At 36.9% G+C, this 144,179-nt stretch overlaps 2 protein-coding genes across 2 annotated transcripts; one reads left to right on the top strand and one right to left on the bottom strand.

Moving 5' to 3' along the window:
* Window positions 1-60,081: 60,081 nt before the first annotated feature.
* On the bottom strand, window positions 60,082-128,010 carry MSR1 (macrophage scavenger receptor 1). The gene is made up of 10 exons (XM_082680464.1): window positions 127,926-128,010; window positions 119,909-120,015; window positions 118,325-118,438; window positions 112,094-112,506; window positions 107,599-107,785; window positions 95,586-95,666; window positions 92,591-92,680; window positions 87,173-87,226; window positions 70,046-70,234; window positions 60,082-60,227 (listed from the first exon to the last, which is right to left on the bottom strand). The coding sequence occupies exons 2-10, from the start codon at window positions 120,009-120,011 to the stop codon at window positions 60,094-60,096; spliced, it is 1,365 nt and encodes a 454-aa protein (XP_082536590.1). The 5' UTR covers window positions 120,012-120,015; window positions 127,926-128,010; the 3' UTR covers window positions 60,082-60,093.
* LOC309838852 (axonemal dynein light chain domain-containing protein 1-like) lies at window positions 101,113-103,455 on the top strand (the record flags this gene model as incomplete). Its single annotated transcript, XM_082680243.1, has 2 exons — window positions 101,113-101,193; window positions 101,494-103,455. 2 exons carry the CDS (start codon window positions 101,113-101,115, stop codon window positions 103,453-103,455), a joined length of 2,043 nt encoding a protein of 680 aa, XP_082536369.1.
* Window positions 128,011-144,179: the final 16,169 nt, after the last annotated feature.

Below are 144,179 nucleotides of genomic sequence, written 5' to 3'. Positions count from 1 at the left end.
GCATTTTGGCTAACCTAGAGGTATGATTAGGATAATTCAGGGACAGAATAAATGCTTTTTAGAGTCAACTCAAATACTGTGGTATCTATCACAGAGACAAGAAATAACGGCGTATGTATGGGAAAAAGCAATTAATGCTATTTGCCTGGAGAATTGAGATATGTCAGAAACAATGATAGTAATTTGGAAAAGGTAAGTAGTGGCCACAATACAAAGGAAATTTAGTATAAGGGACTTAACTTTTCTCCAAAGGAAATGTCTCATCTTGTCAGTCTTCCTTAAAAACAGAGAAAGTCACTTCAGTGTGTTACTCTTTGCTATACTTTTAGTGCTGTGTTGATGAGAAAAACAGATAAACTAAATGTTTAGAGACTAAAGTTTGCTAACTCTTGATGACTTCCAAACTGGGCCAAACCTTTTATTTTGTTTGTAGTAAACTCTAAAATACAGACACATATTTAGACCTTGCATTTCAGTAAGAAGCAAAGTGTTTATAATTTAGATGTGATCTTTCATGTTGATTACTTTTTCTCATTGAAATGTTAAGTGCTTCTTACAGGGTGACTGCAAAAACTGAAGGCAAAGATACAAAATCACATCTCTTAGCATGTGTTTTACAGAGAGTAAGTTACCTAATCCTGTCAGCAACATTATTTCCATTATTCAGATAAGAAAACTGAGGAGCAACAAGATTATATAATATGCCCAAGGTTACTTAGCCAGTAGATGGTGGAAGGTTATGAGTCAAGGAAATATGATTTCAGAGCCCAGTCTGTTCATCATGACAGAATGCTGCTTCTCAAGGAACACCAGAGCCCCTGATACATAATAGAAATTCACTGAAGACTCCCAATTTCCTTTTCTTTAATTTCCCTCTCTATTTTTTTATTTTTTTGCTTTGCTTTCTTTCTTTCCCCTATTTTAAGTATTAATTTTAATGTCATTTTGGCATAGTGTGGAGGAGTAGAGAAAAATAAACTTTAAAATGTACTGGAAAAAACCTCTTTTCCATTTTTCTTCTTTGTAATGAAAAACTTTGTCCTCTTTTTATGTCTCGTAAAGAACTTTAATATAAAAGTACAACCATCTATACCCAACACTAACCAATATATGCATTTTACATAAAGAATCAATAGTGACAACTATTAGGTGTACAAGTGAAGTTAACCAATCATTCCTTTTCTACTCAGGCTTCCCAAGGGTACTAAGAACACAAAGGACAGCAACACCGCTGGGGCAAAAAGCAGCCCCCATGTGACTAGCTGGGCTAGTGAAGCAGAGTCTTGGTAAAACACTTGGAACATGCAATTTACTGGAAGAGAACAGAATATCCTTCCACAAGCCTACTTCCTTCTACCTGGCTGCGCAATCCAAAGGGATAACCAGTCTGCGTTAGCTGTGGGTACAAGGAAAAGAGGGCAGGAAGGGAGAATTAGTTGGCTTTCTGATTTCACCTGGAGGTGACAGGAAGCTAGAGTGAGAGGTACACGCACAAGTGTGCATTTCAGGCTGCAGTGATTCTACCCGTTAATACAGATAATACAGACTAATCAATGCCTTAGTATATGATCAAGGAATGGACAAAGTGATAAAAGGAACAGAGAGCATCTCACCCTACTAAAAGACCAACATCTTAAGACCACTTAAAAAAATTAAAGCTCAATTGGCAGGAAGGAAATATACTAGCATGGATCATGTTTTAACTCTATGGGAAGAATTTGCAAATAAATTAACTATTTAGGTATCTGAAAGAAAAATTTCCCAACTATGAGACAATATTCATTATATAAACCATTATATAAACCATCACAGCAGATGGTATTAATGGATGAACTTATTTTGAATTGCTTAAAAAGTAAAGATAACATTGGGCTTGATGATAAAGACTTTTTATTTGTATCCGTTGATCTTATATACCTTAAAATTTTTACCGCAATATATTAAAGATATAAATGTTCACGTATACACACACACGAAGGATTAACCCAGAAAGACTACATAAGAAAAAAAATTGTTTCTCAAGAATAAATACTATACTTAGCTCCAATATAAATGTAAAAGTAAGTAACTCAAAAGACTCAGTCTTCATTAGTAGGTTCAGAGAAACAGCCCCAGGACAATACAATTCATGTATCTTCAACCATACTGACATTTTTCACATCCCTAATTTACTTGGTAGTTCTTTGAGTTGAGACTTGGAAATGAGCAAGGGATTTTGGTGGGCATTGTCTATGAAACCCCCCAGAGATTGTCTCATCTTATATGAGGGTGTATATTTAATTGATTTTCTAATTGTAGGCTGGTTTATAATTAGTGGGCTAGAAATTAACTTGTACAGAACTATTAGTATTGTAAAAGGTATTTGTCCATAGCAATACAGTAAATTTTGTTCAGTGGAGATACAAGTAATTTCTGCTATGCAGTCAGGATAACCACAAACATCTCATTTTACTGCCCTAAGAAATACTAGTCAGTTTAGTATTATATATTTGTTTCATGCACACACATGTGCACACACATGTATATGTTCCTCAAATTCTATTTAAGTCAGTCTACAGCTTACTAGTTTGCTCATTAATTCATGAGTTGAATAAAATTACAGACATAAAAAATTGCTGGCTTATGTTTATTTTGCATTTACATGAGATACATTGTTTTAACTTTTTGAAAATTATAAATTACCATACGTACATATACCAATAAATATGTTGATTTGAATGGATGCATTTTAATAATTAGTGTTACTGGAAAGTTGTTCAGAGTAGTCATAATAGTTATTGAGTTTCCTTATGACCAATTCAATGAGAACATTTTTCTCATCTCTACAAAAAAAATGTGATAACTTTTTGCCAGTTACATTAGCATGCAAGACCACTTTCTACAGCCATGCGGGCTGTGTACTACATAAAACCAAGGGTTTGCTCTTTACATGGACACCCTCAGAAGCTGTATAATATGGAAATTCTGGTAAAGTAGAAAACAACGTTATTAAATACAACTTTTTTTCAATTAAAGATTTGATTTATTCTAGTAACTGAAAACATTCTACAATGAAAACCGTTACTAGATGCTGTTTGTACCGTGATATGGACCGTGCACATACAGCCACACTGTTTACTGAAGACTTGACGTTCCATTAATAGTTTAAAAACTATATACCTAATGGGGAGGAGGGAAGACAATTTAATGTTTCATCCACACCCAGAGGTGCATCAAATTAAATAACAGCTCTAACTGGCAAACTGTTGTTTCCTGGGGGTATCCAGGAAGAAACAGTTGGTGACGGGTAATTCAGAAATGCTGCCCCAGATGGTGGATGGTTCTTTAAAAAGTTTCAGGTCACAACTCTTGCAAAAAACACCGACTCCCAACACACTGATTCTCAGTCCAGGAAACACAGGACTTCCAGTCGCCATGTGGGTAGGAAGTCCTACTATCATGTTTCTGTGCAATAACTAAGATGGTCTTTTGGACCGGACAGGGAGCAGGTGAGGGCTGTACCTCAGTTATAGTGGATGGCAGTGCAAAAGATGACCCAAATGACCATGAAGGGGGCAAGAAATGCCATCAACAATTCCTTTGGGAGCTTTCACATGCCACTCTCTCTTTTATCTACAGGCATTGTTTTAAATGCTCTACATTTATTAATTCATTTAATTTTTGTTTGATTTAGAAGAAAGCAATGATAAAGACAGCTTAGAAGTAAGGGGGGAAAGTAGGCTGATATGAATTACATGATGAACCTAAAGAGTACAAGAAATCTGGAGTGGTGGTGGACGTGCTTTCTGAAGACGAGCATTTGGACAAATACAAGTATTGGTCTTGCTTTCAAAGACCCTATAGGCAAGAATTTTTTTTAAAAGAATTACAGAACAATGAATGGGAACTGTAGCCAAAGAAGGAAGATTTGCTTCTTTAACACGTTTTAAACTTGATTAAAGCTTCACAAGAACACTGAGGCACAGAATGGGAGAAAATATCTGCAAATGAAGCAACTGACAAAGGATTAATCTCCAAAATTTACAAGCAGCTCATGCAGCTCAATATCAAAAAAACAAACAACCCAATCCAAAAATGGGCTGAAGACCTAAATAGACATTTCTCCAAAGAAGATATACAGATTGCCAACAAACACATGAAAGGATGCTCAACATCACTAATTATTAGAGAAATGCAAATCAAAACTACAATGAGGTATCACCTCACACCAGTCAGAATGGCCATCATCAAAAAATCTACAAACAATAAATGCTAGAGAGGGTGTGGAGAAAAGGTAATCCTCTTGCACTGTTGATGGGAATGTAAATTGATACAACCACTATGGAGAACAGTATGGAGGTTCCTTAAAAAACTAAAAATAGAACTAGCATACAACCCAGCAATCCCACTACTGGGCATATACCCTGAGAAAACCATAATTCAAAAAGTGTCATGTACCACAATGTTCATTGCAGCTCTATTTACAATAGCCAGGACATGGAAGCAACCTAAGTGTCCATCGACAGATGAATGGATAAAGAAGATGTGGCCCATATATACAATGGAATATTACTCCGCCATAAAAAGAAACGAAATTGAGTTATTTGTAGTCAGGTGGATGGACCTAGAGTCTGTCATACAGAGTGAAGTAAGTCAGAAAGAGAAAAACAACTACCGTATGCTAACACATATACATGGAATACAAAAATAAATAAATAAAAAAGGTTATGAAGAACCTAGGGGCAGGACGGGAATAGACACAGACCTACTAGAGAATGGACTTGAGGACACGGGGAGAGGGAAGGGTAAACTGGGACAAAGTGAGAGAGTGGCATGGACACATATACACTACCAAATGTAAAACAGCTAGTGGGAAGCAGCGCATAGCACAGGGAGATCAGCTCGGTGCTTTTTGACCACCTAGAGGGGTGGGATAGGGAGGGTGGGAGGGAGGGAGATGCAATAGGGAGGAGATATGGGAACATATGTATATGTATAACTGATTCACTTTGTTATAAAGCAGAAATTAACACACCACTGTAAAGCAATTATTCTCCAATAAAGATGTTAAAAAAAAAAGAACACTGAGGCAATGTAGAATAATTTTGGCAGGTAACTGTACTATTCATGTCAACATTAATCCATACTGAATGAACGTCAAGGTCAACTATGTAGAACATTTTAAATTAATTTCAGCATCCTTGAAAGAGTGGCAAGGTAGGCCTTTTTTGCACATATTATCATGGAATGTAGGTTAAAGTACTATATTTAACAACCCTTGAGGCTTTAGAAATAAAATTATTTGAACATTATTAAACCAATAATAGAATTTTAAGATTTGAAGAAACTTAAAAATCATCTTATAAATTCACCCTTATCATGTTGGGATATCGGCAAGAAGATATTCTTTAAGCATGCCCAGACTCTGCTCAGATATTTCTAGCACCAAAAACAACACTATCACTACATCCTTAAGCTTTGTAGGATATCTCTAGAAATATCTAAATTTTAATCAGTTCTTCCTTTGATTTAGCAAAATCTATCCCCAGGTACCTTCCAGCAATTGGAGGGAGAAGGTTGAATATAAGTCTAATTTGAGTTGCAGAAAGAGATAATAGAGGTGGAAGAAAAAAATTTAAAACCTCCAGAACTGGTAATAGAAGTGAATACCCAGATTCAGGAATGCAAGCAAATCTGTTAGCATAAGTAAATCAAAATTATACCTAAGCGCACTGTCGTGAAATTACAAGAACATCAAAGACAAGGATCTTAAAGTAACCAGAAAGAAAATAATCTACTTTAAAATAGAGAATTAGACTGAAAGCTGATTTACTAATACAAAATGAAAGATAGAAAACCCCACAGCACTATTTTCCAAGGGCTGAAGTAGTATCTGTCAATACAGTATTGTGACACAGTGAACATACTTTAAGCATGAAGGTGGAACAAAGATGTTGGCAGATGAAAAAAACAATTTTTTACCAATATATAACTATACTTATTGGACTTTAGTCAGAAAGGAAAAGCATCATTATTACCATACCAGTTATGGCAGCTGGAATTGCAACATCCTGGTCTCCGGCAGCTGGGGTCATAGACAGTCAGCATGCAGGGCTGCCCTCGGGATGACAATATGTCTTGAGGCTTTGCTATGCCAGGTTGGTCCCAGCAAATGACTGAAACCAGCGGGTGTATCACCACAGTCCATTCCTTTGCCTTGTCCTGTGCAGGAGGCCCTCTGGATCAGCCTTGCGGAAGTTTCTTAGAGCTGCACAGCAGTTTGAAACTCTTGTTGCCAAATCCTTCTTCCTTCCCCTTCTTTATAAACCTTCCTATTGTATTAATTGTACTTTAACAGTATCTTTGTGAAAAACTCATGGTCCATACTTGGTGTGTACTAGCTGAACTACTGATAGTCTCCATAGGGATTTCTAAAGGGATGAATATCCAGGGATAGGTCTCTTTTTTGTCATATTTCTTAATGGGTTCAGAACTGAATGCAGAAGGATAGTATTAGTGCAGCCACCTTAAATCTGTAACATCCAGTGCAATGCTGTGCATAGTAAACAATCAAAATTGAGTTAATATATAAGTTCAAATCTGCCATTCCCTTGAAGCTTGATGTTTGTATAAAATTCATTGAACAGTTTTACTTCCAATACTAGAGGTTTAATCTACATTAACAGGTATTTATGTTTTTCAGGCAGAAGACTATTCCATTATTTCTCTTTTCACCAATCATTCACAGAAAAGGAGAAGATTTTGCCAGTTGCCGCTTTTTGAAATTCTCATTTAGCTAAGCACGTTGGGAAAACGCTACATTCATTTCCGCAGAGTGCTTTGACTTTTACAGTAAAATAAAATCTGCAATAAAATCTCTTTTCCTAATTAGGTGATATCTTCTATAAAAAAGGAAACCATAAAAACATAATATTGTACACTCTGGAAGACCTTGCCACTGATAAGTCTACTGCTACAACAACTGCTGATCCAGGGATATGTCCCCTAAAAGAGTCTTGTAAGTGTCAAATAAATGCATGAAATCTTCCCTTTACCTATTTCAGCAGACACCTTCTCTGCAGTCCTATTTTTTAATCACCTTCTCACTAACATGGAGAGTGCTCTTAAAACTCCTGTGAATTTCTAATCTAGGTCAGGCTTTATAATACACGGCTTTCTGTGTGAGGCTCTGGCTAACAGGTGCAGTCACACAGTGACCAGGTCAGCTTGGACGGTGCACACTGCCCTTCTCTCTCTCTATGATGTTGGCATCTGATTGAGTCCTCACTCTCCTTTCTGTATCCTCTTTACATTTTATTCCCTCTTCACATCTTTGTTTTTCCCACTAGTAGAGAAAGCCTGACTTCAAGTGGAGCTGGAGTGTTTACTACTCAGGTTGATGAATCTCTTGTGAAAATGGGTTTTGCCTTCCTTTCAGGCTTCTGCTTTTAGTTTCAAGGCAATCCTGTGTCTACAACCAGATAAAACAGCCCGTCATCAAATTCCAGGGCAGAACGGTTAAGGTGGTTGAGATTTCCAAGGCACTGACATGATCATGGAGAGGGATTTTCTAATATTATTGGAATCATTATGTGAACTTACTGTTTGTAACATACGGTACATTAATAGCTTTAAATAAAGAAGACATTGGAGTTAGGAGATTTGGAGGAGGGACCAGGGATCCCTCACATGGATTCGACCATTACGTTGATGGTGACTGAGCATAACCTGAGCTAACTCAGCATGATCCAAGCTGACTCAACACACTCTGTGCAGACTCATCATAGCCTGAGCAACTTTAGCATAGTCTGAGGTGATTTATTATAATCCAACCTGATTTAGCATGGCCTGTGACTCATGTCCAATAATCAAACAAAAGTTGAACTATAGGCAGTGCTGTTTTCAATTTTTACCTAGCTATCTTTTGCTTTAAGCATTCCACTCCAGATATAAATCTGAGGTTTGAGAATATTCCTAATTAGAGACAAACATTCCTAGCGACTAAACGTAAAATTTTATTAAGATGAAATGTGAAAAATATTATCATTATGCATGTGGTTGCAGAACTCTCACTTTTGGGGGCAATAAAGTGAGACAGAACCTCAGTAAGTCATTCAGATCAGCTCCATTTCATAGATCAGACAAATGAGTCTGAAACAGGGTGATTATCCAGGCAGCACACATTTAGAACCAGGTCTCTTGCTTCTCAGGGCAGGGAATTTTCTTATATACTTTTCTGATTTCCACTTTATTACTCAAAATAGGAAATGAAATAAATTCGTGTTAATGAAGCTAGGTCTATCTCATTTAATTCTTATAATACTCTTGAAAAAGAGAAAATATTATTACCATATTATGAATTAGGAATCTAAGTCTCCAGATTAAATAAAGAGGCCAAAGTCACATATTTATGAAATGTTTTCAGACACTCCATATTCGTACAATCTAGCCCTTTCTAGAAAGGAATAGATGTCACTTTGGGGATAGAAATCTATGGAATCTTAATTTCACCAAAATAGTTTTCTCAGGTTGTTTACATCACCTCATAGCAGAAACTGGGCTTGTGTGAAGTTTGGCAGATGAGCCAATTTCAAAGAAATCCTTGAGAAGTAAAAGCAATTATGCCACTAAGAAGAACAAATTTTTCTTTCTCTAATTATAAACAAGGTGAGTTTTTTAAAAAGTTATTTGATAATTTTAATATTTTAATTAAATGATTCTATTATATTGAAGATTACTACATTTGTAGTATTAAGTTCAAATGTTTAATTGCATTTTCTATCATTAAACAGAATTAAAAATTTTTAAAACAGCCATATTCCCACTTCTACTACATATCTTTGTTCTATATATATATATATATATATACGCTGTTTATGTACATAATTACACATATATGTGTGTGTAATTATGTACATATAATTTTGTATTCAGATTTTTATTTAATACTATAGAAGCATTTTTCTTGCAGTATATGGTGTTCACAATTGCTATTTTAATTGTCTGCATGTGCCATCCTTACTAGTAGTTAGGTTTTTATAGTTTTATTATTTTTAAAATGCTATGAAAATTTTTAGATAGGTACCTTTCTCCATTTAGATTATTTCTCCAGCATGATTGCCCTGAAGAGGGATGACTTATCCCAAGTGTTAACATTTTTTTCTCCTCTTGGCAAATATGACCAACTATCTTATTGTTTCTTAAAAAGGTTTCATGCCACCCATGTTTAGTCCCAACCAGCTTCATTGCATCTTTACCAACATTGGGGAGTACTCCTAAAACGGATTAATGAATTTGACCAAAATGTTGCTACATGGCAGTCTTTGTTTGCAAGTGTTGAAATGTGTCCTTATATTTGCTACCAAGTTCTACTTGTCTTTTGTACATTTTCTGTTCATTTATTTCTTTTCTTCATTTACATATTGGTTGCTTACTACGTTCTCTTTATAGAGGGCCCTTCATAGAATATGATACATGCATTCACTCTTGTATTATCTGCAAAGGTATTTCCCAATCTGTTTTCTTTTATATGTAAAAGTTTTAGGTGATTCTTTTCAGTGATGCTTCCCACCTCAACACTGAAGTTCATTTTCTGATTTTCTTCTGACAGCTTGGTACAATTATCTCCTAATTCTATAAAATTTCACTTAAATTGTTGTTTTAGTCTCAAAAATCTTATTTTTCTTTACTTTGTAAGTTCTACAAGCTAATTTGCAAAGAAACCAATCTGAGCACACAGACCATAAAGCATATTAAACCAGCAACATGGTAGGTACCTATTAAGATCTATTTTGCTATCTCCACATAATTTGGGTTAATTCTTTCTGCAATGTGTCTCATTTTTTTCCAGTAAATAAATGAACAGAAATAAAAAATTCTTCTCTTCAAGACCCAGATGGAAAATGGCTAAAGTTCAAATTAAATGTCCACCAGCAGTATGCCCAGCCAGTGAGGTAAGTTCTAAAGCAGAGCATGAAAGAGATGGTAGACAGAAAAAATAAAAATTACAAAGCTTACAAAAATCAATAGCATGTTATAGTCTGTGGGAGAAGCAGTAGAAACTACTTTTAGGCAAAATACAGGAAAGCTGTGTCTGAGGAAAAATTAGCCTTACTTTTCAAAGCTAAATGACTTGGAGGCATTCATCTAATATTTATTTAGGGGAGGCCTAAGTTAGCAAAGTTGAGTGGGGAATTAAGGCTTGCCCTACCATGTGTCCATTATCCACTAAGCTTTGTCTGAGACGTCCTCTCCTTTGTTTCCAGGCTAATCCATTTTTTTCCCTTGAAAAACACAGCTCAATAGACAAGTAGTTCAAGAACCTCTCACTGTTTAAACTCATTCAACTATAGTTATTTCTTGATGTGATGATAGTTATCACATACATCAATATGCATATACCTTATATTTGTTAGTGGGCTGTTATTCTAATTATCTCTTTTTAGGGAAAAACATAATGACAAACCACTGAAATTATACTGCAAACAACCAAAATAATATTTCTTTAGACTATGTTACCATTCAGAGTTGACCAACGGTGAGCGTGTTAACTTTGGTCCTGATTTCTTTTAGAATATTTAATATCATTTTCAACTCAGGAGTAATACATGATTTAAAAAAAAAGGAACAAACAACTGTTCCACCATTAATGCTGTTAAATATGGAATCTGTCCTTTCTCCAGATCTTACGTTGAATTTAAGATTCCCATTCATTCAGCTGCAAAAATATTGCTTGTCTATTAACTCTACAGCAGGGGTAAGCAGGGTAACTATGGCCTGCCACTAGTGTTTGTACATCAAATTTTATTGGCGATCAGTCACAACCATTCATTTACTTACTGTCTATGGCTATTTTCACACTAGGACATCAGAACTGACTTGTTGTAAGAGGTCTTATGGTCAGCAAAGCTAAAATATTTATTATCTGGCCCTGTACAAAAGAAAATGTCTACTGGCCACCGCTCTAGAGGAATGTGGAAACTGATGAAAAGATAAATACAGTTCCTGCCCTCATTAGAATAGAAGCAGATATTAAACAAATAACCACAGGATAAGTATGACTACAGTAAGAGCTATGTAGGAAACCTCAAGTATATATTCTAGTTTATGTAGCTTCTCAGATGATAAATTTATGGACAAGTGAGAAGTATATTCACAAGGTACAATATATGAAAAAGTGTTTTGTAAAAATCATGTACGATTTTCAGAAACATTAATATATTGCAGAAAAAAATAATACATTTTGCTAGTTTAAATGCTTATATCCTGGAGTATATGATAAACAGAAGAATGGATGGCTATCATAGATTTTCTTTTATTAATAATTTTTGTATTCAAAGGGTAATTTCCAAAATAGGTGCTTAAGGAATCTATGGATTATTGAAATTTCATTTTTTAACATCTATATAGATATATATTCACATAATTACAGATTTTTTTCCAGTTATTCAAAGCTATTTATGTATCCCAATTATTTTCCTATAAAGTTTTCTTAAATGGCTTATAATAAAAGATAAACACAAGTAATAATGCAATAGAAATAGAACACCAGAACAAAGGAAAATGAGCATACAAATGCCAGCCATGGTATTTGACATAATTTTAAATTTGACTCTGAGTTTCTTCAAAATTATTACAAAAAGGGAAACCTAACTTTTTATAGAGTTCTCAATTTGGAAGAGAAAAAGCAAATCAAACCTTAGGGAAATATAAAACTTCCCTAACGTAAAAGCATTTTTAAACATTATTTCCTCCCTGGTGAAAATTAAATAGTCTAAAAGTTTAATATATAATTGATCTTCATTATCTTCCTTCAATATAGAAAAACAGAATATTTGGGGGGCATATTTGTGTGCATGTTTACAAAAATGTTCTTCTACGTATTTCATATTAATAGACTTCTCATTTGTCCAAAAATTTATAGTCTGAAAACCTATGTAAATAAGAATTTATACTTGAAGTTTGCTACATAGCTCTTATTTCAAGCATACCTGTTCCTGTGATTATTTGTTTACTATCTGCCTCTAGTCTAATGAGAGCAGTACGCACACATACACACACACACCTTACATTGTCCACACTGAAGAAAGTAGTTCTTATATTTGTCAATAACAGCGAGGTACAGGAAGATCTCTGAAGTAACTGGTAAACTATTCTTCAGTGTCTTTGTGCAAATGTTTACTATTTTAACATTTTTGTGGACCCAAAACTCAGATCATGGGCAGCCTATTCTTTCAGTGTTTAGATTCTCCAAGATTTCAATGCTTAGAGTCTGTAAAAAGGGGAATTCTCTGGTGACTATAGCTTTGGAAAGATCACTTTCCCTTGAATATTTTTTTTTAGTCCAGAGAAGAATTGCTTCCGGCAATCTGATTTCCTTTTTCATTAAAACAAGTATCACGAAATTCTGCCACTGGTTTGCAGTGAGTATCTGTAGAGGGATTAGTTGCCATGCTTCAGATGAAATCTGTCAGAGAATCATGTCATGATTTCTGATTCTTTGTCCATTCTACTTAAAAAGAAAAAAGGTTTGGGACAATTTTTTTCAGAGAAAACGTTTCTTAAAAATACATAGGCGTTCCCTCCCGTCCATATCGAAGATACTCAATTTGTAAATATTTTTCCTACTTTTTAACTGTGTTCTTTCTTATAGTGCACTGAAATTTCTGCTTAAACCTAAAAGGGACCCTGAACAATCTCAAGCCTCTCTTGTTCGAATCAAATACACCTGTACAATTACCGGCCGCCCTCGTGGCCGACCCGGCACTTCGCTGTTGCAGTGAGGGGAGTTGCTGCCGGGCTTGAACGCAGAGGAGCCGCCGCCTGGGGTAATTAACGCCCCCAAAAGGAAGTTAGTCAACACCAGGGAAAATTCTGCAAGCAATACCCTTCTGCGGCCTCAAAGAAGAGCTCTAGATTAGAAAGAAAGGAGAGAGGCTGGGCCAAGGGAGTGGACCTGTCTGTCACTGTGCTCCTTTTCTTTTCCCCACCTAAGGTTCAAGGAGAGAATTTAGGAAATAAATTCACAAGGAGCTCTAACTGTGCTGCTCACCGGAGAATGTAATGAGGGAGAAAATTGAGTTCTCAAAGCTGGTAGGAAAAGGAGACTTAGGGATCAAGCTGCCTTTGTTTGGAAAATGCCTTGATTAGGTCACTTGGGTAAACGAGTCTCTGGGGTATGGGCCCGACCTGGTATCAGAAAGTCAGAGGCAGGAGGATGGAGAGGAACAGGGAAAAGGATGACCTGCTGTGTCTTGTGACGCTCTCTGACCTCTACCCCCAAATCTATGGTAAAGTTATTAAGTTTACAAAATGCTTGGTATGGGGGGGCAGTGTACTGATAAATGGGAATAAGTGTTACATAAGGGGCAGGATGAGATACAACAGAAAGCATGCATATTGAAAAAGGGATGGAAATTGAGGGGAACCTTATATAAACTATATAAATATAGTTAATATAAATTAGCACAATTTTTTAGAAGGAAGAAGATTTTAGAGCTTTGCCAAACTGTGAAATTGGGGGATTTGAGGCAGTCCTACTGACATTTAATGAACTGAGAAGACCCCGTATTATATCGGGATTAAGTCTAACTAGCAAGTATGTAATACTAGAAAAATTTCTAGGAAAAATATTTTTTTAAACTCTGATGGCACTTACACATCAGTTTTCTGAAAAGAAGGCTATTGGTTCATTCATTCATTGAGTCCACGAGTATTTATCGAGCATCTATGATGTGTCAGTTTTGTTCTAGGTGCTAGGGATATAGCTGAGGATGCAGACAATGGAACTGAAAGCAGTTTAAAAGTTATAAAGGCAGACCTCCACAAATTGAGGGCATAGTCCTTCACAAGACTGTTCCTACTTCAGACACCAGATGCAAGTGCGGTCCCCAGGTCTCCTAGTCTCCTAGGGCTGCTCTAACAAAAACCATAGACTGAATGGCTGAAAGAAAAAAAAATATCTTCTCACAGTTCTAGAGGCTGGAAAGTCAGAGATAAATGTGCCAGCTGATTTGGTTACTATTAAGAGCTCTCTTTCTGGCCACCTTCTCACTATGTGTACACATGATAGGGGGAGAGAGAAAAACAAAGAAAGAGCACACAGGAGATTGCAATGATTTTTGTAGCTCTGTGCCAGAAACCAGGGACAAAGGTCAAATATACTTTATTATATCACAGATACAATGTTAAAGTTAATCACCCCCTGGCCACAGAGCCCAGCCAGCAGGAGGTGAGCTGATCTAAACTGAGCCCATTGGCAACTTTGCCCCTGGGGAGGCAGGTAGGTAAGAAGGACCCAGTGAGGCCTTCAAGCCTTTCCTACAGAGGCTGCTTCACCTCTCTAGACGCACACCCGAAGGGAGACCCCTTGACTCTCACTCTGCCCCCAATCTTTGTTATTAGTATCTTATTGGGACCATGGAGAAGAGCCTATAAATTCAGCTGATTTCTCTGTTTCTGAGGCTGGTCCTCACTTGGTCTTCTTGAAGGTGTCTGTCTTTCCTTAGATTACAGGCAATTTGACTGTTCTGCAATCTCAGCTCTCTAATGGCTTCAAGAGAAGTTAGATTTTTATTGTTTATTCATCTGTGGTTGACCTTCCCATTTGTAGTTTACAAAGCTTGTTCATATTTTCTTTCATTTGATTCTAACAATGACCCTGTAAGACTGGCAGAGTAGGGCTTACTAGTGCTGAGTTTTTCTCGTTAATCTAAAGGTCGTGCTCTTTCTGGCACAATATATACCTCTCAGAGACCCTACACGGGTTGTACAAGTTGCTGTCCCTCATACTAGGCTCCTTATGACCCAGTGTTCATTAGCAAAAGATAAAAGGAATCACTCAAAGGATGAACAGAAAGCCCAGAAAGCATGTACGAGATGTTTCTTTACCCTCCAAATGGTACCTTATTTTGCTCCATGTCCAATATTAGTAACCAGACACTTTTATGTGGATATGCTTTTCCCGATCCAAGTACTAAACCAGAGACCCTCAAACTTCAGAATACAGAAGAAGTACCTGAGGAACTCTTAAAAGTGCAAATTCTAGGAACCATCACCATATTTTCTGATTCACTGGGAGAGGGAACTACATGAGTGTTAAGAATATATATTTGAGAAAGTGATGCTTGAGATGAACCCTGAAAGATAACTATGAGTGTTGACTACATAAAGGGAGTGGCATAAGAAAAAACATGCTGGTAGGAAAAAAAGCATGTTCCAGGACAACATGAAAAGATGAAGAATGTAATGTTTAAAAAACTGACAAATGCTCATTTTGACTAGAAATCCATGAGTAGAGGCAAGAGAGTAGCACCAGAAAAGACCAACAAAGGAATTAGGGCGGTATTAAGCATAGCCTTTCGGACAAAATAACAGTGTGATCTTTAACTAAGAGCCAGAAATATCACTGAAATATTTAAGCAGAGAAATAACATAATCATAGTTTTATTTTTAAAAACTCCCTCATCTATATCCCACAATTATAAGTATTACAAATACTTCACGTTGATTATTTAATAGTTTAAACAAAATTGTTAAATTTCAAGTTACTGTAGGTGACAAAAAGAAGTAGGAAATCTGAATGGTTCTATTAAAGACTTGAATATATTGTTTAAAAATACTTCCCGTAAAGAAAACTCTAGGCCCAAGTGGCTTTCCTGATGAATTCTTCCACATATATTAGAAAGTAATATCACAGAATATCACACAATAACAATGTCACAAACTCTTCCATTGAACAGAAAAAAAATGAACAATTTTTAACTATCTTATGAGACCAGCATAACTGTAATTCAAGAATTTAGAAAAGATATCTTAATAAAGGCAAATTACTGACCACTCTATCTCATAAAAGCCTTTAATTATTACCAACAGAATCTAGCAGTATATATATATATATATATTTTTTTGGCCACACTGCACAGCATGCGAAACTTCCCCAACCAGGGATCAAACCCGTGCCCCCTTCAGTGGAAGCACAGTCTTAACCACTGGACCACCAGGGAAGTCCTAGCAGTATTAAAAGGATAAGATATCATGACCAAGTGGGGTTTACTTAAAGTATATAAAGGTCACTAAAGATTATAAAAACCAAGCAATGTATGTTAATCAAATGTACACAATAAGGAAAAAAACTGAATATCTTGATTGATTCAGAAAACACATTTGACAATTTACCACCCATTCATGATAAAACTTTTAATAAACTTGCAATAGAAAAATATCCTTAATTTACTAAAACTATCCATAAAAATCTTCAGCAACATAATCAGTGGTGAACATAAAAAATTTTTTCCTGAGGTCAGGAATGAGACAAGAATACCCACTACCACCACTTCTACTTAACATTATACTGAAGATCATAGTGCAATAAGGCAAAAAAATAAAACAACAGGTATTATTTTGGAAAGCAAGAAATGCACATGTAACTGTTCACAGATGACAGAGTACTTGAGAAATTCAAAAGAATATACAGACACAATATTAGAACAAATGAATTTATCAAGGTTACAGGATATAAGTCAATATAAAAACTCAATTGTATTTCTATATGCCAGCCACAAAGAAAAGGAAACTATAAAAAGAAACCAGGAATGACAACACTAAAAAATCAAATATTTCTTGATTTCTCTGAGTTAACTATTAGTGTACAGAAGTACAACAAATTTCTGTATATTAATATTGTACCCTGAAAATTTATTGAATTTATGTATTATTTCTAATAGCCTAGGACTTCCAATACTAGTTAAACAATCTCATTTATAATCAAATCCAAAAATATAAAATAAAATACCTGGGAACAAATTTAACCAAGGAGGTGGAAACCTGTATTCTGAAAACTATAAGACACTGATGAAGAAAACTGAAGCTGATATCATTAAATGAAAAGATATCTGTGTTTATGGATTGGAGGAATTAATGTTGTTAAAATGTCCATACAACCCAAAGCAATCAATAGATTTAATGCAATCCTTATCAAAATACCCATGACATTTTTCACAGAACTAGAATAAATAATCCTATACTACATGTGGAACCACAAATGACCCCAAACAGCCAAAACATCTTCTTGAGAAAGAAGAACAAAGCCAGAGCTATCACGCTCCCTGATTTCAAACTATACTACAATGCTACAGTATGGTACTGGCACAAAAACAGACACACGGATCAATGAAACAGAATGGAAAGCCCAGAAATAAACCCATGCATATACGGTCAATTAATCTATGGCAAAAGAGGCAAGAATATATAATGGGGAAAGGACAGTCTCTTCAATAAGCAGTGTTGGGAAAACTGGACAGCTGCATGTAAAAGACTGAAACTAGAAAATATTCTCTCACTAGATACAAAAATAAACTAAAAATGGATTAAAGACATAAATGAAAGAACTGAAACCATAAAACCATAAAACTCCTAGAAGAAAACTTAGTCAGTATGCTCTTTGATGATGGTCTTAGCAATATTTTTTTTGGATCTGTCTCTTCAGGCAAGGGAAACAAAAGCAATAATAAACAAATGAGACCTAATCAAACTTAACACCTTTTGTACAGCAAAGGAAACTATCAACAAAATGAAAAGGCAACCTACTGATTGGGAGAAGTTATTTGCAAATGATATGTCTGGTAAGGGGTTAATATCCAAAATATATAAAGAACTCATACAACTCTAAAAATACTGATTTAAAAATGGGCAGAAGAACTGAATAGGCATTTTTCCAAAGAAGACATGTGGATGGCCAACAGGCACAGGAAAAGAAACTCATCATCACTGATCACCAGGGAAATGCAAGTCAGGACCACAATGAGATATCATCTCACACCTGTCAGAAATCATCAGAAAAACCAAGAAATAACAACAGTTGTGGAGAAAAGGGAACCCTCATGAACTGTTGGTGGAAATGTAAATTGGTGCAGCCACTATGGAAAACACTATGGGGGTTTCTCAAAAAATTAAAAATAGAACTACTATATGATTTAAATTCCACTCCTGGGTATTTATCTGAAGAAAATGAAAACACTAATTTGAAAAGATATATGCATCCCAATATTCATAGCAGCAATATTTATAATAGCCAAGATATGGAAGCAACCTAACTGTCCATCAACAGATGAATGGATAAAAAAGATGTGGCATATATAAATATAGTGGAACATTAATCTCCCATAAAAAAAGAATAAAATTTTGCCATATGCAACAACATGGATGGGCCTGGAGGGTATTATGCTTAGTGAAATAAGTCAGGCAGAGAAAGACAAATACTTTATGTTTTCACTTATATGTGGAATCTAAAAAGTAAAACAAAGGAACAAATGTAACAAAACAGAAACAGACTCACAGATACAGAGAAAAAACTTATGGTTACTTGTGGTTACCAGAGGGGAGAGGGGCAAAATAGGTGAAGGGGATTAGGAGATACAAACTACTAGGTAATAAAATAAATAAGTTACAAGGATGTAATGTACAGTGTAGGAAATATAGTCAATATTTTAAAATAGCTTTCTATAAAGTATAATCTATAAAAATACCAAATTACTATGTTGTTTACCTGAAACTAATATAATATTGTAAGTCAACTATACTTCAGTTTACAAAATCAAATATTTAGGAATAAATTCAGCAAAGGATGTGCAAGACATCTTTAGTTAACATGGCAAAACACTGCTGAGAAAAATTAAAGTATAAGTAAATACATGAAAGATTATACCATATTCTTGTAGTGAAAGATTCAATACTACTTTTCCAAAAACTACTTAATACATTTGATGCAATCCCCATAAAAATTCCAGTGTTTTTCCTAAAGAAATTGATTGACTGATTCTAAAATTTAAATAGAATGCAAAGGTACAAAAATAGTCCTGCAATACTGAAGAAGGATTAACAGATGGAATATGAATAGTACCAAATATCAAGAATCAGATTTATTATAAAGCATGGTGATTAAGACAATGCAGTATTGGATCCAAGACAGACAAGCTGACTATAGACATGACCCCCACATATAGGCTGATCTGATTTACGAAAAAGGTAATATTTCAATGCAGTGACATAAAGTCTGTCTTTTCAACAAATGGTGTTGAATAATTTGATATCCATATGTAAAACAAATTTATCTTGATCCCTTCCTCACACCAAACATAAAAATCAATTCTTAGATAGATCTAAGTGTAATAGGTAAAACAACAAAGCATTTAGAGGAAAAAGAAAAATGTGACTTTGGAGTAGGCCCATATTTCTTTTAAAAAACAGAAAATACCATAAATTTTAAAAAATGGTACATTGGACTATATTAAAATTTAGAAATTTTGTTTCTAGAAAGTCACCATTAAGAGATTGAAAAGGCACAGAGTGGGAGCAGATATTTGCAATACATATGTCTGACAAAGAATGCATATACTCATAAAGAACTCCTCCTAATCAATAAGGAAAGTCAGTCAACCCAATAGAAAAATGAGAAGTTCACAAAATAAGATATTCAGGCATCCAATAACCATATGAAAATGTGCTCAACTTCATTAGTTTTCAGGGAAATGCAAATTTAAATCACAATGAGATTCAACTCCGCATCCACAAGAATTTTGAAAAAGGTTTAAAAAAAAGACTGACCATATACAGTGCTGACAAACACTTGAAGCAACTGTAGCTCTCATTTATATACTGTTTGTTAGTGTAAATTGGTACAAAAGTTTGGTAAGTTATTTGGAAGTATATAGTAAAACTGAACAAATGCATTATCTAGTTCACTTTTAGGTACTTATGCAATAGCAAGGCATACACATGTTCATGAAAAGTTATCAACAGAAATGTTGATGGCAGCACAATTGTGTGATAGACCTAAATTGGAAACTAACCAAATGCCCACCACATAAATGGGTATTTATAGGTTAATATGTGTATATTAGTATATTCACACAATAATAGACTATACAACAACTACACACAACAACATGGATTAATTTTACAATCATAATTCTCAGTGAAAAAAGGAAAAATTCCCAGTGAACAAAGAATGCTTCTCCAAGAATCCATTTGTATAAAGCACAAACAGACAAAACTATATATGCTGGTGGATGTCACAGAAGTATTTGCTCTTGGCAGCGGCTGGCTGGTGACTGGAAGAGAGAACAGGGCAAGCTCCCGTGGGCCAGAATGTTCTCTTTCTTGACTTGGTAATGACTATGTGGGTGTTTTTGGTTTATGAAAATTTATGAAACGGCACACATAATATGTGAACTTTTGTGCATGTATGGTATACTTTAATAAAAAGTTAGAAAAATAAAGCTCACCGTAGCTGTACACGAAGAGTTCACTTGAGAGAAGCAAAAGTAGAATCGGGAAGACCAGTTAGGAGGCCGTAGTCCTGGCAAGAGGTGATGGTAGTCCTGTTGGAAGGAGAAATTATAAGCACCGACTACGTACAAAACCTTAACTTACTCCAATGCTAAAATGTATTATCCCTACGATTATACTAATACCCCTGACTTGATTATCAAAAAATAATATAATTTGAATTAATGTTACAACCCATAGCCTGCTAATTAGCCTCACAAGCCTTCTTCTTAACCAGTTTAATGATAATAGCCTTAATTTCTCATTAATATTCTTTTCTGACTCCCTAATCTGCACCACTACTGATCTTGATAATATGACTCCTACCTCTGATATTAATAGTCAGTCAATCTCACCTGCTCAAAGAATCGCTGACCTGAAAAAAAAACTATACATCACTATACTAATCATATTTCAAATATTTTTAATCATAACATTTACCACCACAGAACTAATTCTATTTTACATTATATTCGAGGACACACTAGTTCCTACACCCATCATCATTACTCGATGAGGTAACCAAACAGAAAGCCTCAGTGCAGGGCTCTATTTTCTGTTCTATACACTAAACGGATCACTTCCGCTGTTAGTGGTATTAGCATATATGCAAAACACCACAGGTTCTCTGAATTTCCTAGTAGTCCAATATTGAATCCAAGCATTACCCAACTCCTGATCCAACGTCTTCATATGACTAGCCTGCATAGATACCCCTCTATGGCCTCCACCTTTGACTACCCAAAGCACACGTAGAAGCCCCCATCGCAGGCTCTATAGTCCCTGCAGCCGTATGACTAAAACTCGGGGGCTACGGCGTGCTACAAATTACAGCAATACTCAACCCCCTGACAGAATTCATAGCATACCCTTTTCTTATGCTCTCTTTATGAGGGATAAGCATAACCAGTTCAACCTCTCTACGCCTAACAGCCCTAAAATCACTTATCGCATATTCTTCCGTCAGCCACGTAGCACTTGTTACTGCAGCTATTCTCATCCAGACTCCTTGAAGTTACATAGGAGCCACCGCTTTAATAATCGCCCACGGCCTCACATCATCTCAATTATTCTATATAAATCTATATTATTTGAGTTTGCCTAGCAAACTCAAACTGTGAGTGAGTCCACAGCCGAACTATAGTCTTAGCCCAAGGCCTACAAACCCTCCTCCCACTAACAGCCACTCGAGGGCTACTGGCGAGCCTGGCAAACTTAGCCCCACCCCCAGCTATTAATCTAATCGGAGAACTGTTCGCAGTTATATCAACCTTCTCATGATCAAATTTTACCATTATCTTAATAGGAACTGACATTGTAATTACAGCCCTATATTCTATATGTATACTAATTATGACACAACATGGTAAATACACACCCCATATTAATAACATTACACCCTTTCTTACATGAGAAAACGCCCTTAGAGCCCTCCCCATTCTACCCCTCCTACACTTGTCACTAAATCCCAAAATCATCCTAGGCCCCCTGTATTGTAAATACAGTTTAAAAAACACAATAGATTGTGAATCTAGTAACAGAAGACTGAGACTTCTTATTTACCGAGAAAGTATTGCAAGAACTGCTAATTCATGTCCTCATGCCTAACAGTATGGCTTTTTCAGGCTTTTAAAGGATAGTAGCTATCCATTGGTCTTAGGAGCCAAAAAATTGGTGCAACTCCAAGTAAAAGTAATAAACCTATTTTCCTTTTTTGTTCTGGTCACACTACTTATACTAATCATCCCAATTATAATAACTGACACAGATTTCTACAAAAGTGAGAAATATCCGTCATTTGTAAAAAAAAAAAAAAAATACCGTCTCATATGCTTTTATTGCCAGCCTAGTTCCAACAATAATATTCCTCCACACAGGCCAAGAAATAGTTATTTCAAACTGACACTGAATCACTGTCCAAACCCTTAAATTAACACTTAGCTTCAAAATAGATACCTTCTCAATAATATTCACACCAGTAGCATTATCTGTTACGTGGTCCATTATGGAGTTCTCAATATTGTACCTACACTTAGACCCTTACATTAACCGGTTCTTCAAGCACCTACTCTACTTCCTCATTACCATGCTAATCCTTGTTACTGTCAATAACCTCTTCCAACTATTTATTGGATGGGAGGGGGTTGGAATTATATCTTTCCTGCTTATTGGGTGGTGATTGGGCGAGCAGACGCAAACACAGCTGCCCTCCAAGCAATCCTATATAACCTCATTGGGGATATCGGGTTCATTATATCAATAGCATGATTCCTGTTTAACTCAAACACAGGAGACCTGCAACAAATTTTTATACTCGACCTAAATCCCTCAAACCTCCCCCTTATAGGACTTGTACTAGCTGCAGCCGGAAAATCAGCCCAATTTGGACTCCACTCTTGACTCCCCTCAGCAATAGAGGGCCTCACCCCTGTATCAGCCCTGCTCCACTCAAGCACAATAACTGTGGCAGGAGTCTTCCTACTTATTCGATTTTACCCTTTAAGAGAAAACAACAAACTTATTCCAGCAATATCGCTGTGCTTAGGAGCCCTCACCACCCTATTCACAGCTATATGCACTCTCACCCAAAATGACATTAAAAAAATTATCGCTTTCTCCACTTCAAGCCAATTAGGCTGAATAATGGTAACAATTGGAATCAACCAACCCTATGTAGCATTCTTACACATCTGCACACATGTGTTTTTTTTAAGGCCATGCTATTCTTATGCTCTGGATCCATTAGTCACAGCCTGAACGACGAACCAGATATTCGAAACACAGGAGGCCTTTTCAAGGCTTTACCCTTCACCACAACAGCCCTTATTATCGGGTGTTTGGCATTGACAGGAATGCCTTTCCTCACCGGCTTCTAAAGACTTGATCATTGGAGCTGCTAACACGTCTTATACCAACGCTTGAGCCCTGTTACTGAGTCTAATTGCGGCCTCCCTCACAGCTGCCTATAGTACCCACATTATCTTCGCTCTATTAGGACAACCTGGCTTCTCCCCCGCTAACCTCTATCAGTGAAAACAACCCCCTCTCAATTAACTCCATCAAACGCCTACTAATTGGAAGTGTCTGCTGGATTCATTATCTCCAACAACATCCCCCCAGCCAGTCCCCCTAATAACCATACCCTTACATCTAGAACTAACTGCTAACTGCCCTTGCAGTAACCATCCGAGGCTTCGCACTGGCACTCAAAATTAACCTTAACACACAAAACGTAAAACTTATCCACCCCTCAAACACCCTTAAATTCTCTAGTCTCTTAGGCTATTTCCCCACCATCATGCATCATCTACCTCCTTACCTAAACCTATCAATAAGCCAAAAACCAGCATCCTCTCTTTTGGGCTTAATCTGACTAGAAAACGTTTTACCAAAAACCATATCCCTTCTTCAACTAAAGTTCTCCATACCAATCTCAAGCCCAACAGGGCTTATCAAGCTATACTTCTTATCATTCCTCATCACTCTCACCCTTAGCGTGCTTCTATTTCATTATCATGAGTAATCTCCGTAATAACCACGACACCAATAAGCAGGGACCAGCCAGTAACAATCACCAACCGGGTACCATAACTATACAATGCCGCAACCCCCATAGCCTCCTCACTACAAAAGCTAGTTACCAGCATCATAAAGAACTCAGTCCCCCAACCCACTGAACTTAGACACAACTTCCACCTCCTCACGCTTTAAAATATATAATACCATCAAAAACTCTATTGTCAACCCTGAAAGAAACGCCCCCAAGACAGTCTTATTAGAAACCCAAACCTCAGGATACTGCTCAGTGGCTGTAGCCATCATATAGCCAAACACAACTAATATCCAACCCCCCACACACAAATGGATCAAAAACACTATCAGACCTAAAAATGAACCACCAAAGTTCAACACGATCCCACACCCAACACCACCACTCACTATCAACCCAGAGCCCCCATAAACAGGTGAAGGTTTTGAAGAAATCCCCGCAAAACTGATCACAAAAATAACACTTAAGATAAATACAAAATATGTCATCATCATTCTCACATGGATCTCAGGACGATTTCCATGAGAAATCATCATTCTCATTCAGCTATAAGAATACCAATGACCAACATCCCCAAAACACACCCACTAATAACAATGCATTTATTGACCTCCCAACCCCATCAAACATTTCATCACGGGCCTTCCCTGGTGGTGCAACTGGTTAAGAATCCGCCTGCCAATGCAGGGGACACGGGTTCGATCCCTCGTCCGGGAAGATTCCACATGCCACGGAGCAACTAAGCCCGTGTGCCACAACTACTGAGCCTGTGCTCTAGAGCCCGTGGGCCACAACTACTGAGCCTCTGTGCCAAAACTACTGAAGCCCGTGCACCTAGAGCCTGTGCTCTGCAACAAGAGAAGCCACTGCAATGAGAAGCCCGTGCCCCGCAATGAAGAGTAGCCCCACTCGCCACAACTAGAGAAAGCCCGCGCACAGCAACGAAGACCCAGCACAGTCAAAAATAAATAAATTAATTTAAAAAAATTCATCATGATGAAATTTTGGCTCTTACTAGGAATTTGCCTGATCCTGCAAATGCTAACAGGCTTATTCCTAGCAATACATTACACACCAGACACAGCAACTGCCTTCTTATCAGTAGCACACATCTATCGAGATGTTAACTACGGGTGAATCATTCGATATATACATGCAAACGGAGCTTCCGTATTCTTTATCTGCCTTTACATTCACGTAGGACGTGGCCTTTATTATGAGTCCTGTGCCTTTCTAGAAACATGAAACATCGGAATTATTCTACTACTTTCAGTTATAGCTACTACATTTATACGCTATGCACTACCATGAGGACAAATGTCATTCTGAGGGGCAACAGTCATTACAAACCTGCTCTCAGCAATCCCATATATTGGCACCACTCTTGTCGAATGGATCTGCGGTGGCTTTTCTGTAGACAAAGCAACACTCACGCCATTCTTTGCTTTTCGTTTTATCCTCCCCTTTATCATCACAGTGCTAGCAGCTGTCCACCTACTATTTCTCCATGAAACAGGATCCAACAACCCCAGAGGAATCCCATCTGACACAGACAAAATGCCATTCCGCCCCTATTACACAGTCAGACATCCTAGGCACTCTACTACTAATCCTAGCCTAATACTAGTCCTATTTTTACCCGACTTGCTAGGAGACCCTGACAACTACACCTCAGCAAAGCCACTCAACACACCACTGCATATTAAACCAGAGTGATATTTTCTATTTGCATATGCAATTCTACGATCAATCCCCAACAAACTAGGAGGAGTCTTAGCCCTATTACTCTCAATCCTAATTCTAGCATTTATCCCAATACTCCACACATCCATACAGTGAAGCATAACATTCCAACCCCTTAGCCAATTCATATTTTGAGTGCTAGGGGCAGACCTACTAACACTAACATGGATTGGAGGACAACCTGTAGAACACTCCTTCATCATTGTCAGCCAACTCACATCTATTTTATACTTTCTTTTAATTCTAGTACTAATACCAGTAACTAGCATCATTGAAAACAATCTCCTGAAATGAAGAGTCTTTGTAGTATATCATATTACCCTGGTCTTGTAAACTGGAAGAGGAGAACAACACACCTCCCTAAGACTCAAGGAAGAAGCCCTAAGCTTCGCTGCCAGCACCCAAAGCTGAAATTCAACTTAAACTATTCCCTGAAATTATAAGACATTTACAGAATTGTTAAGTACTATATCAGTACCAAAACAGCCCATTTTATCACAAACTACTATGTACATCACGCATACTTCTATTACCACATTAATAAGTACATACATCTTATATGTACATATTACATTATATGTATAATTGTACATTACACTATCTACCCCATGCTCATAAGCATGTACATATTATTAGTATTACATAGCACATATAGATTATCAGTCGTACATGGTACATTAAGTCAAATCAATTCTAGTCAGCATGCATATCCTGTCCATTAGACCACGAGCTTAATCACCAGGTCACGTAAAACCATCAACCTGCTTGGCAGGTACCCCTCGTCTCGCTCCAGGCCAATAACATGTGGGAGCTTCTATAGATGAACTTCATCAGACACTTGGTTCTTACTTCAGGGCCATCTCACCTAAAATCGCCCACTCTTTCCCCTTAAATAAGACATCTCGATGGACTAATGACTAATCAGCCCAGGCTCACAAATAACTGTGATTTCATGCATTTGGTATTTTTTAATTTTTAGGGGGGATACTTGGACACAGCTATGACCTTAAAAAGTCTTAACACAGTCAAGCAAATTGTAGCTGGACTTCAATTGAAAATTATTTACCAGCATCAACAATTCATGGTGTGTAATTCAGTCAGTGGTTACAGGATATAAAAATATTATACATGTATACACGTACAATAGACATAGCATTCCAGTCTCCCCTCTCCCATCTAAAACAAACACCCATCAAAACAGATTAACCTCGGGCTTCCCTGGTGGCGCAGTGGTTGAGAGTCCGCCTGCCGATGCAGGGGACGCGGGTTTGTGCCCCGGTCAGGGAGGATTCTGCATGCCACGGGGCGGCTGGGCCCGTGGGCCATGGCCACTGAGCCTGTGCGTCCGGAGCCTGTGCTCCGCGATGGGAGAGGCCACAACAGTGAGAGGCCCGCATACCACAAACAAAACAAAACAAAAACAAAAACAGATTAACCTCAAAACACCCCCATCATACCACTAAACTACTTAGATATTCACCACCCCTATAGACTGACATCTCCCCTAGATCCATTAGCCATTTTATCAAAAATTTAATACTAAATCCGACACAAACTGCACAATACAGCCATATAAATACCACTGGTACACAGCAAGTTGATGTAGCTTAAACAACCTCTAAAGCAAGGCACTGAAAATGCCTAGATGGGCTTACTAGCCCCATAAACACACAGGTTTGGTCCCAGCCTTTCTATTAATTTTTAATAGAATTACACGTGCAAGTTTCCGCACTCTGCTGAGAATGCCCTCTAAATCACTAAGATTAAAAGAAGCAGGTATCAAGCCACTATGCCAGTAGCTCAGAACATCTTGATCAACCACACCCCCATAGGAGACGGCAGTGATAAAAATTAAGCCATAAACGAAAGTTCGACTAAGCCATGTTAATTAGGGTTGGTAAATTTCGTGCCAGCCACCGCGGTCATACGGCGAAAAGCGTGTTAAAGAGTAATAAAAAATAAAGTTAAATCTTAATTAAGCTGTAAAAAGCTATAATCAAAGTAAAAATAGACTACGAAAGTGATTTTAGCATATCCTGATTACACGACAACTAAGACCCAAACTGGGGCTAGATACCCCAATATGCTTAGCCCTAATTGTCATAGCAGGAAGCATAAAACTGATTTAACTAAAGAAATATAATAAGCAGTTTTCAGAGTCAATAATTGTGCATTCATGATGGGAGCCATTTATCTCGTATAATTGTCTCTAGTTGTATTTAGCTACCTAGATCCTAGCAACAAAAATACATACGTTTGATTTGATACAGTATAGTACAAAATCTGGAAGTTTTCCACCAGGCATGTGGGTGATCATTAATTTTAATTTAATTTTACAAATGGCCCAAATCTTTGAATTATCCTAGACTCTACTTTTTCTCTCACATCCCGTTTTTAGTCCATTATCTTGGGTTGACATCTTGAAATTCCCCTGCTGGTTTTTCTTAAAGCAAAAATGTGATCACAGAAAAACCGTGTCTTAAAACCCGAAACCCTAGGTAGTATTACGTCTTCTCCAAAAACTGAGTTTATGACTGCATTTTCTGGGCTCAGTATGTGGGGAGGTTGTTTTAGATCGTAAAGGAATCGGAGAGTATAGCTCTCCACCATTGCAGTGAAGGAAGTTTACACTAGATTTCCACACTGGGCTTTTTTTTTTTTTTTTTTTTTTTTTTTTTTTTTTTTGCGGTACGCGGGCCTCTCACTGTTGTGGCCTCTCCCGTTGCGGAGCACAGGCTCCGGACGCGCAGGCTCAGCGGCCATGGCTCACGGGCCCAGCCGCTGCGCGGCACGTGGGATCTTCCCGGACCGGGGCACGAGCCCGTGTCCCCTGCATCGGCAGGTGGACTCTCAACCACTGCGCCACCAGGGAAGCCCTGGGCTTTTAAAACTAATAAAATGGAGATAATTCAAGCTATAATAGCCATGGAAACATTTCCTTCAGAAACCGCATGATAGAGAATATCTTTCTCATAGGCAAAAAAAACCTAGGTGGCATATCTGAGATGGCATGAATTTCCATACATTTTGTCCTTGTGTGAAAGCTATCTTTCTGAATTTCAGTTATGTTGAAGATGTCCCTTAAATCAGATAACTTTTATGGTGTACTTATTATGCTCAAAGAACTTTGGCAGGTATTTGGAAAAATACAATAATCAATCATATATCTCAATTTTCAAGAAGCCTATGTGTTTGCATTCTTTATAAAATAGAGATGCAATAAAGGCTTAGAGAATCAAAAAAAAAACCAAAACATTTATGTTCTACAATGATCCCAGGATAGATACTCTGAAATTAGTTGTAAATTGTGCAGTATGCATTTACTGGGGGCTGGGGGTGATGAAAGGTCTAATTCATGATAAGATAGTGAACTAATAACTACTGATTCCCACCCCTCAAAACCACCCTGTAGATGTCACAGAAGAGAACATTTGGTTTATTATCAGAACCTAACATTTAAATATTCTGACCAGTTAGGTGGTGATTGGGTCCTAATATAAGTTCAGAAAATAATAGTCTGGGTAGAAAGGAATGGATAGATCCCCTCGGCAGCTCTTCTGATTATGCCCTGGTTGGATCATTTCTTGTTCCAGCTCTATGTGGTGGCAGGAAAGCATCAGGAGCAGTTCAGTGCTGACTGGAGTTACCAGAATAGCATGAAGGACATACTGGGTAATGAGGGGACTATAAAATTCTACATTGTGTGAATAGGGTGGCCACGATGGATTCTTCCTTATCTATCGCATGTGGGTGAATCCACCCAGGGTCGGTTTTCGAAAAGAGCAGGACCTACAGTTGAGATATTAAGAGGTTCCCCGAAAGATAAGAGTGGTTGGTAGGAGGGAAAGTGTGATGGGGAAGTGTTAGAACTATATCGAATGTCATAAACTCTACCCTAAAGCAAATTCCACTGCAATCTCCACGTAGACAGAAAGGGCAAACGCTAGGACCCGGATTTTCACCTCGCCTCAGTTACCCTTCCCCCAACAACGCATTAGCCAATTCTTCCAAGGGAATGTGAGTTTAAGGGACTAAATATCTAAATATCTGAGAAGCATAATACCATAAGAGAAAGACTTCCAACCAAACGATACATAATTTAAAAGCAGACGTGAAAAAGGAAAATAACATAACTGGCCACTACTCTGGCCACCCTGTTCTCTCGTTGGGGAGCTCCTCAAATTCCTGACACAGAGATGATACTCAGGACCCTGTTCTAGCACCAGGGCTGATGTCTATCCTGATTCCTTGGGGTTCATATAAATGTAAGTGGACATTTATATGAAAGGCAAACATAGAAACAAGCAGCAGCTATGGTAGGTAATTCAACAGCCAATCAAATAGAATTAAGGGGGAAAAACTCATAAGGAATGAAGAGGAAGTTATATACAGATAAAGGTGATACTCCGTCAAAAAAACAATTGATCAGAAACATTTGGGCCAGGAAAATGTAGTCATGATATAAAAGGTAACACCTGACAGAATCCCAGGGGAAAATAAATGGATCAAAAGGTATTCTGAGAATTTAACTTATGCTTTCCAGAAACTGCAGATCAAGCAGTTGAAAACTATTTTGGAGGCTATCTATATACTCTTATACACTAATGGGTATGTATTGTTGAGAAAAACTCTTGGGGAAGACAGGCTATCTATATACTGTTACACACTAATGGGTATGTATTACTGAGTAAAAACTCTTGGGGAAGACAAGTGTGCAGTATGTCACTTTCATGTAAGAATGTGGGAGAAATAATATGCGTGTGTAGCTTTTTATTTGCTTCTATTTGAAGAGAAACACTGGACAGGTAAAGACACAAATAAAAATATTAGAGGACGGGGAAGTAAAGTATACACAAAAAATATACAAAAAAATCTAATTATATATTCTAAGGTTTTGATTTTGTAGATATGTATTTTAAAAAAGAAACAGAAGTCCAGGGCTTTCCAAGTTAGCCACCTCAAATCCAAGGGGGAATGGATTCTGTGATTTGGTATTCTCTACTGTAATAGGATTAGCAGACGCTCAGACCCAGGGTCAGGGGTGCCTATCTGTGGGCACTAATGCAGTATGTAGGGGCTGGTCCAAGGTTATATGATGAAAAGAAGTCTGACACTTGAATCAGAGTTGAGGGCAAGGATTGAGGGAAGATCCACAGATAGACCAGCTCCAGGGCAGGAACCAAAAGCTATTTGTCAAAGATTTGCCAAAAGTTTAGAGCCCATTTAATGTGGGGGCTTTAAAGAACAGAGCAGAGGGAGATGAGACAGGGGCATCAACATTCTGAGAAACCGGTGCATCAGGCAAAGTCTAACAGACCTACACGCAAAGCAGGACCAGGTGAGGATGTTCCCAATCTGGCTTTACTAGAGCTTTAATATGGGTCCATTAAGGACCAAACCAATCCAGCCTGGCTGCTGGGCTCAAGATAAATGAAAGGATCATGAAGGGAGGACTGTACGTATAAATCATGTAAGCAGGTCTTGAGGAAAATGGTACATCATTTTTCAAGTTCCAATAGTAACAGGTTAAGTTAAAAAGTGCTTTCGCATTCATTCTGTCATGTGAAGCTCAGAAGAACTCAAACAGCCAGAACTCCTGTTTCTGTTACCACTTCTTAGATGAGAAAACTGATTTTTGAAAAAGTGAAATGGCGTGCTCATGTTCATAGCTAGTAAGAGGCTGTGCAAAGAACGAACACAATTCTTATTCCTGCTCGTTGCCTCTGTCATTAATTTATTCATCACTCATTTCGAGTCCCTAATAAGTCAGGCACTTCTTAACAAGAAGCAACGTTTCCCCCTGAGCAGCCCACCATACCGTGAGGTCCTCTTTCTGCTAAGGCTGTATCCAACAGGAATTTTCTTCTTCGTGTCTTTAACTGTACTACTGGCAAGAAGAAATGTGCAATCAACCCATTAAATTCAACTCCAGGGGGTTTCAAGATCTCCAGAAAGCCCATTTATTCAGGATCTAATTATCTAGTCTTGTGGTTTAATAACACTCCCTCACCTACACTACCTCTGTGCTCTGAGGACCATTTCACTGGATATTAGTATCGTGAAGGAGAGCATATGGAAATGAAAAAGATGGAATTCAAATCCATCAGTTTTTCTATTTGTTAGTTGCCCATAAATAAGAATGGTGAGGAGGCAGTCGGGAGTAATGATAAAATGAGAAGCTTGGATTATTTGGTGATATAAACTATTCAGCCTAACTTCCCCTCTCCCCTCACTGCCATGAATAATAAAGTTGGAGCTTTCTCTCAGCCACGTGCTGATTGGCCTTGGATCCTATGTTTTTCTATTCTTTTATATTAAAGATTGCAAAAGGCTTCTCCAATATACAGAACTGTTTTCATGTTAAAATCATTATTTGTTTGCTTTAAGTTGATGGGACAGTGAGTGTGTTCAGGCAAATCAGAAATTCTGGAAATGCAGCCAATCAGAGGGCTAAGGTCTACTAAGCCATATTTTTGTTTAAGATGGGAAAAGGACAGAGAAACTATCATCGGGATTGAATGAGTAGATTTTTTAAAACTGTAAATGCAGGAAGGAATGAAATTAAAACAATTTCAAGTACACACTGCTTGTAACTGGATCCTAATGGAAGACTCTGCAAGTTCACTTCAGATCATAACTTTCAAAATGAGTTTGTTGTTAAAATAATGAATTCCCAAGGAGACCTTGCCAGTGTTGAACAAGTTTTTTTCACAGTATAATTTGATAGAAATGTTTGGAACCTGTGTCACAAATAATACACAATTGAATTTAGAGACATCCACAAGAGCTTTATAAAAAATACTGAAGCTAATGTTTTGTTTGGTCTCTGGAAACTGTCTGGAACCTTCCACCGGTGCTCCACTAACAGTGATTCCAATGACAGCCATAAGTGATTACAGTTTCCAGAACCAGTCGTTAACTACTGGTGTCTTGAAAGAAGAAAGCAACTGTTTGAAAATGTTGGGAAGAAACTGTGGTTCCCTAACTGTGCTTCTAAACAGAAGTTCATGTTTGCCAGGCAGAAAATTGCAGCAAGGTGTTTTCGAGGTAATTCCCTCCCCTCGTGTAATTCAGACTGCCTGTCAATCTTCTCTTCTATCTTTTATCCAGATGGCTCTGTCTTTCCTGTTCTCAACCCAATCTACTGAAAGACTGAATAAAGAGACGAACAATGGAAAGAAAAAAGGCACATCACTCCTCTTTCACTTTTTTCCCCTCTTAAGTCTGATCTCAGTTGAGCAAAACGTCACTACACTTCGGTGTAGTGGGCAAACACGACTAGACCCAGTACAGGGGTGTGAACTAAGATACGCTATTCATCACAGACAGAAAGTTAAATAAAGAAGTGCACAGTCTGGAAAAATCAAGATTATGCAGAGTGTCTTCTTGATATATTAGGCAAATACTGAGAAGGGGGCTGCAGGTTAGAAAGAGATAAAAAGTACAGCCAATTTAACAAAACTAATCTATAAGTACCCATTTGTATTGAGAGAGGGAAATAGATTTCCTCCGTTAATGACACCTCACCAAGACAATTAAAATAAAACTCCTCACCAAGACAATTAAAATAAAAGCTACTGAAATACAAGAGAACTTTGGGATCTACCACACCACACCGAATTGTTTGCATCTCTTCAAATCGGTGTTCCACTAGACATATTTTTCATTCCTGATGGGCCAATACATGTTTGTTATATGAAGTATTTTAAATAGACTTAAGGTATAGAAATGGATCTATTAGGGTAAAGTATCTTTTTTTCTCTTCTCCCTCTCTTTTCCATACCCTATTATTTCCATCATCATCACTCTACTCTTGCCAGTTCTAAAAAGTAGCTAGCTTAGAATAAACGTCATTAGTCCTTATATGATGGTCAGAGATACAAGTTGTTAGGATGTTTCTCAAAAAGTGTTTATTTCAGGGTCAGATAAATTGACCTTTTCTCTTTACCTCTACATGACAGCTGACTGATTTTCTTCTTTTTTTTATTCTAATAAAAGTAGACCAATGTTGACAAAAGCTTAATTAGTCTCTTCAAGTACAGGACAATTTGGAATAAAATTTTATAAAATCAATCTTATATCTATTGGCTAGGTGTCACCTACCCTCATATTTCTTATGGGGATTTGCTAACTACTTTCTTAGTTCTGTATATCATAAGTTAACACATTTTGATTTTTCATTTTTGATGAGTAGAGACATGTTTATTTTACTCAGCTGGTTGGAGACTTATTTTCTAATTATTTAATGCCTCCATCCTCTACTTTTTATTCTTTTTCTTCACCTCTCTGCCCCTGCCCCGATTCCCTCTCTTCTTTCTTCCCTCCTTTCCTCAGTTCTCTACCTCTTCTTTCTCTTTCCCACCCTTCCATTATCCTTTTTGTTGTTGTTGTTTTTTCTTTCTATAATTATGTGATGACTTTCTACTATGTGCCCATCGCTATGCTTGATTCAAGCACAGTTCCATCCTTGAGGAGCTCAAACTAAAACAGTGTTACAACAGGGGATTATGGAAGGGACTATGTCCCGGGTACTGTGGGAAAACCAAGAGAAAGGAAGGGGCAGTTCCTTGAAGGGGCAAAGGATAGGGTGGAATGATTGAAGATGTTTTCAATTTCTAATTTTTAAGAGTCTATCAAAGAAATGAGGACATTTTAAGCAGAAGGAAAAATAAACAAGTGTACAAAGATATAAAAATACACAGGATGTTTATGGAATTGTGAGTAGCCGTGGCAAGCTCATGCCAGAGAGGGTGGTAGTGTTTGCAGTAGGGGGAGCATTAGTTGTAAAGCAAGATTTATTTTGTTTTTTAAAAATTTTTATTGAAATACAGTTAATTTATAATGTGTTAGTTTCAGGTGTACAGCAAAGTGATTCAGCTATATATATATTTTTTCAGATTATTTTCTGCTATAGGTTATTATAAGATACTGAGTACAGTTCCCTGTGGTATAAGTAAATCCTTGTTGTTTATTTTATATATAGTAGTGTGTATATTTTAATCCCAAACTCCTAATTTATCCCTCCTCCCCTTCCCCTTTGGTAATCATGTTTCTTTTCTATGTCTGTGAGTCTATTTATGTTTGTAAATAAGTTCATTTGTATCATTTTTTTAGACTCCACCTATAATCAATATCATATGATATTTGTCTTTGTCTGACTTGCTTCACTTAGTTTGATAATCTCTGGTCCATCCACGTTACTGAAAATGGCATTATTTCATTCTTTTTTAAATTCCATTGTGTATATATACCACATCTTGTTTAAATTTGTGGTAGGCACTGTGAATTTGATCTTGTAGGCAATTCACTCCTTTAAGGGTTTTCAAGATAGTAAATAGAGTGACTTTACTTTAAAAAATCATTTTTTCATATAGTGGATTACAGACTCTTCAAAGAAATTTATAAACAAAAAATCTCGTATCTGTGATCCCTTCCCAAGTAATTTTATAAGCAAATAGCCTGGAACTGTGAACCCAGGAGCACCTCCTGCCGGGGGAGTGCCAATGGTTTCACTGGACTCTCCCAAGTCAGGCTGCGGTACCCAGCGCTGCTCAAGGAGGAGATGCACGGTCTGTGAGATTCACTCACAGCTGTTCTGGAACCTCTAGCTACGAGTTTCTCAAAGCTCAAGTCCACTCCCTTCAGCATATAATTTGAGAGCATCCTATTTATCAAAATCTAAAATGGCAGGAGGAGACGGGATCCACCATAGTATCAGAATAAAGGTATTCATTCAATGCATTCTTCCATTGACCCAAAATGTCGCTGCTTCTTGAGAAAGATTTTGGTTATTTTGTTGTGATTGTGATCCATTTTCAAGTGCACACGGGGGCAGCTCGAAACATTTGCTATTGAGTGCTGATCAATGCCGTAAGAAAATTGTGGAACATCTCTTACAAAATTGCGGTCATCTTCTTTGACAGCTTTAGCAGAAAGAGTGGGAAATTGCAGAAAATTGTTAAAAAAAAAAAAGCAGTTAAAATGGTTCACACTTACTGACAACCTCTATCTCAAACCCTGCTATTTATCATTTATTTAATTTAATCTATGGTTTTAGCTACTAGTTTAAATCTCACTTTCGATTTTCTCCCTTGTGTTAAGGCTCCCTTGCCTCCTGCATCTGGCATCCCAGCAGTGAGCATATATTCATTCCTGATTACCAGGCACCAGGGCAGGTACATATTCAGGTCTCCAGCTCTAAACGGGGATGAGTGCTTATTAAAGACTGCCGTTTTATGCACGTATTTTGTGATTATTCTCCTTTGTTTAAACTGCAACATTCCAAACTTTTCTTTTTTACATCTTTATTAGAGTATAATTGCTTTACAATGGTGTGTTAGTTTCTGCTTTATAACAAAGTGAATCAGTTATACATATACATATGTTCCCATATCTCTTCCCTCTTGCGTCTCCCTCCCTCCCACCCTCCCTATCCCCCCCCCCCCCACTCCAGGCGGTCGCAAAGCACCAAGCTGATCTCCCTGTGCTATGCGGCTGCTTCCCACCAGTTATCTACCTTACCTTTGTTAGTGTATATATGTCCATGCCTCTCTCACTTTGTCACAGCTTACCCTTCCCCCTCCCCATAACCTCAAGTCCATTCTCTAGTAGGTCTGTGTCTTTATTCCTGTCTTACCCCTAGGTTCTTCACGACATTTTTTTTTCTTAAATTCCATATATATGTGTTAGCATATGGTATTTGTCTTTCTCTTTCGGACTTACTTCACTCTGTATGACAGACTCTAGGTCCATCCACCTCATTACAAATAGCTCAATTTCGTTTCTTTTTATGGCTGAGTAATATTCCATTGTATATATGGGCCACATCTTCTTTATCCATTCATCTGATGATGGACACTTAGGTTGTTTCCATCTCTGGGCTATTGTAAAGAGAGCTGCAATGAACATTTTGGTACATGACTCTTTTTGAATTATGGTTTTCTCAGGGTATATGCCCAGTAGTGGCATTGCTGGGTCGTATGGTAGTTCAATTTGTAGTGTTTTAAGGAACCTCCATACTGTTCTCCATAGTGGCTGTACCAATTCACATTCCTACTAGCAGTGCAAGAGGGTTCCCTTTTGTCCACACCCTCTCCAGCATTTATTGTTTCGAGATTTTTTGATGATGGCCATTCTGACTGGTGTGAGATGATATCTCATTGTAGTTTTGATTTGCATTTCTCTAATGATTAATGATGTTGAGCATTCTTTCATGTGTTTGTTGGCAGTCTGTATATCTTCTCTGGAGAAGTGTCTATTTAGGTCTTCTGCCCATTTTTGTATTGGGTTGTTTATTTTTTTGTTATTGAGCTGCATGAGCTGCTTATAAATTTTGGAGATTAATCCTTTGTCAGTTGCTTCGTTTGCAAGTATTTCTTCCCATTCTGTCTTTTGGTCTTGTTTATGGTTTCCCTTTTTATTGCTGACAATCTGACCTCCTTTTTAAATTAACTACAGAGGTTTGGTTTATACTAATCAATAAGAACTATTAGCTTCAATATTTGTATACAGAAAAAACCTTTTTAATTATAGGAAAGTTTGAACTATTATTTGAGAGTTTTTAAAATTAATAATGCAATAGAATCAAGCCTTGATTTTTGTAATAAAACTCCTTTCTCCTCTCTGGACTTAGAATTGTAATGGTTTTGTCTACTTATTTGCCTCAATCAAATATGACCTTGCATTACCTCTTATTTTCTTGTCTACTTGTCTAAATATTGTGTCGTAAGTATTCTTACCACAAGTAAACTGTAAGCTCCCAGCATGTATGAAATGTACACCATTTTTTTCTAGCTCCCCAAACCCCCAGAAAACCTCATATGTTACTTGGCATATTCTACGTTAAAAATGTTCCATCAGGATTAAATATTTTGAGGAGAAATTTGCCTCTACTCTTTTAGTACATTTAATACACAACTCAAGAAAGTAGATTTGCTTATTACCTTCCTTTCTCTTATAGTTCATAGTCTCATTTGCTTTGAGACTTTTCAACTTTGTGTGAGAGAGGAGCACAATTACTCCCGCAAATAATGGGAAAGTAGATTGAGGGAAAAGTTATATTTTCCAATACATAAATGGGGGTCACCTGCCTTAAAGAGTTACCTATAATGAATTTTAAATAACTGATGTAATGCAGTGTAGAAAAATAGACAGAATTTGCAGCAACATGGATGGACCTAGAGATGGTCACACTGAGTGAAGTAAGTCAGAGAAAGACAAATATCATATACTATCACTTATATGTGGAACCTATAAAAAAAGGGTACAAATGAACTTATTTACAAAACAGAAAGAGAGTCACAGATGTAGAAAACAAACATGGTTACCAGGGGTAAGGGGGGGAGGAATAAATTGGGAGATTAGGATTGACACAAACACACTACTATACATAAAATAGATAACTCATAAGAACCTGCTGTCTAGCACAAGGAACTCTACTCAATACTCTGTAATGACCTATATGGGAAAAAAATCTAAAAAACAGTGGATACATGTATATGTATGACTGAGTCACTTTGCTGTGCACCTGAAACTAACATAACATTGTAAATTAGCTATATGCCAATAAAATTTTTTTAATAAATTAAAAATAAATAAAACATTAAAAAAATAGGCAAAAACATAGGTAAGTGAGAGATGATGTGAAGGTTATTATTAAAAATGGAGCAGAAGAGCCTAGAAAGAAAAGAGAGAAAGGAAAATAATTCATTCTGGCAAGAAATGACTTCAAGGCTGACTTTTATAGGAAAGAAGTTTAGAAACAAACTGCAGGAAATTGAAAGTGATCTTTGATCATTTAGAGAGTAGATGCCAACAAAATGTTCCTTCTAAAGGAAGTAGTCATAGTAAGGAAAAAATCGTCACCTTAACCCTAGAGCTAAAAAACTAGAACTTATAAATTATGAATAATGTCTTATAAATCAGTCAGGGATATTAGAGAACTAAGAGAACTATACAGGTGAAACAAAATATATATTGAAAAGGAGCTGATGTTACTCCTGAGAGAAAAGGCAAAACAACAACAAAAAACAAGGACTTCACTGGTGGTGTGGTGGTTAAGAATCCGCCAGACAGCGCAGGCGGCACGGGTTCGAGCCCTGGTCCAGGAAGATCCCACATGCCGGGAAGCAACTAAGCCCATGCGCCACAACTACTGAGCCTGCACTCTAGAGCTCACGAGCCACAACTACTGAGCCTGCGTGCCACAACTACTGAAGACCCACACACATAGAGCATGTGCTCCACAACAAGAGAAGCCACCACAATGAGAAGCCTGCAATGAGAAGATGATTTGAGTTTGAATGAATAAGTCAGTAATTCTTTTCTGCACCTATATTAAATGTATATGGAAAATAGGTGGATAGGAAATTATGTACCCTTTTCTGATCTCTGGGAAGGTTTTATAGCTATTCTTTTCAGCTGTTTCCTCATAATTTTGAATGATTCTGTATTCTCAAGATGTACTTTCCATAACCATTTATGTCAATAACTCAGGATTTTCCTTGTCAAAGGTGAAATACCTGATTTTGTGAAGGCTGTTGTAACAATTGGCTAAAGATATCAACAAATGCCAAAATGTCTTGAAGACAATGGTTGCAAATAATATGTTGAATGTTATCCCAACAAGAGCAAGGGTGGAAATGAACAAATTAATTGATGTAAGCTTAGTGCAAAAGATATAATTTTCAAATTATATGTATGCTTAGGGATATCTTAACATGTGGAAAGAGTATTTTGAAGGTGCTTTTCTTTTTTAATAATTGGATATATTTATATTTAGTTCTGTACTGGTATGAAATAAGAAGCACTATGACTGTACAGTACCTAAAGTTCACAAAACATTCAAAAGTATCAAATAGAAACTATTTTTATCTTACAAAAATGTTTATAGTAGAAAGGTCCTCCGAAAGAAGCAAAAAAAAGTACCTATGAAAATACTTTAGCTAAAATATTTATATATTTTAATGCAAAAAATAGAATTGAATATACTTTCTGTCCAGCAGAATTTGCCCCTATAGAGAGATAATTTCTCAATTAAAAATACGATATGTAGAGAAGAGTCAATTAAATCTATCAACAGCAAAGTATGCAAGTGGAAATACAACAAACTAAAAAGTTTCTGCACATCAAAGGAAACCATCAACAAAATGAAAAGGCAACCTACTGAATGGGAGAAAATATTTGCAAGTCATGTATCTGATAAGGGATTAATATCTAAAATATATAGCAAACTCATGCAACTCAAGAGCAAAAAAAATTTCAATTAAAAATGGGCAGGGGACACAGGTTCATGCCCTGGTCCAGGAAGATCCCACGTGCCGCAGAGCGGCTGGGCCCGTGAGCCATGGCTGCTGAGCCTGCGCGTCCGGAGCCTGTGCTCCACAACGGGAGAGGCCACAACAGTGAGAGGCCCGCGTACCACAAAAAAAATAAATAAATAAAAAATGGGCAGAGGCTCTGAATGGCCATTTTTCCAAAGAGACATTCAGATGGCCAACGGACACATAAAAAGATGCTCAACATCACTAATCATCAAGGAAATGCAAATCAAAACCACAATGAGATATCACCTCACGCCTGTCAGAATAGTTATTATCAAAAAGACAAGACTTAACAAGTGTTGGAGAAAAGGGAACTGTCGTGCACTGCTGGTGGGAAAGTAAATTGGTACAGCCACTATGGAAAACAGTATGGAAGTTCCAAAAGAAATTAAAAATACTACCATACAATCCAGAAATTCCACTTCTGGGTACATATTCACAGAAAACAAAAATACTAAGTTGAAAAGATACCTATCTGCAGCCCAATGTCCACTGCAGCATTATTTACAATAGCCAAGACATGTAAGCAACCTATGTGTCCATCAATGGATGAATAAAGGAGATGTGGTATAAATATATACAATGGAATATTATTCAGTCATAAAAAAGAAGGAACTCTTGCCATTTATGACAACATAGTTGGACATTTAGGGTATTACGCTAAGTAAAATATGTCAGACAGAGAAAGATAAATACTATATGATCTCACTCATATGTGGAATCTAAAGAAAAAAACAAAATGCAATTCACAGAATCAGAGAATGGATTGGTGGTTGCCAGGGGTGTGGGGTGTGGGTGGGCAAAATGGGTGAAGGGAGTCAAAAGGTACAAACTGTCAGTTATAGAATAAGTAAGTCATAGGAATGTAATGTATAGCATGGTGATTCTATTCTAGTTAATAATACTCTAGTGTATATTTGAAAGTTGCTAAGACAATAGATCTTAAAAGTTCCCAACAAAAGAAACAATTTTTAACTATGTGTGGTGATGGAGGTAAATGACTCGTGGTGATGATTTAGATACACAGGCAAATGTCAAATCATTTTGTTGTATATATGAAATCGATATAATGTTATAGGTTCATTAGATCTCAATAAAACTTTGTAATTAAATAAAAAGAAAGTATCAACCATTTCAAAGTTTTTAACCATAAATTGCCTCCTGGAAGAAAATAGCTGACAACGTTAGAAAAAAACATTATTCCCATCTACTGAGGATGATGTTCTCCCCAGAAAGCACTTGATACGTGGCAGCCCTAGGAAGTTGCCATGTTTGGCTACTCTCCTGTTCTTTTGTACTTTCAGCTAAAGAGGAATGGTTTTTTCTTTCCCTATGGGTCCTGCTTTGCCCCCTGGAACAGAGATGTTGTAGCCATTTGACTAGTATTCTCACTTCCATTCTACCAAGCAGAGTCAGCAGAGTTTACAGTCCACACATAATCACTCCTGCAGCAGCCATTCAATACAGCTTTTTTTTTTTTTCCTCCCTGAGGTCTGTATGCTCCTTGCAGGCAGTTTAAGGGTGCACCACACATAAGGAGTCTGCAGAGAAGGGCGCTTTTTCACCATGCTTCGCACCTCCACATTTTTGATAGCATGTAGCCTAGGCTTTGACCTATTTTTTAAAATCTAATTCTGAAACTAAAAAAAAAATGTCCTTTTTTGAGTGACATTTATCCTAAGTTTAGTTTTTTCATCTTCTATTAAATTGTCAACAAAAGATAATTTTGTCCTGACATATTCCTAAGAATGATCCTAAACCCAAGGCAGAGGACTTCTACAAAAGATATCATTCTTTCCCCCATCTTCTCACCAAATTTTACCTGGAGAACAAGAAGGTACTGGAAAGGAAAGAGGGCCAAAAGGGCTTTCTGATTGCTCTTGGGTGACAAAAGGTGTGCCCCTATATGGATTACAGTTGGGTCCAAGCACTTTTCTGACTTGTAGGCAGATGAAAAATAGTATGAGGTCTCCTCAGGAAATACTGAGGTGGTAGTGGTCTGAGAGACTGATTTATCCTGGGTGGCCTGATTAAAGTTCTCCCCATCCATTTGAAGGCAGCTGTGACAAAAGAAATGAATGCTAGAAGCCTGGCCTATCAGTCCCAGCTACCAGATCATCCTCGCTTCCAAATCTCTTGGAAGAATATTCCTACCCATCTTCTCAGGATTCCAAGCCCTATGCTGTGACAAATGGCTCTACCATAATATTAAATATAATTTTTTTCTCATCACTATTTCAGCCCTTACCCTATCTGTAACTATTTAAACTCATTCCTTTCTTTACTATCAACTTAGACTTCTTACAGAGATGAACTTATGGCTATATACATGTATATGTGTTTGACTTTTTACTTTATAATTTCCATTTGCAGAGATATATACTTAAAAGTTTAACAGAACTTCTAAAGAGCATCAGGTTATTTTCTACTTTGGACACATGGAATAGAAAAGAAGTCCTTGGAAGGGGACAGATGGAAAGAACAGAATGCACTCAAGCCCACTAATGACGACAGGGAAGGACTGGGATTCTGCTCAGAGAGGAAGATGGGATGGGATCAGGGACATCTAGAAAGAGTTGTCACATGTACAGATTGGACAGTAAGTAAATGGGTCCCTCTTTTCTACATATTATTCTCAATCTTATCAATAAAAGACTATACCTCACAGTTATTTTTAATGCATTTTTAATCAGATTGTTTCTATAGACACATATCCCAGAGAAACACCCCAGAGATGTCCCTGACTAATTAGGTCAACTGTCCTCTTGCTTCATATGATCTACAATCATATTACTTTATTCATACAAGTCTTCATTTTATTTTATTCATACAAATTTTGATGCTTATAAGGATTTTAATAAACCGTTCCTCTCAGTTTTAGGCTCCCATCCTAAATCTAATGGGTCGGGGGGAGAGATGCTATAGGGTAATTTATCATCTTTCATTCCTGATCCACCAACAACATCCTGGACCTTACCTCCTCCCCAGAGATGATACGTATCTGTTCATGGGCATAGTGTAAATGTCAATGAGTATATCAGCTAGATTGTGGCATGGAGGAAAGAGTGTAATTCCCCCCCCCCCCCACCAGGCTAGATATGCCTAATATGGAATTAAAGATCTAACTAGATGATATGACCAAAGGAGGTCATCTAAAAGTATCCTTTACCTCAAAATCCCATCGTTTTGTCCCAAATTTTATTGGTGTCTTTTCTGGGTGGTTAATTTAAAGCTCATGTTAAATCATGTGTTGTATGGGTGTATTAGTTAAGGAAATGCTCACTAAGTACTCTAACAGATAAACCCCCAAATATTAGTGGCTCAACACTAACAACTTATAAACGATAACTGCTCATTCCTCACTTGTATAAGAGTCCCTGATATGTTACTGGTTGGTAAGTTTCCCACAATCGAGTAGGACCCAGGTTGGCAGATGTTCTTATCTTTTTAATATGGTTTTGAAGGTTATCTTGGGGGTGTGTTCCAGACTGAAAATGGAGGGAGGGAGGGAGAGAGAAGGGACAGAAGAGAGGAGGAGATATTACGGGCAAGGCCTGTGAGTGGTAGATATAGTTTCTTCCTATATTCCTTTAGTCAGAACTCAGTAGCATGGCCGTAACTTCCGCAGCTGCATTCCCAGGAGGAAGGCAAATAGGTTTGATACATGTTATTTTTCTCTGCCACAATGGACAAGGTAAGAGAGATTCGTTCATACAAATGCTACCAGAGGTAGGGTTTGCAAGAAAGTACGTCTGAAGATAGAAGTTTTGTAGGATACTTGGGAAAGTGATCTTCTACCAAGAAAAAAATTTCCCCATCCTCCTATGACACATCTAATGGGGAACAACATAAAGATAACGAACAGCTAAGACAGACGAAGAAGACGGCAAAATCAAAGAGGAAGAATGGAGACAGGCACAGGAAATCTTCCTGAGGACAACTGTTTCCACTTTGCTACGTGCTCTGTGCTCTCCCTTCTACAGAGAAGGTGTAAGAATCCCAAATGATGGTGAACGCCTGTGTGATCAAAGTCAGTGCTTCCTAAAATTGAGAAAAAGGATCAGATTTAAGACTCGCCACTGACAAGAGCTACCAGAAGCACTTAGAATGAGCCAGACACTGTTAAGTGCTTTGCTTGTATTAGTGTTTTTTAACTTTCACAACAAACTTATGAAGTACTGAGTTCTATTTAGGTCACTTCTACCAAAATTAAAATTGAAATTCAGAACTAAAGTGGCTTGTATAACATCACACAGCAGAAAGTACTGAAGCTAGGACTAAGTTCCATGTCAGTTTTACTGCAAAACCTTGTACTTCTTCTGGTGATATTGGGAAGACTGAAGCTATTGTACTTTAATATAATCAATAATATGATATACACCTCACTGGGAAAAGAATAGACTGTTATTTATCAGAAGAAAGCTATTTGCCTTAAGAAAGAAATGTTAAAAATGTTAATAGGTTGTATTCAGTAAAAATCAAAGTACTGATTACAAGTATAGTTTATTTTGAGGAAATCTGAGGAAATAGAAATATTCAAGTACAATAATAAAACAAGGAAAGTTTTAGAAAAATCCAATGTATTAAAATACGTTCTACCCTTAGAAACTTGAAGTCCTTTGCCTTTGCCTTGTCACTTTACAAATTTATTGTTCTTTCATTAGGTGCTATGAGTCCAGATTCTGACCACTCCTTTGAGTTGCACATCACTGAGTATTCTTCACATTTGAGTATGATGTTCTGGTCTAACCTTCATTTGTGATCATTTGTTTCTGACTTCACTTGGTTTACAATTTTTCTGGACATTATTGCCACAGGATTAACATCTTTGTAAGCATTTCATTACATACTTGAGCTTGGCTGCTTCAAGAAGTGAGCACATAGTTTTACAATGTGTTAGGCACAGATAATGCATTTTTAATTGTGAATATACTTATTGGAGGCAAAGGAAGTATTAACTGTGTTCTCATGGGTCAGTAACTGCAAATTGAGGAAGGCTTTCCCTAATCCTCTCTTCTCGTGCTATTTTATTTCTCCTGTTTTTCTCTTGTCTCTTCCTGATTTGTGGATCTGTCTCCAGCTCTCCTGACAGCTGTGCCAACAACTGGAAACTCAGGTAACTTTACTCCAGTGCCCCCATCCTGTTGACCTTTTCTGGCTCTTTCTCATTTCAAAAGTGGCCTACACTCAAAGCAATTAAGTTCTCGAAAAATGCAAGACTATAAACACTTGCTGTGCTTTTGATGCTTCTCAGTAGAGGAACTAATGACAATGTCTGTTAGTTTAAAGTGTGACAAGGGTATATGCAGAGAAAAGCATGCATGGTAAATCTCTTCATGGTAGGTTTGCTTTTGAACTGTGCCCAGACCATCTTACAACAGTTCAACTGGAGTAAACATCTCTTTCATAAAAGTTGTCCATACTCCCTGTCTCCACCTCCATAAATTCCAACCTCTTCTCAATCTCCATTGCTACCACCCCTCTACCCTGCCCCCAAGTCAACAAGAATTTGCTAGATTCTTAACTCCTAAAGACACTTTCTGCTTTTCATTTTAAAATGCTCTGCAGCATGATACTATCATCTCCTCTTTCTGAAAACAATCACCATCAAATATTGTGCCTTACAATACTTTTTCCTTTAAAATTGTGGAATAATGAAAATTGCAAAAAAAGTTTAAATGACACTATGATGAACACCTCTGAGGTCACCACCTTAACTCAAGAAAATTAAAATATAACAATATAACAGTTCAAACTTCCCACATGTTTCCTGACTGCAAGCCCCTCTCTCTCTCTCTCTCTCTCCCCCCCTCTCTCTCTCTCTCCATTCCCCAAACCCTCAATATGGTCAGTATCATCTATCTTCATTTTCTCAACTTGGATCACATTTGTATGTATCCTTAAATAATTTAGACTGTTGATTTGCATTTATTTAAATTTTATATAAATGGAGCTAAACTATATCTATAGCAGTTCTTGTTTTATTGTTACTGTTTTTTTAAGTTAAATGTTGTTTGTCAGATTTATTCATATTGCTTTGTATAGCTATAGACCACTTCTTTTTATAGTACATTCATTGTTTAAATCTACTACTGCTGACTGCCCAAAAGACCACCAGAAAAACTTGCTAATCAAGTAAAGTTTATTAGACTTACTGTAGTAAAGCAGAAACAACACTGACAATTTTTAAAGTATTTCAGAAGGGACAAACCAGGGCGAATACTTATGCATTTTGAAGTACTGGGCTAGGTGATTTTAAGGTGGGCCTTACGAGGAAGGAAACAGTTTGAGATTGAACAGGATTTATGGCATTATGTCTTTGGAACAAGGGTTTTGAAGAGCATCTTGCTCAGTCTGATAATCTTGAGATGATAGGAGAATTATTAGTTTGTAAAGTAGTTTATTTTAGATGGTGCATAGGCTTATTTCCAGGAGCAAGTATTTCTTGGAACAAGCTAATTTATTTTGCTTTTTCTCAATACTGCTTAACATAGGACCACTGTTAACATGGCTCAGTTTTATTTAACTATGGGGCAGAAAAGGATTGTTTAACACAACATGATGGAATTGTGTTTAAATTCTCCCCACAATTTTTAAAAATCCATTTTCTCTATCAACTGTTTTCAATGCTACTATGAACGATGCTATAATACTCCTTTTTAATATTAAAAAACCTAAAGTGTAATAGATGGTTATAAGGAATGTGCATTTTAGAATTTACTAGACAATGAAACTTTGCTCTACAAATACACTGTTGTAAGTTAAATTCCCACCAGAACCTTATGAGAATTCTTTGTCCACACTCTTGCCAGTACTTACAACTGTTAGATTTTTAAAGTTTTCCCCAAATTTAAATGATACCATGGTTCAGTTTGCTTTTTGTAGTCACTACTTGGGTTTGCTTTCTGTCAGTTGCTGTTCCTATCTTTTATCCACTTTTCTACTGAGTCTGTATTTTTCTATATTGACTTTAGATGCTCTGGAGTTTCATGTAAACCATTTTTTTAAAATGATTATATGCATTGCAAATATTTTATCTCAGTTTTTGGCTTGTCTTTTCTTTCTCCATTTTATATATTTAGTTTCCTATAAAGTTTTTTTTTAATGTAGTAAGATTCATCAATCTTTTCATTATAGCTTATAATTTTTGTCCCATTCAAGATATATTTCCCTGCTAGGAAGTCATCAACATGTCTTCCTGTGTTTTTTTCTCATCGTTTTACAGGCTGGCTTTAAACATTTAGATCTTTAATTAACCAGGAATTAATTTTTGTACTTGGTGTTAGTCAGAAACAAATTTCATTTTTTACTATACATGGATGACTCGTTTTCACAGCATAATAGAGAACATCTTTTTCAACTTTCTATCACATATCAAACTTCCAAATATGGGTTGGTCTACTCCAGGCTCTAAATTCTATTCCACTGTGCTATTTGTCTATTCCAGAACCAATACCACCCTTTCTTAGTGTAGTGTGATGATATTTGAGACTTGGAGAAGCAAATTTTCCTATCCAGTTCTTTTTTCTTCAAGGGTGTCTTTCCCCCCACTTTTCCTCTTCCACAGAATTGTGGAGTCACCTATCAAGCTCTACTGAAAAAACCAACAAAAACAAGAAATAAATTTTAAAATCCCGTTGCCATTTTAATTGGAACTGTGTTGACTCTAGGTCATTTGGGGAAGAATGGGGATTTTTAAAATGATAGCCAAACTTTCTATTCATGAAGATAGAATCCCTTGCTCCTTGTTTGTAGCTTTCTTAATATTGTAGTGACTACGGAAATGCACTTCTCTGGTCTCTTAGTGTAGAAAGCGTAGTGGATGGATGAAGGCCCTGGTTGACATCTCTCTGGATCTATCATCAAGTTCATGCAGGTGACTTTGCACTTGTTCAAGGTTGCTCCCAGCCAGTGATGGAGCACACAGGGTACTAAATTCAGGCCCAGTCCTGCTTAATTCAAGTCTCCTCTGACAGGTAACTTTGACTCAGGGACTCCCCATTGGCTTGGCAGAAACTTTCTTATAACTGCTTTGTGGTCTTCTCCTACCCAAGCCTCCTTCCTTCCCTCATTTCTTCCCCAAGTATCAAACCTACATCACAGTCTAAGGTTTACTCTCTTTCCCCTTTATCCTCCAGATGTTCCCTCTAATCAATCTACTTCATTGCTAATTACATCTAGGTGCCAGCCTCTTGCAAATCACCCAAACACAGTGATTTTCAAAGTTATTTCCAGACTTTTATGAGATTTTTTAATAAACATTTAAGATTTAAAAATCATACTTCTTGATTGCTATTGGTGGTAGAGAGATTGAATACAGGGACTAGCATATATCTTTGAGGACTTGCCTAATACATGCTATTCCCTACCTAAAAGATTTAGAAAAGCAGCAGAAAGAGTACACCATGTTCAGCAACCTGTAGATCTGTGGAACCACACTGGCCATCTTCTACCTCATAGCTAAGACTGAGGTTGCAGGGATAATAAAGGGAAAAGAGCAGAATTCTTGACCCGTGCCTGCAAAAAGAGACTAAGGAACAAGGAATCGCAGAGCAGCGGAGCTCAGGGACGGCACATGAACCCGGTTCTGTAAACCTGAAACTGAAAAACAGAGTTCTAGACCCAGTCTTGGCTTCTCAACCTCTGTTTGGGGATGTTGTTATAGTGAGACAGGTCCTATGGCTTCCATCTCTGAGATTTGGGAGGTGGTACTTCAACAATACCCAGCTTCCTAGACAAGAAACCATTGCTGGGTAACACAGCCCAGGAGGCACCTCCTATCAATGGACCCCTAAGTAATGAAGACCACTTGCTGAGGACTTGATAAATAGTGGATGAGTTTATCCATAAATCCAGGAGAGAAGTCAAGAATGAGTCATCTCCTCTTCTGACAAAACAGCCTTTAGTTGAAAACCAATCTAACCCTGAGGCAGGATGTTCTGAAACAACCTACAGGCAGAAGAATAGAAAATTCTCTTAGAATTCAGCTGCTCCTCTGTTAGGTGAGGCTGGGACACGGCCACATCCTTGGCTGCCTTGGGCACTTTGCCTACAGTGCTTCTTGCTGCAGAGTTCAGCAGTTCATCATGTCCCAAGGCTGAATGCTAGGACCCCAAATTGTGCGCCCTCCTTGGGGTGATTAAACCCATCCCACTTGGATGCTGCCTCAACTTGGCAGGCTCCTAGGTGGAGAGTCATCTCTTTTCATTCCATTGTTAACATCAGTTTGAGTTTCAATAGACCTATCCTTTTGTTTCCCTTTTGGTCTGGAAGCCTCAACCCTATTATTTACCAGCAAATACGGCGATCACTGGTCTGCTTTCCCAAGGACTGAGCCAGACTAGTGATAACATTAAGTGAGGCTTCCAGTGAGCTAGAAGATGACCATGGTTCTTTATGATAATTCTTATTACATGACTATGAGAGATAAGACAGTGAGTCTAAGGAAGGTTGAGTACTTTGCCTAAGGTTACACGTAAACTTGTAAAATGCAGAGTTAGGATTTGAACCCAGGATTCTTGGACTTTGGACTCTGTGCCCTTTCCACGGTGCATTTTCACCTACCGTGCTATGCACTTCAGTTCCCCATCTCTGTGTTCAATCTCCAGGCTGGGTCATCTTATTGCATCTCTTTAGATGCCTCAGTGCAAAGTGTGTAATTAAGCCTTGACAACTCTCTCAGTCGGGTTCCCCCTGGGTCTCACTGTGTCCAGGGAAAACAGGGGTGTTACCCCTCACCATCTCCTACTACTCTACTTTATTGATAAATCCTCAGAAATTATAAATGTTGAGAAATCATTTTTTCTATTACAAAATTTTTTTATTTCTAATCCCTTCTATCTATTTCCATTGATAAAAGCTACTGATTCTCAGATCCCAGATTTATTATCTGAGAGAGTACTCAGCTAAAGAAAAAGTTTTAAACTAATTTACTATATTTTCTAAGTTGTAAATTGCTTTCCATTAGCTTTAATTTATGAAAATATGCCATGAGAAGTCAGAAGACGTTGAATATGCACTGAAACCAACACTCAGGGAAGGTTATGCCTCAGCTAAGGAGATGCTTAAGTCATCTGAAGGCTTATTTCAAAGTTCAGAAATAAAATTATTACTGCAGAGCCATGAACACAGTGCTTAGATAAAGGATATGATGCGAAAGCAATGAGTGACACTTTACATGAACAACTACCTTTTTATGGTCTATTAACAGTTCTGTGCTTGAACTAGTAGTTAACACCCATTAGCTTCTAAATGGAGCACTGTTGAGAAGCACCGGACTGTGATATTAGGAATGATGTCGTCAGTAGAATAAAGTGATTGAAGAGTTGAACTATTTTCAAATGATAGCTGGAGAGATACTACGGGATCAATGAGTTTGGTGTACAGGAAACACAGGGAGTTGTGTGGGGAGCTCCGCCCCTTTCCAATGCTGACTAGGATATGTGGAGGGTTGATATTTTAGTTGGGTCCAAATAGTAAGTCACAGAACAAGAAATCAGGATGGATGGGGTTGTGATTTTCATGGACTCTCTTAACATACACAGGGGTACATTAGGGTTTACAGGACAAGAAAACCCAGCTGACTGAAAGGGAGAGTGTGCTGACATGGACTAAATGGGACCATAAGACCCCAGCAAGCAGAGCAGAGACCCTGTAGTCCTCCAGGCCAGTGGGGGACCCCTGTGATCATCAGGCACTGAGAAAGACATCCAGTCATTTGGCCAGATTATGTAGTAGAAGTAATAAGAAAGCCTCTTTTTGGAGGTACAAGGACACTCAGCATTCTCAGGAAACAGGATGGATACCAGGATTATGACTATGCTTGTCATCGGAGATCACACCTGCTGGTGGGAACTGGGTTTCCAATGTGTTCAGTCTTATTGCAAGAAGCGGCCAGACTGAGTCATTAAGTATTGAATAACAGAGCCTGTTTATTTGCTACAGCCTTCTACAAATTATGAATAATAAACTCAGTACATCTATGTGGTAATTCTTCCTGTCCACCTCTTACTTACCAATTATATTTTATTCATTTTTTGGCCCCATATTAGCTAGATAAATGCTTGCCTAGTTTGAGTTCTTAGAAAATGCATGGTTGTGTTTTCTATTTGAAACTAACCTATAAGGTAAGGAAGAAAATTGTTTCAGTAGCTTGTAACAGGTCCTCTTAGAGAGAAGGAAAACTATTAGGTCAATGTTTGTCGGTAGATTTAGGGGAGGAAAGTAAGCCTTAGTCAAGGACATATATAATGAGAAAAAGTAAGATGAAGATCTGTGATGCACAAGCAATTAATAGGTATTGGATGCTGGGTTAGAGCCTAAGAAGGATGGGAAAGAATTGAGGAAACAGGTAGGTATCTGAGAAGCAAAGGGGAAGTAAGATTGTTCGATGAGACATTCCCGATGGTAGGGGCTTCAACAACAGGGATGCCTAATATTTGGTCCTGTATTGTTAACATTATTGGGAATTTTATCTGATTCTTTGAATCCTCAGGCTTTTTGTATGTTTTATTTTGGACACAGAGGAATTCGAATGGTGTCCATAATGAGGCAATGCAGAAAAAGAAATGTACTCTTGAAACACTAAGCTGAACCCTAAATTTAACTTAGAAGAAGCAGGCATGGGAATCCCAGGTTGACCAGGTGAAGCATCAGTTCTAATCGGTTCCCTCCAGTAAATCTGAGAGGGACCTAAGTCTCCCTTTGCTGGTTGGGAGGGAAATCAATTTGTTTAATGTTTGGATTTAACTTTACAGGAGTTTTCAGTTCCAGACAACAAAAGCAAAAAGAAATTCTCTACTCATCTTTCCAGTTTGTAATTCAGTATGCATTTGGCATTTAAAAAGACATATATTCCAAAAAAATACATATATTCAGATCTAAAAGAACTTCTGATCACTATAAAAACACGTTTACAATCCTTCAAGGTAATGCATTTCTAAAATTAGCATCCTCCTGTGTACTTTCATACCCTAAAAGTCTATCTGAGACTCTAGGTGTGCAGAGCTAGAACTGCAACACCCAGGAATTACAGTGGATCTAAAGAACCCTGTCCTTGTCCTCATTACTTTTAATAAAGTCCTCTTCAGCACTGTCTTTTGACATTGAGAAATCCTTTCTAAACGACTTCTTAAATAATACTAATCTTTAAAAATTACCCTCAGTTGTTCCTCACATTTTATTGATTTTAACAAGTCTGTAAGTACTTTTATTTTCACCATATACACATATGAGAAAACTGGATTGACGTTTGTGTAGTTTAAACTTGTATATGGGAACCAGCACCAAACTCACATCTGACCATCAGCGAACAGGAGGAACCGGTAAGTGAGGTAGGAGCCCAGCCACCACGATCTGTCCCCAAAATTTTCCACATAGCACTGTGCCTTATATAGGCCAAAGGTGGGCCTTGCTTAAACCATTTAAGAAAAATATGGAAACGAAAGCAGAATCGCTATTACTAACGATGCTGGCACCTGGCAATGTCATAACATGAATTATACAATAAAGCAGGGCAATTATGCCAAAATGATTAATCAGAACTACCAAGAAACTTATATTATCATATATTAAAAATTCATCCTACACACGTAGAATTCTATACTTGGAATTATCCCAAGCCAGACTCACTCCTTGGGAGTGAAAAAGAAGCACATTTTCTCTGCCGCTCTCTCACCTCCTCCTCCTAGACAGCAATAATAATAAAGCTAATTTAAATGTTATTAAAACATTTACACAGCATACCCATACTTTCGTATGAGTCTAATATTATTGCGACAGTGGCACTGTAAAGTAGGAGTTGCAGGTGCACATATCTTAAAGATGAATAAATGTGAAGGCTAGCAAGTGTCACCACCCTGTTTAACTTCACAATACTCCTTAGGGGGTTTGTGTAGCTCAACCCAGTTTGGGGAGCTGCTCTCAGGGACTGCGGAGTAGCAGAGAGCACAATCACTTTGAGTTTGAACGAGCCCATTATTGAGTTAAACAGGTGTTTGGTATTTTGCATCACCAGCCCATCAAGCCTGCAGATAACCAGCTTCTCTCTAGCCACAATCATTAGATACGACTTTCCTTTCCACAGCTTTACAATGGGTCCCAGATGCTTCTTAAATCCAATTAAAAACTCCTGAGCCGGAGTTCTTTTCCTTCTAGGAATTTCCTTCAGCTCTTAGCGTTCTTCTCAGGTTGTTAAAAGTTTTACCCCTTCGTGGCCCTGCTTGTAAGAACCTCTTCCGTACCAAACCACATTTTTCTTCTTTAGACCATAACCACTTCCCAAGAAGGGCCCAAGTTTCTTCCTTCTTTCTTTCTTGTTTTCCTAAGTCTCTGTAACTTTCCCCAGCCTGACTCGGATGGTTGTGTGCTGTATCAGATGCTGGCTGACTCAATTTAGTAAGTGGTTTGGATGGAGACCTTGGCAGGCCTTCTCTAGGACAGGCCAGTGTTTGTCTAGTGGCTTTTCAATAAAACCCCAGGCCTTTTCAAGGGTGAGAGAGGAAAGGAAAGGAACAGCAGAGATAAGAGAGAAATGATATGGAGAGAAAACTACTCAGTAAAGGGACTGACATTTTGGAAGGCAGAGGGAAGGAGATTCACCTGGGGAGTGTTTCGGCTTCTTCATCTGAGATTTCTGCTGTGGCTCAGAATCAGTCTGCAAATTTCTTTGTCTCTCTCCTGTCTTCTTTCTCTGGACTCCTGTGCAGGCCTGAAGCTGCTTCTGTAGGGGACAAGGTGCGTACCCCTAGGCAGCCTTGGAAATGTCCCCCTTATTATGTTTTTCAGTTTACCAGGTAATTCCTTTACCAGGTTAAACTAAACTTATTCCCACAACATTTCTCCTCCCAAAAGATCTGAGTCAATTCAAAGTTCTAGATACACAGTAAACTTTCTATTCGAATTTACAGAACACTGTCACATTTTGAACCCCAGTGATACTATGTGTGTGTGGGTCTCAGGGTCATGTTCCAATGAGAAGGGCACAGTCTAGAAAGCAAAAGAAACTTCAAAATCATTCCATTTCTTTACTAGTATTCACACCATGAAACGCGCGAGGGCTAGTAATTATTACGGGTACTTGAATCACTTCTGTCAGTAATTCATGTTCACATCTACTCCTCACAAGCATGTCCTGAGTCTTAGGTAAATCGCATACAATTACTCCCATTTATGTACTAAAGTTTGAGAATTTAGAGGTTAAATGACTTCCCTAAAGAACGTACAGCCAGCAGGAAGCAGAGCCAGGAGAGAAAGACTGGTTTTCCCTTCTAGCCCAGTACACTGACCGTATCACAGGGCTTCCTAATAAACAGTAGCCTTTTCATGAAACGACGAAAATGAAATGCCTTGTTGGTGGAGAAAACACTTAGTAAATTACAACGAACTGCTTAAGTTTTTCACCCCTATGAGAAACGCATAATCCACAGAGAACATTATGCATTTGTGCTTCATCTTAATGTCATATGTTTTCTCAGTGTTAAGGATTAAAAGACAATATACGGTAATTCTATTTAAAAATGAAACATACAACAAATGGCGTTCTAGCACAGGAAATGTTTGTTCTGTTGTCACACTGTGAACCTAAGTTTATGGGTGGAGATTTCTTCCAAGTGTAATTGGAGTCCACGGCCACTGGTGGGAAGTTTTTATGTGCTAAATTTGCTCCCCTGTATTTCTTGGTTCCCTTACTACCTGCAATGTGGAGTGAAGCCCTGTCTTTAGGTAGGAAGTCAACTTTAGAATCTGAATATTAAGATAAAAATAATTGTCTAATATTACCACAGTCCCAAGAGCTTTTTTTCTCCAATTAAATTGTTACCTCATTTCTTCAGCATAAGAAGTTTAAAAATATCACAAACCGACTTACCTTCTAATTCAGAAGTTTTGGTGTATAATGAAGTGGTGATTAGTATGACTTGCTATTCCTTGGATCTCTTTTCTTCTTTCCTCTCTTCTATTTTTTTCTTCCTTCCTTTTTCCTTCCCTCCCTTCGCTCCTACCTCCCTTCGCTCCTACCGCCCTTCACTCCTACCGCCCTACACGCCTACTGCCCCTCCTCCCATCCTTCCTTCCTTTTATACTGAACTCTCAGGTTATCCCTTTTACCCCATAATCACTCTGGCAGCTGACTTGGATATGAGATAATAGTTCTCCAAGTCAGCAAGCCTTGCCTTCTTGAATAGGCCCTTATTCAGAATAACAGCTGTGTTTTCCCTTTATTCTGCCATTGAACCTTTACAGTAGGACAATGTTATGCCATTTAATAAAAGAAAATAAATGAGCAATTTATGTCATTAACTTTATCAGTCTTTTTAGGGAAATGATGTAAGCATGAAACATCAAAGACATTTTTTGAAACAATTCACATGTCTTCCAGTAGGTTTGATTGAACTGACTTGGCCCTAGGGAGGTTCTTAATGGATGATTAACAAATGTATTTCAGTCTCTGTTTTTTCTTTTCGCCCTAACCTAAAATTACTCTAGGCATGTAATTCTAAAGTTTTTCATTCAGGGAACTCCAAAGAGCTTTAGGGTTACAGTCAATTCTAGAGTTATTAAAAATAATACAGTAATTTCCCTTTTAAAAATTCTTTGGGTGCTTGACATTTTTGTAGAAAAACCTACAGCACAACAGTTTCATACGTTATTTAACACTTTTAGAACCTGGGCCCATGTGTTTCAGTTTCAACGTAGTGTTGCTTTCAGAAAGCTTGTTCAACAGCCAAAGTAGTTCAAAATAATTCCATGTTTTACTTGTATGCTTTATAAACCGGAAGAGAATCTAAATTTCTTTTTTGATGTGACCATTTTTTAAAAGTCTATATTGAATTTGTTACAATATTGCTTCTGTTTTATGTTTTGTTTTTTTGGCCATGAGGCATGTGGGGTCTTAGCTCCCCGACCAGGGATCGAACCCACACCCCATGCATTGGAAGGCGAAGTCTTAACCACTGGAATGCCGGTGAAGTCCCATTGCAATGATTAAATGTCCTCTATTCTCCGGTCCCCTTTTCTGCCTAAGACCAGTCTCAAAATCCAGAGCAACTGTTCCTTTGTTCCCTTCAAGAGACTCAATCTTATGCGGTTGTGGATTGTGGCTGATGATTGAGCTTTCAAGGCAAGTGTGTTGTGTTTGTGCCTGGTCCTGGGTCTGAAGCCAGGTGGTGGCTGTTTAGGAGGGAGGATGGGTGTGAACTGGGAAAGAGTGAGGACAAAATGGAACCCCTATAGATGAGCTGGAACCTGCATTAGCTTCTGGCTCCTCCAACTTTGATGACCCAGGTGGCATGCAGGAGAAGGTAGTAAATTCATCACAGAGCTCAGTGTGCACCTGGCTCAGGTGGGAGAGAAACTGCAGGAGGCTCCACAGGGAAGTTCAGGAGCTACAGGCTCTGCTGTCCTGCAAACCCAGTCAGCCATCAGCACAGCACCATCTGTGTATGCTGTGTCCATGCCTTGCTGCCCCTCAGTGACTTTCTGAGCATAAAAAGGACCATGGCTGCTGCTAAACTCTCAGTTTCCCAATCCCATGCAAAAATGTCTTTTGTGGGCCATGATAAACCAGAACAACATAGGAGAGAAAGAATCCTGGAAAGTGCAGTTCTTCCATAGCTACATCGATGCAATATAAATCCAGCAGCAGGAAGGATTTGGCCTAGTTAGTATAGGGGTTTTTGTCTGTTTGTTTTTGTTTTGTGTTTGTGTTTTAGTAAGTTGGAGGAGGAGAAAGTTGGGTAATACTACCACACCAATTATTGTTGTCATATATCACTGATTTGACACTGTTTTTTATTTTGTCTTAAAGTCTTTTTTTTTACTATAGTATTCTTGTGAAAGAGATAGAGATTATTTCTTTTTCTTCCCCTTTTATACAACTGTTGTAATTTCTGATCTGTGGAATTGCACTTAAGAAACAAAATCTATGTAGAAGGTGATTTGCCCAGTATCTCCCCTACAAGTCTATGGGAGAGTCAGAGCGTTCCTGCTTAGTTGAAAAAACAATGACTTGAGAATAGGGAAACCTGGCATGACTTCTCTGTAAAAACTGGGTAATCTCTGGCAATTAATCTGTCTTACTGTGCTGCAATTGTTCTATCTGAAAAAAGGGAAAATAATGCACAAGATAATTTCTAAAATTATTAGTTTTCAATTTTAAAAAGTCTGGTTATATAACTAATACTTGTTTAGTATAAGAAATTCAAAGTTCCTAGCACAATTATCAGTGATTAGTAGAGCATCTCCTGGTTAGGAAAAAAAAAAAAAAAGAGCTACTTTCCTACTCCTGCTGCTTTATTTCTTATGACTTTGAGTTAATTTCTAGTGTTCTTTCATTTCAACCTGAAGGACACCTCTTTAGTTTTTCTTATAGGGCAGGTCCAGTAGTAAGAAACTACCTTAGTTTTTGTTTATGTGGGAATGTCTTACTTTCTCCTTCATTTCTGAAGACAGTTTTGCCAGATATAGAATTCTTGGTTAATGGGTTTTTCCTTTCAGCACTTTAAACCTTGTCTTCTGGCCTCATGGTTTCTAATGAGAAATTAGCTGTTAATCTTATTGAGGATCCCTTGTACGTGACAAGTTGCTACTCTCTTGCTGCTTTCAGGATTCTCTCTTTATCTTTCAACAGTCTATTATGATATATCTTGCTGTGGGTACTTTGAATCTATCCTACTTGGATATTGTTGAATTTCTTGGATATGTATATTTGGATCTTCCATCAAATTTGAGAAGTTTTGCACGTTATTTCTTCAGATATTCTCCTTCCTCCCTCCCTCCCACTTTTCCTTCCTTCCTTTCTTCCTCCCTCCCTCCCTCCCTTCCTTTTCTCCTCCTTCTCCTTCTCCTTCTTCTCCTTTCTCTCTCTCTCATTCTCTGCTATTTCTGGGACTCCTATAATGCATATTTGGGCAACCTACAGGTACCTTACTTTACTTTTCTTCATGTTTTCTTCATCCTCAGACTCAATAACTTCAATTGTCCAATCTTCAAATTAGCTAATTCTTCTTCTTTTTTTAAAATGTACTGTTAAATCCCTCACGTGAAGTTTTCATTTTTGTAATTGTAATTTTCAGATCCAGAATTTCACTTTGGCTTTGTAAAACAATTTCTCTTTACTGATATTCTGATTTTGTTAGTACACTGTTTTCAGTTTCCTTTAATTGTTTGTCTTTTTTTTTTTTTTAGCATACTTTAGCAGTTGTTTTAAAGACTTTGTCAAGTAAGCCCAACACCTAAACTTCCTCAGTGACTTTTTCTGTCAAGTTATATTGTTCCTTTCAATGGGTCATACTTCCCTGTTTCTTTATATGCCTTGTGATTTTTTTCTTTAACTGCTGTTGTTGGACACTGGACATAAGAATATTATAATGCAGTAATTGTGAAAAGCAGATTCTCCCCCTTCCCAAAGATTTGCTGGGGATTTTTCTGTTTGTTTATTTGTTTGCTGAAGGCTGTAGAGTCTATTTGTAAAGTTACATCCCTGAACAATTTTGCAAAGACTATGTTCCTTGTTGTGGGTAGTCACTGAAGACTCTGTTCTTTAGCTTGTGTTCAGCTAGTGTTTTTGAATGTTAGGAGCTAAAACAACAAAAAAACAGAACCCTACAAAAAAACCAAACATACCCAAACAAAAACAACAACAATAACAACAAAACCCACCTCTCCCAGCATTTGCAGATTGGCTCTGTGCTGAGGCACTCCTTCAACACTTAATCACAAAAATACACCACTGGAGAAAATCACCTACGTTCAACAAGTAGAAGAATGTACCACAATAAATGCATTTTCAGCAGACCATTTCCAATAGTCCCAATTCCAAGGCAACAATTTTGCCTTTGCAAGTGAGAGGGCAGGGAGTCTATAATCTGGTTACTATCTTGAGCTGAGACTTCAGGGTATGAAAAAATGCTTAAGCCCATGCTTTTGCTTATCACCATTAAAGAAAGAACAGTAGAGCCATTCTGTACTAGTACTATTTTCTAATCATGAGTTTCTCTGAGTTGGGCTTAGGAAACTTGAAAATTATGTTTTTCAGGGCTGAGATTAGATTTAGCTGAATTTCAATAGCAATCACTGGTCTTTCTGCCTGTAAACCTAGACAGCAGGGCACAATCACCAGGTTCCAGGGTGAACTTGGCACTATTTTGGCATGCTCAGGGCCATCAACCCTTTAGGGTTAAAGATGCCTCTCTCTCTCTGGTTGTAAATATTGACTCACTTCATGAAAGACTAGAGAGGAGGTTTGTTGAAACCTCCTTCTGCACTCAAGGCATTGCATGCTGTTAGTTAAAGTGGAATAAGTAAATATATTTACTGTTTAAACACAGTGTCCTAAGCTGTAACAAAGTAATTACTCATATTAATTTAAAATGCATAGCAAACTGAGCTCCATGCTGAAAATGACATTTTTGATCCACTAATTAGCTGGACACATATAGCAATGGTGGGCCTGTGCCTTTTCTCACATGTCCTGCTTTCAACTAACTTTATAGTGCAGTTAAAAAAAAAAAAAACCTGTCAATACATGACCATGTCAAATAAACATGTTATTGTTAATGACCATGCTATTAGCCACGTTATTAATGACCATCTCAATATATGAGCATGTAAAACATGATGAGTTTTTCATCATGGCCAAAACATATCATGAACATTGCTATCTAACAGCTAAGTTACTGCACAGAGATCTTGAGAGCTGGATAAGATTCTTCCTTTAGAAATGTGTATGGATTGGAGATTTTGCCACCTTGGCACAAAAGAAAACTTTCCAACCCTCTCATTATTCAGAAAGTAATTACATTAAAATGAACTAAATAGATTACAAAGGAGACTAAAATTGTAATCTTGTGAAGATATAAATTGTAGCCAGTGATGGGGATGTGTTTCCATTATCACTGGCATTTGTAATCTAGAAGTTTTAAACTTCAATATATTCAATACATAAGTCATTATATTAGAAAATTCCATTTGAAAACTTAGAGAAGTTAGAATGGTTCAGATATAGACATATAGTAATTATGAAGGTATTTTATATGTTTATCCACTGATTTTTAAATATTCCTTTTCCGTGGACAAAATTCTTAATCTCTTAAATATTCATTAAGCTGATTTTAATGAAGCAAAGTAATAAAAATCATTTTGCAGCAATTTCATAAATGTGAATGAAAATATGGTGCATTATGTATTGCAAGTGACCCCGGCATCTTCAGCATGTGAACAGACTCTCACACCCCATTGTCTAATTTTACACTCTTCAATAGATGATTCTCTCCCAAAACAAAATACTTCATTCAGCCATATTGGACCAGTACCTGCAAAAATCAGATACAACTGTATTAATAAGTATAGTTTAGTGGTTATGTTTGAGTGGGAAAGAGCCATTAATTTATTCACCAATTTAACAAAAAAAAATGTGTTGATCATTATCCATATACAAGTTCTGTGCTCTTTATTAAGATTCAAAAATTAACCCCCTGCCCCAGAAAATTTTAGTTTCTGTCACTGTGTAACCAACTAAAATACTAAGTAATAAGAGGTGTAACAAAGGTGCATACAGAGTTCTATGAAATCGTAGATTGAAGAACTATTGGTTTCCTCTAATGATTTAATAGTTTGATTTTTAAAAATAAGGAAGGAAATAAACTTTAATAATAATAGATACATACAATGATTTAATGATCTATATGTATCTGTACAAGGCATATCTAGAACATAAGCAATCCTGGAGTTCTTTTCTTAGGTTCCAGTGTATTTCAGTTTGCATGTGTCTGGTTTACCAGACATGTTATCTATTTTTAATTAAACCAAGAGTAATATGATCAGCAAAGGGCTTATAAAATATCCTGCAAGAACACCATAGATTATTAAGTGCAAACACAAGCAAACAACAAGAAAATGGCACAGCTAACACTTATTCTTTTTGTCCGAATTCTTCCTCAGACACATTAGAAGGAAAAATGACCTGTCAGCATAGGCTACCTAGAAGACAATTAACTAAATGAACGTAACCACCACTTTCAAGATAAGGACATTATTTTATCAATGAATAAGAAAACAACTGTTTTTCTGAAAAGAATTCATGGCAGGAAAAGATAACTTTAAAATGAATGTTTGGAAATGTTTTTCTGATATTCTCTAAAGATTTTTTAAGTGTATCACTATAAAAGTTTGTTCTTTTATACTTAAGACATTTGGGAGCAGAACCTTTGAAAAACTTCTAAATGAATGATTTCATTGGGTTTTGTTAAACATATAATATTGCAAACCTCCTAATGAATTTTCAAGAACATTTCATGTTGTCAAGAAACTGATGATTTAGCAGCAAAATTTCAATAAACACCTTTGCAAAACTGGTGGATGGTAAGTAAATATCTTAATACTGTAAGCATAATCAACAATGCATTTTTTCCATTTGAATCAATATGTTAAAAGGTTCTCTTTCAGTCACAAGAGCTATATAAAGCATATTTGGAAATGTCTTCAAGACTTAGAAACATACCTTTGTGTAGTTCTAAAAGTTAAATGAACACTTGTTTTTCACAGAGGCATAAATAATGGCACATATAATTACATTACTCTTAACTGATTTTTCAAATATTATGTCAGTTCAAGAAATAAAAATTAACAACATGTGCATGGTTAATAATGTGCATAATTGTATAGCAGTATGTGCCTATAATATATGAATAAATTTCCAAGATATTGGAAATTTTGTAATCACAATGTGGATAACATTTGACTGAACCCTAAAAAATGGAGGTTTTCTGCGTATGGAAAAGAAGTCATTCCATATAGTGGGGGCAGCATGAAAATGCTTGATGTATTAGAACAGTTAATGGTCTCCTGGCATCTAAAACACAAAGTATATTAATGAGGGGAGGAGGACTCTTTGGGAAGGTTGGATAGAGAGCTGGGACCATGCTATAAACATTTTTGAATTTTATGTTGTGAGTCACCAAAAGAAATATCATCAATTCTATATTTTAGAATTGTATGTTTGGCAGAAATGTGGAAGCTGGATTGAAGAAGAAAAAATCTATAATCTAAAAGAACAGTTAATAGGATGTTTATATAGATATTTTCTGTGAAGACATGTTTTTATTTACCCTTAGAACTAGGAAATTTTGATTTCCACATAGAAAATAAATAGGTTCATTCACTTAGTTTTTGAATAATTTGTACCTTCACCAGAAATATCCAAATACAAGACAAGTTATATTTAGGTTTACATTATCAAGGTAACTGGAAATATTGTAGGTTTCATTTCATATAATAGTAATTAAATCAATAGAATCCAAACAATGTTTCTATTAGACAAGCAAAGGTTTTCCTGGGCTGACCAATTATAAGAGTAGTAACTTGGACAGCTCAAGTGTTTTCTGAAATGTTTTTATAAGAGTATTAAGACTTTTCAACTTGAAATTTTAAGGCAGATAAAAAGGAAAAGATTAGGAGAATATGATCTCAAAGTCAGAAACCTTGCCAGGAATACTTTTTGGCTTCCAAATTGCTCTTACTAGGCATATCATGGTCCCTTTTCTGTTTGTGTTTGTATGTATGAGCATGTTTGTGAATGTGTGTTTATTTTAAATATATAAAGTCTATCTGAACTTTTTGGAAGTTGCTCCAAAGGGCTATTCAAAAAACATGGGCAAGGACTTCCCTGGTGGCTCCATGGTTAAGAATCCACCTGCCAATGCAGGAGACATGGGTTTGAGCCCTGGTCCGGGAAAATCCCACATGCTGCAGAGCAACTAAGCCTGTGTGCCACACCTACTGACTCTGCACTCTAGAGCCCACGAATCACAACTACTGAGCCCATGTGCCACAACTACTTTAGCCTGCATGCCTAGAGCCTGTGCTCCACAACAAGAGAAGCCACCGCAGTGAGAAGCCTGTGTACCACAATGAAGAGCAGTCCCTACTCACCACAACTAGAGAAAGCCTGCGCACAGCAATGAAGACCCAACACAGCTAAATAAATAAATAAATAAGTAAAACCTTCATCAAAAAACATAGGCAAACAATAACAATTGCACAAATAATAAAACTACTTCCATTTTAACATGTAAAGGAACCAAAACAGTGGGACATTTATGTATTATATTTATTGCATTTATGAACATTTATAAATTGTATAAATAAACATAAATAAAACTTTTGGTGAAAGCCATGGTTCTGTTGTGTTTGGGAGCATGAGAACAGTATGGTTCCATGGTTTCTGTACCCAGGGGACAGTGATGCTTTCACTCTACATTTTGTAGATCTAGTCACCAGATTTATGTCTCAGCAGTGCGGAATTTTTACAATCCAGGAAAAGAGAATTAAGGGTGACAATCCTCTCAATGTCTGAAGTATCCAGAGGGCATCCCCATAGGGGAAGCACAAGATAGATATTTTTCAGTCAATGTGCTGACATGTGAGCACAAGTTTTTAGAAACCATAGTAGAGGAAACCATGAATATTAGAATACCAAAGCTGTAGTAATAACAATGAACATTTAAGCCCACTTTTTTAAGAATTTACTGGGCAGAAAATATTCAAAGTACTTTTGAGTTGTTATCTCACTGAATTCTCAAGCAACCTTAAAAAGTTAATAAATGCTATTATAATGTCGTTTTACTGTTGAGGAAAGTGAAAATCAGAGAGAAAAAGTAACTCCACCCAAGGTCACATAGCTAATGCCTAATGGAGCCAGTATTCCCACCATGGGTCTGCCTAATGTCAGTGCCTTTAATCAAAGATTTACTGCAATCCCCTGCATTATTAGATTTGGTCATTTAACAAATCTCTTTTGAGTGCCTATGTGAGTGAACAAAAATCAGAATCCATTCTCTCTTGGACTGACCTTCTAGTGAAGGCTTCTGTTTTAGGTAAATGCAGCAACTGAGGTCACATGTGTAATTAGTGGCAAAGCTGATTCTTGTATTTAGAACCCCTAACTCATATTTCAGTGCTTTTCTCACCAAGAACATATGGATGTGATAAACATATTGTATTATTCAGTAACTCTGGTCTTATGCTATGTGGAAAAGATTCAGACACAGTGAACATGCTAGGTCTTTTCACATATAATTTTAAAAATTTACTTCTAATAACTTTGTAAAATATTGGCAATTATTTCCATTTCACAGGTAAATAAACTGAGACTCAGAAAGGATGCATGACTTTCTCAAAACAACAGAGAGAATAGAGCCAAGCAACAGAACATGATGACATTTAAAACTTAGAGCTATTCATTGACTACAAAGAAGCCCAGATAGTTATAAAAATAATTTTCAAGGATATGCTGTTTTATTTTTATATTAATATATTTGGGACTATCAAGCCTAAGGAAAAAATTATTTAATACTCATGTCCCATCTCCTTCCAAATTGTTTTCTGCATTAAAAATTAATGCCAAGGCAGCATAAAATGCCTAAAATTTAATCTTCATGTGCACCTCAAAGATTAAAAAAGAGATGTTTTTATTTCTTTAGGTAATAACTGTTACTCAAGGATATTTTTTCTTGCTGCTGTCATTGTTATTTTTTGCCTCTGAGTTATCGTTTCTACTAGTGGAAACCTATGCAAAATCGATGTATATATTTTAGAAATGTTTTTATTCTCTAGTCCTGTTTATCATCTATTTATCTATCTACCTAACCATCTACATATCTACAATTCCCTTTACAATTTGAAGGCTGCATAAGGAAGACAGATTGACCAATTTTGTGTTTCCAAAAGCAGACAACAATAACCGTGTTGTCCATGGCTTCTGGAATTTTATGAGCTTGGTTTGTGATGCTTAAGAGTATGCTTGATAGCTGATACCATTTCCTCTTAATCTCTCTTTTAAAAAGACAAATATTGATATTTCTTTGAGGGATTTGAGTTTCCTTAATCTTCGGTAACACTGCTTTTATTTAAAAAAGTAATCATATTTCAAACATCAGCCAGATATACAGTGACACGATGAGATTTGAGATTAGCTCCTGAATGGATAAGTGGGGAAGCAAAAATCACTAATGGTTAAAGTCCCTGAATGAATTTTAATTAAATGCAGTCAAGCCTGTGTGACATGCATTTATATCACTTTAAGACTTCTAGTTGGGAAGTGCTTTGTCAACAGTTTCTTCTTTGAGAAAAGCATTCTGGGTTTTTGTTTTTGGATCAATGTTAAAAATGAAATGGGGGTGCTTCCCTGGTGGCGCAGTGGTTGAGAGTCCGTCTGCCGATGCAGGAGACACGGGTTCGTGCCCCGGTCCGGGAAGATCCCACATGCCGCGGAGCGGCTGGGCCCGTGAGCCATGGCCGCTGAGCCTGCGCATCCGGAGCCTGTGCTCCGCAACAGGAGAGGCCACAACAGTGAGAGGCCCACGTACCGCAAAAAAATGAAAAAAGAAAAAAAAATGAAATGGAAATCAGAATAGAGAATGGGTAAACTTACACTATAGTTCTGGATTCTAGTTTTGTGGTTCTGGAGAAGCCACTCATTTTCCCTGTTTTATTATATATATGCAGAATAGAGAGGTGGGGGGGTCGAAAGAGCTCTAAGATTTCATTTCCCTTTAAAATTCTGTGATCCTAAGATTCTGAAGAAGCAAACTCTTTAGAAATGAAGTTTTTAAGGTTAAAGAACTTAGGACAGTCTGCCTAGTGAAGAGACAGGGTGAGGGATGGATGTTGAGTGCTCTCCCCACAACTGCCACAATAGCTATGTAAATGGGGCATGTTTTGTGACAGTTCTGTCAGCTTTACTTAATTTTACATGAAAAGTGGGGCTGTAATATCTATTTCTCACAGGCACTGTAAGCACTGAATGAGATCATGTAGTAAACACCTGATAAACAGTATTATTCCATACTTAGTATTTATTGCCTTTGTTACTGTAAGTAACAGAACAGACATGTTAAGAACCCTATTATAACGGCTCTATATCAGGTTCCATAATACCCAACATCTAAACATTTACGTTTCAAAACTTTCAGTGCGCAGGGAGCAGTACATAAGAATTAGAGTTCTGACCTATTGATATATTTTATTCATCTTTGAGATTGTTTTTACTCCCAATCACTAATGGAGAGTTCAGAGATGCAGAGTTATATTCTTGATCTCCTTCAGTTTATTCTCGAAATTTTTTAAAAATTCCACTCAGAAAATTGATTATGGAATGTGAAGGGGGTAATGAATAAAAGATAGCATTTATGTTTAGAATTTTCTTTTGTTTCTGCTTTTAAGTTCAGAGCTTCAGCACCAACTCCTTTAAATTTAGGAGAAGATGAGATAGCTGCTCCAGATCCAGCTCTTACTTCCTGCGTCAGCTGACAGGCTCAGATATGCCTGGAACAAACTCCCGGACTACCACTGTCCTTTGACAAAGCTCATCCAAGTTTGCTACAGGGAGACCACCAGGATGAGAGATTGGAAAGCTTGCATAGGGAGAGCAGAGCCTCCCTCCCCCTTCCCTGCCCCGTGCAATGGCAAGCACCAGAAGCTTCTCAGTGCTTCCTTAATTTAACCTTTTTGTCTACACAGGAAAAAGAAAGAACATTCCACTTTATGCAAATGGTGCAACCAGATGAAAGAACCCATTTAAAGGAGTGTGCTTTAAGCTTTGTTCCTATAAATCATTTTCTTTGTAACTGCAAAACTCATTGTTCTTAAAGCTAATAAGGATTATCTCTGGTAAACCAGGTTTGCTATTTTAAAATGAGAAGAAGAAAGAAAAAAAAAGGAGAGGGGGAAACTGTGTCCAGAAAATTGTATTCTTTCCTTAATGGGAGGAGAGATACAAAGGAGATAAGTTTCTACTTTTATCTTCTTGTTTCAATTTTGATAATAATGCAAAATATAGTATTAATCTGATTCTTCTTACTTTCCTATAAGAATGACACATAATTAAAACTCTAGTGCATTCCTCCTCCTCTCTCTACCCCTCCACTCATATTTCTAAGTTTCCTTTCCAGTCTCTGTTCTGCATTCAAAATTACTTTTTCTTTTCCTCCTGAGTAAAACTGCAAATTTAAGGTGGAGGAGTGGAAAAAGGAGGCGTTGAAACAGCTTTACATGAAAAGGTGGTTTACCATGACTAATCCAACATCAGTTTACGATGCAAGCCTGTTTCTTAAAATACAATGTACAATGAAGCAGATCATGAAATTTATTTTTTAGATTCTTTTTCTCCAGAACAAATCACCTCAGTTCTATTCTTTCTCCCAGCTCATCTTGCTTTATTATTTTAAAATTCTCATCATCATTCTTCAATTTTGGGGGACTGAATATGCAGAGAGCTGAAACAGAGCTGGTGTGTGTGGAGCAGAGTGGGAAGATTAGAAGAGAAGGTTACACAGAATGCTTCTTAAATCACACCTCTGTACTGTGGGAAAAACCACATTCAACTTTACCACCCTTGGAACATCGTGAGTATCGCTCTACAGTATAACATGGATCTGACTTTTCTACCATTCAACAAGGATTGCAAATAAACTTGTAATTATACAGTTGGCAGTGCTGCTACCAGTGATCTCTGTCACTCTTGAGCAATGCTATGAGTCCGGCTTCGTAATGGGCACTTTCTATACGCAGCTCATTTCAGATTAAAATAAATCTGCTGGGTTGTTATTATTATTCTCATTTTATTGGAAAGGAAACTGAAAGTCTGAGATGTATCAGAGCTAAGGTTTCAACTCCTATCTCCTTAGTTTATATTATAAAACTTTTAGTCTTTCCAGTTCAGTTTGGTAGATATTTGAGAATGTGAGAGGAAAAACAAAATTCTGATATATCTCATTGTTTTATTATAATAAAACTCTAGTTTAATGTATAGGGTCACCAGCTACCATGAATACAAAGCCTCACTGACAATGGATGCTCAGCTTAGAGAAATAGTCAGTTACCTGAAGAAAACTTGAGAGAATCGTCTCCCTATAGCCAAATGACTCATTTCACAGGAGACTAAACTCTATTGTTTCTTATATAAATAATGAACTTCCTTCTTTTTGGCCAGTACTTCAGAATATGTATTTTATTCCTTTCTTACCAGTGCTTTAGACTAGAAATCCCTAGAGGTATAAGCAAGAATGAATAAAAGCTGTGGGGAAAAGAATATTTTACTTGTGAGACTAGGCCTGCAAGTTAATGGAATCTTAAGATAATAGTCTCCAATTGTGTGTTTACCATCTAGGTTTGAACCTCAATTGAAGAACAGCTTTGAAATCTATGGCAAGGCTTCATATTCGTAAAAAGAACAGAGCTGGCGTATAACGTCTTATTCACTTTCCCACCACAGATTGTATTTGAAATGTTTTATACAATTATGTATTTTAAATAAATGGCCTTTCATGCTATGGATCTTAGTTACCATAGAAATGGATTTTTTCCTCACAGAACATTGCAGAAACCCAGATTGGCAGTTTAGTCTTCCTAAACAATTCACTGATTCATTTGATTTTCTAGTGACTAAGAGTTAGGGATTTTTTTCTTTTCCCCTTCTGTGGGGAAAATTGCTGTTTAAAACAATTCATTTAGGAGGTAAATTTTACAGGTGCAAAGACGATTTTGGTCTGACACTTTTCAAGATGGGGAAGAAGTTCTGAAAGTGTAGTAGAAATGGAAAATTTGGAAATTCCAAAGATCTACTGGATGATGGCAAATTATGGATATTTTCTATTTCCTTTGTTTCTTCTATTCAAAACTCTAAGGCACAAAGTAAAAACTGACAGCCGGAGGCTTGAACCTGGTACAGAAACTTTCAACATCATCACTCTCTTCCGTCTTGTGCTTAGCCTCTTTATGAAATTAAATCAAGTTTCTGGTCTCTAAAGACTTTAGAACCTGGATCCCTGCTAAAATTCACCTCTTAAATTTGATAAAATGAATTCTTTTCGTAAAGGAATAAAGGATATAATTGTGATCTTATTATTATCTTATCTTATTATTAATACTATTTACTTGTTTAGCACAATGCCTGACACATAGTTATTACTCAATACTGTAGCATAATAGTACTTAACAATCTATTTTATGAATTTAAGAAGTCTATCTTATCTTGTTTAGTCTTTTGACCTGATAATTTGACATACTCCACTATTTTATCATCATACACAAGATTATCTGGTAATACTGCTGTTTTATCTCTATTATTTTGCATAGAATTTCCTATTGCCCATATCTATCTAGGAGAATAACACAAAATCAAGATGGTCGAATCTTTTTTTTTTTTTTCTTGGTCAACATGAACTTCAGAGATACCAATTATCTATCACATATGGACAGTAGAATAAATAAAGAGGAAATATTGACTATAAAATTCTAGTTTACCTATATATGGCTATTTTTTTCTAATCTGTCCTTCAGAATTGAAGCACTTATATATGTTTAATTATACATAAAACCTATTATTAGGTGCCAATTTAGAAAAAAAAATGAGGTAATAAAAATATCATGGGTAAACATTCAAACATTTTGTCCCCAGCAAATTTTCTTCCTAGCTCTTTCAATACATTCACAGAACAAGTTACTGAGTCATCCAGATGAAAATATGCAGATATACATGCAGCAAAAACATTATTCAATTCAACCTCAAATAGAGGGGAAAGTAACCTTTCTCTTCTCTTATTTCTCATCAAGTTCCTTAAAGGAGAAGTCACAATTAGTAGGCATAGAGAACCCGTAAAATCGCCTCTTTCTCTTTCATGGTTTTTCACTGTCCTTTCAGAATAGAGGTGCTCCATCATGGACTAAGCTTTGGGAAGTAAATGCAGAAGCTGGTACCCACCACCCACCCTCCAGTTCCACAGAAGAGAGAATGGGGGAGCACGTGGACTTGCCCAGCTGCCCGCAAGACCCAGATATGTAAATGAGTTTCCCAGAAAGTCATGCCTTGAAATTCACTGGTTCCTGTTCATCTGCTTTACCAGGAATTTTCCATATTTTCCTCTATTGTCCAACTAACTGATTGAGTCTAAACGAAATTTAGACATTAAATGTTGTCTGAGAGCATCTTTTTTTTTAATCTCTATCTTTTCATTTCTACTTTCTAGGAAAGGCCTTAAAAAAAGAATCCTGCTTCCTATTCTACATGTTCCTGTCTCTACTTGATTGTATGTACTGGAGAATGCCTACATTTCATTAAAAAAAAAAAAATTACCTTGTCCAAAATAAGCTCCCTTATGCACATTTCGAGCACCTTGGTATCCCAAACTCCTACAGATGACCTGTCCTCCACGCAATTCCCAGCGGTCGTCACACACTGTACCCCACTGGCCATCATGGAAAATTTCCACTCTGCCTTCGTGAGGGCCGCTACCACCAACCAGTCGAACTGTCTTAGACGGTGCTGTCACAGAAACAAGCAGGGCTTAATTTTACATATATGTACATATTGCTTTATGCTTTAAAAAAAAAAAAAGCATTTGAGCACATTTTTCCAGCAAGTTCAATTATTGGAATAAATATTAAACTTTCTAGCACCACCTATTGGTAAAGAGTTTAATTGCAAACATTGTACATATTGGTCAGATCTGAAGAGTAAATCTACTCTTGCTTTTTTATAAGTTACATCTATGAAAACACTGCAATGATTTTGTTCCAGTGACTTTAAAATTTTACAGCTACAAGTCTGTGAATGTTATAGAGATTTTTCATACTATTTTTAAAAATTTTAACAAAGTGATTGCTTTCTTGACACACTAACACACAAACTGGAACATACATCCAGTGACTTTCCGTGATACAGGAGGTTGAGGAGAAGATATTTTATAATATCATAAACATAAAAATAGACCAAACGTCCTGTTCTTTACCAAGAAAAACAAGGTAACTATAATGACAAAATCAATTCAGAAATAGCAAAGATATTCCTTGATATAAGCCCCCTGGATTTTGTCCCAAAGTGTTTTTCTTGTTTTGAAAAAGGATTAATGAGATAGAAATCAGACAAGTTTTGTTTATTTTGAGAAATCGCTAAATCAGTAAACTTTGGGAAGAAATATACCATGTTTACAACAAAGTAACTTTGTTCTGCAATGCCTACGTAATCAAAATTGCCATATATACAGTAAACTTTTATAAAACTTTGATCATGTGCAGTGATTTACATAAATATGAAATGTCTCTTTCTCATTTTTAAAACCAACATACACATTTTGAACCTAAGAACAGATAAAGTGTGTAAATAGTATCACAAAAAATTTCACTTAGAGTTAGAAAATTTCTTTAAACAGCCTGAACTATTCTAGTAAGTATTTGTTAAAAAATCATTTGGCTGAAGAACAGAAAAAGGCAAAGACAGAAAATAATTTTTAAAATTTACTTAGTGCTAAATAAAATATTCTCTAATAATTAGAAAAGCCAATGAATAAATACAGTTCTATTTAAATATATCTTTTCAAATATGAGTTTGAAGAACACCATAATATAAAAAAGCAAGATGCAATTCTTACAACAGAAATATCTCTGTAATGTGAAAATGGAGTTTTAGTGTATGGGTTTTCAGAACTCAGTTAACTAAAGAAATAGTAACTTTTGTTTTCTAATTTGAGCAAATTTTGTTGGAACAGTAATCCAACAATATGTAAACAAAATAAACAATTTCCTACAAGCCTGACTGAGCCACTCAGAAACATGAAAAGCAAACATTAACATGTAGTATTACAATTATAATTATTTTCTTGATTCATCCAAAATATAATTCAGTGCTAAATACTGAATTAATGTAATAATGTCCAGGTGCATAAGCCCTTCCTCACTTAATAAACATGAGTTACAAACATTAAAAACATTTTTAGAAAGGAAAATAATTTGCTATTGCAGTATTCAAACTTCCAATTACTAAGTAAAATACCTGGGTGACCCAATCATTCACTGTAAATGCCTAAAAAAATAGGAAATAATAATCCAGGAATAGATTGTGTAGTTTTAAAACATTACAGTCATGTAATAGTAACTAGTGCCACTCCCAATTATTTTACATAAGTCAAAAATAAATCTCCCTGTGCTATGCTGCCACTTCCCATCAGCCAACTATTTTACATTCGGTAGTGTATATGTGTGGATGCTACTCTCACTTTGCCCCAGCTTCGCCCTCCCACCCCGTATCCTCAAGTCCATTTTCTATGCCTACCTCTTTATTCCTGTCCTGCCCCTAGGTTCTTCAGAACCATTTTTTTTTTTAGATTCCATATATATGCATTAGCATACAGTATTTTTCTCTTTCTGACTTACTTTACTCTGTATGACAGACTGTAGGTCCATCCATCTCACTACAAATAACTCAATTTCGTTTCTTTTTATGGCTGAGTAATATTCCCTTGTATATATGTGCCACATCTTCTTTATGCATTCATCTGTTGATGGACATTTAGGTTGGTTCCATGTCCTGGCTATTGTAAATAGAGGACACAACCTTTAAAAGAATGACATAGCCATAGGACATGACATAAACTGGTTAGAACCAACTAGGTCTGAGATGGGGACGAGACTTCCACTGGACCTTGAGGTTCTGTATATGCTCACTGTAACACATCAGCATGCTAAATGACACACCCACAGGCTCCATGGCAGTTCCAAGGCTGACCATAAAAGGTCAACAAGTGGGTGGGGCCCAGTTCCTGGAAATCCCCACCCCTTCCCCAAAATAGCTGGAATACTCCTCCCACTCATTAGCCTAAGAAATCACACCCCCCCCCCAATAAAAACTGACCCTGTACCTTGGTGCTTTTCTCACCTTCTGAGATGGCCCACACTCTGTCTGTGGAGTGCATTTCTCTCTAAATAAATCCACTTCTTACCTATCACTTGGTCTCTCAGTGAATTCTTTCTGCGATGAGACATCAAGAACCTGAGCTTCATTAAGTTCTGAGACCAGGTGTGTGGTATCAGTTAAAAGACTGTGGGTTCAAGTCCCAATCTGAGATACACGGTTTAAGTTAGTCACCTGGAACAGCTGAATCATCACTTGAATCTGCTCAGGATTCTCTCTCCAAATTTTATCCAAGAGCCTCTCTGTTAAGCTGCTTCATTCTTTCCTTTGATTGCAAGCTGGCCATCTTTGTTCCCCAGTGAACACGTCTATTAACAAGTCCTACATTTATATTTTACAGTCTCTTTCTCGGAGACAGTTCTAAAATATCCAAGGAAGTCCTCCTATGACCTAGTTTGGGCGAGATGCCCATCTAGGGACTAAACAGCTTGGGCCAAAGACAGGGTCAGTTACATTCACATGCCATTCCTGGAATGGGGGGAGGGGAGAGGCATTTCCCTGTTGAAGGTGAGTTTTGAGCAAAGACAGTAAGCCCGGTTCATCAGACATTTTAATAATCTTCGTGTACTTATGAATATTCATTATACTATATGTTTAGCCTGGTGTTCTTTTAATATCCCTGACTGTAGAGTATAACTGAAATTAAAAATCCACGAGTTAGATAATCTGGATTTTACTTATTCCTCTGACACTGTTTATGTGAGCTTATTAAACTATTCAATCTCTCTAGGACCAAATTTTCCAACTGTTAAAAAGAGAAAATGGTATTTGCTCTTAGTTAAAGCATCTAAACACAACTTCTCTGTGCCAGGCACTTTCCTTGGTTTCAGAAATTATTTGAATAAAGCATGTATCCTGCCCTCAAGATTCAAGTATTTCTGAGGTTATTTTGAAGGTTAAATAGTTCATTCTTTAAAATGAAGTACAAATGTAAAGGTTTTACTTTTACAAGTTTTGAAAATTTTGAGGTTTACATTTTGTGGAGAAAGCATTAGAATGAATATATTATCTTGATATTAATCACCTTATTAATTTTTTAACTACTCTCCTATTTAATACTTATCCTTCTCAAAGAGGAGATCTTAACCAAGTAGGATGACATTTTACAGATAGACAAAACCTACCCTATGGTTTCAGATGTGAGTGTATTTGACCTTTGTTATTTCCAAACATGATAAACCTTGAAGAGACTCTTGGAGACCAGTAATGAGTAAACTATGGCCTTAAGCCAATCTCAGCTTGCTGTCTATTTTGTAAATAAAGTTTTGGTGGAATGCAGCCATGCCCATTAGTTTACATACTGTGTAGGGCTGCTTTCAGGCTACACAGAAGAGTTGAATAGTGTGACAGAGACCTTCTGGCATGCAAACCAAAAATATTTACTAGCTGGTCCTTTTCTGAAAAAGCTTGCCAACCCCTGATATAATTGAAAACACAAGACTAGTATGATAGAGGATTTCAGTAGGGAAAATCCTGCCGTGTGACCCCTGGAACAAATAAGGTCATGATTAATCTCTACTTACTTCTCCAGTTTAACTCTTTGAAAACCTCTCCATCCCCTCTCCTTGCTCCCTTTAGTTCAATTATATAATTACTCACATTCCCAAATAAGCCTTGCTCTCCTTTATTTCTGGGGCTTTCGTTCCTCAATCCCCCCCACCCTTTCCTCCCCTCCCCACCACTGGCACCTCCCATTTCTTCACCCTCAGCCCCCAGTTTGGACTGGTATCCCTTCTCAGGCTCGCATAGCACTACTGCCCTGCAAGGCACCGTGAACCAGGTAATTTTCTCTCCCAGACTGAGGTCCTTCCCGTTATCTTTTCAATACCTGACCAAATATCACTTGATGAAGTCACTTGATGAAGAGTTTATGGTGTGAATGAATGAATTTTGACCTCTTCTTGATACGCCATCTCTATTACCTCAGTGGATTAAATTGGCAAATGCTTCAAATATCAAACACTGAAAGAAGTAGAATTTAGTATGTCACCAGTCTCTAGAGAGAATATAGTTTCTATGTGTAGAAGCAGTAAAGGAAATTGCAAAGGAGAGGTTGATTTAAACGTGAGTCTATTATAGGAAAAAACTATGTGGCTGTCCACGAAGAGCCCTCCAAGGTGGACCGGTCTGGTGGCAGGGTCTGATCAGAAACCTCACATATTCCAAAACCTGATTATTTGTAGGTTTAGAGGATTTATCTCTTAGTGGCAGACTAATGTTAAACAGACTCTCAGGACTAAATGTCAATTCAACTTACAACCAGAAAGGTAGTTGCCTCAAAAACGGGAATATTTTTAACTACTTGACAAGGCCATTTTCTCTCTGTGGGCAATCTGCACAAGAAGTCAAATCACAATCAGTGAATTGTTCGTTTAATTAATTTATTAATTTACAATGAGACATAGCTATGAGATTTTGCCTCTGGGTTTGGCCAGTGCTCTTTGCTTAACACATTTTTCTTTATATATGTTAATATATTCCATCAAGTTAGGTGGTTTGACATATCTCTGCTCTGATTCACTGCAGTTTAACTTTCTAAAGGAAATCTTACTCTTATTCCCTAGATTTGGAGGAAAGTGTAGAGTACTGATAATTTCTATATATTTTTAAAAGCCTGTGTGTAATATTAAAATATATAAAATATTTATTACACAAATAGCTCATTCATATTTTTATAAGATACCAGACAAAAAATAAATAATAGAGTAGATAATTTACAAAGGTTTTCTAATCTAATCTGAGAAAATAACTTCAAATATAGTGAAAGTTAACAAGTTCACTAGTTATTATTGTTTTGTTTATTGAAGGCTTATTTTTAAAGGAGGAAGTAACACATATATTAAATATCTCGGAATAGAGGAATAGCTAAATTAATTATAGTATACATTAGATGGATAGTTTTAGACTCATTAAACATTCCTGTTAAAAGAATCATACAGAAAATAGAGAAAAATGATAATATAAAATTTAAGTGACTATATTAACATTAATGTTTCATTTTAATATGCCAAAAAAATTGATATATAAAAAGATTAGAAGGAAGTATCCAAGCATATTGACAGTAATTTTGTACAGGGGACAGAAATTGAATATAAAATCTTTTTCTTATTTTCTGAAATTATATTATTTTTAAAACTAAGATTAATTTAATTAAAATAAGTGGTGACCAGATAGTCACTGATGTCCTTACTGTTTTAAAGGATCTATGATTCAAGTTAAGCTGAAACTCATAAAATTGAGGGAAAGAACAAGCTCAGAATGAGAGATATAGTATAATGTCCTTTATATAAAACACAGAAAATAATACCATCTATCATTTATGCAAACATACATATGTAGTAAATATATAAAAACACGAATAGAAAGACACATGTAAACTCCATGACAGAAGTTTAACCTGGAAAAGCAAGGGAGGCAGGTATAAATGGGGCTTCATCTGTGCTAGTTAACATGATATTTCTTAAAAGAGAAATATGTGTAGTCCGTATGGTAAAAAGACAACACCTCTAAAATGCGGGTGGTGTGTACATGACTATGTATTAGCTATTTGTTGTAAATGTTCTTCCTTCTTTTCTTTATATTTGAAATCTATTTTATTTAAAGAAGAAATCTATTTTATTTAAAGTCCCATGTTCATGGGGACACTGACGGAGCCATCTATGAGCCCAAAATAAATTATAAAAATGCTTCATATACAAGTCTTTTCTTTAAAGTTAGGCAAAACTATTATGAATCTACTATGTTTGAGACAGGAAGGGGTCAGGGCACAACCCTTAAAAGAATGACATAGCCATTGAAGACACAACAAACTGGTTAGAACAACTAGGTCCAAGATGGCGGACAAGTTGACTTCTACTAGACCTTGAGCCTCATTATACACTCATTGTAATCCATCAGCATACTAAATGACATACCCACAGGCACCATGACGGTTCTGAGGCCAACCATAAAAGGCCAAAAAGTAGGCGATGACCCAATTCCTGGAAATCTCCGCTCCGTCCCCAAAACAGTTGGAATAATCCTCCCACTCATTAGCCTATGAAATTGCCCTATAAAAACTAACCACCCATATTTTGGGGACTCTTGCCTTCTGAGATGCCCCATACCCTGTCTATGAAGTGTGTATCTCCCTGAATAAAACTCCTTTTACTTTACTATGGCTCGCTCTTGCATTCTTTCCTGCGCAAAGCCAAGAACCCACACTTGGTGGTAGTCCCACGGACTCACGCGAGACCTGGGACGTGACCATCCTCTCGTGCCCCACTTTCTTTCTTGCAACAAGCTCTAGTAGACAAAATTTTAATTTGAAAAGGGAAGTCAGGAAGAATGTGGACTATGGGGTGTCTTTGCATTGTGTCCATCACTGCTACTTGAGTGGAAGTAAAGAACTGAGGTTAAAATGTAAAATGACTTTTGAGGAGTGTAGCCATTTCATTTCAATTATTATCATATTGTTTACCTCATGGTCGTGCTTTCTTTTTTTTGTATCATTTATTGGAATTAGGATTTAGGGTTAAATTTATTACTCAATAGTAATTATTATATTTGTTTCAAATGTAACATTTTTTTAAAAAGTCTGGTTGCAAGTTGACCCAGAAGTCCTTGCAATATGGCAAAATTCCTCTAGAAAGGGAACTGATTTTTTAATTTAAGATAATTAGCTTAATGAGGTATTTAACTATGAAAGGCACATCCTGGTGTGAAATAAAACTCATTTTATGGCAAGACAAGAAAAATTTAAACATAAAAAAATTTTCTCTGCCCTTTGGATTCCACTCTCTCTTCTACTGTGCATTGTGTATCTGACTTATGCATCGACCAGACCTCCCCCATCAGCAGAAATACCTGCTCAACCATAAAGAACAACATTCTCCTAGTATTAGCAAGACAACTCCTTCAAAGATAACATTCCTTCTTGATCATGTACGGGATCACATGACTTACCACGATGACCCTTAGATCTGGATTATGTAAATTGTCAATAATACATCATTTGATGTACAGCCCTCTGCCTCAAAAAACTTATATAACTGTGCCTTGACTTCTAATGGGCGGAACAGTTCTCAGACCTGAGATGCTCTTGCTGAGTTATAATCCTCAAATTTGGCCCGAATAAAAGTTTCCATTTCTTTCTTAGATTGACTGATTATTATTATTTTTTTACACTGGATATCAGATGTTTGGAGAAATAGGCTGAATTTCTTGGAAAAATAATTTAACAGATTTTGAATCTTACTCCAGCAGTCAAAAAAAACAAGTATTCTGGAAGCCCACAAACAGGGTAAAGAGGAGAAACCAGAGGGAGAAGATTTCAGTGGAGCACGAATATGCAAAGTATTTTGATGGCAGGGGAGAGACCGAGGAGAGTGGCCAGTGAGGAAAATATGGAGTCTAATCTAGCCAGGAATTTCGACACAGTAAAGTCTAAGGTTCAACTTGAAAGTTGTAGACTCTTCTGCTCACATTTTCCTGTTATGAATAAGTCTTCAGTAAAATTCTCTTAGATCCCCAGGTGGAGGTAGGGAACATCCTCAAATGAAAGGAGAGGTGTGGTGCTGTGTTGGAATGAGTGACGTGGAGGGAAAGGAGCGATCACAGATGCATAGGCATGTGAGTTTCCTAGGGCTACGATATTAAATGGTCACAATTTGTGCAGCAAATTAAAACAACAGAAATTTATTCTCACAGTTCTGGAGATCAGAAGTCTGAAATCAAGATGTCCGCAGGGCTGTTTTCTCTTTGAAGGCTCTGGGGAGAAATCCTTCCTTGCCTTGTCTTAGGTTCTCATGACTCCGGCCAGTCTCAGTGTTCTTTGGCTTGTAACCGAATCACTCTAATCCCTGCCTCTGTCTCCAGCTTTTCACCATGTCTCTGTGGCCTCCTCTTATAAAAACGCCAGTTGTTAGCTTTAGGGCCCACCTGAATCCAACATGACCTCATCTTAGCCTAACTACATCTGCAAAGACCCTACTTCCAAATAAGGTCACATCCTGAGGTTTCAGGAGCACTTGAATTTCTAGAAACCCTACTAAACCCACTGTCACAGCCGTGGCAGGGATTTGAATGAGGAGACATGGGGAATATAATTTTTCCATATTTTCATCGATCTACTTCAGACAGGAGGCATTGGAATTGCCTTAGAATGTGAGGTTGGTGCTCAAACAATTTTATTTCAATATTAAAGAACTGACCCCCAAGATTTGAGGACTGCAGAATAGCTGGGTAGTAGACATTTGGTTACACTGGAAATTAGTGACTTAGCAAAGTTAACCATGATGACACTGAACACCCATAGTTCAGCGACTGAATAATTAAAAGACTGAGAATGTGTTGCGTCAAAATAAACTGTACTAAACCTCAGATGATATTGAGTAAATCTATTATAACTTAAAAGTTCTTACTTCGCAGTGGGTTAAGCAGGATATGAGTGACAATTCAGGTGAAGCAGGGGATGAAAATAACTGTAGTACCCCAGGAAAGGGTCAGGACCTGTAGGTTAAGCCACAGTGGGAGATATTTCTGGGACACTTCATGTGCAAGCAAGTAACTGCTGTTCTAGGGAATCTCGTCTTGAGACTCACATTGTAGGGCAATGCATGGCCAGAGAAGCCAGGTTAAGGGAGCAAATGATAGGTTGTGAACCGGGAATACTCCGGTGGTCCAGTGGTTAGGACTCCATGCACTCACTGCCGAGGGCCCGGGTTCAATCCCTGGTCAGGGGACTAAGGTCCCACAAGTCACCAGGTGCGGCCAAAAAAAAGGCTGGAACCTATAACCTATGTTCGGAAAGTGCTTGAATTGGAACAAAAGAAACAATCTTGTATTAGTGTAAGACTACATGTACTGCAGAACAGGAAGCCAGGACCTGGTTCTCTGAAAAAAGCCATTTGGTCCTCCGAGGTTGTGGAGGCATGGGGAGTGGCGTGTTGGGTCTTTCTACTCTATCTGAATTCCGGCACATAACTGAAGGAATTTCAAATTTTGCTAATGCAAAAGACCTGGCTGGAATCGTATTGATGTTTTTTTTTCTTCCGTCTCATTAGCTCTGTGAGAATCAGGCTGTAAGTCAGCTGAGATAACTCCTAAACAGGACCAGTGCTAATCACTGGATTCACTGCTGATTTAAATCTCTATTTCAATTTACAAGACATATTAGTTACACGTACTACAAAGGAACACATGTACTGTGTTAATGGAATACTATATGTTTTTAGTGCCCATTTATGGAATCATATAAAGCTTGAAACACCACATAACTGTCAAGAATGAGCAGCATTTGTCTAAGTTAGCTGGAGACAACACTGCTCAGGCACACTCTGCTCTGCTGAAGCCTAGCTGGGCTACTGAGAAAAGGACAGTGCAGTTAAACAAGAGACACAATAAAAGAAGAGGACATCAAAGCAATCACATTATATTGAAAAAAAAAATGTTCAAATTGAGCCAGTTACTGAAATAAAGATAGAATATTAGCAGGTAGCTTCTTCCCCTTGTGCATATGAGTAATTCTCAATACAATAATGGAGGCTAGGTAAGCATTCTAGAAAGACTATGTCTCTTGGGGGAAGAGACTGGAGGCAATGGCTGGAATGGGATATGAAGGAAGAAACATAAACTAACAGAGATTAATTGAGAATATTTTTGGGGAATTTGACCTAATGGAGTTCATATTGTAAGAACTCTTATGTTAAGGTCTTTCAATGATTAGGCTCATTCTAGAAAACCAAATTGCTCTTTACAAATCTCTTTCTCTCCCTTCCTTCTTTCTCTCTCCACACCTTCCGTATGACATATTTGTGGTATTTATATATAAAAAATATATAAAGCTAGTTGTGGGAGTGTTGAATGGAGTCACAGTTACAAATAGGGACTTTGGAGATCAATACACCAGGCTTTGTGATTCTGTTCTACCACTTAGTGGTGAGCTTCAGTTTCTAATCTATAAAATGGAAATGATGATAGGACTTACCTCAGAGGCTCTTCTGAAGATCAGATGAGATAACGCATTAAAGTCCCTGCATTAGAGAGTAAATATTTTCTAAAAGCTCATTATTATACTTATTTCATGTTTGGAAGAGAAGCCTTTACTTTGGTCAACTGAATGCTTAGAGAAAGACCAGAATTCATTTAAGGTTGTGCTGAGCCCTCAGCAGAAATTAAATGAAAGACACACAGATATTTCGTATCATTGTATGAGTTTCAAAATAAGACATTTACTCTAAATTCACATCCTGATTACAGTCTTATTGGGTAAAAAGCACAGTAGAAAACACTAACAAATGACACATTAGTAATTGGTATATTGAGGACAGAACCTCACACAAAGTGTTTCATTGTATGGCTGGAATTCTGTTTGCTTGAAACACATACACTTTCAAGTTAGGGTGAGAACACAGCAAACTATTAGGACAAGCTTTAGAACTTGGTGCAGACTTGTTTTCTTTTTATTATATGTTATTAAATTTGGTGTAATTTGTGCATTTGAACTGGGCATTTCAGCCTCTACTTCTGTCTAAAGAAAACAGTCTTTCTCCCCTAATTTGGAAAGTTCAGGTTCGTATTTGACACACTTAAGAATCCCTCTGCAGTCTGGGGTGTCAGATAACTGGTGAACCGAACCCCCTGGCATTGTCCCCCAGGGTCCCTGGGATCAGGGCCGTCAGTGGCAAGTGTGGACCAAGTACTGCTGCAGAAGAAGAGGGCTCCCAGGTGTTGCCTGTTCCCCGGTACAGAATGGGGTAGGAAGTCCTACCCAATTAAACCACAGGCAAAGAGATACAACTCATCTTCAGATGTTTGCTTTAACTGGCTCGTCATCGTTGCCAGTTTGCTACTACTGAGGATGATCTGATTCCTCTCTGCCCCTTTTTTTCCTGGAGACTTTGGTGTCAAGCCAGCACAGACCCAGAGTACCACTGACAACTCTAATTTGTTTCAACACTTCTCGGAGCTTTTTCATCAGCAGCGTCTTGGGCTCACGCTTTGTTCCTCAGAGACTGGAACTCCCGTTTTATTAGCCTGACATTTTGTTCTGACCTCTGTTGACAGCTTCTGGCCTCTGGCGTGCACTCTGTTTAGTCACTCCTTTTATTTATAACTTATGCTCTTTTGCTCGGCTCAAACTCATTGATTTGTGATCTGGTCATACTTGCGTTGCTCTATCTAATGTAAAATCTTATCTGATTCTCCAGCACCTCTTTTTGTCCATGGCATTTATTTAGCTTCTTGCATTTTCATTTGGCTCTCACTCCTGTCCTGATTACAGATTTTAAATGTCTGCATTATACCAGCGAGGAAGAGCAGCTCCAGTTCAGAGAGACCATGACCACTGAGAACTATGCCTTATGAGTGTAAAGCACTTTATAGTATTACAGAGCATTTGCATACACACAATATCTTACGTGACCCTCACAACAATCCAGTGAGGTAGGCAATACGATGCCCATTTCACTGGGGAATGAATGGAAGTGGGGAGACACACATAGGGACACTACTGAGAATTCTACTAGAACATTAATGTTGTGAATCCTGGGGCTATGTGTTAAACCCTGAAGGAAAGGAGAGTTGAGAAAAGTCAATCTGTTGATTAATAGAGAGACATTCAAAACTAACATGGAATCCCACATTTTTCCTTTTTTTAGTTTGCCTTTTCTTACATTTTCTCCTTTCTCACTGTCAGCCCTTTCTTCACCTACACAAAATATCTCCAGTTCTACTGAAATATTTATTTTCCTCCAGGATCTATACTGGATATTTAAAGCATGAAGTACAATGAGTTGTGTTAAAAAATTTTTTTTTTACAGTTTTTATTCAATAACGTAACTAGCACACTTAGGAACTTTGTTTTTTACATGTGCTTTTACCAAGGATACTAAATGCAGCAGGCTGGTGAAAAGACCTTTTTAGACTAAAACAATTTCATCTTTTTTTTCCAGCAATTTTTTTTATGATCAAAATATTGTTGCTTGAAACAGCTCGGTATTTTAAGGAAACAAGTTTTGTTTTTTGGTTCAAAAATGTTGAATGAACTGCCCCAGCTCCACTAGACCTCACTATAAAACTTGAAAACAAATATGCCATAAATTGGAGAATAAGAAGACATAAATGCAAACTAAGCAAATCAAAGTCAATTTACCTTTTTAAAATTCTAAGGAATTAAAAAATCTTGACCTACTCTGAACACCTACGGAGCCCTGTTCCTTCCCACCATATACCTCTGCTCTATTATATAACTGCCTGTTTCCACGTCTATGTGTTCCTGGGACAATTAGTTCAGGAAGTCCAGGGACAATGGCTATCTTATAAGCAGTTTAGTCCAGCTCCAGGAGGTACACAATAAACATATGCTGAATGAACAAACGGATTCTTTTAGGGCATCCCTATCTCTGGTTGAGACTGGTACTTTTGAGGGTAGAGAATGCACATATAATCGGTATCCATGAGATGTCTCCTGGAACCCGATGGGTTCAGAAGACACTAGATGAGTGGGTGGCAGAGGGCTCCTGGCCTAGCTCTGAGGAAGGTAGGAACAGCCCGCCAGTCAGTACCTGGGAGGCGTCCCAGCTCAGGACGGTGGTGATGGTGGGGTGCTGGAGTGGGTAGAGGTATGAGCAAGGGAGCAGAGAGCCAAACAGTACCAAGGACCAGGAGAGGAAGGCAAGCGGAAGCCAGGCACCATTCGGGAACCAAGGTTGTCTGGAGGAGCCACAAAGGGATCTTGGAATCAGTTGTGCTGTGACTTGTCCAGAGGTGAAGGTCCTTTTAGTGAGATGGTAGCACAGGGTGTCCCGCCCAACCCACCTGATCTTCAAAGGGGCCTGCCCTAATATGATCAGGGAGTTATGCTGGTCCTGACACATATGTAAAAGAGGAAATAAGAATGAAATTAGAACATTCTCTAACACCATACACAAAAATAAACTCAAAATGGATTAAAGACCTAAATGTAAGACTAGATCCTATAAAACTCTTAGAGGAAATCACAGGGAGAACACTCTCTGACATAAATCACAGCAAGATGTGATAGATCTTTTCTGATCCACCTCCCAGAGTAATGAAAATAAAAACAAAAATAAACAAATGGGACCTAATTAAACTTAAAAGCTTTTGCACAGCAAAGGCACCCATAACAAAATGAAAAGAAAACCCACAGAATCGGAGAAAATATTTGCAAACGAAGTGACCAACAAGGGATTAATCTCCAAAATATACAAACAGCTTATGCAGCTCAATATCAAAAAAGCAAACCCAATCAAAAAATGGGTGGAAGATCTAAATAAACATTTCTCCAAAGAGGACATACAGATGGCCAAGAGGCACATGAAAAGATGCTCAACATCGCTAATTATTAGAGAAATGCAAATCAAAACTATAATGAGGTATCACCTCACACCAGTCAGAATGGCCATCATTAAAAAATCTACAAACAATAAATGCTGTAGAGGGTGTGGAGAAAAGGGAACCCTCCTATACTGTTGGTAGGAATGTAAATTTGTACAGCCACTATGGAGAACAGTATGGAGGTTCCTTTAAAAACTAAAAATAGAGCTACCATATGATCCAGCAATCCCACTCCTGGGCATATATCCAGAGAAAACCATAATTCGAAAAGATACATGTACCCCGATGTTCATTGCAGCACTATTTACAATAGCCAGGACATAGAAGCAACCTAAAGGTCCACCAACAGAGGAATGGATAAAGAAGGTGTGGTATATATATACAATAAAATATTAGTCAGCCATAAAAAAGAACGAAATAATGCCATTTGCAGTGACATGGACTGACCTAGAGATTGTCATACTGAGTGAAGTAAGTCAAACAGAGAAAGACAAAGACCATATGATATTGCTTATATGTGGAATCTTAAAAAATGGTACAAATGAACCTATTTACAAAACAGAAATAGAGTCAGAGATGTAGAAAACAAAGTTGTGGTTACCAAGGGGGAAGGGGGGGGTATAAATTTCAAGATTGGGATTGACATATACATACTTATATAAAATAGATAACTAATAATAACTTACTGTATAGCACAGGGAACTCTACTCAGTACTCTGTAATGACCTATATGGGAATAGAATCTAAAAAAGAGTGGATATATCTATATGTATAACTAGTTCACTTTGCTATACAGCAGAAACCAATACAATATTGTAAATCAACTACACTCTAATAAAAATTAATTTTAAAAAGCTGAACCAAAAAACAAAAGAGGAAATCAATGATTATTTTTGTTATATTTAAATCATGCTTGAAAAATATTTTCTAAAAGTACAGCAAAATAATTCAATATAAACTTTCATAAACCAGAATTAATTGAATATGTGGGGAATCACGCACTTTCACAGGGAACAAATTGGCACAACCTTTTGGAAGCCATTTGTAAGAATCCATCAAATTGTAAAATGCACGTCACCTTTGAACTATTGATTCAACTGCTAGCAAATTCTCTATTAAAAAATATTCTCACAAGATCATGTAAAAGAGTGCTGAATGTAGCACTGTTTCTTAAAGCCAAGCTAAAGCAAAGAAAAATCATCAAGTGTTCATGACTAGGGAACTGAGTGATACATTATGCTAATTATGGTAGCGCTATATAATGGAATAGTGGGTAGCCACTGAGAGAAAAGAGCCACATACACTGCCATAGCAGATGACTGGCACATTAACTTAAATAAGGGGAAAACAGAACACACTGCATAGATGTTTCTGTGTTTGATTCTTTCTGTCTTTTTGAAACATTAAGGAATTATATACTCTCCATGAGGGGCTGGGTACGTGGAGAGGAATCTGGAGGCTATGTACACACACACACATTTATACACAGAAATCTCTCTTAATACTTCCTCAAAGAAAGCAAGCACGTAAACTTCAAAACAGCCATGAAAATATCTGTAACTGAAAACATATCTGAACGTATCTGAAAAAAAAAAAATTCAAAGCATTTGATAACCTCAGGTAACAAAAGACAGTGTGGGTGTTAGATTAACAGGCTACAAAATAAAGGTGTCCCTTATTTGCCAAGCTTAACCAGAGTCAAGGTTAAGAAGCTCAGAGAAAGTCTCAGGAAAAGGAGAAAAGGAGATAAAGAAGAATCAAAGATAAAGGTAGAGATAAAGATAGAAATAAACATGCAGATAGGGAAGAGTTACACAGGAGTTCAGAGAAAATAAATGGAGTGACAAGGAGAAAAGAGAAGAAATGGAATAAAAAGTAAAACAACAGATCAAAGTGATCACATCAAAGAATAAATGGACACAAAGGAGAATTTTTCCTATTGTTTCTATTATCTTAATATAATAATAACAACAATAATAATTATTGACTAACACTAAAGCACTTTGAGGAGACACACAATACTCAGTGTTGTTCAATTTAGGGGCAAACACACTTCAACAATGCAAACAATTATGAAAACAACTGTAGAAAGCATCATGTAGTTACACCACACTTAAATGGCTGGCATTCACAATGGTGACCCTAAGTTGCCTAAATGTGGCATCAACACAGTGTATGAGGTAAAAATAATTATTTTTACTACGACAGAGAAACTGGGACTGTATTTTTTAAACAATAATTACAACTGAAAACTACTAGATTTGGGGATCCATTAAAGGATTTGTGAAAATCTGCCTAAAACAGACCCTTGATGGGTAAAGATTATGATAGCTGTGTGTGTATCACTTATTCTCTCTCTCTCTCTCTCTCTCTCTCTCTCTCTCTCACACACACACACACACACACACACACACACTACATGCAGCTCCAACTAGGAACACAGAGGAGGAACCCTTGGTTTCTGAGAAATCAAGTGTGGATTCCTCATTCCCTTTCAAAATCCTTTCATTATATCTGGTAGATTTGGCCTAGACACACAACCATTGACTTATGGCACTGTGACTACTGAAGATATCTTATCTAATATCTAGTTTTCAAGATCCAATGTACAGATTCTCTACATTGGAACATGAGGTCAGCATTCCACCCACAGAGATCCCTGTTGTGAAATCTATTCTGTTGCAGTTTTGAAGGTCTGGGATATCGAATACCACTTCTCGAGTTTTTATCAAAACAAAACAAAACACACAAAAATACCCCAGCTGTCAGAGAATTAGCCTGTTCTTAGATTGTTCAAATTCCTATATGTAACATTTCAGTTATTTCAGTTAGTAGGTAGGGAGGCTGTATTGTTTCTATTCATAAGCTTGATTCTCTTTCAGCAGATTGAAATTGGCTTGAAAATTGAACAATTTTCTATGTGAAATTTTTAGAAAATTACACTCATCACAAAAACTAAATACAAATGGGTAATGAGATTTAGAGTAGTATAATTTAATCTATTTGTTTTACACCAGTTAGCACAGTTTATTTGTAGAAAGCTGTGGCTGACTTCCAGAGAATCCCCATGGATCAACACTGAAGTTCTCAACCTTTGCCTCAAGCCCAGACCACCACTATCACAAGCTTGTTTATTACAAAGGCACACACAAAAAAACCAAGAAACCATAAACTTACTTAGCACGCTTCCACTCCCTTTTTCCCCCTTCTGGCCTTTTTGTCCAGAATTTCCTTTAAAAAAATAAAAATAAATAAAAAGAAAAAACTTTTTTAAATTTAGGCAATTCACAGCGCTTGAAATGGAGACAGCAACACAAGGTCATCTAGAATAACAACGTATAACAATCTACAGATTTTCAGACATAATAATGTTGATGACGATGATGATGATAATACTAATAGCTATCATTTTAGAAACCCTCTTATGAACTTAGCATTTTATGGGTAGGTCCTTTACATACATTATCTCAGATTACTTACCAGGACACTAAATGTTGCATTTTCCTAAAGTAGGCAAAACTGAGGTGTAAGCAGTTTGTTTGGGATTATTCACACTCCTTTTCCTCCTCCTTCTTTGTGTCTTCCTCCCTCTCCCAGAAAGCCTGGTATCCTCCATCTTATCCCAAACCTTGTTTTTCTGTTCCCATTACAATTTGTCTGTCTTGTTTTCTATTTCTTTTATGTGAAGCCTAGCAAAGATGGAGCTGTGAATGAATTTCTGGGAGTGGTGAGATCCCAATTACCTCAGTCTTGGGGGAAGCTGGGAAGGTCTGAGGGGTGTCTAACCCTCTAGATAGTTACTTTCGGCTTCGAGAAACCTCATTCACATACTTTAGAGGTGTGCTACAGACCCTGTGCTAATAAGGGTCAGGACCTTATATGGAAACATTGTTAAGACCCTGCTCTTTGCTAATGGGTTGCTATTTCACCTAAGGTTCCTAAAGCTATATCCAGAGGTTAAGCCCTTAGTACCAACAAGAAAATTCAACGATGACAACTGCATCTCACTAGAGGGGTGCTGTTCTCACATATCGATTCTTCTTCCAAGAGTCGTCAGATATGTCTTGTAAGTAATCCCCTTCCTGGCATAAATGCAGGACTGACCATAGAGCCATCTATCTCTAAGTCAAAATCTTCATTAATGTTCTTGATTTCCTCCAGCAAAATCAAGGACTGTTCTCTTTTCATCCAAGAGCTCAAAGGGCATAGTTCAAAGATCATGAGCTTTGGAATAATAACAATAATTTTAGATTCTCTTGTGTTGAATTATTTTGCTCTGCCACTTATCAGGTATGTGGCTCAGAACAAGTCTTTAAACCTTTCTGAGCTGAAGTTTATTCTTCTTTCAAATGAAAAAATAGTACCCTCCATTGCAAACTTGCCTTGAAAATTAGCAGCAATGTTTATAAAGGGCCTTGCTCTTAAGAGATGCATGTAAGACATGGTAGCTCTTATTTGTTTTACAACATAACTTAGCTAATTTTATTTTCAGTGAATGAGAGGATTTTTCATTTCACTTTTTTATGGCAAAATTATTTTATATTTTATTTTGCAGTTTTAATCATTATTTTGTTGTTTTTTTTGGTCTGTTTCTCTAGTTTACTTTGCCTTATCCATGCTTTGTTTTCGAACATTTGTCCTTATTCACCTCTTAGAGAAGACTTTTTTGATCTCCAATTTACCAGATTAAAAAAAATACAAAATAACGTGTGATGAGTAACATGAAAATTGAGATTTAGCACTTAAAAACTGAAGCTATTTCCAATTAAAATTTTATTTTGAAATGCCAACCATTCCTTATCATGGTATAATAGTCTCTAATTGCTTTGCATATATGATTACACTGTACATCATTAAATTCATTTTTTAATTGTGATTCAGTCATTTCAGGTAATATTAAATTGACAAGAATCATTAATTTAGCACAAAGTACCTAAAACCTTTTCTATTTTTTTTTTTTTTGGACGGTAGGCTTTTATAAGATATAATACCAAAGTTTTAGATTTCCTCAAGAGGAAAAATCTAAGATGTTAAACAAAAATTGGGGGAGGGGGGTTAAAATGGTGTAACTGATCAGTTCTAATTCTTTTCAGAGAAGATAATATAATAAACAAGCTTAATTTTATCATTCTAGCGTTATTTTCAGAATTAGAAAATAATTGTAAAATTACTCTGGGAAGTTTTTTCATGTTGTAGTTTGTCTTGGGTATTTTATTTTTTAAATAAATTTATTTATTTATTTTTTGGCTGAGTTGGGTCTTTGTTGCTGCGTGCAGGCTTCCTCTAGTTGCGGCAAGTGGGGTCTACTCTTCGTTGCGGTGCGTGGGCTTCTCATTGTGGTGGCTTCTCTTGTTGCGGTGCATGGGCTCTAGGCATGTGGGCTTCAGTAGTTGTGGCACGTGGGCTCGGTAGTTGTGGCTCTCGGGCTCTAGAGCACAGGCTCAGTAGTTGTGGTGCACGGGCTTAGTTGCTCCATAGCATGTGGGATCTTCCCGGACCAGGGCTCGAACCTGTGTCCCCTGCATTGGCAGGCAGATTCTTAACCACTGCGCCACCAGGGAAGTCCCTGTCTTAGGTATTTTAACGATACCTTGATCTCTGTTCAAGCCAGAGAGCTGAACAAATGACCCACTTTTCTTCTTATAAATAAAAAAAAAATGTTTTATGTCATTTTAGCATGATTCCTTGATTTCCTCACAGACGACACTTGGAAATCTTTTCTCACACTTGAACACATTAAAAACATCCTTTCTAGAGAACAGGGATTCCTCCCTCCTTTATAATGACATCTTAGGCTAAAAACGAGCCCAAGGGCTTTGTCAAAACCTGGAGTTAACCACCTCCTGTCAGATATGTCACTCTTCTGTCAAAAATAAAGAACTAATATTTCTGAAAGCCACTGAAAAGTAAGAAGTAGATGGTATGTAATATACCACCACTCTAACTTTAAATATCAATATAAGAGGAGGTATTTTCAACAGCATCATTGTGACTTCAAGCATTTTCAGAGCCCCTGCCATGAGCTAGGCACTGGGCTCCTCATCTTCACACACAGGCACACTTAGTCCAGCCCAGCTCTTTTCACCTACTTCAATTCAGATGTGACATCTTCCCTCCTCTGCCTAATGCTTCTTTCTATTTCCTGAATTCTTCACCTTCAACCTTCTTCTTAACCTTCCACAATCTTTTTAACCCTTCTTTCCTCTGTATCTTCAACAACTTCTCTATTTTACCTTGCTGTCAGCATTTAAATAGTATTCAAATTCACTTTCAAAGAAAAAACAAAATCAAATGAAAAACCTGATCTCTTCCTCCCCCTCTGAAGAGCCAGACTGCTCTACCCCGCTGTCTACCAGCCTCATCACCCGGCACCCCTGGGCATTCCGCCATCTGGCTTCTACCCCACTCCACCCAGCCCCACCAAAACTGCTCTCAGTAAAGGCAACATCCTCACAGCAACAAATGGAAGAAGCTTTCTGTTGACTGCATCTCACTTGACCAACTTTTGGAACTCCTTTGGTTTTTTTCCACACCACCTTCTCTGGGTTTTCTTCCTCACTCCGGCTGCTTTGCTCTTTCTGCTCAGTCTGTACGTCTGGAACCACTCAAGGCTTTATCCTAGGCCCTTTCTCTTCTCACTGTTGCCTACCCATAAAATATTACTAAAATCAATGATTATTAAAATTCATTGACTTCAGTGAACATTTATATGAGCATAGCTACAACTTTGTCTTTCTACCTCTGGCTTCCCCTCTGAGTTCCAAACCCATATATTCGACTATAAATATCTCCATGAATGGCACAGAGTGTTCAATAGCTGTTTGTCAAATAAATAAAGGAATTCATTGTGGTCTATAATTTTAGACATTCCTAAGAAAGACCATAACTCACCCTTAGAATCAGACTTTGAATGGACTCCAGGAGTCTAACTGGAGAGAAGCACATTATTTACATTGCTGGAAAACCTAGTTCATTTAATGAGGTTCTGTTCAGAGTACTCTAGGGATTTTGAAGATATGTAAGATAACACTTCAATTAAATCCTCCGAGCTCTCTGCAGTAAATCTGTCAGATGGTAAATGCTCTATAGATCTGCCATGGATCAAGAGGAAAGTCTTCCCTTTCTCTTCTTATATTTGTATACTTTATCAGTTAAGGACTGTGTCTTATTTACTTCTCATTTCCCTGTACCAAGCATTGTCCCTTGTATATATATATTGAGTACTTAATACATGTGGAAGGAAGAGGGCAGGGTGGGGAAGAAAAGGAGAGCAGGAGAGAAAATAGAAAATAAATAGGGCTGCTCTTTCTTAATCTTTTTGCTTTGAAATCACTTTGCTTTGATATTACTCGGATAGTCCAGGCTGTGTCATTAATTAGAAAATGACAATTAGTAGATTTTATTTCTAATTTTGTTACCCTCTTTGGACTCTTGTAGAGGAAGAATGCATTCACTGCTTTAATCTGCAGTATAACTAAACTAGTACCAGGCACTGCTGCTCATATTTCTACCAAATTTGAGTCTTTTAATAAGGAAGTAATATCCGGAGAATATCTTTTGTCAAGGGATTTATTACCTCTACCCCTGCTTTCATTTTTACAGTCTCTCTTTCTCCAGTTTTCTTCACCTGAAGATGTGGTTCTCAAAGTGTGGTCCCTGATCAGCATCATCACTGTCACCTGGAAACTTGTGAGGAGCAAACATTCCCCAGGGAGCCCAATCCCTAACCTATTGTATCAGAAAGTCCTCCGGAGGTGGAGCCCAGTCAGCTGTTTTAACAGGCCCTGTAGGTAATTCTAATGTCTGCTCAGGTTTGAGAACCACAGATGTAAAGGAATTCTGCGCATCTTTAGGCCAGCTCTAACACGACTTTCTTTGTAACATCTTGTCTTGCTGTACAGAGTTAATCACTCTACTTTCTACTTCCACAGCTTCCAGCTTCCATTAGTTTTGTCCCACTTTACAAATGTTTTATTACTTACCACTTGGTAATACAGCTAACTGGTTCTGCATTTTTCTGTCCCCTGCTCTCCTCTAAAATTTCTGTGTACAGTTCACAATTCAAGCTTAGGCTAGCGGCATAAGGAGTAGAAATAATATCATCATGTATGTAAATTGTAAAGGGCCCAAACATGGTGATTATTAAGTACTAATATACAGTAGCAGGCAGGTTATCTTGTAAAGGATAGGATTTCAGGTCTGCCTGTATTTTGCTAACTGTAACTTAACAGGGTTTGGCGGTTTTGGTTAAAGGGGTGTTAATACTTGGCTTGTTTGTTTTTCTCTACCAGTCTTTCCACTCTCTTTATTCTAAGATAGATACCATTCTTCATGGTGATTTATAGTGGTGTGGAGTTGACAGATCCTCTGTTGTGATTTTATATGGAACTGTTTTCCTTTTGGACATAGAAACTTTCCTCAGGTGGACAAAAATCAGTTTCAAAATGTTTCAGATCAGAAAATAAACTGCATGTGAGTGCTGCTTTTCATACTATGATGACCATTGTTTCTGTTATCTAAGAAGTTGAAAGGAATATCTATGATCTGGTGTTTATTTTACATATTCTGTGAAGAAAATATGCATTATCATAATACCTGGCCTCCCGGTCTTCCCCGCTGATCCTGGGAATCCTCGACTTCCAGGAAAACCAATGGATCCTCGATCACCTTTAAGACCTGGAGGACCTATATGGTAAATGAAGAAAAAAAAAAAAAAACCCAAAACAGTGGTAATAATTCATTTTGCATGAAGATTTGAGAGAATAATGAAACAATCTAATTTCACTAATGGATATGAAGGAGGTGAATCTCCAAAAGGAGGAACAATGTCTTTCCTAAACTTTCATGTGTAAAAATTGATAGATAACAGTAACAGTAAGTAGAAACATAGTGCATTTAGTACCCTGTAGATATTCAATATGTAACAGATTGTCACTAAAAATAAAAACACACAAGAAAAAAAATCTTAGAGTTTTAACTGGAAGCCTTATATAGTCTAATCAGGAATCTTCAAATGGCAGAATTTTGCTACAGCTGAAATGATAACTTTGAAATGTAAGCTAAAAATTGGACTTTTAAGATTTGTCCCAGAAAAATCACAAGTCAAGCAATGAGAAGTATCAAAGAATATTTATTAAAAAAATACTGAGGCCCTAGTGCAGGAATATATTACTCTATCTCTCATGCTCTTGTTTTTACATACTCCATTGTAATCCCAAACAATAATGTAGCCGTGTGTGTGTGTGTGTGTGTGTGTGTGTGTCCCAGGCACAGGGAAAGTATTCAGTAAACATTTTTTTAAAGTAAAAGGTTATAGGTAATTCTCCTTGGCATGCTTCCAAGGAAATGGCATGCTGAAATGAATTTCTATTGTATTATTTTGAGATAAAGCACAGTTTAATATAATATCCACCCCAGTACATGAGTAACAATTGTAATATATTTAATGTACTGATTATTTAATACTACTAAGCACGTATATCTTCTCAGATTTTCATATCATGGTTTCGAGTCAAGCTGAGTTTAGTGGGCTCATTTGCATGTATAGGTATTTTTTGTTTGTTTGTTTTTGTTTTGTTTTGTTGGTACAGGGTTTCTTTTGTCTTTTCTTTAAACACTCCCATTGTAATATTTATTTATTTATTTGTTTGGCTGCACCAGGTCTTAGTTGTGGCACATGGGATCTTTTAGTTGTGGCATGTGGGATCTTTAGTTGAGACACGTGAACTCTTAGTTGCAGCATGTGGGATCTAGTTCCGTGACCAGTGATCAAACCTGGGCCCCCTGCATTGGGAGCACGGAGTCTTAGCCACTGGACCACCAGGGAAGTCCCTATAGGTGGGATTTTAGTAAGCCTGCTTAAATCAGGAAGTAGAATTATCAAGACAGTCCATCATATACTTTAACTTCCTGATTCCCTACCAGACATGGGGCAAATAGGCAATCTGGCAAAGAAAAAAACAGATTGCAGCAATCAGGTGGGAAAGATGCCTAGTAACTTGAATATTTTTGCTGCAGTGCACCAACTCAAATGGCAACCTAAAAATCTAAAAGAGTCAATTTATCACTCCAACAATGAAATCTACCTCTCTTTTTTGAGGGGCCAGATAATGCCTATTTGTGTATATGAGCAATACCAACAGCAGCAGACTAAACCCTCACTTAAAGAATCAAAGCAGCTTTGCAACGGTATCTGTCTAGGGTGATAACAAAAGCTGAAACTTTTAAATCCCTCTTTCTATTTGATTCCGAAACAGCTACAAAAGATGTTCCCAAGATGAAGCTTTGGAAGGCAAGTTGTAGCCCAGACTGAACTTTTATGGTTGAGTTATAAAGCTTTGATAATTGCAATTTGTAATGGAGGAGTTGACAGACCTTTGACAATAGCCGCTCTGGCAGATAATATAACACTGGTTACTTCCCCTGCTTATGACATTAATGCACCATTGCTAAGATCTGCTGGGTGCCAGTCAAGTAGAAAGACTTTTCTGAACAAAGAATCTTACCTGGTATTACTTTCAAAGGCAAACCAACAATTGATATATAAATATATATATATATAGTTCTAAAAGCTTTTTTTTAAGGTAAACTTTATATATTGGCTTTTTAAGCACTATGATATAAAGGGCTGGCATGTGTCAAATTCATGCTTTTCATTTTTAAAAATTGTTTTTCTGATGTAACCTGGGCTGGTTGATACATTGATCAGAAAGAAGAACAGTTTATATAATCAAAACACAGAAAATTAAGATCAAGTCCCTGGTATTTAGACATTTCTTTAGCAGCACAAACTATTGTAGTTATCATTAGACGGAGCAGTATACTCCCCACCTTCAAAAAGCATGCAGGTATTTGATTTCTAGCCATGAATAACATGATGATCATGTTACTGTTATTATCTTTATTTTTTTGAAAGCAAAGAAAGTTCATGCTCTTTCTCTTTTTCTGTCTTCTATTATTGTCTTTCAAAATATTGCTTTCAGGATTACAGAAGAAAATAATTTGAAACAATTTTGCTCTAAGTAAGATACAGAGTGGCTGACAGCAAAGGGAAAAGTCATCTATATTCTAGTCAATATTTACATTGAGATTGCATAGGTTTAAGCAGATAAGTTCCAGTTAAGGACCATATAAGGAGTATAATCCAATTTGCCTTTGATTTACATTAGTTGTTTTTTTTTTTTGTATCTTAAAAACCAGGTAACCTCCAAATATATTCAATGTGAAGATGGTTTTCATATTTTCCTTCACATGTGACCTAAAACTAGGTCGGCCAAATACTGTTTGCAGTCAGTGATATGGTGAGCACTCTCTAGACTAATGAACAACCCCATGTTGTTAAAGCACTTAACTTTCTTTAAAAATCAAGAGTCACTGCTTACCATTCAGAACATGATAGTGATTATCATTTGATATCATTTGATATGCCCTCAACACACACAAACATACACATGCGGACACACACACACACACACACACACACACACACACATGCCACACAGGGAACCAGTCAAATAACTGATTCCCCCTACACACATTCACAGATGTACATTACCTAGCCCTGCAGTATATGATGGAGTAGTTACCGTACCTACTGGACCTGGAATGCCTTGTGGACCAACTTCTCCAGTGGGACCTCTATCTCCTTTTTCACCTGGAGGTCCAGGAGGACCTTTAAAAAATAAATGACAATTACTGATCATAGGCTTAAAGCATAGGTAAAATAGATTTGTCATTTGTCAAGACAGTTACGTAGGTAAATCCAAAGCCTTTTATTTGTTGCACAATTACACAGAATGAATGAGACTAACCTTCCTGAATGGAAGCATACCCTGCTACTGAGTAGTGCAATGAGATAGCTCTAAATTAGACAACCTAATTACGGACTAAATACTTCTGTGTGCCAAGCAGTGTACTAGGTTCTCAGATGCTGGGGGCAGAGAAAGACAGTGAGTCAATCAATGATGGCACAAATCCACATTAGTATTGTGTAGCTACTGGGTATGAAACCCAGTGCCCCTAAAACTGAGCTCCCTTGCCAAGTTTATGATTAACCTCTCTATCCAAAATTTTATTCCCCTTCTTGACCTACCCCTGTTCCCCTCAGGACTGAGGAATATCAAAGAAAAGGGGGATTGAAACCAAGCAGGACCCTGCAGGGCCTTCCTGGGTACAAAAGCACCCTCCAGGTGCCCTGTTTCTTGTTTGCAGAAAAAAGGCTTTAGTTTCCTAGGCCTTCCCTGAGCCCCAAAGAGCAGGCACAAGGAGTTAACAATGAGAGGAGTGAGGGGATGCAGAAACAAAGGAGAAGCAGTCAAGCAAGGTAGCTAGAATGATAGTTCGGAGTCCTAGTTCCTCCTCAATGGGTATACATGACAATCTGACACATATCTTTGAGTCGATCTGTAGAAACTAAGCCCTTCACCCATGTGGAGGATGGTGACTACACGCTGACCACTAGTATGATAGACCCCACACTGGCTGGAACCAGAAGGTTGATGATTAAGCTTCTGGGAGCATCACCCTGTTACCTCACCACCAGGCAGATTTCACTATATTAATTTAGATGCTCTGTGGAAAATGTATAAGTCAAGTCATGTGTGATACCCTCAAGGGAAACAAAAATTCACACAAAGTAGACAACCAAAAACCCTATCATTGAAAATGATACCCTCGGATATTAGAAAAATGCAGATCAGCAAGAGGAGCAGTGGTTGAAAAGACTTAATTGAGGAGGTAGGATGCGAAGGGGATTTTGAAGAATGGGGAGAATGAGAAGAAAGAGAATGCTGGGTAAGTAGGAAAGATGCGGGGAAGGGCAGGAAAGTGAAAATGAGTAAAGGAATAACTTTTCAAGTAAAATATTAGGTAGAATCCCTAGATAGATATAGACATTATAAAATAAGTCGGAGAGGTTGCAGGGAAAATTTTGACTACCTGGCATGACAATTACCAAGGTGTCCCCCTAGTACTGAGTTTGATCAACACTGATTTAGTCATTTGAATTTTCTGTGCCCAGCAAAACAGATATCTAGTGATCACCTCTTTAGAATGATGGCACTGAGTATGTCCCTCTTCTACATGGAGTGCCACAGGACAAGTGTTATTCCTTTCCTTTAAAGCAGAACACTTAGCAATTTCTTTTCAATTCCAAAAGGAAGAAATGAACCTGGACATACCATAGAATAATCAAATAGTGATGTTTTAAAAGAGTCATTTTCAATTTCCGTGGTTCAAGGACAGCAAGGATAACACACAACTATGTTTAGCATCACTGGTTAGAGAGCACTTGTTTACAAATTTTAATCGGGTGGGGAGATATGATACTTGAAAGATTCTAAGAAGGGGCTCCATAAATAATGATAATCTTATGAGTAAATATATTCTGTCCATTTTCTTTGCTTCTTTTGAAATCCTTGTCCCTTGCTTCTCTCCATTTTTCTGATCTGTTTCTGATTTTTCAAGGTCCAACTTGAGTTTTAGCACCTTCCTTCCCTGGTGACTTAATTTTCCAGATATCGTTGCTCTTCTCAATGGCACATCATTCATTTCCCTTCATACACACCATTGGGCTGTAAGGTTTTATTGCATTTTCATTACAATAGTAACTACATACTATAGGAAATATAAAAGCCTAGAAAAAATGAGGAAAATATAATACATAATTCTATCATCTTAAGAGAATAATCACTAACATTTATTTTCTGTTTTTGTTGTATATTTTTTGTTTTTTGTTTTTTACATAATCATCATGCAAATTGCATACTACTGGGCATTAAGTAGTTGTAGTAACAACTAGCAAATTCTCCTAAGCTATAGCTTAATGATGGAAACATATATTAAGTTGTCCACAAGAGATGTCATGGTTCTACATCAATGGGAATCTACGCATCTTCTATTCCTGCAGAATGTAGTTTCTCCCAACAAAGGGGTTTTAATTCCCACAACCGTGAACACAGCTGCGGTTCATTCATCTCTGCACAGTGACAATGGAGGGGGCAAGCAGGACAGAAAGACTCAATTTGCAGCTTGAATTTTGCTGAGCAAATTAAAGGGAAGCAAATCCACAGTACTCCAGGATGGCATTTTGAAAAAAAATTGCACATGAAAAGACTGTGATTCAGTGATTAGGGCTCTAAAGCAAGACAGACATTCCAGGAAAAACTAGAAGGTGTGAGACAAGAAACAAGGGACACAGATTAGCTCTGGGCTCTTAGCCTCTGAGATCAAGAGTTTTCACCATTTCTTTAATAAGTAAGAAATGGAACTCACTATCTTTTCAATTATTTTGCATGTAACTATGTATAGTAACTGTACACAGCTCAAATGTTGGAGCATTAACTCAATCATAACAAATACATCTATGCTATTTTATAAAATTCAGGGTTAAAGATCCCTCTTTGTCTATTTCTATATAAAAATGCTGATACCAGGTACTTGAATCCCAGAGTAAGAAAACCAGGTAAAGTCTTTCCTTCAAGAGTTCTGAGTGTGTTGGATGTTACATTTTTACTGTTATCTTAGTCTTCATGTAACATTAATCTCACCCATTACATTCTGTTTAAATTCTGTAATTTGTTATGTGTCTTCGACTGCCTAGAGCAAACTGTGGAAAGCATCTCAATGGTTTAAGTGTCTTTTTGATAGTTTGGAGGGATAGAAGTACACAGATCATATACTACTTTCTCTTAGCTTCTTATGTAGAACTTTTGAGAACATTATCAACGTAATGCTCTCATCTACCTTCCAAAACTGGTCTCTCCAATCCTGCTGTTGCTCACATCCTTATCATACTGCAGCTGGACTAATCTAGAGGGTTCTTTATTAAAATATGGTGTGAATATATTTTGTCTATTCCACCCTCATTCATTCATTTATTTCAGTTTAAAAACAAATGTGCATCAACAGACATTTGTTTTTATGTATCATTCTACATAAAGAAATGTAGCCATTTATTCTGCCACGTTATGGAAAAAAAGAATGAAGAACTTTAAGTCTGAGACTTCAAGTCTATTGTAGTCGCCTTCTTGGTTCTGAGTTACTATTTAACCTTTCAAAATTCTGTCCCATAATCACATCAACAACCACCTCTGTGCATCAATAATGGACACAATGCTTCCTGGTAGCTCTCTTGCTAACATATGTCAAAGGACACTAGATTAATATTGTTCGAAACATCTGATCTGCCCTAGATCAAGAACCCATAAGAATTCCACTATTTTTCATCATCTTTAGTACCATCTAACTGCAAAGTTAGAGGGATAATTCATAAATGCTATAGCAGTAATTTGCCATGAACAATTCCCTCTATAAAACACACCACCAAATCCGCTATTAGCTGTCTCCCTATGATTTTTTGTTTTTAAGGAAAACTAAGACATCTACTTAGCCACAGAGATGTACTGATTTAAAATACTCAGTAATTTAAAAATATCATAGATCAAAATTACCCAATTTACTGGGAAAGAAAACCCAGGAACATCACATCATTTAAAATCCTCAGATGATAACATAGCACTAATAATATCTGCCAAAATTTCCAGAGCTATTCTTCTCCATGTCGTGTTCATTACGATCATAAATTTCCTACTTTGTTCTCAATCCTGCCTCACACGTAGATCACCATAAAAATCCGCCAAGCCTTCTAGGCTGCTGCTATTTAAACCTCTTTATTTTTTTTCTTTTTTCTTCCAGTTTTCATGCTCACTGACTTAGAGGTGTTTAATCTGGACGAAGCCTTAAAGCTTGCTTAGTCAAACATAATTATAGAGGTCTGAGAGTGAATTCCCAAGGTCTTAAAGCCAGTTGGGTAAAATCAGAACTAGAATACTTCTTTCCTGATGTTCTAGGCTATACTTTTCCAAAATTAATTGATTTCATTTTGGGCATCTGTTCTTTCATTATTCCTGAGATGAATTTTTCTTTTACATAGTGGTTAAAGACACAATTCATTTCTTAAATCCCAATAATTAATTGCACAAATCTCCAAATTCAAATTCTATCAATCACTTCTTCTTCATCATGACGATCAACTGATACATTTTTTTCTCTTTTTGGTGCTTTTAGTTTCTGGAAAAAAAATATCCTTAAAATTTTTCCACATAACCACTGCTTTCAGCAATGAGTCATATTTTATTTCTCTTAATTTCTCTTAAGTTCCTTCCTCAAATGTTTAACAACTTTGTCTTTTAAAGTCATGTTATCCCCCACTCCCCACCAAATTCTGCTTCACCATTTCATTTCAACAATGAAATTTCATTTAGTCCTTTAGACTTTAATTGCTATAATTACTTGAGAAATATATTAAAATATCTCTACCTCTTTAATCTTCATAAATATTTAGTAATTGCTAACATAAAAGAGGAGGGACACCAAGTGATGACACTGATCCTACAACCGACATTAGATAAAGCACTCATTAATTAATACAATGTCTCTCTTGGGTTATAGTTTAATAAATATTTATTAAAAATTATGACTAGATGCTGTAGAGGATATAAAAACTAGCCCGTAATTTTAATGAACTTACTGTTTCCAGTAAGAGACAACATTTCGATAGAAGACAGTATGAGATATTTTTAGATATGACAATCATATTAGGAATTCTCTTGTGAAAGAATACTTAATGTTCAAAAGTAAGCAAGATATAAATGTCAGCAAGAGTATTACTACAGTGGGACCAGAGAAAGCTTCATGGAAGAGGTTGCATGTATGTCATCTATGGACATTAATGATAGATAAGATATTTTCAGATACAAATAGAAGAGGAAAGATATTCTTTCAAGTGAAGGAAAAGCCATGAGGCAGGATGTAAAAAGTATTGGGCATGGGCTTCCCTGGTGGCGCAGAGGTTGAGAGTCCGCCTGCCGATGCGGGGGACGTGGGTTCGTGCCCCGGTCCGGGAAGATCCCACATCCCACATGCCGCGGAGCGGCTGGGCCCGTGGGCCATGGCCGCTGAGCCTGTGCGTCCGGAGCCTGTGCTCCGCGACGGGAGAGGCCGCAGCGGTGAGAGGCCCGCGTACCGCAAAAAAAAAAAAAAAAAAAAAGTATTGGGCATGTCAGAATCACAGTAAAATCAATTGAAATATTTGGTGTCAAAAAGGGAAAAGACAGGGAATGAGGCATTCAAAAGTAGTTAAGAGAAGCACTACAGAAGAACTTGAGCGCTGCAGAGAAAAGTGTATGTGTAATAAGGAGGTGATAGAGAGTCTCTTTGCAATCTAGGGTGTCCCTCTAGGAAGGCTGCATTCTAACAAGAGTGTAGAAAGGATTGTAGTCTGAAAGACTGAGGCAGGAAAGGATTGCAAGACTATTTCAATAGTCTGGCAGAGTAATGATAAGAATAGTTTACACAGAATATAAAGGAGTGACAAGGGGTTAGAGAATGTGGAACATAAGAAGTAATGGTATTCCGGGAGAAAATAACAACAACAATTAAAATTTCTACCTTGGAAATGTGGAAGAATGACATTGCCATTACAAAGTGTAACTTCATAGGAAAAGGTGCGGCTACAAGATATCTGGCGAGAAGCACAGTTTACAGGACTTCCTAAACTAAGGGAGAAAAAAAGTCTGGTGGATCTGTCGAAACCCCTTCCTACTTCCCTTCAGAATGAGTTCATCCCTCAGGAAGTTCTACTTTCTCTGACCTATACAGCCAATGCTGGTCCTTGTCCTGAAAACTTACTGCCTCCTAAGAAAATTAAAACCCCAAAGGGTACTCTTCCACGCCCCGTTGACCACGTTTGGCATAACCCTATTCGAAGAAATAAGTTCAAATATCTGATTGACCATCCCGTTTCCCTAACGGGAGCTGGAAGGGATATTTCTTTTCTGTACGATGTTAAATATGTTAAAGGAGAGACTAGGGAGAGCGCAGTTTGTCCCCCACAAATGGATTGTTCATTACAGTCACGTGATGGTGTTCTTGTGCCTCATAAGCCAAAGAAACTAACAGATACTTTGATTCCTGAAGAATTTCATATTGTGTCAAATACAGGAGTTTCAGGTTTGGAGTGTTATGATGACAAATATACTACTCTCCTCACAGATAGTGAAAATAGACTATTGCTCTTCCCATCCATGAAACCTAATAAAAGAGTAGAAGTGGTCCAGCTGAATGATGTGATGGATGCTATGCTAGAGAGGGCTGGTGTGGAAAATCAGGCATATACAGGGCCAACCAAGATGCACAAACTACTTCATATATTGAAGAAGGAACAGACCATTTATAATATAGTATTTCATGAACTTATTCGACAAGTCAGTGTGGACTGTGCAGATAGAGGAGAACTACTATCCAAAATCAGAGAGCGGTATGTACAAATGCTTGATCAAATTGCCTGGCATATGACTGACTTCTACAAAGACATGGTAACTCAGCGAGTGATGGACCAGCGCATTTTAGAAGAACTGTTCAATTTTACTAATGTTATTGAGGAACTGATCAGGGAGCTGTGTTTGGTTCAGGCACATGATATGAAATTAACAAAGGAAGCAGAGAAGGCCCACAGAGCTTTGGCACAAGCTCTTTTAGACGCTGAAAAGAATGCCAGAATTGCAGAAGAATATCATGACTTATATACGTTACAAAGAGGAAGGATGGAGAGTGATATTAAACAGTTAATGGCAGAAAGAGATATCTGGAGCTCAGCCACATATGAATTGTCCGTAAAGGTAACTGAAAGAAATAAAGTCATGTTGGCTAAAAGACTTTACCTCAATGAAAAAGGCTGGAATAAATATACTAAGCATTTCATCATACTGCTGTCAACTAAGGACACTGCAGACCTTGCACTGTTGCAGAAGTTGACGGAGAAATGGAGAAACTTAGTGAATAAATTTAAACAGGAAGTGGAACAAAATGAAGAGTCTACAAGAGAAAAATGGCAAAGTGTTAAGGATGGCCTCGTCAAATGGCAGCAGTTCTTCAGAAATAATACTGGAAAAGACATTCTATCCCCTAGTAAAGAAAATAGATTTGAATCAGTTGTTCAAGACTTCAAGCAGTGGCAAAAGATGTTGACTGAAGACAAAGACAAATTTTCTGGGGATCTTCTAGTGTCAAAATATGATTGTCTCAAGATTATTAAACGTTTACAGGAAAGCTGGGCAGATATTGGGCTTGGGATATTTAGTCGCCATAAAAGTATGGAGGGAAAGTTACCACCAGAGCAGAAGCACATGGAGGAAATTGTGAAAAGTACAGGAAGACTCTACAAAGAATTTGAAATAAGAATAAATGGGGATAATGGTATCTCTAAAATTCTTCCAAGTTTGGTTAGTTCTCTTGAATTCTGTTCTTTCAAGTTGGAAAGCCTGCTGGAGTTTCCTGAACTGCTTCTTGAAGAATGGGAGGGACTTAATGAAAAAAGTAATGAAATGAAATCTCAGTTGGATGCATCGTTAAACGTTATTGGTACTGTTCCGCAGTACATAGATGTGGATTCTGGCTCGTAAGTTCCCATAGCTCTCTGCTGGGTAGAAGGGGATCCCCACGTCTCAACTGCATTTTCTCAGTACTTCGCCTCAGCAATGGGTATTTGGGATCAGATAAAAAACTTTGACATCCTCTTCCTCCAAGTAAGAAAGCCATCTGACTGGGAGCTGGAGGGTGAGGGAGTCCTGGGTTCTTAACTACAGCAGTCTAGGGTGGAGTTTCTGCCTCCCTGAGCTGAGAAGGGGAAGAGCGGGAGTAGTTTCGGTTCAAATACCATAGACTCTTGCCTTTCCTACTGAATCTTCATAAATTGTCTTGAATATAAGTTTCTTCAGTTGCTGTTTGTCCTTAGAACCATTTCCAGAAGCTTTCAATGGTTTTTGTTTTGTTTTAGTAATTTTCACTAATTTCACTGGAGAGTGGGTCACCTTTTCTCCTCCCACTGTCATGTTGGAAGTTGATCTCTTGAGAGGATTTTAAAACTCATTCTTCTCAAAAAAAAACAAAAAAAAAAAACAAAGTGTAACTTCATAAAAGGGAAGTGTTACTTTCACTTATTCCTTTAAGGCATATACATTTGCTCACCCACCATATACCAGGCACTCTAACAGGTGCTGTGTATGGAGAGACAGACAAGAGAGACAAGACCCAACCTCATGGAATTCGCATTTTATTCGAGAAGATCTGTGATAAACAAATAAGCAAATGTATATATGAAACAGTATCATGTAGTTTTAAATACTATGAGGAAGTTAAAGCACACCATGATATAGAGAGATAATAAGAATGGGGAGGGAGAAATTATCACTAGAAAGGTAACTTTGAGTGGATCTAAGGAGAACAGAAAGCTAAGAGAACATTTAAAGGGAGAGAGCTCTCTAGTGCACATTATGACAGCAAGAAGTGAAACCAGCACTTCCTGCTTGTTAACTTATACTGTTCAATGGCACTTTCATTCTTCCAGCTCTTCCAAGCTAGACAGAGGGAAAATTAGAAAAGAGGGCAGATAAGGAGATGGGTGCCAGATCAGGTAGGAGTTCAGATTTTATTCCAAGCTCAATGGGAAGATATTGGAGGGTTTTAAGAGATAAAAGATCTAATCATATGTTATTAACATTATTATTTCAATAACACTCTTTTGCTCTCTGTAGAATGGATTAAGAGTAGAATCAGGGAGAACAATTGGGAAGCTGATGTAGTACACCAGGCTGTAATACAGTTGCTTGAATTAGAGTCATAGCAGAGGAGACAGTGAGAAGGAGTTTTATCATATGGAAGAAGAGTTAACAGGACTCATATATGGATTGGATACAGGGAGTGAGAGAAAGAGAGAAATCAAAGCTTGCTTCCAAGACCTTGGAGTGAGTTACTAGTTGGACAATGACTCAATTGACAGATAAGACTAGAGAACCAACAGATTTGAGGGGTGGATGAGGGTAGGTGCTCTCAAGAACTAAGGGCTTGGCGCAGGTTCGATCCCTGGTCAGGGAACTAAGATCCCACATGCCGTGTGGCATGGCCAAAAAAAAAAGAGAGGGAGAGGGGGAGGGGGAGGGGGAGGGGGAGGGGGAGGGTGGATTTGTAAAGTTGGGGATATTTAATTGAAATCCCAAGTGGAATTCGAAATCCCAAGTGGAATGTCTAACTGTTAGAGTGAAAGCTGATTAATTCAATTTTTCTTTATCATTGGTTTCAATGTAATACTTAAAGAAAACATGCAGTAGAGGCTTCCCTGGTGGTGCAGTGGTTAAGAATCCGACTGCCAATGCAGGGGACAAGGGTTCAAGCCCTGGTCCGGGAAGATCCCACGTGCCGCACAGCAACTAAGCCCATGCGCCACAACTACTGAGCCTGCCCTCTAGAGCCTGCGAGCCACAACTACTGAGCCCGTGTGCCACAACTACTGAAGCCCGCACGCCTAGAGCCTGTGCTCCACAACAAGAGAAGCCAATGCAATGAGAAGGCCATGTACCGCAAAGAAGAGTAGCCCCGCTAGCCGCAACTAGAGAAAGCCTGCATGCAGCAACAAAGACCCAACTAAAAGAAAGAAAGAAAGAGAGAGAAAGAAAGAAAGAAGGAAAGACAGAAAGAAAGAGAAAAAAAGAGAAAGAAAGAAAGAGAGAAAGAAAGAAATTTATAAAAAAAAGAATACATGCAATATATTCTATACCAGTTAGCTATAAACATAATAATAAATATACCTGCAACATTACAACCCAACAAACAGCTATCTATTTAGCCGCTTTCCCATCTCGCTCATCTTCTTCCTTTTCAAAAACGATCATTAACCTGAATTTTGTGTTTCTCATTTTCTTACATTTTAAAAACAACCATTCTCATTAAATGTGTATGTGTAAATACACATTATTTACTTTTACTAAATCATGAGCATTAGAAACAAAAATCGTACTGTAAATAGTCTCTGGGACTTATTTTTTTAATTTTTCTTTTCTTGTAAAAATTTGGATATTAAGAGTTCCTAATTATCCTAAACTAGTGTTATGTAAGATGAAATCACATGGGTTTCTGTTTCTCTTATTCTAATAAGAATTAACAATTGAAAGTGTAAAGTAGAGCTTAACAGACGTGGTAGCTAGAATAAGAAGATCCAACATGAATTTAACTAGTGTTACAGAGGAAAGGATAGAGAGAATTGTGAAGAGGCAATATTCAAAGAGACTGAAGCTGATGATGTTCCCAAATTCATGATAGACTTAATCCACAAATATAAGTGGATTTAGGAAGAAAATGAAGTAAAACAAATGCCACATGGAAAAACTGTCGACATAAAAAACACAGACTAATGAAATTGTAGGTATTAAAGACAAAGATAATGGCAAGCAATGTGGTCATAATCATTTTAAAAGCAATAAGAAAGGCCATAAACCAGAAGAAAATACGAATAAAAATAATAACTGTTACCCTAAGAAATATGTATGTGGTAAAACAATTTTAAAGATCAAGGACAAAATAGAAAAAATGAAATCAAAACATCTCACCACCAATGGACTTTCACTAAACAAATCTCCAAATAATACTTCAGGAAGAAAAAAATGATCCCAGAAGAGATGTCACAGATACATTTAGGAGGAGGAAAAACTGGCAAACTCATGGGCTAATCTATATAAATATTGTCTGTATCATGTAAGAAAAACAATCTTGACTTAATTCTTGGTTTAAAAAATACATAAAATAGAAATGAGCTATACTCAAAGACAGCAGGAAACCAGGGAAGAGGGTCATCAGAGTGTTTTAATTTCCTTGTATATTTGAGGATGAAGGTGAAGATACTGATCAACTTGTGACTTTAAGATAAATTTTAAAGATGACTATCAGCAAAATAAAAATAAATATAAGGTTTCCAAAATCTTTTTGGTGCCCTTGATAGAGAGAAAAGTTTAATGAGAAAAATTTCAAATAATACTAAAGTTGACATGGAAGGAAAGCAAAAGGAACATGGGACTGGACAGAAATGGAGCATAAAATGACAGTAGAAATAAATATGGTGAAAAGAGATGGCCAGATTGCATAGTAAATATTAAGAACTATTCTTTACAAGAGACAAGCCTAATACAAATGATAACAAAGGTTGAAAGTAAAATATGAAAAAAAAAGTTAAAATGTAAATAATGACTAAAACCTAGTATAGAAATATATATGATATATATACTAATTTAGAAGTCAGTAAGATTCAATTCACCTTGTTTTACTCACAGGAGCTAAAGAAGAAATTGACAAACTCATTGTTTTTTTGGAGAATTCAAAAGACCTTTCTAATTAATAATACAATTGATCAGGTAAGAAGAAAAAATCTGTAAGTTTAGAAAAATAGAATTAACAAGCTTGATTTACAGACAGGTAGAGAACTTTGTGCCTCACAGAAAACTTGTATTTGTACATATGAGAAATTCTGAACAATAATTCATTAACCCGTAAGAGCAATTTCATTTGTTTTTTGCTTTTTTTAAAATCACCATTTAAAGGATACCAAGATACTGTCATCTTAACATGTCTTGATATGATCTCAAGGCTCCTTCCTCTGGATCTTTGTGGTAAAATTTGTAGTAAACTATTTTAAAACCAGAGAGTTTCCCATATCAAATTTCTGCATATATCAGTGCATTTTAGTACATCATCATCTGGAGAATGAGAGGATATTTTACCTTGAATTAAAGTGATATTTTTCAGTGTCTGAGAATGTTCCCAATCCTTCAGCCTGAGATCATTAGTGATGTTATTCAACAGTTTCACTTCTCCTTTTATTTCCTGTTCCAAATGCACTTGTTTTTCTTCCAGAGACTTAATTTCTGCTGACGTATTGTACACACGCTCGTCTAATTTACTCATCTCCTGTGAAACATAAGCAAACGTCCGCAATTTTTGTTACACACATAATTATCAAATATATAAGTTTAAGAAGCTCTACAAGTCGGGTTTTTAAAAAATGTAAAATATTACGGTAATATTACGGAATAAGAATATAGAAATTAGAGAACAATTTTAAAATAGTAATTCTTTGGTTTTGAAGCATTCCTCTTTTAACTGAATGGCTGAATTTTCACACCCTCTGCCAGAAAAAAATTGGTTAAATACATATCTAAGGTATGCTTCTATTCCCAAATATATACATGTCGAAATGCTAAAAATAAAATTAAAAACTTGTCATATGTTTCTTAATTTATCTGAAGTGAAATTCTTTACACTGTACTTAATTACAGTTCCTTAAATTAAATAGATTTGTATATTAAACTGTTTTATAGCAATAATGAAGTTTAATGTCATAATTCTCAGTGGTAATGAACATTAAGGATAGCTTTTCAGATTCAATAAAATCTCAACTAGCATTAACAATACCTCATGTTCAGCTTTTTTACTGCCTCTGCATTGAGATTTCATTATTATTTTACGGTTTCAAACGCATATATATTTTGTGCGTATTTACATACATGCGTGCATATCTGGAGACTGAGCAAGACAGACTGTACTACGTTCTGGATTATGCTTTTATTTTTCACTCAATAATATAAGAATATTTACCTATTAAAATACTTAGAGACTGCCTTTTCTATAATTTAGTGGAATTGTATTGCATGTATTTTTCATAATTTATTTGATATCTATTGATAGAGTTTTGAGCTGCACATAAATAATGCTGAAATGAACACCATTTTATATATATCTACATATTTATACAAGCACTTCTATAGGACAGCTTCCTGGAAGTGGATCTGATCAAAGGGACTAAATATTAAAATTTTGTTCACTACTGCCACACCACCCTCCAAATATATGGGACCATTTTTTAAACCTTTCTCAGTGTACATGAATGCTTACTTTTGCACTCAAATCCTAAGTATTCATCAATATATTTAACTTTGTAGAGTAAGAGTAAACATAATAAAACCTTGTTTAATTTGTTTTTCAAATGAAGTATCTAGTCATAAAGTTTTTGACAATGTTTTTCTTTATTGCTTTTCCTTTCAAGTCTTTTGCTTGGTTTTCCTTTGGGCGCTGGGCTTTCTCTTTCCAATGTACCTAACCTTCTCATCTATCCTGGTAATGTTTTCTGTCTCTCTGTTCTTTTATTGCATCCTCTGTTTCCATGGTATGCTCTATACTTTTCTAAGGACTTCTAGGTTTAACTGTTGATAGATTCTCATCTCCCATTTGCACAAAGAAATAAACCAGTGGTTTATTGTTAATTAATCCAGGTATGAAGAGAAAATTTCACCTCCCTTCACTGGACTGGACAAGTTGAAGTGAGAGGATCAAGAGAGTCAAGTAAAACCTTTGTAAAGAAGTGAACATGTACCAGATCTGCCTCTACAATAGCAGTGTACTCAAGCAGAGAGACATCCATTTTTACTGCTCCAATGGCTTTCCCCATCCAAAACCTTGTTCTAGATTAGAATTTCTCTACCCTCTACCACCTCCCTCCCTATTTGGCATTTTCCGTACACTATGGTATAAAGGTGGGATAGTGAACATGGATATTTGCAGAGTGCAGCAACATGGTAAATATGCTCGATGTCATTTAGGTGGCTGCAAATTGCTCCAGCTGTCAGGTAGTTCCTGATATCCACAGAGCAAAAGTCAGGGGACTAGCTGGTGATTTTGCTACCTAAGCCCTGGGAGCCGCCCATGTTTTTCATACCTAAAGCTGCGGCTGCCTTTTTTTTCCTTCTTTGAAAACTGCATGTGGTGCTCACATTAACCATATTTCACTTGAAATAAGTTTTATTAGGAAGAGAGAAAATGCATTTGATATATTTTTTAAAGTGCTATACAGCACCTACACACACCGTCCACAGTTCATCACCAGTGGCACTGCTAGAAACAGGCATTTATTTTTGCATTCTTACAGTCCTTTGTATGTACAATGGAGAGGATAAATCCCACGTCTCTCTTTGATTTTGTGTCAGTGTTCTCTTTTCTTTCAAATTAATGCTTGGTCTGTCCTTGCTAAATATTACGCTGCTATTACTTATAAGTCTTTTCCTCAAACAGCATTTACTGATTGAGGCATTCATTTAATTTACTTATTCCTGCATTGGGCTAAAGATTCAAAGATGAATACAGTTGTTTTAAGCAATGAGAATGAGATTCCAAATATTGTTTTCAGTGAGTAAGCACACACGCACACACACTAGCACTGACCTAGATTCCAAATCTCCACAGATGACTACTGTCTCAAAAAAAAGAAAGCTTTGAAAAAATAATTAACTTTGGAAGTTCCTCCTTTCCCTTGTACCTCCACATCTAATACTGTGACCCCTTCCAAAATGTAAGTGCAATCTGTCCGAATAGCTCACTGATCACCAGAGTTTGGTTATTTCTATTAAGTATCACTTCAAACAGGTTCAGGACTTCTACTGCCTTCCAAATGGTTTCCACTTTGGTTTCAATTCCTCATTTACATGGGTTCACAGATACTCTATAACCTCTAATGAGTTGGGGATATTACTAATATCAAATATATTATTTTTTCATCGTGTCCATCTTCGTTTTCTCCACACCCTGTCTCACTGTTCCTCTGATCCTGTTTCCACACAAAGTAATATTTCTTCTCCCTTCCTCTTTCCTTCCAATTTAATCAGTTTCTACTCCCATAGCTGACATTTTACTTTCCTCCGTTCCTCAGCCCTGGAGACAGTTGCTTCTTTGAGAATTTTCTCTAACTCCTCCATAGCTTGAGTCCTTGATATTCCAATAGCATCTGATATGCTTGGGTACTTATTAACCGTGTGGGAAACACTAACAGTCAGATTTTGGAAGACGTGACAAGGATCAGAGAGAGAATATTAAGGTTGGTGTTATGATGAGGTTCACCAACAGTCTCCATATTTGAATAGCAATGTCACTGTCTTCTCAGTGACTGCATTTTACAAAAACTAAACATGTAGGGTGTTCTTTCTTAACCTGTTTAGTCTATTCTCTAGTCAATAATTTAGTTGGTTGCCACCTGATGTTACAACTTCAGAGGCTTCTCTTTGTTCTCTATAAGGGACATCCATTTTTAACAATCACTATGGCATAACACTGTATCTATACAGAAAACAACCTCATTAATAAAGAAGTGGTCTATTCAAGTAAAATCTACTACAAAGACGCCAGCCTTGCTGAGCTAATGGTGGAAAATTTATAGATTTTAGTACTGAAGATTGTAGTAGTATGAAGATTATTTTTTTACATGAGTAATGAAGTTTTATCCATATGCTTATTTTTTCATGGAATGGAACAATTATAATTACCCAACAACAAAAAATAATTCAATATTGAACTAAACAACTTGCTTCTTAATTTCTTTCTCATCAAAACAAAGTCACCCAGAGGGTTGGCCAGAGAATAGTTTAGAGCAAAGGTAAGAAAATTATGATTCATGGGTCAAAGTCTTTTTCTGAAAAGAAACATTTATTGGATCACATTTTCACTCATCTGTCCGTGTGTTGTCTATGACTGCTTTTGTGCTACAGTGGCAGAGTTAAGAAGTTGCAAAAGAGACCATGTGGTCCTCAAAGCCTAAGGGTTGTACCTGGGCCCTTGAAAAGAAACTTTTGCTAGCAACTGGTCTGGAAGATGCTTTGCTCTCTTGTCTTGTGTATTTGATCCTGTGATGGTAATAAGATGTTGTATACATTATTCAAACTTTAATTATTTAATTATAGTTACCTTTACACATAAAAACTTATGGATGCTTCTTGGGAGTGACAAACTATTTTAAAATTTAGATTTTGTACTTCGCCCATGTAAATAAGGTTTTCATTCCTTTGATGACGAAGAAAGTTTGGGTTTCATATAAAATTTGCAAATGCAGAGTATCTATCTTTCCAAATCGGCTAAGATAATCTAACAACTATAATTGGTTTCAAGAGTCTCAAGAGGCATTCTAACAGTATTTATAAAATTAAAATACACTAAGAGAGTCTATATTCAATGAAAAACAAACAAACAAGCAAATTTCCCCTTTTGCTGGGAATCTGGAGAAGGCAGTGGGTAAATCCATTTGAAACTTTCTGGTAAGATTGCAAGAGGAATCAGGGTTAAGTAGAATGATGTTGAAACAGGGTTTGCAACTTTTTCTCTTCCCTGGACTACCTGAGGAGACAGGATCTAGATGGATTCAATCCCAGGTATGACCTTCCAATACAAACCTCTTACCTCTTGTTGTTTAAATGCATTCTCTTGGACTTTGGCATTCAGTGTTGCAATACTGAGCTGCAAATCAAGCAGTGTGGTGTTCAGACTTATTAATGACTTGGAGACTTCACCTATTACATTTCCATGTCCCTGGATGAAGGAAAGTAAGGAACTTAGCTGGAAAAGAACGTCATTAAACCTTTGATCGGTTGTTACACTGAAATTTTGGAAATTCTTGGCATCTATGAGATTGGCTTCATTATCTGAAAGATACTGGATTCTCTTCTCCACATTGCTCATGTGTTCCATAATGACTTCTCGAAATCTCATTGCATCTTCACTGTCATTTCCTTTTCCTGCGAGACTTGGAGATATATCATTTGCATTAACTGAACCAACTGTGCAATTCTTCATTTCCCATTTCAGGAGTTGAGCTGCGTATTTAAGTAAAAATAAACAGAGTCATGCCCCGTAACCTTCAATGCATCCACCATTCCATTCCACAACACTTCATCCCATTCTAACGTTCTGAACACTATCCTAAATCAGGTATGTATTTTAAATATACAAAGTATGAACCAAGGTAGGCATACTGCTGAGAGGGAAACTGTCTCCTTTTCCCACTTTACATTAGAGTTTATCCCACAGTTAAGTCACTCTTTCTGAACTGCTGCTTAGATAATCTTCTGGGTCGTGGCACACGGCTCTGAGAGTAAGAGTAAATTCTAGAGATCATGAAGTACACTGTATGCTGGTCCTCAGGTGTGCTGTTAGAGTAAAACGAGATAATGCTTAGCACAGTGTCTGAAGTAAACATGTTGAGTAGGTTAGTTATTATGAAGACAAATGATAATGTGACAGAAACAATACGTAGTATCAATAAAGGTAGAAATATTAGTGTTATCCACTGTACGAACAAAGTGTTGGCTCATCTTCCTTATCCTGTCACTAAGCTAGCAGAGAGTTATCATTTTCAGTTTCCACAGAACTAATTTCCTGTTGGTAGAGCAGGAAACTGGATAAAAGAAGTTTTTTTATCTTTAAAAAATATTGTTTTTATAAGACTCCTCTTTACTTATTATAAAGCATATATTTATAGCAGAAAATTTAGAAAAGACAAGGAATAAGGAAAAATAATTTACCATTAGTCTCACCGTCCTGAATTAAGTGCTAACATTTTGGTATATGCCTATCAAATTTCTGTTCCCACTATCATATTATCATCACAAAAGCAAGATTTTATATACAATCTGGAAACTAGCTTTTAATTAGTACTCTATCATAGACTTTTGCATATTATTTAATATTGTTTTACAAAAATAATTAGAATAACTACATTGTATTCTATGTGTGATTCTACCAGATTTATTTAACAAAACTCCAACATTTACTTTGCCTCTGTTTCTACTAATATATTGAACACTTTGATGAACAATCTTATAAGTAATTATTTCCTGAATTAAAAAATTCTACTAAATGGTATTTGGAGGCATACGGAAGTGCTGATATATATTTCTAAATGGGCATATGTTCTTTAAACAAGCTAATTATCCTTCTGAAAGGGTCTAGAGAAATACGTTTATAGTTTCAAAAACTGAAAAGCATAAACATTACTTTTGCAGATAAAAATAATATACATTATACACAATGAAGAAAATGTTAAACACCATTTTATACAATCAGTGGCGGTTAAGATTTTATTGTTTTTTTCATCTCTCTTTATATATCTATATTGTTTATACCTTTTAGCTATGTATATATCAGTCTGATCCATATTAATTTGAGTGCATAAGATGTTCCATATTTGACCATTACTGAGTAATAAAGAGTAACTTAATATTGCTTAAAAGTATATCTACATAAACAGTGATATCTGATCTGTCAGTTTTCTTAATAAAATGATATGGCAATAGTATCAGCTTTATAGGTTTTTGAGACTTAAATGAGATTACACATGAAAAACATTATATTCCACCCTGAGCTCAGGGTACCTGTTACACAAATGAGAGTTTGATATTTGCACAGGAACAAGCTGCCTGGTTCCGGAATCTAGTTCCATTCCTCCATTACTAGCTGGATTACTCTGAGAAAATTATTTATCTTTTCCTTGATTAGGTTTCCCCAGTGATCTAAAAGTAATAACTATCTTACAGCGGTGCTGAGGATGAATGCGATAGGCCATGTAAATCAAGTAGCACACAGATGGCGCGTGTGAAAACTCTACACAAATTAAGGTGCCTTATCCTTGAAAGATATTATCTTAGTTACAGAGTCTTCACCACCTTTACTTAAAGAAGCTGTTTGATGATGGTTGTCATTGTAGCTATGATTATATTAAGTATTAAACTACATATGCAATTAAATCCCAATTAAAAATAAAACACATATCATATTTTCCTAGTTACATTCTCTTTAAAATTAGCTTATTTGAATTAATAAAATATGTAACTACATTTTGATATAATCCACAACCGAGACCATATTGCATGTACATTATTTTACATTTCTAAATTTATCAATAAATTATACAAAATAGTATACTTCTTACTTGGATCTCATCACATTTATTAAATTAAGTGTAGGGAGCAAGTTTTGGATTGACAGCCTCATTCATGGAGTCATCAATTCTATGATTTATTTATTAAGCACCTACTATACATAAAGCACCGCTTGAGCGACTCTGGGAATAGAAAATGACTGGGAATGGACTTTGACTTTAACAATAAGAAATCTAAACTAACAATATTTGCAAAATTATCTCAAACTTGTCCCTTAAAAATTTTTCTTTTGTGATAATTACTGCTTTTTTAGGTAGCAGTTAATAATCTAAGTTCTGGAGGAGAGCTGCCTGGATTAGTGATTCTTGCTTTTTCCTTTATAAGCTGTGCCTTTGAGCAAATTAATTGGTCCATGCTTCCATTTCACTATCTGTATAAATAGGATACTACTAGTCAGTGTTTAAATAATTAAATGAGCTGATATATGCAAAGTGCTTAGATCTTTTCCTGGCACATAATACACATTTGATACTTTTCAATATTTTAATTATTATTAATATTTCAGATTCAATATCTGTATGGCCAATACTGATAACAAGGGGAATTAATGTTGTGTAATATAAAAAAATTGGGAGGACGTTGAGTATTCTATGAGAAAGGTAGTATCTGTGCTTTATTTATTTTTTATTGGAGTATAGTTGCTTTACACTGCTGTGTCAGTTTCTGCTGTACAGCAAAGTGAATCAGCCATACATATAGATATATCCCCTCTTTTGGATTTCCTTCCCATTTAGGTCACCATAGAGCACTGGGTAGAGTTCCCTATGCTATACTGTAGGTTCTCATTAGTTATCTATTTTATACATAGTAGTATATATATGTCAATCCCAAAAGAGAAAAACAAATATCATATATTAATGCACATATGTGCTTTAACAGACATATTGATCTAATTACTCAACCATATAATTTTTACTTTCACTGGAAATACTTTTTATTTCATATGGGTAAAGCAAAACTTCTTCACAGTATAGAAAGGGAAGACTTGATTTAACAAAATGTCATGTAACCAAGGATTTTTCTTTAATACCAAGTTCAACATGAACTGACAATAAAGGCTATTTTTTGCTTATAGACTTAAAAACACAATATTGCTTATTTTCCCAAATCTTGAATGAAAACTAATTTAATCCTTACTTTCTTTAAAAAATTTAATACTGTATCAGAAATCTAGGTAAAGAATGACAGAGTTCATATTTTCAAATGTTCATTTCTTTCATTCCCATCAGAGAGATGCCATTTTGTGACTTTTCTATTTTACATTTGAAAGGAGACAAATTTTATGGCTTGTGCAAAGACCTAGGGAGAGAGTTATATTTGATTTTACAGATCACATTTGCTCTTTCATGTTGGCAAAACCTTCTCCTACCAAAAATTTATATTATTTTGAGCTAAAGGATCTTCAATGTATCAGTAACAATTTATATACATTAATCTTAGATTATATCTTATTCTTCAGAGACATTATTCTATGTCACTGTACTGTGATAGTGATCTAGTAGCTTCTTGAAGAAAAGGTAGCGCATGGAGGAGATTTTATAATTAAGAAATATCTTTCAATGTATAAGACACTTTAAATAGAGTTTTCATGTATAACACTTTATTTTATCTACTGATTTATATTTGCCAAAACAGAGTAATTTCTATCATTTCAGGGATACATTTTGTCTATATTTGAAAGTTTTGGATATCAAGTAGAGATATGTATTGCATTTTAGTTTTCTTTTGGAAAATATTCTGACCTACGACTTACAGCTGTAAATGGATTGTCAGTGTTTATTATTCAAGTATGATAGACACAGGGAGATCTGTTTCAAATTCTGGTGAATTTGGGTGCTAACGGGAACTTATAAGATTTGAACATTTTTAGCTTTTTGTCAGTCGTAATAGGTACATGCTACAGCTTTAGGAAACAAAGCTACTTCAAATCAGTCATTGTCAACCCTAGAAAAAATGTGTTGACTTGGTAGTATTTTCTAATAGCCCAGAGATTTTTGAACTTGGTTAGAACCCTGAAGTCTTTCCAGACTTCAGTTCGTATTCTGCCTGGGCCTAGTAGAAAGAAGTTGCACTCCCTGAGGTTGGCTCTGTAGGCCACGGTTTGTATAAAAGTGATGAAATGTACCGAGTTCTAACTGGCTGTTAGCTAATGATCCCTAACAATGACACATCTTTCAGTTATGCATTTCAAACTACAGATAAGCATATACATGAACAGCACACAGATAATCTCAGTTCATCAGGAAGTTAGTTGTTTAATGACAAACATATCAGGTTCTTTTACTTAGATGGCAGTGGTTGGTTTGACAGGCTGATTGGTTCAGTTTGTTGTGGTTGGCTAATGTTTTTGTTTCAAAATAGGAGTTGATTTTTACATATAGAAAATATTTTCCTGCCTAAAATTATGACAACTCTGTTTTGTTTTGTTGTTTTATTGGCCAACCATATTTTGTTCTAAAACCCCGATTGCACTGGGAGATAACAGACCACAGAAGTTAGGAGTCAGGAGCCATGGGTGGGAACTCCAACTCCATTGCTGAAGTTTCCTTTTGTGGATGATGAGGGTAGGCATACATCTGCTCAAGGGTAACTGTAAGGTGTATTGAGATAATCTGTGGAAAATGTATAGCCTAGTGCCTGAACATAGTACATGCTCAGAAGCATTACAAAAATGTTACAGTTATTGTTGTTTTCATTATCATTTCTTTCTTAGTAGAATTTTTGGCTTTCTCTTGGAATATTCTTTAGGTTTTCTCTTGGTGGAGGAGGTTTGGCCTTTATTAGGAGAATTTTCTTATTAATCTGATTAGTATGCACATAAAAATATATCTTCCTCCCAGCCTATCTCTTGTTCGAGCATATGTCCATCTTGCCACTCACAAAGAGGAGAGCTACAAGGTATATAAATTCAAATGCCAATCAAATCCCTCAAAAATGCTCCTGAGGAAAACAATATTTACAGATTTGCTTGAGTTATATGCAAGCCATCCACCTCTGTAGAAATCCTCAAATTTATCCCCAATTCAAGCCAAACTCTCCAAAAAAAAAAAAAAAAGTACCTTAAAAACATCATGTAGAACCCAAGCAAAGTGTTCTATTTTTATTTTTTTTGAAAGGATGCTAGCAGGTTATTTTTAGAGATGTTTTAAATAATACCCTTATGAAATATGTGGCCATATAAACTGTACAAATATTACTGAGGGATAGGCCATTATTTTACGAGGTTTCCTCTGTTTGAAGACTCACAGGAATACTTTCTGCTCTTAATACTAGGTGTATTTCTTGAACAACTGGCTTATTTTTATATTTTAGGCATCATTAATGTAAATGATCATGTTTATATCCTCACATTGGCAACCAGAATACTTACCATGAAATTTATGATGCATCATTAGAAATATATAGGACTTCAGGGGGTAATATTTTTGAAATGGTCTAATTCTTTCCATCTTTCCTTTTCATATCTATGTTTTTATCTCAAACTTCCATTTTCTATGCTATTTAAAAACATTTTTTTTTACTTAATAATTTTGCAGAATCTATTTTTTCATGAAATAACTCTGAGGAACACTTTGTGATGTGAAGTCATCCTTATGAATCTCCCATATACAAAAGACTGAATGCTTCTTTTTGCTCCTGCAATAATTAATTCACAAGATGAGTTGCTGAGGTTCAAAACTCTAGAATACTGTACCTGCCACTATTCCGATGATAGGTACAAGAACTACAAACACAAGGAGATAAAGGGCAATCAGTGCAGCTTTGAAAGACTTCATTTTCTCTTGAAGAGTTGGGCCATTTTTAGGATCTGAAAAACAAAAGCTCAACCTACTGTTAGAAAACTTACTCTTCTTACTTAAAATTTTTGAAATCTCCAATTACATTGCTAGTATCAAACCTATTGGAATAAAAAGGGAACAAAAAAATAGGTTCTTATTTATTCAGTACAAAGCAAAAGGGACAGTCACAGAAGAAGCCAATACAGGTATCAGTATGGACATTTGATTGTCTTATCCATTAACTAAACATCCAGGACAAAGTTACTATTCTCTGCAAGTTGTACTTGTCTCATTTGGGGGCACTAGCTGGAAAACTTTAGTATTGATACCATACCAACATACATGCAAACCTAAATTTCATTCTTCCATTTCACATGGGAATATATTCTGGGTGAAAATAAAATTCTTCATGCAACTATGTAATTATACCATTTTTTCAGATTTTAAGTGAGATAAGAGAAACATTATTGTCAATGATAATTATGCAAATTGTCTCTCCTAATTCCATCTCAATAGTTTTGTATTTGGATGCTTCTTATGATTTGAATATAATGTGAAAAAAATGAAATAAAATGACTCACGTTTTGATTAAACTTTGGAATGGATCAATGAAGCCCATTCTCTGGATATTTCAGAACATTGTAATATTTTAGTATTATTTGTTTATATGGAACACCAATTCACATAATGGGATGCTAATTGTAGAAAAGATAACTCAATGTAGAGGGGAAACTTACTAGCAAAGGAAGACATTTCTCTGATTAAGTGAATACAAATTTCTTTCCTATGGCCATTGTTTTTATTGTTTAATCAAACAGAAGGAAATTTTGTTTTCAGGTTGTAAACTCCTAAATTAAAACAAAAGTTTAGACATTGTTCAATAACGTTCTATGAGGGATTGAACAAAAAAGGAGAAAAGAATTAAGTAGAGAGAAGAAAACAATAAAGAAAAGGGGGAAAATTGAAGGAAAAAAGAGAAGGAGCAGGGCTTCCCTGGTGGCGCAGTGGTTGAGAGTCCGCCTGCCAATGCAGGGGACATGGGTTCAAGCCCTGGTCCAGGAGGATCCCACATGCCGCAGAGCAACTAAGCCTGTGGGCCACAACTACTGAGCCTGCGAGCCACAACAACTAAAGCCTGCATGCCTAGAGCCCATGCTCCACAACAAGAGAAGCCACCACAATGAGAAGCCTGCGCACCACATCAAAGAGTGGCCCCTGCTCACCGCAACTGGAGAAAGCCCATGCGCAACAAGGAAGACCCAACGCAGCCAAAAATGGATGAATAAATAAATAGATGAATAAATACATTTTTTAAAAAGAGAAGAAGCAGCCACACTATAAGCAAGATGGGATGTTCCATCTGTCAGGTGACTAAATTTGAAATCTAACCTGGCAGATGGAATGTACACATTTAGGGTAAGTCTCAAGACCATAATTTTACATAGTGTCACTAACTCTAAGGACAATCTCCACGAGCACCCCACTCTCATTCTACTTACTCGGAGGAAGCAAAGCGGTCATTGAGTGAGCATCAAACTTCACAGATTCTGTACAGCTATTAGTGTCCTCCTGTTGATTGGGAAAGCTCTCCCACGGTTCCATACTTCTATCAAACACGTGGAGAAATATGATAATTACACATGGAATTGCTAGGGCCCTTTGGCAAAAAGTTTCAAATTGACATTTATAATTAAAATCCAATTTTAGCAAGGGAACAAGTATAATTAGTTAGTTAAATTTACATATCTGCCCTATATAACAACATATTATACTTACCCATAAGTTTTAATTTTAACATTAAAGGACAGATTTACATGAATCCACTCATGTATCTTTCTATGTACAAATGTGTACCTGTGATTGTAGATGTGTGTTTTTTTAGAGTGAGAGGTAACTTTGCTCTCTTAGCCAAAAAAAAAAACCAAAAAAAAACCCAACTGGCAGAAAACAACCATTCAGCCGAAAAGAAAAAAAAGAATTTCCCTTAGAACAAACAGTAGCTGAAAAGTTGAAGGAAATATTTCCTGTGATCTTTTATCAGAGGTTCCAGATAGAGCAAACAGTTATGCAAAATTTGGAAAAAATGTTTCCTGTGATCTTTTATCAGAGCTTCATGAGCCAAGTTTTCTTTTGCCAAGGCATCAGCTTTATTCCTTTAGAAAGATTTAACAAAGTCTAGTCACAGATTAGGAGCCAGCTTTTTTCTTTTCCTTTGTCTTCCTTTCCTTCCCTTCGCTTCCCTTCGCTTCCCTTCCCTTTCCTTTCTCTTCTCTTTGCTTCCTTTTTTTCTTTTCTTTCTCACATATTTTTCTTTCAGGGTTCCTTCACTATATACATTGGCAGCATCTCAAATATGTGCTTGTATCTTTTTAAGCACAATCTATTATATTTTATGACCCAGTCTATGTCTATGTCTCTTTAAGGTGCATCAGAATCATTTGAAGGGCTTCCTTTAAAACACATTGAGGGGCCCCACCCCCAGGGTGGGGTAAAGAATTTGCAATCCCAACAAGTTTTCTAGTGATGCTGTTGCTGTCCATCTGAGGACTGCATTTTAAGAACATTTGCCATGAAGAGAAATTGTATGACTTTTTCTTGGAAACAGTTCAGTTCATTTGATTGATAAATTTAGCCTAAAGCCAACATCTTCTGATTATTATTTATTTTCTCTAATGATGAGTTATGGATTTAGCAGAGCTGAAGTTGTAACTGAGTGCACTGGCAGCTCCAGGACATCAAACTCATGTCTCCTCCAGAAACTGAAGGACAACCATTCATATGCAAACGTTCATCCTATTTTGGGAAGAGGTTTTGACAAGTAAGGATGTGACTCAACTCCTGTCAATGTATTTTTAAAAATATTACCAAGGAGATTCTTTATTTTGCAGTTTGTACCTGTATCATTCCGTAACCTGATCTTAGTTTTTTGTAAATCCTATTGATCTGACCAAGGAGTGTGTTCTTTAAATGCTTCAGCCACTCTGGAGGAAGCAGGCAGAGGGGGAATTTATAGAACCTACATTCTCTTTTCTAAGGCAGAGGTGAAGCTAAATAAACGATTATCTGGGAACATTCACTATTATAGGAAACCAAATTGATTAATTCAGGTCCAGACTCTCCTGCCATTTCCCCCCTTTTAATTCACTCTATTATTTGATTTGGATGACAGTTTTTTACTTGCCATGGAAAACAAATGAACAAATAAGTTTTTAAAATGAGACGACAATAAAACTTAGCTAAATGCATTTTAAAACTACAATTCAAAGCAATTGGGGGACCTGCCTGGTGGTGCAGTGGTTAAGAATCCACCTGCCAATGCAGGGGCACGGGTTCGAGCCCTGGTCCAGGAAGATCCCACATGCCGTGGAGCAGCTAAGCCCGTGCGCCACAACTACTGAGTCTGCGCTCTAGAGCCCGCAAGCCACAACTACTGAGCTGGCGCTCTAGAGCCCGCGCGCCTAGAGCCCGCACTGCGCAACAAGAGAAGCCACCGCAGTGCAAAGCCCACGCACCACAACAAAGAGTAGCCCCCGCTCGCCGCAACTAGAGAAAGCCCGAGTGCAGCAGTGAAGACCCAACGCAGCCAAAAAAAAGAAAAAGCAGTTAGGACTGTGGCAAAGCTTTTAAACTTTGAGCTCAGTTTATAAAGGATGGGCTCACAAAGTATATACATTTAGACACTCCTGCTATGTACCTAGAAATCTTTTCCTGTCAGTCTGTCTACCAGCCCCTTCTCTACGTGTTTGACTATGGTTTTGGCTCTAATAGTTGAGATATTATGACTCCATTTTCACCTATATACAAAGGAAACATCCTTGGGACTTCCCTGGCGGTCCAGTGGTTAAGAATCTGCCTTCCAATGCAGGGGACGTGGGTTCGATCCCTGGTCGGGGAACTAAGATCCCACATGCCACAGGGCAACTAAGCAGGCTTCTCATTGCAGTGGCTTCTCTTATTGTGGAGCGCAGGCTCCAGTAGTTGCAGCACGTGGGCTCAGTAGTTGCGGCGGGCGGGCTCTAGCTTGCGTGGGCCTCAGTAGTTGTGGCTTGCGGGCTCTCGAGCGCAGGCTCAGTAGTTGTGGTGCATGGGCTTAGTTGCTCTGCGGCATGTGGGATCTTCCTGGACCAGGGATTGAACCCGTGTCCCCTGCATTGGCAGGAGGATTCTTAACCACTGCACCACCAGGGACGTTCTCAATTTTGTTTTTCTTTAGCCCTCTACACTTTGATCTATCTTTTATGGGCTTTAGAGGATAATATACATCTTTTACATTACTGTATTTCAAACTGTGATTTCTTTGGGTAGATTTATTAAAACTGAAAAAGAAAACCCTCTAATAAATGCCTACAAGTGGATTAGACTAAATGACCATATCTGGGAATTCCCTGGATGTCCAGTGGTTAGGACTCCACACTTCCACTCCAGAGGGCATGGGTTCGATCCCTGGTCGGGGAACTAAGATCCCACATGCTGGGTGATGCAGCCAACAAATAAATAAATAAATATCTGGGCTATAGAGGTATAGAGGGTGAAAGGGAGATGAACACTAAAATCTGTTGAGTGGCATGATGAATGAAAAATACTTCCCTCTGGCTACTCTGGGTGCACCATGAGTTCTGTCTGTTTTCTGGAGCAGTGTATAAACAAGGGTTAATCATGATCTGTATGAAATATCAGTATACTTTTTTCTATTAAAAAATAGATTAAGTTAATCATAGATGACGTTGTCATAAGATTGCTGGCATTTTCTGTTCTTTCTTTTATTCTTAGTATCCATACTCGCTGAGACTCTCATCTATTTACATGGCAGAACCACTACCTGCGTCCTGACCAGGCCAATATATCCAGCTCAGATCTCATGTCTCAGAATCAGATTTTTTTTTTTTTAATAATACAGCTAGCTACAATGGTGTACTTTCCACATCAACCTAACTTTTCTTTTTCCAGGATTTTTAATGTTGGCATGCCACCCATTTATATCATCTGTTTACTATTATAATCATTCTTTTTTTTTTTTTACTACTTTTTACTATTTTTTGTGTAGCAAGGCATACATGACATAATCAGGTGTGTGGCAATACAGAATTAATATGGCAGTGCTAGAAAAGCATGGGCATTCAAACCAGAGGCCAGGACTTCATTCTAGATCACTCTCACCCAAAGACCCATATCTGGTGGCATAGCAACCCCTCACTTCCTCAAAGCCATTCCTTCCACTCGATCCCAATTTTTAGATTTCAGTTCATTTTTATCTACCCAGCCAGGCATCTTAGATAGTAGCAGTGGGGTAGGCAATTGAGGGGCGAATCCAAGAGGCATTAAGAAGGAGGAGGAAATTCAAAAGAATTGATGAACAAGCATCAAAATGTAGCACTTTAACAAAGACTAGGAGAAAAAAATCAAAGAGTAGAAATTATTTTTCAGGGAAAAAATATGGCAGATACAAACAAACATATTTAGTAGGCTAGTAAAGAAAGAATGGCAGTACTAAAAATAAGGAAGAAACTCTGACACTACGGTAGAACAGGAAGTCAGGGTCAGGGAAAAAAGAAAAGAATGTCAAGACATGCAGGTCACCCATAACCTGCCACACGGAATTTGAGCTGTATTCCTCATATGGTAGAGGCAGAAGCAGATGCTGAGAAATCAAGAAGCAGTAAATGTATAAAAATGAAATGCCTTGAGTGTACACTGGAAATCTAGTCATGTTCTTGCTTTTCCGTTGAGAAGAGATGCTGAAGATAGTACTGAGGCAGTACACTGAGGACAGCGTTATTTTTTCCTGCTTGTTCTTCTCATCTCCCAAACTACTGACACTGGAGTGTGCCTGGTCTCAGTTCTTGTCCTCTTTTTATCTTTATTCACTCCCTCGGTGAGCTCACTAGTCTCATTGCTTTAGATACAATCTATACGGCTGATGACTCTCCATCTTCATCTCCCACCCAGGCCACTCCTTTTAACTGCAGACCTGGATATGCATCTCCCTAACAACACCACCATCTGGATTTCTAATATGGCCCAAACCTAGGGGTCTCCTTGTCACCCACTTTCTGTCATCCTCCACATCCAATCTACCATCAGATCTTGCTGGTCTGATTTCAAACCCTAAGCAGAAACTGACTGCTTCTTGTCACCTCCCCTCCTGCCATCCTGGCTTAAGCCCCATCATCTTTCTCACCTGGACGATTTTAATAGCTCCCTATGTGGTCTCTCAGCTTCATTCAGTTCCCTCCACTTTACTTTCCACACAGCCTCTAGAATGTTCCTCTGAAAAAAGTAAGTCAGATCATATCACTCCTCTGCTCAAAACATGTGAACACTCTCCGATCTCGCGTGGGTCCTGACTAAAAGCTCACTAGCTCAGACAGACCATTCTCCAGCATCAGATTTAAAATGGCAGCCTACCTCTTTCACTTCCTCTTCTCCTTCCTGCCTTGATTCCCAGCCCCAAACTTACCACCGTCTAACATGAAATACATTTCCCTTGTTTATCGTGTCTATTGTCTGTCTCTTTTTGCACAAGTTAGATCCATGACTCAGGAGTTTTTATCTCTTTGGTTCAATGACTAGAGAGTTCCTGCCACTTAGCATGTGTTCATCACTAGGAGAAATTCCATAAATAAATGAAAGACAAAATATTTTGCAAGATGACTGGATTTTAGACCCGGGGTTATGCCTCAAGAAAAGTCTGCATTTCACTAATGCAGAAATATAAAAAATTCTTCTGCTACACTTTGGGAAATAAAAGGTTTTTCTCTGAATTGTGTGTAAATAGGAAACGGAAACAAAAAATCTCACCCCCAAGGTTCCCACTTTTGCCTCAAAGACATTCGTGAGACTTACCAGATTCCTCCAGTTCCTTACTCCATAGTATACATGTTTTAGTAATGTTAGAGAATATACACATGTGAGGCTTTATCAGCCAGTGAACAATTCACATAATCTAAGTGTGCCTTTAAATGCCTTTTCCAAAGTTAAGAAGAAAACTAACTTCTCATAAATTTATTCCTAACAACTGTCAATGCACTGATAAAGAATTATGAAATCGTTTGAGTTTGTATAATCTACTGAAATCATGTTCTCATGAGAAGTGAAACACATCTCTGCAATATCAGCTTTTCATGAAATGGGTGAAAAGTTTAGAGAAGCTACAACAGGAAAAACAATGAAAGAATTTCAGTGTTTTTCTGTTTGAAAACACACTCTTCTTTTTTCCTGTTTTTATTACAAAAACATTATAACACTATTAAAGATAAGTTGGGACAAAACTTCTATCATCCCATCACCCTAACAGAAGAAAAACATTGAGTGTATACCTGTTATAAATTGATACCATAGTGTACATTATCATTTGGTCTTATGCATTTCCCTTAAAATCATATCAATAACTTTATACTTTGAACTATTTTTTCAAATTTAAAATGATGGGCTATATAATAATTCATCAAATATATGTATCTTATTTATGCAGTCATTTTCCTACAATTCTTTTTAGAAAAATGTTCCCTGTTCTTTGGAGGGCAATGTTTAACTAATATAGATGATGATGCTGTAAATATTTTTATAACTTAGCTTTCTTCTTTTGAAATGTTTCTTAGGATAATTCACTATATGTTGAACTACCAGGTGACAGGAAGACTACCTCAAACTTCTTAGTATCTACTGTCTTACTGCTCTTTAAAAAGATCGTACACATTTACAAAGATTCCAGTCACTTATGTTTTAAACCAAATTCACCACTATTCAGTAACAATGTTTATTTTAGAATTATTTAGATTTTAGTAAGAGTTAAATGATACCTTAAGGTGGCTTTCATTTGCATTTTTTTACTTTTAGTGTAGAAAGGCTATTTCCATGTAATTTTTTACTATTTATTTTTCTTCTTGAGTTTTTGTTTATTCATATCAATTGCTCATACATTCCCCAGGGTATCTTTCTTTACATAGATATGAAAAAAAACTTTCTTTACGTAATATAATTTAATGCACATTCTTTTTTTCTAAGACTATGTCTTATTTGAATTTATCTTCAAACTCTCAATGTTAATTTCACTGTTAAGATTTGGGGTAAATAACTTTGTAATCTTATTATTTAAAAACAAAAACTCTGATTTTATGAACAGTTAAAAACCCACATGAAGTGAACATAAAATTAACATGCTTGTGAAACCAGTAGCTCTACACTTACAGAACACATCCGTAAGAGGGATTAAGGTAAGGCCTGGAAACATCCATGTTGCCCCTGATGCTACCCATATTCATCCTCTGCAGTGAAGGAGAAAGAGCATCAATTCTTTAATGTGAGATCTAGATGTGAATGCTGGCTGTGTCCTTTCCTTGCCATGTGATCTTTGGCAAATATTTTAATTTATTTGATTGCAGATTCTTTATATATATATATACATATATATATATATAAAATATATATATACACATGACTATATATAACCATTTATATGGTTATAATATCAATTTAAAGATTATGAGAATTAAAAATAACTTTTGTAAATTGTCTAGTACACAGAGAACAACCAATAAATGAATCACCAATATTTTAAAACACCAATTTTTTTTTAACATGAACTTTTCTTATTTTATCCTCACAGCAGCACCATGAGGTATTTTCTCTATTTTACAGGTTGGGAAACCAAGAGCTAAAACATTGAAGTACCTAGTTAACGTAACACAGCTAGGGAGAGGGGGAGCTAGGGCCTGAAGGTCGGCAGTGTACTACCAGAACAATGGCTCCTAAACCCTGTGTAAAACATTTATAATCTCACTTTTATGACTTTTCTATCACTATTCTCACATTGCCAATGAGACGCCTAACCCCCGTTTTTTATGTCGTGTAAATCTTAATCATTCTTCAAGGTGAACTTAAATTCTAACACCTCCATGAAGGTTTTTCTTTCTCCTCTTGAAGTAGGTTTGGCCCTCCTGTACCCCCACAGTAGTTATATAGAGCACTTTCACACCACTTACAGTGCTCAAATTATATTATGCCAATTTGCCTTAGGTCATGATCTTCTTGAAGACAGAGACTATATTTTATTTTTCGTGTCCTTTCCCTATATCTAGTTCAGGGAAGTGCACATAATAGATGCCCAACCAAGATCTGCTATATGAGCAGTAAAGACAATATGCAGTACAAAGTCAAAAGTATCATGTAAAAACTAAGCAGATGAGACTAATTAAAATATATTTAGTCATATTTTGAATAAAGTCAATAATTTGTAATAAAATATGCAAAATTATATGCCAAAAATCTCTTGCTAGTTCAGCACACATATACATTTTTCACCCACAGAAAATCTAGCAGAAATATCTATCACTGAAACAATCAAATCAAATAATTAGGGATACGATAAAAAAATTCTACCACAAATTATTGATCCCATATGTATATATCTCTCACATATCACATACACGCATACGCTTAGACACACACAAACACACAGAGTAGACACATACACTCAATAGAAGCAATTTGGGAAAAGCATAAGTAAACTTCTTTTACCGTGTCCTAAAGACGGCAGCACTGATTTATCCACTTCCCTCTCTTAACAATTGAAACCTAAAGCCTTTATCACATAATATTTCAGCAGGGCACATGAAAAAGGAAATGACACATTTGTATGTTGGAAATCTTTCTTAACAATGTATTTCAATAGTACTCCCCTCAGTGCACAAGTTTGCAAAATCTAAATTTGTCAGATAACTCATTCCTCTTCCCATCTAGGACTTCACAAAAGAAAAAGAGAAGTAAAATGAAAAAGAAATGGAGTTAATGTAACAGGGTACATAATGTATGGCAGACTGATCTTTTCCTTTTAATAAGATATGTCTGCCTTCTATAACATTCTCATTATTATTTATCTTCTATTAATCTCATTATCTTCCACTAATTCTCATGATCTCTTTCGTACTATATAACCTTGAGGGAAGACTCCATGTTTAAGTGATTTGTTTTTCTTAATCCTTTTCCCTATATCCCTTATCTCTAGCTTCAAACACAAAACACAGGAGGAAAGGATTCCTACTAAGTAAAAGTAGTAATCCCATACTACTCACTTCAGCTCTGTCTATAGTGATGTTAGCATTATCTATCGATCTCTTTCGAGCACCTAAAAAGTTACTTATTTCCCCAAGAGTATAATAGAGGAAAGGGGTCTCAGGCATAGAATCAGAGCAAAGGAATGACCTTCATCTTCTACCCCTGTCAGAGTTTTACACTTTTAATCTCATTTATTTAATCACTTCAAGTTCCAGTAGGACACGTATAATAAAAAACACACAACATTTCACGAATGAGCTAATTTTTAGATCGATTCTTTTGGGGGAAGGTGTTTAATTTATATTCCATGGATACTTCTTGGTGCTCCAAACAGGGAGGGATCTACTTTCTACCAAAAGATGGTCAAAATGACCTTGCCTTGCCCATGGGCACCACAGAACACTACCTGCCCCCAGGAGATAACATGCCTGGTAGAGAGAATGCAGGAACAGTGCAAACTCACAGCTGAGTTCCGCTTACTTGGAGCAGAGCCGCTAGAATCCTAAACCAGCGAGAACACTTAAATTGTAATTTGGACCAATTGCTGGAGGCTGAGTGAGGGCCAGTGTGAGAGTGAGGGACTCCTGGGGCTGTAGTCTCAGGCGGGACCCCAAACTTCCTGGGCTCTATCCCCAGGAACCCCACCAGGTTCTTACAGCGAAGAGCCAAGAAAACTCAAAAACTCAATTGGCGCCTCTGGAAGAGGGAGGGGAAAGTAAGCATTTTTAAATGTCCGGTGAAAGACTGGGATTTAATCAGTTATAGAACACTTCCCCTCCCCCATACCTTACCGCCTCTTGGGCTCCAGTAGGATAAGAGTGGATTAGAGCGGAAAGACCTGCAAAAAGTTCTTTTTTAAGGGAAGTTTGTAGGGAAACCCCCAAACTACAGAGGAGACAGAAACAGACACTGGAGGAAATTTTAGCCTCCGACAGCTCCAGCTCCAGCAAATATTAAACACAGCCCAACTCCTAGTGAGGTTCCCATAAAACTTCACACTAACATACTGTTCACCTCAGTTCCTATACCTGACCTGACGTATCAACTCCAGTTTTCAACAAAAGACATGCTGCAAGTCAAGAAAGTGTGTGATGGCCCTAAAAGTCACAGGTTCCTTGGATAGTTAGGGAAGTGGTGAGGGGTAAGGGTGGGTAGAGTATGTACAAAATACTAGTGACTAATTTCCCTCAAGCAACATTAACAAATCACCCCTTCCTCGTGAGACACAAAAATGCCAGTTAAGAAAAAAGTGATTGTGATATTTTTAAGTGATACTTTTAAAACATGAATGCCCTGAATTTAGGGAAGTCTGGCTTCAGAGGGACAGACGCATGTAGTTTAAATAAGCTTAAATGTGGTAAAAGTGTCAATTTAAGCTTGAGCAAAATTCATTAAGCAAATTCTTCCTCTTTTTCTTTCTTTTTTTTTTTTTTTTTGCCACACCACACGACTGGTGGAATTTTAGTTACCAGGGATGAAACCTGGACCCTCAGCAGTGAGAGCCTGGAGTCCTAACCACTGGACCACCAGGGAATTCCCTCCTTAAGCAAATTCTTATCCAGAAGTCTCCTGGAATCATTATGAGATGTCAGGCTAGGGGCTCAAAAGAGAACAGAACTTTCTACCACAGCTAAGAGAATGGCAGCAAACTGAGTATCACTCATTTTATAGCAACTTTACATGTGCCATATTCTTTCCTACTCACAGCAAAAAAATTCTTCATTTTAAAATGAGAGAACTTAAAGACTCTTCAAAAAATTTATCTAGGGACACCTGGCCAGTGACAGAGCATGAACTAGAATCTATATTCTATGATGTTGTTTCCACTATGCCACTTGGATCCTTAGTTTTCATGAACACACATAATTACTCATCTCTACATCTCCATTTTCTCCCATATCTTCAGAAGCTATGGCTGATGATTTCCAGGAGTGCTTCCAAAGCTCAGATCTGTCTTTTCCTGTTTGATCTGCCTCCATTAGCTTTCAGAGAATAAAGGGCTCTCTCTTTGACTTCCAGATCTCTTGAAAACACTACTCCTTAGCCGACTCTAACCAGGAATCGTATGGGGAAGGTGATTCTGAGCAATGTAGTTCCTGGCATCTCCCGTGGGGCACAGGAAAGATAGAAAAAGTGTAGTGAGGCAAAAAGCAATAGTGGATGTCTATGTAGTCTGACAACTCAGAAAAGGACACTTACCATCCAAAGAGGGAGTGGATACTGAATTGCTGAAAAGGGGGAAAGACTGCCTTGGGTGCAAAAGACAGTCATCCAAATGCCTGAAAAAGACAGGAACATGAAGAGTGTCAAAGACCAGAGCAAGGCCAACGTGGCCGGGGTAAAAATGGAAAAAGTGGCAAGCAAGGTTCCACCTAAGGCTGAGCGTTGGGTAGGTGGCCATGAACTGAGGAGTTTTTCTTTATCTTAAGAGCAGTGGAGGGACTTCCCTGGTGGTGTAGTGGCTAAGAATCTGCCTGCCAACGCAGGGGACACGGGTTCGAGCCCTGGTCCGGGAAGATCCCACATGCCGCAGAGCAACTAAGCCCGTGTACCACAACTACTGAGCCTGCACTCTAGAGCCCACAAGCCACAACTACTGAGTCCATGTCCCACAACTACTGAGCCTGCACTCTAGTGTCCGTGAGCCACAACTACTGAGCCCACATGCCACAACTACTGAAGCCCGTATGCCCTAGAGCCCATGCTCTGCAACAAGAGAAGCCAGCGCAATAAGAAGCCCACGCACCACATCGAGGAGTAGCCCCTGCTCGCCGCAACTAGAGAAAGCCCGCACGCAGCAACGAAGACCCAACGCAGCCAAAAAAAATAAATTAAAAAAAAAAACAAAAAAGCAGTGGAAAGGCATTAATGATTTTGAAGTGGGATGAATGAGCCATATTTGGGTTTTAAAAGTTGACTGAATGCAACATGGAGAACAAGTTGGATGTGGGCAGTGTGGTTGAGCACAAGTCAACTAGTTAGGAAATTACTGCAATGGTGTCTGGGAAAGTTGATGGCAGCTTGGACTTGGGTGGTGTCAGTGGTAAAGGGGAGAAGTGGAGAAAGATATTAAAAGGCGAATTTAATGGGACTTGATAATGGATTTGATAGTGAGAGATGGTGGGCTTAAATTTTTCTCATTTACTACTCCAGACCCACTCTCCACCTTTCTCTACCCTTCTATTTTCCCCAGGAGCTTGACTTTCTGGGCTGAAACACACAGCTCTCTTGATCTCTGGCTTCCGATGAGGTCTGGCAAATGGCAGCCCAGCAGGAGATTTGTGAAAGGAAGGAGAGTTGGTTCTTCATGTTAATTGTCTAGAAATGAAATAAATACTTATTACCTGGGAATGTTGGTGGCCTCTTAAGGGCTACTTGACCTATATAAGCAGAAAATTTCTGTTAGGCAGAAACCTCTTGTTACTGTGGAGATTTCAGTATCATACCCATTTCCAGAACTGTGATAGCTAAAATATCCACTACCTTTTAAGAATAACCAATGGCTGGTGATAGGACTTAGGGTTGGCAGAATAATGTCCTCCCCCAGAAAGCTATCCACATCCTAATTCCCAGAAGAATGTTATGTTACAAGGCAAAGGGGAATTAAGTTTGTACATGGATTTAAGGTTCCTAATCAGCTGACTTAGGAAAATTATTCTGGAATTATCTGAGTGGGTCCAAGGTAATAACCAGGATCCATAAAAGTAGGAGAGGGAGGCAGAAGAAGAGGGTCAGAGGAAGTTTCCAGTTTTGATGACGGAGGAAAAAGGCCACAGGCTAAAGCCTGTGAGTGTCCTCTAGAGGCTGTAAAAGGCAAGAACATAGATGTTCCCTTAAGTGTTGAGAAAGTAATGCAGCCCTGATGACAACTTAATTTTAGCCCAGTGAGATTCATTTTGGACATCGAACCTAGAGGACTGTAAGAAAATAAACTTGTATTCTTTTTAGCCACTAAATTTGTTAATATGTTATTGAAGCAGTAGAAAACTAACCCAGGACTCTTTGTTTGAGCTGCCATAATAAAACACCGCGTTAGATAGACAGGGTGGCTCAAACAATAGAAATTTATTTTTCACAGCTCTGGAGGCTGAGGTCCAAGATCAGGGTGTCAGCAGGTTTGGTTTCCCCTGAGGCCTCTCTCCTTGGCTTACACATGGCTGCCCTTTTGCTTCTCCTTCACATGGTTGTCCCTTGATGCTCACATTCCCCTGGTGTCTATCATTCAAGTTTCTTCTTCTTATAAGGACACTAGTCATATTGGATTAAGACCTCATTTTACCTTAATCACCATTTTCAAGGCCCTATTTCCAAATACAGCCACATTCTCAGGTACTAGGGGTTAGGACTTCAGTATATGAATTTGGGGAGAACACGATTCCGTTTATTAACAAAAACTATATCATAAACCTCCCTTGATGCCCTCTCCAGAGGTTCCTAAGGCAATAAACCAAGGTGATTTACTGGTGTCTGTTAAATAGAGACTCAGAGCTCATGCCGTTCTTGGCCCAAGTCCATTTCACAGTGGATCCTAAGGGACTACAGACCCATCCTATGGTTATTTCTCCAGTCATAAATATGTATTGAGAATAGATATATTTAACAATTGGACGAATGCACATTGGTTCCTTGATCTATTGGGCAAAACCTCTTATGGTGGAAAGGGTCAAATAGCAGCTAATGAAACTTCCCCTCCCTATCAGGATAGTCATCCAAAAGCCTTCCTGCATCACTAGGAAAACTCTTGAGATCAGGGCACAATCAAATATTAATGTCGCAAAGCTGTGATTCTGGGGAAATGACATATGAATGAAACGTGAAAACACTCATTTCCGGTGTAAATGTCCACTAGAGGGCACCCACTGGGGGACCGAATAATCTGACTGACAAAATGACTTTCTCTGGTGAAAGCCAGCCAGTTTTTTCCCCGCAGTTAGTACACGTATAAGTCATATTGCAAAAGAGATGAAAGTGGCTCCTGAGCTGAACAACATGGGCTTCCTCTCAAGAAGGATGATCTGCATATTGCAAATGAGTTTCCAATATTTCAACAGCAGAGGCTAATGCTAAAACCTAATCTGGCTTCTTCCAGGGAAGAATGTTTAATCCTCACTGGAATGAACACTTGCTTAGGATGTGGATTTGCCTTTCCTGCTTTCAGTGCTTTCCCCAGCACCAGTTAACGGATACACGGAATCCCTTATTCAACACTGATGTATTCTGCACAAGATTTTTTCTGACCAAGGCACATATTTTATAAATGGTTCCAACTTCAAAGGCTTCAGGAATGGGTTCTGATTGGTTACATTTGACCATTCATTTTCCCCTAGAGGTGGGGTTTTATAAGAATGCCAGCTCTCTCACAAATAAAGTGGTTGGATTAGGATAAGAAATATGTCTCAGAAGAGACATTGGTGGTACAGGAATATCCTAGCAATAATTTTCTGTTCTCTTAAATTTCTTATTTATCATAGTGTTGTTTGACTTTTCACCTATTTGTCCCATTTTTCAAACAGAATGAGAACATGCATATTCTCAATATATTTTTAATTAAAATGTTAATTAAAATACCTTACAATAATACTTTCTTTTTTCTAATGTTGATTAACTTTTTATTTTGTTTTATTTTATTATTATTATTATTTTTTGGCTGTGCTGCACGATATGTGGGATCTTAGTTTCCTGACCAGGGATTGAACCCATGCCCCTGCAGTGGAAGTGTGGAGTCCTAAGCTCTGGCCTCCCAGGGAACTCCCACAATAATATATTCTTTAGGACACATATTGTTACTTTTTTTTTTTTCAGTCTCACACCTAGTAGGCCCTTAATACTTTTTTTGAATGGACAAAAATCGAAAGAAATATTACACAGGTTATCTCATATCATTCCTTACAATGACCTTACATTCTAGACAGAATAGTATTATCCCAGTTTAAAACTGAGAAAACAAAGGCTCAGAGAAGATAACTTCCTTAGCCAAAACTATCAGGATGGTAAATGACTGAATTAAAACCCAAATTGTTTGTTAACTGATCATTCTTTGCAATACTATACTACCTGTGAATATGATAATGATGACTGAAATGGGTTCAAAGAGGTTGGCTAAAGAGCATTAGAAACACTTTTGGTTGCTAGTAAATCCCCCACTGTGAGTATATATCTTCTGGGGAGCCAGGGTCCACAAGGCTGCAAGTTCAAGAAGGTTTCTCTTCCTGCTCCTTGAAAACTGGAGGCCAGGCCAGTGACTCAATCCTGCCTGAATTCTGAGTGTTGAGAAAATAAGACAAAGACTTTAGGATAGGTAGGAAACAATTCATAGCAATGGTGGGAATGAGAGTCCAGAGAAAAGTTTCTTATCAAGGATCCCGTGTGGGTGATGCTATGAGCAACATCCTTAACTGAAGGTGGCTTTGGGCCTGCGTGCTTAGCCCACTTTACTTCTCAAGCTGGGCTCTCCAATCTTCCCACTAATTGGACCAGAGGGACCAGAGAGTCTTTAAGTCCTTTTTTTTGCTGCTTACATTAGCCAGAGTTCTTACTACTACAATGATGATGATAACCAAATAGAAGCCGATGTAGAGAAACCAGATGGTCTCAAGAATACATATTCTTCTCTGGCTAATCACCATTGTCTAGGACTTTTTTCTTTTCCCCAGTTCAGTTGTTAAAAGAGTTCAAAGTTTAATAGTTTACATGATTTCAATGGTAACTTTATAAATGGAATGCTGTCTCTACTGAATCATGGGCAGTATGAATAAATGAATTCTTACATAAAAATTGGTCATATTCTATTTCTCTTCATTAGATATGTAATATGGAGATAGCCTTTGTGATCTTTAGTAAAGACCCACTTAAAAATATGCACTCAATCCTTAGCTACTTAGAGGTAAACACCTTAATTTACCCATATCTAAGATGAAAAGAATAGTTAGAACGTTGTTAATTGGGCTCTGATGCCTGAACAGATCTGAGGGAGTCCTGCAGCTCTCTGCAGGACAAGAACATCCAAAAAGCACCCAACTAAGGAGAACAATGAACATGATGAGGATGAAAGGAAATGGCAACTTTTTATCATCAACCAAAGTGAAGAAACCCCATAAAAGACAAAAAGCAACACCATCTTCCAAATAATAGTTCAAAGAAGAGGATGATTCAGAAAAATGAAGAAATGGAATTCATATAACCTGCTCAAGATTGCATTTTTCTCTGTAATATAAATGGCAATTGCAATGCTTAATCTTCAGGCTCCTACTATTTAGATGTGAATACAAATTATCTTAAGAAAATTCCTTTGCAAGGCAAAAGGTTTTTTAAATTTAAATGAGTTCTTTCCCATCTGTCATAATGCTTACAACAAGTTTACACAGACTTCACATGGCACTGATTTAACCAAAGGGAATAGTCTTCCCTGGCTGCTTTTACATCAGATGGAAGAGATTTTGTTTATTTGTTCATTTCATTTTGTTTTTACTGTGGGAGACAGTGGCATATCAAATATTCCAGCCCGTCTCCAAAACCTATACCCCAAACACTGTATTTCTTACATTTCAAAATACCTACTTAGCTGAGACAGATTAAGGAGAATTGTTAGAAAATTGGTTACTGAGATTATTATGTCTCAAAATAAACTCTTTGCATCCAAATCACTTGCTATATTCATACAACATAGGAAAAAACAAGCAAGATGAGGTCTTCAAAGGTAGAGTATAAATCAGCTAGTAAAAAGCTATTCAAGGGCTTCCTTGGTGGCACAGTGGTTGAGAGTTCGCCTGCCGAGACAGGGGACACGGGTTCGTGCCCCGGTGTGGGAAGATCCCACATGCCGCGGAGCGGCTGGGCCCGTGAGCCATGGCCGCTGAGCCTGCGCGTCCGGAGCCTGTGCTCCGCAACGGGAGAGACCACAACAGTGAGAGGCCCGCGTACCATAAATAAATAAATAAAGAATGGCTGCCAAGATTTTGAATCCTGCCTCTGGTACTTGCTGACTGTGCCATCAGGCATGTTATTTTATCTCAGTTTTTCATCTGTAAGCTGATTTTCAAAAAGATCTATTAGAATTGAATAAGTTCATAGTTGTAAAGCACGTTTAACAGTGCTTGGCATCTGGTATGTCCTCCGTGAGTACATTGTTACATTGTATACGGTAAATTAAAAGGTTAGAATTGGAAAATGTAAAACCAACATTGAATCTTCTTCATTAATATTACAATACTTTTTCTTAAAACAGCAATCTCTTAGGAAAGACAAACTGACTAGCAAATTTCTTTCATCTCTGATAACTCATGTGTAATATTGGCATGCTATTTTACCCAGTACATTCACCTGAGTACACTTCGATGTCAGCAAGATGGATTGTTATATTTTCTATATTCTTATTTACTTCTCTCCTGAATTATTCTTGTCCTTGAAAATTCAGCAATTTAAATGAACCATTTAAACTTTAAAATGGTTGGAAAGATTCTTGTTATGTATACCATCATGGTTGATTTGCTCATGAATTCTAGCATTTTGACAACATGGGAAAAAAGTCACACATTCTAGAGCCAAACTACCTGGCTTCAAATTCCAGATCTACTCTATTTAGCTACGTGATTTGGGGCAAGTTATTTAACCTCACTGTGCCAGTCTTCCTCATCTCTAAAACAGGATGAAGGAGAACGTTCTCTCATATTTTATGGTGAAAACTGAATAAGTTTATATAGCTGTGCTTTCACAGAGCAGATAATCATAAGTATTCATTGGTATTATTCTAATACCAGTTATAATCGGTATTGTTATAACAGTTCTTGTGACATCGTTATATTTTAATTTTTGTGTCCATTTTTGGACCCGTGAAATATATACTTTCTGTAATTTTTTGTGGATGTCAATTTCTTTGACATTGTCAATATTTCAAAAAAATGTTTATTGAGGATCTGTTATGAGTTAGCTGCTTTGACAGACATGTAGGTGGAATAAATATAATAAAACACTCATTATGCTTGGGTTTAGAATCTAGAAGGGGCATGTGGAAGGCATGCTAGGACTCATCAACAGTGAGTTCTCCTTTCCTTCCTGGGTGTTTGGGAGATCAAACTTTCCAGCCCACTTGTGGGGTCATGTGACTGCTATGGCTGAAAAAATACGAACAGAGTAATATGAGTCACTTTGGGGCTAAGGCAATGAAAAGTGCAAGTTCAAGCAGAAAGGCATAATGGAATCTTAAGATCGTAAAGATTATTCAATATCAAATTACACATTATAAAGAAAATGACATGACACCAAAAATAACATGCCATAACATGCACAAAACATAACATATTTGAATTAGTATTGAAAATACTATTTCTTAGTATGATAATTTGTTCGTTAGATTAATAACTTTGTCTCTTTTCAAAGAAAATAAAACACCTTAATTTTAGAGAATTTCACAAAACGTAAGAATAGTTTATAAAATTCCAAACAAAATGAATTTAACAGAACTCTCAGAAATGTTTTGACGTCTTTAGAATGGAATCAGTTTCATGATATTCACAGATTCTGCAAAAAAGAATGACATTTTATTCATGAATCACAAGAACTCAAATCATATTTTCTGTTATTTACTAAAACAAAAGGAAAAGTGTTGAAATGTATGTGCATCTATTTTGAGTCATGGAATTTAATAAAATAATGTCATTTAAAAAACAGACTTGTTTTTCAAGACATTTGAATCAAATATTTATTAAAACCTGAGTTATCCTTATAGTAAACTATGGTCTGTTTTTATAAATAAAGTTTTATTGGAATGCAGTCATGTCCATTTGTTTACATATTGTCTATGGCTGCTTTTGCTACAACTTCAGAATTAGGCATTTGTGACAGCGAGTGCATATCCCACAAAGCCTAAATTATTTACTATTTGACCCTATATGAGAAAGTTTGCTAACCCCTGCTTATAAAGAATTTCTATTAATTTATTCATTTTTAAATATTTTGAATTTCACTCAGGAGTTCAGTGCACCAAAAGAGAGACCTAATGATCTTTAAAGTACTTAGGAGTTTTAAGCAGAAAGGTATTTAATTCAGGGAATAAGATATCTACAAAATTGTTGAAAGGTTTGAAGGGGCCAAATCTAGGCTGGGGCTCTTGGAATGTCTCCCAGACAATTTAGGAGTGAACTTTCAGGGTACCTACTACCTCTGAGGTATCCAAAGGAGGGATCTGGGCCCAAAGAAGAGGACCCAGGACTCTGCCTCTTCAACTGCTTCTCATCCAAAGAGCTGAATAATGAATACCATTCTCCAGAACTTTGCTGCAGGAAAGTTGTACAGACGCATGTATTTGCTTCTCAGAAGCAAAAGGCAAGGACTCCAGGAAGATGGGCTCTACCTATTGTACTTTCTAATTTGCAAAGGAGTTATTCTTACTGGATAATTTTTACTCAGGCTCAATCTACAAGGGAATCTGGAAAATGTGAAATGTAGTTTTTGTTTTTTTTTTTTTTACTTTCAATATCTTCATCTAGAAGAAGGGTAGAATGGACAGACTTTCAGTGAGCCAATATTGAGAATCCACCTGATCATGTAATAAAAGCAACAATTATGCTTATTAAAATTATTTGATTAGAGGATAAATATTACAGGCTAAGTGAAATAAGTCAGAGAGAGACAAATACTGTTTGTTATCACATATGTGGAATCTATGAAATACAGCAAACAAGTGAAGATAACAAAAAAGAAGCAGACTCACAGATAGAGAGAACAAACTAGTGGTTACCAGTGGCGAGAGGAAAGTGGGGAGGGGCAATGTAGGGGTAGGGTATTAAGAGGTACAAACTATTAGATATAAAATAAGCTATAAGGGTATATTGTACAACATAGAGAATATAGCCAATATTTTATAATAACTATAAATGGGGTATAACCTTTAAAATTGTGAATCACTATATTGTTTACCTGTAACATATAATATTGTACATCAACTATATTCAGTTTTTTTAAAAAAAGTTATAGGGCTTTTCAGGTTATCTATTTTCTCCACTGTGAAGCTTGTTAGTTTGTGTCATTTATGATATTTATTTATTCTTTCTAAGTTTTCAAATATATTGTCTTAAAGATATTCATATTATTTCACACTTATTTTTTAAAGTCTTTAGACCTTGACTGCTAGATATCATGATAGATATTGATAATTTGTGTTTTCCCTTTTTGGTTTTTTTTTGGTAAGGAAGATTGATGAAGTTACTAGGATTAAGTACTTTTCTTTAGGTATCCAGTGACTTTTTAAAAAAAATTGAGGTATAATTGACATGTAACAGTATATTAGTTTCAGGTATACAACATAGTGATTCAGTACTTCTATATATTTCAAAATTATCATCACATAAGTCTAATTAACATGCATCCCCATACAGTTACAATTTTTTTTTGTAATGAGTACTTTTGAGATCTACTTTCTTAGCAACTTTCAAATATGCAATACAGTGTTGTTAATCATACTGTACATTACATCCCCATGACATTTATTTTATAAGTGGAAGTTTGTATCTTTAACCCTCTTCACCCAACTTTTTAATGTGTTTTCCATTTTTATACTGATTAGTTTGGTGAGAGGATTATTCTTTTATTCACCTTCTCAAAGAAAAAACTTTCAGTTTGACTGATTTTTCTCTACTGTTTTTCTGTTTTCAATTTCACTAATTTCTAGTCTTTTCTTTCCTGTTTTTTAGGTTAAGTTTGCCCTTCTTTTTTAATACAATGTTGACTGCTACAAATTTATTTCTAATGATGTGGTCTAGCTGCATTCTACAAATTGTTGATGGTAGTATTTCCATTTTTATCCAGTTCCAAATATTTCCTAATTTTCCATTAATATTCTCTTTGACCCATGAGTTATGCAACAGCATGCTGTTTAATTTCCAAGTGTTGGGAATATTAGTGACATTCTTTTTTGTTTGTTTTTTTATTCTCTTGCTCTCAGAGAACATATTTTTATGGTTTCAATACTTATAAATTTATTGAGACTTGTTTTATGGTCTCAAGTATCATCTATCTGGGTATATAATCTGTGTGCATTTTAAAAGAATATGTATTCTCCTGTTGTTTGGTGAATTATTCTATAAATGTCAACTAGGTCTGTTCAAATGTTCCTACCAATTTTTTTTGAATTATTGAGAAAGTGATGTTCAAATCTCTATGCTTATAGATTTATCTATTTCTTCTTCCAGATATAAGAGATTTTGCATCATGTATTTTGTATCTTTTTTTAGATTTTACATATTTATGTTTTTTATGTCCTGAATTGACCATATTATTATGAACAATTTCTCTTAAGCCTGTTACTATTTCTTAAAATTTACTTTTTTGATATTATTATATCCAGTGTCCATGTGCATGTGTGCATGTGTGTGTGTCTGTGTGTATTGACATGGAATATTGTTGTCTATCCTTTAACTTTTAACCTATTAGTGTCTTTGAATGGGTCATCTTCACTTTGAATGATTCTGATATGATTTCTAGTTATCATTGTTAAAGTAACCAGATTGGGACAAGATGAAGTCACTCATGCTAAGACCCACATTAGCAAACCAAAATTTAACTAACTTTCTATGCTCAGCTGTCACAGAAAAGGAGGTCCTATGCCAACCAATCAGCAATTGCCTGCTCAGCACAAGTTACCTAACCTAGCTCCAAGACTTCTCTTTGCTCCATGTAAGGAAAGTTATCCAGCTTTAACCAATTGGTAAATGTCCAGTAAACAAGGCAAAGATGCCCACTCTCACCACTTTTGGGGTTTTTTTGTTTTTTTAAATGTATTTATTTATTTATTTTTGGCTGCGTTGGGTCTTCATTGCTGCGTGCGGGCTTTTCTCTAGTTGCGGTGATCAGGGACTACTCTTCATTGCAGTGCACAGGCTTCTCATCGTGGTGGCTTCTCTTGTTGCAGAGCACAGGCTCTAGGCTCATGGGCTTCAGTAGTTGTGGCACGCGGGCTCTAGGGTGCAGGCTCAGTAGTTGTGGTACACAGGCTTAGTTGCTCTGCGGCATGTGGGATCTTCCTAGACCAGGGCTCCAACCCGTGTCCCCTGCATTGGCAGGTGGATTCTCAACCACTGTGCCACCAGTGAAGCCCAACAATTTTGTTTAACATATTATTAGAAGTCCTAGCTAGAGCAATTAGGCAAGAAAATAAAAAGGCATCCGAATTGAAAAGGAAGAAGTAAAACTACTACTGTTCTGGGGAGAATGGATACATGTATATGTATGCCTGAGTTTCTCTGCTGTGCACCTGAAACCATCACAACATTGTTAATCGGCTATACTCCAATATAAAATAAAGAGTTAAAAAAAAAAACTACTACTGTTTGCAGATGACATGATATTATAAAGACTCCATCAAAAATGATTAGAAATAATAAACAAATTCAGTAAAATTACAGGATACAGAATCAATACACAAAACACTGTTGTATTTCTATACACTAATAGCAAACTATTAGAAAAGGAAGTTAAGAAAACAATCCCATTTCAATTGCATCAAAAAGAATAAAATACCTTGGGATAAATTTAATCAGGGAGGTAAAAGACCTATACATTGAAAACTATAAGATGGTAATGAAAAAAATTAAAGATGAAATAAATAAATGGAAAGATATTGTATGCTCATGGATTGGAATAATCAATATTGTTAAAATGTCCATACTACCCAAAGCAATCTACAGATTCAATCCAATCCTTATAAAAATTACAATGACATTTTTCACAGAAATAGAACAATAATACTAAAGTTTGTGTGGAACCACAAAAGGGTCCACACAGCCAAAGCAGTCTTGAGAAAGGAGAACAAAGCTGGAGTCAACATGCGCCCTGATTTCAAACTATACTTCAAAATTATAGTAATCAAAACAGTATGGTATTGGCAATAAAAAGACACACAGATCAATGCCACAGAATAGAGAGCCCAGAAATAAACTCACACATATATGGTCAATTAATTTACCACAAAGGAGCTAAGAATATACAATGGGGAAAGGACAGTCTTTTTAATAAATGGTGTTGGAAAAACTGTACTACAGTTACAGCTACATACAAAAGAATGAAACTGGACTACTCTCTTAAAACATACATAAAAATTAACTCAAAATGGATTAAAAATTTAAACATGAGGCCTGAAACCATAAAACTTCTAGAAGAAAACATAGGCAGTAATCTCCTAGACATAGGTCTTTGAGATGATTTTTTAAATCTAACCCCAAAAGCAAAAGTAATAAGAGCAAAAATAAATGAGTTGGGATTACAACAAAGTAAAAAAGCTTCTGCACAGCAAAGGAAACCATCAGCAAAATTAAAAGGCAACCTACCGAATGGTGAAAATATTTTCAAATCATAAATCTGATAAGGGGCTAATAACCAAAAATATATGAAGAACTCATACAACTCAACAGCAAAAAACAATCCGATGAAAAAATGGGCAGGTGATTTGGATAGACATTTTTCCAAAGAAGATGTACAGATGGCCAACAGGTACATGAAAACATGCTAATTGTTTATAACCAGGGAAATGCAAAACAAAACCACAGTATGATATCACCTCACACTTGTTAGAATGGCTATTATCAAAAAGACAAGAAATAACAAGTGTTGGTGAGGATATGGAGAAAAGGGAACCCTTGTGCACTGTTAGCGGGAATGTAAATTGGTGGAGCCACTACGGAAAACAAAATGGAAGTTCTTAAAAAAATTAAAAAGAGAACTTCCATATCATCCAGGATTCCACTTCTGGGTTTTTATCCAAAGAAAACAAAAATACTAAGTTTAAAAGATATATGCACCTCCGCTTTAACTGCAGCATTATTTACAATTTTCAAGATATGGAAGCAACTTAAGTGTCCATTAACGTATGAATAGATAAAGAATATGTGGTATATAGAGAGAATATAATATTATATAGCCATAAAAAGAATGAAATCTTACCATTTATGACAACATGGCTGGACTTCGAAGTCATTATGCTGAGTGAAGTAAGTCAGACAAAGAAAGAAAAATACTGTGGTCTCTTACATACGGAATCTATTAAAAACAAAAAACAAAAGAAACAAGCATGTAGATACATCAAACAGATTGGTGGTTGCCAGAGGTGGGTGGTGGGTGGTGGTAGAAATGGGTGAAGGGGAGGGTAAAAATAATAAAAAAAATTCATAAAGAAATAGTTCCAAAAATGTTAACAAGTATTGTAGCTGACATTCAGAATTTTAAAAAAGTAAATAAAGCATAAAGTTAATGGAACTCTTGTGTCTTTTCTCATTAACTAAATTTGCTGATAACATTTTCAACTGGCACAGTCCTTTCCCTGTCCCACACTACCATTCAAAGTGAGCACTGTCTATATTCCTAAGTGGGTGTTTTTATAAGATGGTGAAATGGTGTTTTATCCAATTGACAGTTTGCACATATTGTGAAAACATAACAGAATTAAGATACGATAATGATAGTCTACATGAAGAAAAATGTTATTTGTAGACAATTTCCTTCTAAAATATCAGACATAATGACAGAAAAAAACAATCTAAACACATTGCTCTGATTCGCTGAACACTGCCAGCAAGATGGTACCATTTTATGAGTTGTGATCTGAAACAGTGTGATCAAGAAGCTAAATACAAACTTACCATTTTTAAAATCAAACAATTTATAATTAAATTAAACTGATATAGATTTAATGACACATTTAATCAAAGGCATGGTAAATATTCAAATGGA

This window comes from Grampus griseus (genome assembly GCF_964374135.1).
Source record: "Grampus griseus genome assembly, chromosome: 21".
Classification (NCBI taxonomy): Eukaryota; Metazoa; Chordata; class Mammalia; order Artiodactyla; family Delphinidae; genus Grampus; species Grampus griseus.
Note: the sequence above shows the minus strand (reverse complement) of the source record. Positions and strands in the feature narration are given on the sequence as shown.

Coding starts and splice junctions, on each gene's coding strand:
- MSR1 (XM_082680464.1), bottom strand. CDS start 120,011: ATGGAACCGTGGGAGAGCTTTCCCAATCAACAGGAGGACACTAATAGC. Junction 95,667..107,598: donor AAATATCACTTTAATTCAAG/GTAAAATATCCT, acceptor TATTTTTTAAAG/GTCCTCCTGGACCTCCAGGT. Junction 87,227..92,590: donor GGGGAAGACCGGGAGGCCAG/GTATTATGATAA, acceptor ATTTTTTTAAAG/GAAATTCTGGACAAAAAGGC.